At 45.5% G+C, this 144,179-nt stretch overlaps 1 protein-coding gene across 1 annotated transcript; it reads left to right on the forward strand.

Annotated features, from left to right (window-relative positions):
- The first annotated feature begins 37,137 nt into the window (after positions 1–37,137).
- GNB1 (G protein subunit beta 1) lies at positions 37,138–99,075 on the forward strand. Its single transcript, XM_044281878.1, has 11 exons — positions 37,138–37,594; positions 70,294–70,394; positions 76,763–76,801; positions 76,951–77,057; positions 78,515–78,578; positions 86,429–86,591; positions 87,778–87,844; positions 88,103–88,304; positions 90,465–90,681; positions 94,504–94,615; positions 96,526–99,075. The coding sequence occupies exons 2-10, from the start codon at positions 70,338–70,340 to the stop codon at positions 94,608–94,610; spliced, it is 1,023 nt and encodes a 340-aa protein (XP_044137813.1). The 5' UTR covers positions 37,138–37,594; positions 70,294–70,337; the 3' UTR covers positions 94,611–94,615; positions 96,526–99,075.
- Positions 99,076–144,179: the final 45,104 nt, after the last annotated feature.

Genomic DNA, 144,179 nt, shown 5'->3' on the forward strand with positions numbered 1-144,179 from the left:
CTATGCAGCCCTTGGGGGCACTATGTTACTATTATTGGGAGAGTTGCAATTTCCATATTTGTGGCTGGCATAACATTACAGAGTTTGACCAGAAGAAAGATATTTAGGCTTCGTTCACATCACCGTTCAGCCTTTCCGTTCTCCTGCTCTGTTTAGGAAAAGGCACATAACTGACGCCAAACTGAGTCAAACTGAGCCCTTAGGACCCCATAGAGTATAATGGGGTCCGTTATGTTTCCGCTCAGAAGATGATTTTTAAGCAGAGACAAGAGTTGTGCATGCAGGACTTTTGTCTCCGCTTCAAAATCATCTCCGTTTGACTCAGTTTGGCGTCAGTTATGTGCCTTTCCGTCCTCCTGCTCCTAAACGGAGCCGGAGAATGGAAAGGCTGAACGGTGATGTGAATGAAGCCTTACATTACTATCAGTCATATGATACAATAAAAGGCTACCCCATGATTAATGTGAAAAATGAAATCTAGCAAAGCTAGAACAAGCCCCGTACATTACATGGTACCACAGTTCCCCATTCATTGCTCCGATTGCTTTAGTAGGATTACTCCAGGCTGTCAGCTCAGAAGACGTGTCCTTTCTCAGGGGGCATGTCCTTTTTGGGTTGTGTCCTTTGTGCTTCTGCTCTCTTCTTGTAATTCACACAACAGTGAAAAACGGCTGTTGCACGGTTATTTTTGGAGCCACTTAAAGTCTATGGGACTATTCACATGGCTGAACAGAACACGTTTGTGTGAAAACTGGCCTACAGGGGCCAGCGCAATTTCTGTCCCTGGTGCATGCGCAAACTCCTGAATCCACCTCATATGCACATGCGCCAAGTATAGGAATAATTCTTACCCCATCCACAGCACGAGTGACATCCCATCCATAGCCCAGACTGGAAACCTGGTTAACGACGTGACATCAGCAGAAGCTGACCAAATGAATCAGGCATATCATTAATTTAAAGGGCTTCTGTCAGCCCACTAAACCCTTTTTTTTCCCCCCGTTAATATTAATCCCTACACTGCAAGCTCCCTGTACATATGCTAAATATTCATTTTCGTTCAGTAGATATTGTTAAAAATCAAGTTTTATAATATGTAAATTACCTTGCTACCAGCAAGTAGGGTGGCTACTTGCTGGTAGCAGCCGCATCCTCCTCTCATCATGACGCCCCCTCCGCCGTTTGATTGACAGGGCCAGGGAACGGGTTCGTTCTCTGCTGGCCCTGTTCTAATTCAAAATATCGCGCCTGCGCCGTACCTTTCTTTAATCGGTGCAGGCGCACTGAGAGGCGGCCTCTCTCCCGGCCGCTCCATCCTCAATGCGCCTGCGCCCGGTGTAGATGTGACGTCATCGGCGCAGGCGCATTGAGGATGGAGCGGCCGACAGAGCGGCCGCCTCTCAGTGCGCCTGCGCCGATGACGTCACATCCACACCCGGCACAGGCTCATTGAGGATGGAGCGGCCGGGAGAGTGGCCGCTTCTCAGTGCGCCTGCACCGATTAAAGAAAGGTACGGCGCAGGCGCGATATTTTGAATTAGAACAGGGCCAGCAGAGAACGAACCCGTTCCCTGGCCCTGTCAATCAAACGGCGGAGGGGGCGTCATGATGAGAGGAGGATGCGGCTGCTACCAGCAAGTAGCCACCCTACTTGCTGGTAGCAAGGTAATTTACATATTATAAAACTTGATTTTTAACAATATCTACTGAACGAAAATGAATATTTAGCATATGTACAGGGAGCTTGCAGTGTAGGGATTAATATTAACGGAAAACAAAAAAAAGGGTTTAGTGGGCTGACAGAAGCCCTTTAAAGGGCTTGTTCACACGACCGCTGCCCCTCCGTGCCCGTGCTGTGGACCGCAAATTGCGGTCCGCAATGCACGGGCACCAGCCCTGGGTCTGCCGCATGCAGATCGTGACCCCATTCACTTGAATGGGGTCCGCGATCCGTCCGTTCCACAAAAAGATAGAGCAAGTTCTATCTTTTTGCGGTGCGGAGGCACAGAACGGAACCCGTAGTGCTTCCGTAGGGTTCCATTCCGTAGTTCCGTTCCGCACCGCATCTCTGGATTTGTGGACCCATTCAAGTGACGCAATAGGGCAACGGTCATGTGATCAAGCCTTAAAGGAAATGTGTCACCCAAAATTTTATCTGCTAGTTAAGACTATATAAAGACACATATCCTTTTTTTCTAATCTGATTTTATTTTCTGATTACAGGTTTTTTAATTCTGTTTTCTGAACATGATTATGAGGGCGGCCATCTTGCCTGAGCTGTTCTCAACCACATTTAGAAAGCATTAAACTAATTGCTTTACAGCAGCCCCATGGTCCATAGACACAATGGTCTTCTAGGCATGCTCTGTGAATAGAGAAGATGTGATATCACCTATTGTGAATGGTGGATCCTATCTTATCTATACACAGAGGTGATATCATTACAGGCAGGATTAGAATGACTGATAAGCAGGTAACTGCAGAAAAGCTCCTATTATCAGTGCAAAAACTGAAGGATTTTTTTTTGTTTAAATATATTAATCATAAAAACATGATTTAAACTATAAGTCATTTTCTGATGACACATTTCCTTTAAATTGTTATATAAAGACAGACCTACTGATAATAAAGCGCAGGTCACAGACAAGGTATCACAGATATTGTTACAGATCATACAGTGTCATTTATTGACCACAAAACGTGATTATTTGCAATATAAAAATAACCATAAAGTCAAAGAAATATCCCTCAAGAGGATTCCACATCCCCAGAATATCAGCTCCTTCCTGACCTCTGCACAGGTCACAGAGCATGTCATGTTCTCCTCCATAGAAGTTAGTAGGGTCAGCTCCTGTCCACGGCTCTCAAAGTACAGGAAGTTTCAACATAAGTGTCCAGTGTTAAACTGCATGATTTTAGAATTTTAGTAAAATATAGATAGGGACATTGAAAATAAAAATAAAAAAAAATCCCAAAATAATTTTTTTTTTGAAAAATTATAAAAACTTGATTTAAAAAATAGGTAATTTTATGCTGACTCCATTCCCCTTAGGGCTCATGCACATGAACATATTTTCTTTCCGTGTCTGTTTTTTAGGACCGTATGCGGAACCATTCATTTCAATTGGTCCGCAAAAAAAAACCGGAAGTTACTCCGTGTGCATTCTGTTTCCATATGTCCGCTCCACAAAAGAATAGAACATGTCCTATTATTGTCTGCATTACAGACAAGAATAGGACTATTCTATTAGGGGCCAGCTGTCCCATTCCACAAAATACGGAATGCGCACGGACGTCATATTTATTTTTGCGGATCCGTTTTTTGCGGACCGCAAAATACCAACGGTCGTGTGCATGAGGCCTTAGGCCCCTTTCAGACTAGCGTGTCCGGATTAGGTCCAGATGCGTTGCGAATGCACGATTTCGCAGACAAAGTCATTCAGTTTTGCCTGCGATCGCGTTCAGTTTTTATCGTGCAGGTACAATGCAATTTAATGTGTTTTGCACGCGCGTGATAAAAAACTGAAGGTATACAAACAACATCTCTTAGCAACCATCCGTGAAAAAAGCATCACATCCGCACTTGTTTGCGGATGCGATTTTCACGCGGCCCCATTCACTTCTATGCGTTGCGTAAAGACCGCAGAATATAGAACATGCTGCAATTTTCACGTAACGCACAAGTGATGCATGAAAACCAAGGCACATGTACTGTACATAGCCCCATTGAAATAAATGGGTCCTGATTGCACCCGCGCGGAATACTCGCTTTTGTGAAAGAGGCCTTAAGACCTGCTGGGTCCAGAAAAAAACCTTTAAAATCCCGTGGCAGATGTTAAGACATTATATTCCTTTTCCTACCTTCTTCTTTACATCATCTTGACGTTGTTAGACATGTAAATTTGCAAATCACATAATCAAATGTCATGAATTTTCTGTCTGCAGTTATTGGATGTGATACATTATTCCTAGTCAAGCATACACACACATACACGTGTTTAGTGCCCCCCCCCCCCCCATATGCCTCACACACAATATACTTACCTTGCTCCCCGGCATCCGCTTCGCTCCCGGTCCCCGCACGGCCGCTGCTGCTTCTCCCCATGCGCGGATGAAAACATCTGGTGTTGGGGTGGGGCAGCCAATGGTAGGCGGGGATGGGGACGAGCCTCCCTAGCATCGCAGGTGACGCATCGGCACCTGGGGAGAAGCAGTGGTGGCCGTGCGGGGATCGGGAGCGACGCGGATGCCGGGGTGCAAGGTATATTGTGTGTGAGAGGCCCGGGGCGTATGGTGCAGCATTTCAAGGGCTGGATAACCCCAGACTGGATAGCTGCTACCAAACATGGCTTAGGGAGTAAAGGCTGAAATCCAACATGTCTGACCCATAAAGGTCATGCATGATACCCCCATACACATTCAATCTTCATCGAGGTCGGCTGACACATATCTGATGTTCAGGCCCAGCTTAATCTACAGAGATACATGGGGGACCCAGTCATTTTGGTCATTGGTGGTGGTCCTAGCTAGTGGATCCTTATGATCAAACCTCTTTAGGCTGGGTTCACATGTGACTGATTAGCTGCGGATTTGCCGTCGCGGATTTTTGTGCGGCAAATCCACAGCGTTGTTCAGTGCCAGCAAAGGGGAAGAGAATTTCCGAATTCTCATCCACATGCTGCGTTATAAAAATGCAGAAGAAAAGCTGCGGCATTGGGGATTTGAAATCTGCAGCATGTCAATGTATGCTGTGGATTTCACTCTATTCAAAGAATGACACTGCGTCTAATGTGCAGCTTTTCTGCAACAAGATCCGCAGCGTGTGCACCCACCAATTGGCGCATTCTGTTCAGCCGGAGATAAGAAGCAGAAATACTGCGTTTGTGAACCCAGCCTAAAGCCTCATTTACACGTCCGTCTCCGTGCCTAAATTCATGAAAAGGTCGTCAGTGATGCCTCCGTGGAGATTTCTGTGATGGATCTGTGTGTCCGTTTTTGCTGTCTGCGTGTCATCCCTGTTTTACGGATACTGTGCAGCTGAAAAAATTATTTTAAAAGCATCTCTTCCTAATAATCCTTGAAACACGGATGGCATCCGAGGTTTTCAGACCCATAGACTATAATAGGCGTGATGGATGGACAAAATAGAGCATGCATCCGCGCTAAAAACACGGACTGCGGTAAAAAACTAATGTGTGAATACACACATTAAAACGAATGGGGACGTGTGCTGTCCGTGGAGAACACGAACAGCACACGTACGTGGAACACTGATGTGTGAATGAGGCTTTAGGGTTTACTGTGTATAAGGCCCCTTTCACACAAGCGAGTTTTCCGTGTGGATGCAATGCGTGACGTGAACGCATAGCACCCGCACTAAAGCCTGACCCATTCATTTGAATGGTTCTGTGTACATGAGCAATGTTTTTCACGCATAAGTTCTGCGTTGCGTGAAAATCACAGCATGTTCTATATTCTGCGTTTTTACGCAGCCCTGGCCCCATAGAAGTGAATGGGGCTACGTGAAAAACGCATTGCATCCGCAAGCAAGTGCGGATGCGATGCGTTTTTCAATGATGGTTGCTAAGAGATGTTGTTTGTAAACCTTCAGTTTTTTATCACGTGCGTGAAAAACGCATTAAAATGCATTGCACCTGCGCAGAAAAAAACGCAATAACACAACGCAATTGCATACAAAACAGACTGCACACACAAGCGAAATCGCGCGATCATCACAGAACGCACGCCAAACGCATCCGGACCTAATCCGTCACGCCCATGTGAAAGAGGCCTTAGGCCTCTTTCACACGAGTGTAACGGATTGGCTCCGGATGTGTTCAGTGAAACTCGCACCATTTTGCAAGCAAGTTCAGTCAGTTTTGTCTGCGATTGCGTTCAGACAAAACTCGCGTGATAAAAACGTGCGTGATAAAAAACGGAAGGTTTACAAACAACATCACTTAGCAACCATCAGTGAAAAACGCATTGCATCCACACTTGCTTCCGAATGCAATGTGTTTTTCACTGAAGCCCCATTCACTTCTATGGGGCCAGGGCTGTGTGAAAAAGGCAGAATATAGAACATGCTGCGTTTTTCACGCAACGCAGAACTGATGTGTGAAAAAAACAACGCTCATGTGCACAGATCCATTGAAATGAATAGGTCAAAATTCAGTGTGGGTGCATTGCGTTCACGTCATGTATTGCACCCGAACGGAAAACTCGCTCGTGTGAAAGGGGCCTTAGGCCTCTTTCACACGGGCGTCATGTTTTTGGCCCGGATAAGATGCGGGTGCGTCGTGGGAAAATGCTAAATTTTTCAGTGCGAGTGCAAAACATTGTAATGCGTTTTGCACGCGCGTGAGAAAAATCAGCATGTTTGGTACCCAAACTCGAACTTCTTCACAGAAGTTCGGGTTTGGGTTAGGTGTTGTGTAGATTTTATTATTTTCCCTTATAACATATAAAATAATAGTATTCTTAATACAGAATGCATAGTACAATAGGGCTGGATGGGTTAAAAAAATAAATAAAAATAATAATAATTTAACTCACCTTAATCAACTTGTTCGCGCAGCCAGCATCTCTTTCTGTCTTCTTCTTTGAGGAATAGGACCTTTGATGACATCACTGCACTCATCACATGGTCCATCACATGATCTTTTTTTACCATGTGAAGTATCATGTGACGGACCATGTGATGAGCGCAGTGATGTCACCACAGGTCCTTTTCCTGTGCACAGCAAATATGAAGGCAGAAGAGAAACCCTATTGTACTATGCATTCTGTTTTAAGAATGCTATTATTTTCCCTTATAACCATGTTATAAGGGGTAAAGAATAATGATCGGGTCCCCATCCCGATCGTCTCCTAGCAACCGTGCGTAAAAATCGCACCGCATCCGCACTTGCTTGCGGATGCTTGCGATTTTCACGCAGCCCCATTCACTTCTAAAACCCACAAAGAGGAGCATGCTGTGATTTTTCATGCAACGCATAAGTGATGCGTGAAAATCACCGCTGGCCCCATAGGATTGGTGGATGTAAAGGAGAATCTGTCGTTATGGCAGATCTGCTCACGGAAGGTCACTATGTAGGTACTCTTATGCAGTGGAAGAGGGCATATTTGGCATATTTTCTTCCCTCTACATGTCACATGATCAACAGGGATGACTCAGGACAGGAAGACATAAGATGTCCCCTTCATTTCGACCCTCTCACCCCTTTGGGCTGCCCCCAGGGGCCACTCATAGAGGCCAATGCATGCAGCAGTACAGATGCTTATCACTTTCTGTCTTCCTTCAGCAGAAGTTGGGCTAGGTAGGGCTAGTCATCAGACGGCACATCTTGTATCGAGAATCTTGTGCGATATACATAAGATCCTCATTTATTCAGTCGATCTGATGACTGCCGGCTTGATTAACAAGCAAACATACATATGCAACACCCTTCCTGTCTGATTTCACGACAGATGAAATGATATTTGATTGTGAGGAAGAATGATAATGAAGCAAAGATGGATTTTTTAATTTTTTTTATAGCGAACTCTCACCGTCCGTAACCGCAGTAATTAAAAAAAAGGATTTAAAAAGCTGAGGAACTTATTTCCCTAAAATGTTTTCTCAGCAGAAAATACATTATGGGGCAGATTTATCAAACTAGTGCAAAGTAGAACTGGCTTAGATGCCCGTAGCTTTCCCCCTATGCACAGTATACGGAGGTAGCTGTCAATCATCAGCCGGGCAAACCAGTGCCGCCATCTCAGCACTACAGGGCACAAGTATAGAGGGCAGCATAAAGGTGATGAGAGACCCCTTTTAACAATAAGTAGCACAGGATAGCATCAGGATGCTGCTTTAAAGCCTGTTTCAGAAGGAGTAAGGGGGTCATTCATTAACCCTTAATACGCCTATATTAGATGTATTTCAGGCGAAGATTGAAGCGCAACAGTTAGTTGCACCGCAATCTGTGACTTTTCCACGCTTACGCCAGGTCTAAAAAAATGGGCATGGTGTGGGCGGGGAAGGTGACGGTAGGCCCGTCTCATTCATAATTGATTTAGGCCTCATGCACACGACCATTCCGTTTTTTGCGGTCCACAAGCCGCGGATCCGCAAAAAACGGAAGCCGCCCGCGTGCCTTCCGCAATTTGCGGAACGGAAGGCCCATTGTAGAAATGCCTATTCTTGTCTGCAAAACGGACAAGAATAGGACATGTTCTATTTTTTGGGCGGGGCCACAGAACGGAGCAACAGATGCGGACAGCACACGGAGTGCTGTCCGCATCTTTTGCGGCCCCATTGAAGCAAAAACGGCGGCTCGGATGCGGACCCAAACAACGGCCGTGTGCATGAGGCCTTAGGCGTAGAAAATGGTCTAAATGTAAGCCAGCAAGGAGGCGGCGCTGGATGCGCTGACGTTATGTATAGGCCGGCGCCTCTTCATAACTTCGGCGATCCATCACCAGAGCAGGGGCTTTATTATGACTGGCGTCTAAAACGCTAAATGACTCCTCAAGTGTCCACCAGACTCTTCTACAGCACCGTACAGGCATTTGTGACTCTACATGGTATTGCAGGTCAGTAATAGTTTCTTGAATGGGACTGACCTGTAATACTAGAGACACCCACAACATATGTATGGCGCTGTGCCAGTTTAAACAATAATGACGCTAACTGGAGCACCACAGTCCCATCATTGACCAACAAGGGCCCTGGTTGACACACGTTACCTATTAAATACTGATAGTATATCTATGTTTAGAGGAGTATTCTTACAAAAACATAAAACCTTTCACTTATTTACAGTTAGATTAGTGGGGTTTGACAGCTGGGACCACCACAGTGTGTGACCCCACTAGCCACATGACCACGGCAAGGAGGTGTTCTAATGATGTGGCGGTCAAGCTGCATTCAAACACAATGGGCAAAGTAGAAACAGCCAAGCACAGCTGGGGTAGTCTTCCCAGAAAACCCAGTTAAAGGGGTTCTGCAGTTTGTTTTAACTGATGATCTATCCTCTGGATAGATCCTCAGCTTCTGATCGGCGGGGGTCTGACACCCGGGACCCCCGTCGATCAGCTGTTTGAGAAGGCAGCGGCGCTCCAGCAGCGCCTTGGCCTTATCGCTGTTTACCGCTGGGCCAGTGACGTCACGACTAGTATCAACTGGCCTGGGCGGGGCTAAGCTCGATTCGAGTGAACAGAGTTTAGCCCCGCCCACGCTAGTTGATACTAGTCGTGACGTCACTCGGCCGGCGGTAAACAGAGATTAGGAGCGCCGCTGCCTTCTCAAACAGCTGATCGGCGGGGGTCCTGGGTGTCTGACCCCCGCTGATCAGAAGCTGATGATCTATCCAGAGGATAGATCATCAGTTACAACAAAGTGCAGAACCCCTTTTATGGTTTACTGAATGCTGTTGATGGATCCTGTTGTTTTTATTGGAAATAAGATGATAAAGCAGTGTCCTGTCACTTTCACACCTAGTTATAAACTAGCATACATTGAATATGTTGACTATCTGATTATCTAGGCGCCATTTCACCGAATGAAGGATGAGATCATCTGATATTTTTGGGAATACAAGATGTTGCCGCCCAGCTGATGACACTTCTTTGGACCTTCTCTGTGAACACTGGCACTGGTAATTGTGTTGTTTTTAAAGGCAAAGGGATTGGAGCCTCCGGGGACCCCTCCTGCCGGTATCCAGCGTTACCACCTTGTTTAGAGTTAATTGGAGGCTAGGGAGAGCGGTGAGAGGTACGGTAGATTGAGAGATCCCAGTTTGTTTAAGAGATAATCAAAATTTCCATTTTGAAGTGTTAACCCTTAAGTGTATGAAGTTTATGGGTATATTAGCAACGCAGACTGCAGAGATACCTGTTCCGTTTGCTATTTTAACAAACCAAGAGTCAGCCATATACTGTATATAGTTATATATCCTGTTTATATATATGCATTGTGAAGTTTCATGGATAGAACAGAGGATACCGAGGAAGAGAAGGTATAAGACCTCAGGCACACGGCCTTTGCGTCCATTGGGGACTGCAATTTACGGTCCCTCCAATGCACGGGCAACATCCGTGCGACTGCCGCAGACCCTTTCACCTTGATTGGGTCCGTGATCTGTCCACACTGCAAAAAAAAAATAGAACAATTTCAATTTTGTTGCGGTGCGGAGGAACGGAGAGAAACCTGTAGAGGGGTTCCGTAACTCCGTTCCGCACCGCACCTTCCGGATTGCGGCCCTTTTTAAGTGAATGGGTTGACATCCGTGATGTGATGTGCACACGACCGGGGTCCGTATATTACGGACCCTCTGTTTGTGGGCTGCAATATGAGCACGGCCTGGCAACGGCCATGTGCATGAGACCTAAGGGATGTGGCATAGTGGGCTCCTGGAGCACTCAGAGAGTGGTGAATGTAAACTTTCGCTGACCTGGACCACCAGGGATATTTCCATTAACCCCTTTACTATTTAGACATTGTATAGCAGAATTATTTGGACACTAACTGGCAGTTCTATTTGTGCATTACATGGCAGTATTGTGTGGGGATTGTATGGAAGTTTTATTTGGCAATATATCGGTTAAAACAAACAAATCGTTTTATTGTGTGTTTTATAGTACAAAAGACAACTGTCCGTTTTCTATTAAACCGGCCACAGGCAGATGTTGCAGTCGGACCCCCGCTCCTGGGAGGCCAATAGGCCCTGATATCACAGGACAGCTGTGTAATAAGCGCAGAGATGTTATTATATATTCAACTAATTGCTCCAGTTATATCATTATCCAAACGAATAACTCGTTTTTAGACCATGTGCACACGTGCAGGGTCCTATCGGGATTTAGGCAAGGATTGCCCATGTAAATCCCAAATCTGCAGATGTTATGCAGCTAATGCAAGTTCATGGGGTTTTTATATCACATGCAGTGGAGAAAATGTGAGCTGAATAATGAGCACACTGCGGGTTTTTAAATCCACAGTACGTTGATTATTATTAGCATGGATTCCAGACGAAAAGCCACAGCTTAACCCTATTCAATGACAATATGGCTAATCCATATAAAGACACATCTGCAGCAGAAATCAAATCAGACATATGCACATCCAGTATGGCATGATGTGATCTTATATGGGAGAGTCATCTGCTTCTGCCTCACCTCTAAAAGCCATTTCAGATGGTTTGGTTCTTTGGCACGCCTAATGTCTACATACAATCACTCTTAGGGCTGTTCCACACGAGCGGATGCCGTGTGTGACATCCGCTCCGTGACTGACAGCCAAGACCCGATGGAGACTGCAGAGGCACGGAGCAGTAACATGACTGATAATGCTACGTGCCTCTCTGTGATCTCTTTACTACGAAATCACCGTGACAACTTTATCTCACTGTGATTTCGTAGTAAAGAGGTCACAGAGAGGCACGGAGCGTTATCAATCATGTTAATGCTCCGTGCCTCTGCAGTCCGCATCGGGTCTTGGCTGTCAGTCACGGAGCGGATGTCACGCACGGCATCCGCTCGTGTGGAACAGCCCGTAGGCCTCTTCCACACAACCGTATGTATTTTAGGTCCGCAAAAAACGGATCCGTAAAAAATACGGATGACATCAGTGCGCATTCCATATTTTGCGGAACGGAACAGCTGGCCCCTAATAGAACAGTACTATCCTTGTCCGTAATGCGGACAATAATAGGACATGTTCTATATTTTTGAGGAAAGGAAATACGAAAACGGAATGCACGCAGAGTACCTTCTGTTTTTTTTTTTTTCGCGAACCCATTGAAATAAAAAACGGAACAGAAATGGAATGAAAATACGTTCGTGTTCAAGAGGCTTTAACTGAAGGACATCTCTTTTGCCCTATCAAAGGTAGATACTTTTGGAAGGGGCTCTCTTCTCTTCATAGTTCAGAAGACATCTATTATGCTGGGTTCACACCTAGGCGTTTCTCAAACGCGCGTTTCTATGCACGTTTTTGTCACGCATTTTATGCGCGTTTTTGTCGCGCGTTTTATGCGCGTTTTTTTTAATAGTGAACGCGCGTTTGACGCGTGTTTGGGTGATTGACAGCAGTGTTGTCCAAAGAGTCTATGGCCCAAACGCGCGTCAAACGCGCCAAAAAAAGCTCCTGTACTTGTTTGAGCGTCGGGCGTTTTACAGCGCGATCGTACGCGCTGTAAAACGCCCAGGTGTGAACCCTTCCCATAGGGAATCATTGGTTCTTACCTGTTGTGCGTTTTACAGCGCGTAGGAACGCGCTGTAAAACGCTCAGGTGTGAACCCAGCGTTAGGGTTTGTGAACAGGGATCCTCATAGATGATGAATACAAAGTGGTTCCCACTGTCTTTGTATCTGACCGGCTATTGGAAGAAAAACAGTAATAGGCGGCTCTCCCCCTGTATTTCTGGATAGGGTGCTTGTATCTATCTGATTCACCCAATCTAGAAAATTATATAATATTAATAAAATTTAGACAGGCACTCACACAATTGGGACCACTTGGAGATTCTATTTATACATTTATTTAATTGACCATATATCAAACATGATTCATAATAAAAAATATCTTGATTACGGGCGAGTTTTCCGTGCGGGTGCGATGCGTGCGGTGAACGCATTGCACCCGCACTGAATCCTGACCCATTCATTTCTATGGGGCTGTGCACACGAGCGGTGATTTTCACGCATCACTTGTGCGTTGCGTGAAAATCGCAGCATGCTCCTCTTTGTGCGTTTTTCACGTAACGCAGGCCCTATAGAAATGAATGGGGTTGCGTGAAAATCGCATGCATCCGCAAGCAAGTGCGGATGCGGTGCGATTTCCACGCATGGGTTCTAGGTGACAGTCTATTCACTGTATTATTTTCCCTTATAACATGGTTATAAGGGAAAATAATAGCATTCTGACTACAGAATGCATAGTATAATAGTGCTGGAAGGGTTAAAAATAATAAAAAAGTTAACTCACCTTCTCCTTCTGTTCGCGTAGATCCCGGTCTGTTCTTTAGCTGTGGCTGAAGGACCTTTGATGACGTCAGATCACATGCTCCATCACCACGGTGATGGACCATGTGATTGGAGCATGTGATCTGACGTCACCTCAGGTCATTCAGTCCACAGCTAAAGAACAGACCGGGATCTACGCTAACAAGAGGAGAAGGTGAGTTAACTTTTTTATTATTTTTAACCCTTCCAGCACTATTATACTATGCATTCTGTATTCAGAATGCTATTATTTTCCCTTATAACCATGTTATAAGGGAAAATAATACAATCTACAGAACATCAATCCCAAGCCCGAACTTCTGTGAAGAAGTTCGGGTTTGGGTACCAAACATGCGCGACTTTTCTCACGCGAGTGCAAAACGCATGACAATGTTTTGCACTCGCGCGGAAAAATCGTGCATTTTCCCGCAACGCACCCGCCTCTTATCCGGGCAAAAAACATGACGCCCGTGTGAAAGAGGCCTAAGGCTGAGTTCACACGGGCGAGATTTCCGCGCGGGTGCAATGCAGTAGGTGAACGCATTGCACCTGCACTGAATCCTGACCCATTCATTTCAATGGGGCTGTGCACATGAGCATTTTTTTTCATGCATCACTTCTGCAATGCTTTAAAATCGCAGCATGTTCTATATTCAGCGTTTTTCACGCAGCCCTGGCTCCATAGAAGTGAATGGGGCTGCGTTAATAACGCATTGCATCTGCAAGCAAGTGCGGGTGCGATGCGTTTTTCACTGATGGTTGCTAGGAGATGTTGTTTGTAAACCTTCAGTTTTTTATCACGCGCGTGAAAAACGCTTCAAAACGCATTGCACCCGCGCGGAAAAAGCTGAACAACTAAACGCAATTGCAGCCAAAACTGACTGAACTTGCTTGCAAAATGGTGCGAGTTTAACTGAACGCACCCTGAACGCATCCGGACCAAATCTGTCACGCTCGTGTGAACTCAGCCTAAGGCCTCATGCACACGACCGTTGTGTGCATCCGTGGCCGTTGTGCCGTTTTCCGTTTTTTTTCACGGACCCATTGACTTTCAATGGGTCCGTGGAAAAATCGGAAAATGCACCGTTTGGCAGCCGCATCCGTGAGCCGTGTTTCCTGGCCGTGAAAAAAATATGACCTGTCCTATTTTTTTCACGGCCAACGGTTCACGGACCCATTCAAGTCAATGGGTCCGTGAAAGAACACGGATGCACACAAGATTGGCATCCGTGTCCGTGATCCGTGGCCGTAGGTTAGTTTCATACAGACGGATCCGAAGATCCGTCTGCATAAAAGCTTTTTCAGAGCTGAGTTTTCACTTCGTGAAAACTCAGATCCGACAGTATATTCTAACACAGAGGCGTTCCCATGGTGATGGGACGCTTCTAGTTAGAATACACTACAAACTGTGTACAAGACTGCCCCCTGCTGCCTGGCAGCACCCGATCTCTTACAGGGGGATATGATAGTACAATTAACCCCATCATATCCCCCTGTAAGAGATCAGGGCTGCCAGGCAGCAGGGGGCAGACCCCCCCCCCTCCCCAGTTTGAATATCATTGTGCGGCCCCCCCCTCCCCTGTTGTTAACTGTTGGTGGCACAGTGCGCGCACCCCCCTCCCTCCCTCCCTCTATTGTTTTAATACATTGGGGCCAGTGTGCGCGCGCCCCCCAACCCCCCCTCCCTCCCTCTATTGTTTTAATACATTGGGGCCAGTGTGCGCGCGCCCCCCCAACCCCCCCTCCCTCCCTCTATTGTTTTAATACATTGGGGCCAGTGTGCGCACCCCCCCCAACCCCCCCCCCCCCCCCTCCCTCCCTCTATTGTAATCATCATCGGTGGCAGCGGAGTAGAAGATTTTCATACTTACCTGCTGGCTGCTGCGATGTCTGCGTCCGGCCGGGAGCTCCTCCTACTGGTAAGTGACAGGTCTGTGCGGCGCATTGCTGTCACTTACCAGTAGGAGGAGCTCCCTGCCGGACGCAGACATCGCAGCAGCCAGCAGCCAGGTAAGTATGAAAATCTTCTACTCCGCTGCCACCGATGATGATTACAATGGGGGGAGGGAGGGGGGTGGGGGGGTGCGCACACTGGCCCCAATGTATTAAAACAATAGAGGGAGGGAGGGGGGGTTGGGGGGGCGCGCGCACACTGGCCCCAATGTATTAAAACAATAGAGGGAGGGAGGGGGGTTGGGGGGGCGCGCGCACACTGGCCCCAATGTATTAAAACAAGAGAGGGAGGGAGGGGGGGTTGGGGGGCGCGCGCACACTGGCCCCAATGTATTAAAACAATAGAGGGAGGGAGGGAGGGGGGTGCGCACACTGGCCACCAACGAGTTAACAACAGGGGAGGGGGGCCCACTGGCCACCAATGAGTTAAAAACAGGGGGGGGGTCTGCCCCCTGCTGCCTGGCAGCACCTGCCAGGCAGCAGGGGGCAGTCATGTACACAGTTTTTTTGTATATTCTAACCTGAAGTGTCTCCATCACCATGGGAACGCCTCTGTGTTAGAATATACTGTCGGAAATGAGTTTCACGATGTAGCTCATATCCGACAGTATATTCTAACATAGAGGCGTTCCCATGGTGATGGGGACGCTACAAGTTAAAATATACCATCGGATTGGAGAAAACTCCAATCCGATGGTATAACAGAACTCCAGACTTTACATTGAAAGTCAATGGGGACGGATCCGTTTGAAATGGCACCATATTGTGTCAACATCAAACGGATCCGTCCCCATTGACTTGCATTGTAATTCAGGACGGATCCGTTTGGCTCCGCACGGCCAGGCGGACACCAAAATGACTTTTTTTTCATGTCCGTGGATCCTCCAAAAATCAAGGAAGACCCACGGACGGAAAAACGGTCACGGATCACGGACCAACGGAACCCCGTTTTGCGGACCGTGAAAAAAAACGTCCGTGTGCATGAGGCCTTAGGATCTAATTGCGCTGGCTCCCGCACATTTGATAGGTAGACCCACTTTATGTGAATAAGTACTAACATCTATAGCCAGTATAGTTTAATCAATAGTGGAGTTTTTATTGATGTTTTATTATTAATTAAGATATTTTTTTTATTATGAATCATGTTTGATATATGGTCAATCAAATAAATGTATAAATAGAATCTCCAAGTGGTCCCAATTGTGTGAGTGCCTGTCTAAATTTTATTAAAAACATTTTGATGGCTTTAAACAGTGAGGCTTTCACACAAATAAAATCAGTGGTATTTCATGATAAGTGACACCAAGTCTTGAAAATCTTCTTTAGGCCTCATGCACACGACAGTATTGCTTTTTCAGTGTTTTGCGGTCCGTTTTTTACGGATCCGTTGTTCCGTTTTTTGTTTCCGTTGTGTTACCGTTTCCTTTCCGTTTTTCCGTTCCGTTTTTCCGTATGCCATATACAGTATACAGTAATTACATAGTCAAAATTGGGCTGGGCATAACATTTTCAATAGATGGTTCAGCAAAAACGGAACAGATACGGAAGACATACGGATGCATTTCCGTATGTGTTCCGTTTTTTTTTGCGGACCCATTGACTTGAATGGAGCCAAGCACCGTGATTTGCGGACAAGAATAGGACATGTTCTATCTTTTCACGGCACGGAAATACTGAAATACTGAAACGGAATGCACACTGAGACACTTCAGTATTTTTTGCTGAACCATTGAAATGAATGGTTCAGTATATGTTCCGTATACTGAGCTCAAAAAACGTCCAGTATACTGAACGCAAAATACTGTCGTGTGCATGAGCCCTTACTTGTACGGGTTTACTGTGCACTAAGAGTATCCGCTTTGGACAATTCAATGTTATTTTAAAAGGCTCCTCAAAAACAAGCTGATCATAGGGTGCTCCTCTACTGGGACTTAGGGTAATTTCAGACGAGGGTGTTCACTGCGCAAAACACGCTAAGTGTGGGAGCGTGATTTCCCGCAATGAGTTCTGCTCCTGTGACAGGACTGCACAGCATTATGTGAGTACAAATCATTACAGCCGAGGTCGGGCAGAGACACACAGCTTTATAAATTTGTGAGGTCCTGTCAAAGAAGAAGTGTCCAGTCCAGGAACTCATACTCCTACACGAAGCGTGTTTTTTCCGCAGTGAACACGCTCGTCTGAAACTGAACTTAGGAATCATGACGGGGTATTGGTTATTAGCCGCTCGCCCCTCCCGATCAGTCACCTACTAACCCTTGACTCACTTACCACAAGCCCTAACATTCTAAACCGGCCCCGTCAGAACCCCAATAAGACACAGACACCAAGTTGGATTATATCGGCCACAGCAGCCGTTTATTGAAAACATATACATAAATAATTAACCTTTTATTTCCCACAAAACATCCCCATAAGATATAACCAACTTAATTCCATGAGTAACACGGGGGAGGTCCTGGAAGCCCCAAACCTCGGAATTTTTCCCAGTCCTTTTTGAGCCGACTTGCCCCCAGCCGTTAAGCACCAGCTCGGAGGCACCACTGACGGCTCGCCCAAATTCCGCCACAACCGACCACCAGCCATAGGAGTCCAGCCCCAACCGTGGAGCCCTCCCATCCTCGTCACCTGAATCTCTCCAACTTCAAGGACCTCCCACCGCCACAGCCGCCGTGACAAAATAATTAACATTGAAGATCACCAATCATTACACGATCACCCCACTCCGACCCCCCCCCATCCCCCGCCATCCGCCCAGGCTCTGGAACCTGAACAACCAGGGGTGGGTGGGTGGGAGCTCCGATTTTTTGCCCAAAATGGCCTCCTTCACCCCGGGCCCTCACCTATTTAACCCCTCATACCCCCGCCCCCATAACTTAAACCAACCAATCCCTCCCCAGGGGCTCCCTCAAACCAGCCCCCCGTCATGGTCGCCTCCCCCTAAGGCTGCGCCCCCAGTCCGGCTCTGTCTTGACGGGGTATTGGTTATTAGCCGCTCGCCCCTCCCGATCAGTCACCTACTAACCCTTGACTCACTTACCACGAGCCCTAACATTCTAAACCGGCCCCGTCAGAACCCCAATAAGACACAGACACCAAGTTGGATTATATCGGCCACAGCAGCCGTTTATTGAAAACATATACATAAATAATTAACCTTTTATTTCCCACAAAACATCCCCATAAGATATAACCAACTTAATTCCATGAGTAACACGGGGGAGGTCCTGGAAGCCCCAAACCTCGGAATTTTTCCCAGTCCTTTTTGAGCCGACTTGCCCCCAGCCGTTAAGCACCAGCTCGGAGGCACCACTGACGGCTCGCCCAAATTCCGCCACAACCGACCACCAGCCATAGGAGTCCAGCCCCAACCGTGGAGCCCTCCCATCCTCGTCACCTGAATCTCTCCAACTTCAAGGACCTCCCACCGCCATGAACGCACATGCTTGACACCTTAAGCCTGTGCGTCCCTCCACATCCGCAAAGCTGTCTCAATGCCCTCCTGTATCGCCAGACACCACATGTCAATCCCCACTGCATTCAAGTGAACGCCGTCAGCCCGCCAAAAAGCTCCAACCCCTTTTTCCAGTTCGGTATGCCGTACTACCACCGCCCCATTCCTCGCCATAAACCGCCCTATGGCCCGGTTGGCTTTGATCCTAGCCTTATTTATCCCCTCCACCGAACGCGCCCCCCTCCACACTTTGCGGGGAACAATGTCCGACCAAACGGAAATAATACCTGGAAACAGCGCCCACAACCGGAGTAGGTCGAATTTAACGTCCTTCACCAATTCCCGCAACGGCCGTGCCCCCAAATCGTTGCCCCCCACGTGCAACACCAACACATCCGGCACTCTATCCAACCTAACAAACCTGTGGACCTCAGGTAACACGCCCCCCCACACCATACCCCGACGCCCCAGCCATCTTACCACCGCCACCGACCGGTCAATCCCCAACTGTTGTCCATCCGGCCGAACCGCTGCCCGGATGGCTCCCCAGAAAACATAGGAGTGACCCATTATCCAGATTAGCGCTGGGTCCGAACCTGCAACGAAATAACAATAACAAAAGCATACCGTGCGGGATGAGACAGAATACAATGCAATATCACAACCGATCTAGACGAATATACGATCTAAAGCGAATCGATTCCCACCTTCCTATCCGCATGATCACATCCTGCCCCAAACCGCATCTGGCCGCCTCCGTCGCTGCACCAATTCTGAAAGAATGGCTAGAGTAGCCCCCCAGCGCTAAGCCCAACTGCCCTAGACACCGCTGAAAGACCGCCGTAAACTGGAAACGGGAAAGGAAAGACCCGTCCGCATGCACCAAGAGAGGGGAATTCGTCCCCACCACCGCAACCCCATACTCCCTTAAGCAACATACCGGACACATCGCGCAACCCGGGACCGCAAACAAAACAACCTTCCGACCTCTCCCCTCTACATCAGTTTTAGACCGCCTAATACGAAACTCCACCCTGTCCAGAAAAAGGTCCACATCGTCCCTATACAACCCCCCCTGTCTCTTGACCGACGGAGAAACCAACTCGCCCAAACGCAAGGCCCCAAAAAATGCCAGCGAAAAAGCCAACCGAAACAAACGCAACTCCCACGGCGAGGCACAAACGTCGACTAGTTGCTCCCCCAATCTCAACAGCAAAGCAAAAGACACCGGCCTACGGTCATCCTGCCCTGACTGAGAACGCCGCCAACCCTTCAAAGCCCTCACCACCAGAAAAGACTTAGTGACATCCGGCAGATGCCGAAGACGAAAACCGAACGCCAATCCTGAAATACAACTATTAATCCTGGAGACAGACCACCCTTCCTCCCTACAATGCCCAATGAACAATAGCAAGGGAATCTCAAAGTCATCCGACACAACAGCCAACCTGGTCTTCCAATCCTCCCAACATTGCCATGCCCTATCATAGGTTTCCCACGTACCGGGTGCAAGTGAAGCCCGTATGAGACCAGCTACGGTGTCTCCAGAAGTTCCCATAGGCCACTCGGGCAGTCCAGCCCGTGCTCCTCTGCCCCCGGGGCCAGCTGGCGGAAACGTTCCCACTGTGAACGAGAGAGAGCGTCAGCAATACCGTTATCAACCCCTGGTACATGCACTGCCACTACCCACGCATTAAGTGACAAGCACTCCAGCACCAGCCTCTGCAACAGACGCACCACCAACGGCGAAGAAGCTGACAACCCGTTAATCGCTTGCACCACCCCCAAGTTGTCACAATGGAAACGAACCTTCTTGTTCCTAAACTCCTCCCCCCACAACAGTACTGCCACCACAATAGGGAACAACTCCAGCAATGCTAAATTCTTGACCCAGCCTCTCTCCACCCAGGCATCAGGCCAACCCCCCGCACACCACTGCCCCCCACAATAGACCCCGAAACCGCCTCCCCCCGCCGCGTCAGAGAAAAGGTCAAAATCAAAAGAGTCTACCGCCTCACCCATAAACAGACCTCTGCCATTATAACACTCCAAAAAAGATGCCCAAACTCGCAAATCCGCCCTAAGCTCCTTCCCCAATCTAACAAAATGGTGCGGCGCTGCCACCCCCGCCGTTGCCGCCGCCAACCGTCTACTAAACACCCTGCCCATGGGGATAATCCTACAGGCGAAATTTAGCTTCCCCAGGAGTGACTGTAAGCTCCGCAATTGGATTTTCCGCAGTCGCCCTGCCCTGGCGACCTCCATTCTCAAGTCTTCAACCTTGTCCAAGGGCAGCCTACATTCCATCCTCACTGAGTCAATCACTATGCCAAGGAAGCTCAATTCCGTGGTCGGCCCCACCGTTTTTGCTGCCGCCAAGGGGACCCCAAAGGAATCAAACAACGCCTCCATCGTGTGCAACAGCAAAGAGCACACCCTGGATCCCGGGGGGCCAATACATAAGAAATCATCCAGATAGTGAATGAGTGATTCACATCCGGAGGAATCCACTACCGCCCATTCCAGAAAAGAACTAAACGTTTCAAAATACGCGCAGGACAACGAACACCCCATAGGCAAGCAACGATCAACAAAAAACTTACCCTCCCAAAAACATCCCAACAAATGCAGGCTCTCAGGGTGCACCGGCAACAACCTGAAAGCTGACTCAATATCAGTTTTCGCCATCAACGCACCCCTCCCAAACTTCCTAACCCACTTCACTGCCGCATCAAACGAGGTATAGACTACCGAGCACAGCGCCGGGTCAATACCATCGTTGACCGACGATCCCTTAGGAAAGGATAGATGTTGAATCAGGCGAAACGCATTCGCCTCTTTCTTTGGAACCACCCCCAGAGGCGACACCCGCAAGTTCTGCAAAGGTGGTTCCAAAAACGGGCCAGCCATCCTTCCCAGTCTAACTTCCTTCTCTAATTTCGCCGTCACCACCTCAGGGTGCTCCCTTGCCGACTGCAAATTCCTCTTAAGCAACACCGGCCCTGATGGAACAAACGGAATCTTAAACCCCCCCGAAAACCCGTCCCGCAACAACTGCGCAGCCCCCCTATCCGGATACCTAACGAGAAACCGGTCCATCTCTCCCAGCCGCACTGGCGTCACCCCCTTTTCCAGAACTCTCGCCCCCCTTCTGTCGTGCCCCTCTAAAGCACCGCGTGGCTCCGTGAGACCCGCCACAGGTGGAACATTCGTGCTTAAATTTGCACTTGGCTCCAAATTTACACCCCCCTTCATTGAATAAAAAACACAACCCCTTCGCGGATGCTGCCGCGAATCCGGATTGTCCCCCCGCCCCTGAATCACTCCGAAAGGGCTGACCCGACCGAACCGGCGCTGTCACCTTGAGCCACAAGGCGATATCCTTGTGGTCCCACTTGATGCTAGGGCGTACCGCCTTCCGCTGCCTAAACTGTTCGTCGTAACGCAGCCAGGCCATGCCCCCATACACCCGGTAAGCCTCCCAATAGCATCCAGGTAACAAAAAAGCGCGGAGCAGCACTCCGGCGCCTTCTCCCCTATCACACTGGCCAATATCGCGAACGCCTGCAACCAGTTAGGGAACGTCCGCGGTATCAGTCGGTGCCTACGCTTCTCCTCGTCCTCCCGCTTACCCTCATCCTTCCGCGCCCTATCCAAATTGAACCTGTCCAAAGGGAGTAAGGAAAATATATCCACATACTCCCCTTTCCAAATGCGCTCCCTAACCTCCAGCTTTAAATGTGCCCCCAACGGGCCCTCAAAACAAACATAAACCTCTCCCTTAGCCCTATCATCTAACCGCATACCATCCTCCTGCTCGGACCCACCTACCTGCGTCTGAACGGACGCCGAAGTCCCACATGAAACCACCGTGGGTGCACTCGAAGCAGGCGGCCCCCCAACGACCGCCCCCACACCCCACGCCGGCAACGGCCCTGACGCTCCCGCCCCGCCGCCGCCACCCCCCAGGCCCCCCAACGGTAACACGGGATTCCCTGCCGCCCCCAAATTCGCTAACAACCCCACCAAACCCCCCACGAGCTGGCCCAGTCCCTTACTCAAATCCGACTGAGACCCCCCAGCCCCCCCAGACACTAACTGACATAAAGGTCCCCAAGGTGCCTCACCTGGCTGCCTGGGTGCTGTGACCCCATCAGCCGCAGATCCTGACTCCCGCCGCTCGGTCCTCTGAGACGGTCCTGGCACCGCGATCTCCCACGGATGTCCCCTGGCCGGGCTGGGGCCAGGGACGTGATCTTCCGGATCCCCTCTGGAGACGACTGGCGCGGCGACGACTTCCTCCTCGACTTGCCTGGCCGACGAGGGCCTGCTGCCAAGGTCCGCAGCAGCCCCGTGCCCTCTGGAACACTGCTCTGGCTGAGGGGCCTCATCCACATCTGGAACCTGGAGGGAGCCCGCCGTTCCCGGTCCCGACCACAAGGTGGCGCTGCTGCGCTGCTGCTGAGGCCTGCTGAGGCCTGCGCAAGGGCTCCGCCTACTGGCCGGATTCCTCCCACGTCTGGGCGCCCGGGAAGGAGCTGCACCCGGCGCCTGCAGGCGTGGAGGGTCCTGAGAAGCAGGGCTCCGTCTGCGGCGCTGAGCCCGAGGGGAGGCCATGTCTGGGCTGAAGCGCGCCGGCGGCCGGGCCCGCCGCGGCCGGGATGCCCGTGGCTGAGGCGAAGCGGGAGCCTCAGCCGCCCCTCCGAGCAGCTGCTGGACCTGCTCCTGGAGCCAGCCGGGTCCCCGAGCAGCTGCTGCCGACCTAAGCTCCGCCAGAATTGCCTCCACGTCCATGGTACAGTAAGTTTACTCCGTCCAGAGCGCAGTGCATACAGCTCCGATTTTTTGCCCAAAATGGCCTCCTTCACCCCGGGCCCTCACCTATTTAACCCCTCATACCCCCGCCCCCATAACTTAAACCAACCAATCCCTCCCCAGGGGCTCCCTCAAACCAGCCCCCCGTCATGGTCGCCTCCCCCTAAGGCTGCGCCCCCAGTCCGGCTCTGTCTGTTTAATTTGCAGGGAAATCTAAAATCTCATAAGTATTCCTTTCCCCCACAGCAGCCATCTCAGGGGAAATGGAGAATTACATGGTGCTCATAGAAATCATTGGGCTGTGCATTTACTGTACAAATTTGCCAGGTCCTCCTTCTATTAAAGTGTGCCTGTACTTTTAATAAAATTTTGATATGTCATAGAACTCATGCACATGAACGTGTGCCACTCCTGCCATGCACTGTGGATCAAATGTACGGGCACTGTCCGTGTAGCCTGTACTGGCGGATGTAGACCCATTCAACTTACATGGGTCTGCGATCCGTCGGCACCACAAAAAAATAGAACATGCTCTATTTATTTTTTTTTGCTTTCCGTAGTGCTTCCATTGCCTTCCACTCCGTGCCTCCATATCTTCCGGATTGCAGACCGATTCAAGTGAATACAGGCACGACGGGCACACGTTCATGTGCATGAGCCCATATCAAAGTTTTTGATCAGGGAGGATCCGAATGCAGAAACCCTGACCAATTGCTTACAAGAGGAGCAAGAAGCGCAGGGGACCCGAGCGAGGCAGCCAAGGCGGGGGACTGATGGAACAGGGACACAGAGGCAGGGAGCAGGTAAGTATGCTTCCCTTTGAAGGTCTGCCCAGGAGGAGGGGTGGGATTGCCAAAAAATAAATAAAAGTGGCCAACCCTTTTAAGCTCCTGGTTTGCACATACCATACATTACGGTAAATTCTTAGAATTATTTTTTTCATTCTTTGATAAATTTAAGGGACGGAGTAATAATGTTTGCTTGCCAACAAACACTGATGCAATTGTCTAACTCTGAAATACAGCATAAGCTCCAGTCATGGAAAGTATAAAGAAGCATTTTTCCCTGGGTATAAATACAATCTTTTTTTTACTGGCTTAGTCATTCCCAGCGGCATATATTTTTACACTGCTTTACCTTCCATAATTCAACATATTATATCTGGATATATAGTAGTCTACCGGGCCCTGGATTCTGAGGGGGCTGAATAAGATTCCAGTAATACAGGCAAGACATTGTGGATGATGGGGATACACCTGTTACAGAATATGAAAACTGTTGGCCACTAAGGCTCCTGCTGAAATCACTTTTAGGGGCAGCATGACTGCATCTCAAGGCTTAACATGTCTCAAGGCTTAGCAGTGTTGCCTTCCATTAATGGGATTTGGGTTCAAATCTAACGGGCAACATGTGAATGTTAGTCAGAGGCTAGATCAGGGCAATCCAAAAGTCCAAGATCCAGGACTTCATAAGTAGTCTAGAAAACACTGGTGTTTACTGTCAGCAGACCTAGTTGTCTCCACTATGACATAACGCCGGCAGCAATGTCGTAGTGAAGTCAGACTCACCGTGGCAGCATGGTTAGGTAACTACATGACAATAACTCATCACTGTCACACAGAGGTATAACTTAAATTTCCTGGCCCACAGTGAAAAATCTGTAACAGGGCCCCACACCCAGGCCAGGGGAGGATTTGGCATTTCTAGGTCCCCAAGCAAAGTTATGTCTGAAGGGCCCCGTTACAACTCTAAGCTACCCTTTGTTGCACTGCTAAGCTCCACACCATCAGCCCACTAGGCCCCACTCTCAGCTTTGTAGTGCAGCTTGGGCACTTCTGTTACTGCTCTACAGCTGGGAAGGGCACCCCTCCTCCCTGGACATCGGTGTAGCTGAACCGGCCGCCCAGGGACTATGGTTTTGTCCGTTTTTTTAATCATTTTATTCAGCCGAGCAGGATTGTGGCCAGCAGGGGGTCCCCTGATCTCTGGGGCCCAAGGCATTAGCTTGATTTGCATGGTGGTAAAATCCACCCCTGCTCACATCTGTTATATGCCCATGATAATACAGAGTCTCCTAATGTGGCAGACAAGGCTTTAGTACCCCAAGACACTAGGCCAGGTGTGACTGTTACTTGTACACCGCCCCTATGCCCTGAGCCTGAGGATACTGAGCAGTACAGGGCGCGACAAAGCTTACAGCATAAGGCTTATTTGACATGAGCAAGGTTTCCGTCCAGATGCAGTGCATTTTTACAACAGATGATATCCAGAATAAACCCTGATTTATTCAATTTAATGGTTATGTGTAAATGAGCATTATTTTTCACTGACCATCTGTCCGCAGCATTTTCACTGATGTTGGCTAGGATGATGCAGTATGTTATTCTTACACACGTTAAAAAACGGATGTAAAACGGACGCAATCCTGATGGGAAAAAACAGAGATACATAACAAAATCACAGACCAAATTGATTCAACTTGCATGCAAAACCATCAGTTTTTGAATAAACAGACCCTGACACGTTCCGTATCGCTCATGCGAAAGAGACCCAATGGTTGGGCTCCCGCGAGGGTGATGTGTGGAGATCATACCGACCACCTACTTGGCAGGCAGGTCATGTAATGCCACTGATGTGAAGCTAATAGAAAAATTCTGCATGGCAGAATAACAAACATATGGACCATTTACAGAATTTATAGCAAGCTGGCATAGATATAAAGCAATCCGATCTAGATCTAATTGGATTTTCATCAGATTTTCATGTTTGGGCAAAGAAGCCTGATCCTGACCTCTGGTAATCCACCATTTTGGCAGGAAGAGTCAGTGTATCATTTACTGCTTTCCTTAATAAAGAGTTGTTTAGCTAATAGCACAATAATTCTACATTTCTGTGATTGCACAGAGATTACATTAATTAGGCTATTTTATCTATAGTCCTGACGATGCAGTGAAATGGATGCTTTATGTCAATCCGGGATGCACATCGGGCCTTATTTATCAAATTCTGCAGCATTTTGCTTAGTATTAGTATTCCCCCCTTTTGACCTTTATTCCGTTTCTCAGGAAAATTGGTCTTTTTGCCCATAGCAACCAACCAAAGCGCAGATTTAAAGGGGTTGTCCTGTTTCATGATATTGATGTCCTATCCGACTCTCAGCACTCCCGCCAATCAGCTTTTTGAAGGGGCTGCGACGTTAGTGCGAGCACTATGTTCTCTTCAATGTTTACCTGCACAGCGTCTAGATTGTAGCGGCCGTGCAATGTAATTACCGTTCATCCCATTCACAATGTAGACGCTGTGCAGGTAAACATGGAAGAGGACGCAGCACAAGCATCGCAACCCCTTCGAATGGCTGATCTGTGAGGATGCTGGGAGTCGGACCCTCGCCCATCTGATACTGATGACCTATCATGAGGATGCCATCTGTGTTGCGTTTTTTCACAGACCCATGAACTATAATGGATGTGATGGATCTGTAAACTAGGACAAAAATAGGGCGTGCTTCCATCACGGATGTGTAAATACACGCATTAAAATCACCAGGACAGCACACGTCTGTGATTCACTGATGTCTGAATAAGGCCTAAGGGTGGGCTCATGCATAGGTTTTTGGTGAATTTTTTTTTAATGTAAAAACACCAGCTCCAGATGTTACCAAATGCAGGACACACATGCGTTGTTTTCGCCACTGGTGTTTTTGTTCATCAGGTGGCATTTTTGGGTCTGGTGTTTTTTGAAAAACGCAACAAACTGAAGCTTTTGCTGTTTTATTCTGACATCTCCTGTATGGAGAAAATATGGCAGAAAAAAAAACATGGGGGGTAATTTACTAAGCTGAAATACACCTAAATTAGGCGTATTTCAGACACAGATGGCGGTGCAATAGTTAGTTGTGCCGCTATCTGCAACTTCACCCCGGTCACGCCAGGTCTAAAATTGTGGACATGACGGGGGCAGGGAAAGGCATCTCATTTACCATTTTCTACGCCTGTTTTAGGCGTAGAAAAAGGTCTAAATGTAAGACAGCAAGGAGGCTCTCTTACATTTAGAAGTGGCGCTGAATGCGCCGAAGTTATGGAGAGTCCTGCGTTAGCCTTTATTAAAACCAGCGTCTAAAATGCCGGTCTTAATAAAGGTGCTCCATGGTTCACACAGTCATTTTGAAAAAATGACACTTATATCATTAACACACAATGTCCTAAATACCGCATGGGGTATTAAAAAAAAGAAAACTGTGGTGGAGATTTATCAAAACGTGTACAGGAAAACCGACTCATAGATTTGCTCATGGAAACCAATCAGATTCTACCTTTCATTTTGACAGCTCCTTTGGAAAATGAAAGGTAAAATCTGATTGGTTGCTATGGGCAACTAAGTCAGTTTTCCTTTACACCAGCTTGATAAATCTCCCCCAGTGAGTTGTTTCTATGACCTTTTTAGTAGTAAAAAAAAATGCCAGTGCAAATGTATGTGTGTATGGGCCTTAGGCTAGTTGTACACTAGCGTCAGAGCACGGTGGTTTTCTCCTGGCCAATTCTTGTGCGTATTTGCCGGAATGCGACTGGATCTCCACCAGTCCCCATTATACTGAATGGAGCTGGACGGAGCCCTACAAACCTCCGGCAATGCCGTAGTGTGCATTGGTCCAGCAGGCTTTTCCTTGCCGACACAGCCTGACGTATCTCTGACGCTAGTGTGCAACTAGTCTTCGTACTTTTTTGGGGTGCGTTTTTTGAGATATCAGTAGAAAGTTTAGCATCTGGTATCTTTGTTATTTAGGTAGTGTTTTTTGGTGTGTTTTTTTCCCAGGGGTGGGTTCTGGCATTGTTTGAAAAAGGCAGCATTCCAAATCTTTAGTCTTTTTTCTGACATTCTGACATCTCTACAATTGGGAAAAATAGGAGGAAAACAAATAAGGTTCTCTTAGTCTTCTGGAAAAAAATGAAGCTTAAAACAACACCATTAAAATCGCATGCAGTATAAAAAAACAAAAACAAAGGCGGTTTCTATGTCATTTTTTGAGTGGACAAAAAAAATACTGGAAAGAATTTGTGTGGAACAGAGCAAGAGAGAGATTCATCGGCACTTCTATGGGGCCGACGGGAATAGCCGAGCCAGCTAATTTCACCGGCCCCATAGAAAATGAATGGAGGACGGCTGCGCATGCGCAGTGAGCCCTCCTTCACTTGCAGGGTTATAGATATATAGTAGGTGCGGGTCCCAGCGGTGGGACCCGCACCTCTAAGACAATGGGGGCATATCCTAACGACAATGGATCCATGATGAGACAACCCCTTTAAGGCTGTCTTTAGCTGTTCTCTCTTTCTTAGGAGGAGGAGCTCAGGCTTGTGCCTCCTCTCCACTCTGTGGGTAAATAGGAACTCCCCCTCCTAGCAGAAAACTCCTACCAAGAGGGGAAGAGCAGGGTGGTTACTTACTGGTATAAACGGCCAAATGTGAAAAATACAACAATACAATAACTATGTACCCCCAGGTCTGGGGTATGGCGGCTACGCTAAGTAAGAGCTTTCATGTGTTTCCCTGCTGCTGTGTTTCTCACAGTCTCTGTTAGCTGAATGATCATCCAGCACTGATCACACAGATCGGTTTCAGGCGGAAGAGAGAAGAGTGCAGGAGCACACCTCTCTCACTGATCCGAGAAAGCGCTGTATAAGTGGCTACTTTATGGTTACTGTTGACCAATGTGTTTGTGAGATGATTATATGGCACTTATTAATATAGCTTTGTTGAAATTCGGCATCATTTTTTATATTTTTTTAACCCTTTCTACCCTGGGCCAGTTTTCACCTTCCTGCCTAGGCCATTTTTTTTACAAATCCGACATGTGTCACTTTATGTGCGAATAACTTTGGGACACTTTTACTTATCCAGGCCATTCTGAGATTGTTTTCTCGTGACACATTATACTTCACAAAAGTGCTAACTTTGAGTCGATATATTTTTCCTTTATTTGTAAAAAAATAAAAATAATCCCAAATTTACCAAATCTTTGGAAAAATTCGCAATTTTCTAAAATTGAAATTCTCTACTTTTAAGACAGATAGTAATGCCTCATAAAATAGTTATCAGTCATCATTCCCCATATGTCTGCTTTATGTTGGCATCATTTTGTAAATCGTCATTTTATTTTTTTAGGACGTTAGAAGGCTTAGAAGTTTAGAAGCCATTTTTCTAATTTTCAACAAAATTTCCAAAATCATTTTTTTAAGAACCAATTCAGTTATAAAGTGATTTTGAGAGGCTTACATAATGGAAACCACCCATAAAGGATCCCGTTTTAGAAACTACACCCCTCAAATTATTCAAAACTGACGTTACAAACTTTGTTAACCCTTTAGGTGTTCCACAAGAATTAAAGGAAAATGGAGGCGAAATTTGAAAATGTAATTTTTTATGCAGAATTTTCAATGTCATTTTTTCTTGCAACACAGCAACGGTCAACAGCAAACTAAACCTCAATATGCATTACTCTGATTCTGCAGTTTACAGAAATATGCCATATGTGGTGGTCAACTGCTCTATGGGCACGTGGTAGCAGTCAGAAGGAAAGGAGCGCCATATGGATTTTGGAGGCAGATTTTGCTAGAATGGTTTTTGGGCACCATTCTGTATTTGAAGAGACCCTGGCGTACCCCTATAGTGGAAACCCTGAAAAAATGACTAAATTTTGGAAACTACACCCTTCAAAAAATATATTAAGGGGGGTACTGAGCACTTTGACCCCCTAAGCGTTTTATGGAATTTGAAAATGAAAACTTTCATTTCTTCCAATAAAATGTTGCTTTAGCCCCAAATTTTTCATTTTTACAAGGGGTAACAGGAGAAAAAGCACCCAAAATGTGTTACCCATTTTCTCCTGAATACGGCAACACTCCATATGTGGTGGTAAACTGCTGTAGGGGCACATGGCAGGACTCAGAACAGAAGGAGCGCCATATGTCTTTTGCAGCGCAGATTTTGATGGATTGGTTTATGGGTGCCATTGGTTTTTATTTTTAGAGTGATTGTCTAATGTGGGGGCTCATTTTTTGCGGGTTGAGGAGACCTTTTTATTGGTACCATTTTAGGGTACATAAGACTTTTTGATCGCTTGGTATTACACTTTTTGTGAGGCAAGGTGTATTTTTTTTTTTTAAATAACAGCATTTACCTGAGGGGGCATCTCATGTGATATTTTTATAGAGCAGGTTGATTACGGACGTGACGAAACCTAATACGTCTTTCATTTTTATTTTTGTAAAGTTTTACACATTTTTGAATAGAATTAAATCTTGTTTTTGTGTTGCCATTTTCTGAGAGCCATATTTTTCTATTTTTTAGGCGATTTTTGCGGGATGAGATGACAGTTTGATTGGTACCATTTTGGGCTAAATATGCCTTTTTGATTGCTTGGTATTACACTTTTTGGCAGGGACAGGGACAAGCCTCCCTAGCATCGTGGGTGACACTAAGGAGGCTCGACCCCATCCCTGCCATTTGCTCCCCCCCCCCCTCCTCCCGATGTTTTCATCCGCGCACGGGGAGAAGCAGCAGTGGCGGTGCGGGGACTAGGAGCGGCGCAGGGAACAGGGACCCAGGTAAGTATATTCAGTGTGGGGGCTTTTTATAGGATTGGATAACCCCTTTAATGGAGGTATTGCCTTCTAATTCGATTGGCCACTAGCTGCAGCAGGTGGAAGGGGTTTTGGCCACATGCAGCAGCCACATTGCAGGGAACCCAACCCCAATGAATAATTATAAATGGACACTCCATTTTATCCCTTTAAGATATACAGTATCTCGCTGTATGTGTACCCTCACCCAAGGCTTGTTACAGATGTGTTTGTCGGCTATAGAAAGCACATTTGTTTGAATTTGCATACTCTTCAAAATGTAAATCTTGGATACAGCTTGTTACACCAATGTAAATTCAGCTATGGAAATGAGTCTTCTCCTTTCTGTTTAAGGAGCTGTATGTATTGTTTCATGGAAATGCTGTGGTGTGCGCTGAAACACAACTATTAGCACACGTGTAGCATGTCCTATATGTGAGAACGTGTCAGGCTGTGTTCACATGGCTTTATAGTCTCGTGTCAACAGATCAGATGGAAATCCAAGATGCCCCACGCGTTTCTCCAGCAGATTTACAGTGTATGGCCTCGTTTAGGGCACATGCACACGGCAGTCTAGTTTATGCAGATTTTCCAAAAGGATTTTGATGTGTTTCCCTAACAAATTCTGCGTGTGCTACTTGTGGATTTTGACTCGAATTTGCCCCAGATCTGCACTTAAAATTAGCACAAAAAAAAACGTAATTAGACTTACTGGCAATTCTGGTTCCTTGAGTCCACCATGACGGCTTAACCATGAGATTGACCCCTTGACCTCTGTAGGGGCAGGAACACAGAGTTTAAAAGGCCACCACCCGCTCTCACCCTCCATGTTTACAAATTACCAAGTGGGTGCAGCCCAAGGGACAGGAAACACTGAGGGTGAGAGTGGGTGGTGGCTTTTTAAACTCTCTGTTCCTGCCCCTACAGAGGTCAAGGGGTCAATCTCATGGCTAAGCATTAATGTTGAACTAAATGGAAAATTGACATGCCGCGGATTTCAAATCTGCACTGCGGGTCAATTTCTGCACAGCGTAAATAAGATATTGAAAATCTCATCTGCTTACTGTATTACGCTGTGGATTTGCCAGACAAAAATCCACGTGGAAGAACCACACGTAAAACGCATTGTGTGCGTATACCCTTAGAATTGACATGTCCCTTCCTAGTGCAGATTTTAATTGCGCATGGAGGAAATCTGCAGCCATATAACCAGCAGTGCAGATTCCCATTGAGATGGATTACACATGAATTTTGGTGTGGACTATGTACTAAATTTTGTGTGTAAATCCTGCTCCATGAATATACCCTGAGACCTCATATATTACAGTTTTTTTTCAGTGGCATAGCTATGGGGGGTGTTTATAAGCAGCCACTGAACCTTGGTCTAGGACTTGGTGATGACCAATAGCCTGTCTTCTACAAGGAAGTATAACCATATTAGGCCTCATTCACGCGACCGCGGATCCGCAAAACATGGACATTGTCCGTGTGCACCATACATTGCTGTGCAGACCCACTGACCCCTTCTATGTACTTACAGGGCCGTGCAGCCTCACTGCAAAAGATAGGACATGTCCTATCTTAGGCAGCATCTTGCGGACCCATTGAAGTCAAAGGGTCTGCACTGCCATGCGCGTTGCACACGGCCGGTGCCTGTTTTGCGAATCCAGGTCCGCTAAACGAACATGATTATGTGAATCAACCCTTAAGGGACACTTTTATAAAAAAAAAATAAAAAAAAAATATTAAATCACATGCTAGCAGCCTATATGTGAATATTTAATGTCATATTTTTTTTTGGGGGGGGGGGGGGGGGTAAACCGGGTGGATATAATTTTTGAAGTCGCTGCATGCGTTCTATTTCCTGTCCTGGCTTTTATCTTCCGCCTTTGGATTTTTAGCACTGCAAACAGCCTCGCTTAACTTTCTCAGTCGGACCATTCACTCAGACCAGAGAAGGAAGGGGATGAGTGACTCAATTAGAGCCTCACACCTTACACGGATAAGCGCAATGCTCTTCTTTGGGCATCTTTCTCAAGGCCTATCAGGAGAACAATACAGATGTCATACTGTTATCCCAATTCTACATCTACTATTATCACAAGGATTAAACACACGATAACCAATTCCCTTCACTGCAGCAGTAAACTAAATATGGATTACCTATCTACATAGGAGATCTCACCATTGTATTTCCTTTTCAATGGCATGATACTGCCAAAATGAAAAAAAAAAAAAAAAGCCAAAAATCCTTTAAAAAATATATTTCCTATGAACATTAAAGGGGTTCTGCACTTTGTTTAAACTGATAATCTATCCTCTGGCTAGATCATCAGCATCTGATCGGTGGGGGTCCAACACCCGGTATCCCCGCCGATCAGCTGTTTGAGAAGGCAGTGGCGCTCCAGCGCCGCGGCCTTCTCACTGTTTACCGCAGGCCCAGTGACATCACGACTTGTATCGACTGGCCTGGGCAGGGCTAAGCTCCATTCAAGGGAACGGGACCCCCCCCCCCCTCCCGATCAGAAGCTGATGATGTATCCAGAGGATAGATTATTACTTTAAACAAAGTGTTGAACCCCTTTAAGTTAAAAAATACTCCTTTCAGATGGAAGTGTCCCTTTAATGGGAAGTGTTGAGGGGTGATGGAGATGTAACAATAATGCACAGAGCTGTCTCACTTTTGGAATGTATGCAGTTGCTATGCGGCATGCACACAATGGGGCAGATTTAAAAAGATATTGTAAATGTGCACAGGCAAGCCCTTTTTTTGGACTAGGGGCAGATAGGTTCTTAAAACCTAGGTTCACCATATCGTGAAACATTTTGGCATAATGTACATAAAAATCTAGGAGCACTCACCTTATTATGTGAGCTACTGAGGGGGAGATTTATCAAACTGGTGTAAAGTAGTTGCCCATAGCAACCAATCAGAATCCACCTTTCATTTTTCAGAGCTCCTTTGGAAGATGTAAGGTGGAATCTGATTGGTTGCTATGGGCAACTAAGCCAGTTCTACTTTACACCAGTTTAATAAATCTCCCCGAGTCTTGTTTTCTCACTAAACAGCTAGTGGAATGAATGACGGATGGGATGAGCACAAGTACATTTTACACCCATGTATCCATTGACATTGCTGTGAAATTCGCTATCAAATGCCACTAACAGCTTCCCATTGACTTCAGTGAGAAAACAGGCACATGGCTGCGTTATTTTTTTTTTTTTCCACCACTGATTTCAAATCCACTCGAGACGTGAGGTTTCTTCTCTGAAACCAATGTTATGATAGTTATCCATAGAAGTCTATCGGGATGCAGAAAATCCTCATCCAAAAATGCATGCGCGGCCGCCCTCCATTCATTCCTACGGTAGCGGGGAAACTAGCCGAGCACTGGTTCGGCTATTTCCATCAGCCCCATAGAAGTGAATGGAGGGTAGCCGCGTAGGCGTGGTGCGTCCTCCAGGACTTTGCGGGCTCCGTTCTAAGTATAGGTGTGTGTCCCAGAGGTGGGACCTGCACCTATCAGACACTGGGGGCATATCCTAACGATATACCCCCAATGTATGAGATGGGAATACCCCTTTAAGTTGCAGATAATTCTGCAACAAAATCCACAGCGTGTGATGCACCCTAAAGGTCCCTTTACAGGGGGGTGATGATCTACAGGGATGCTCAACCTGCGGCCCTCCAGTTGTTGAAAAACTACAACTCCCAGCATGCCTGGACAGCCTACACCTATTAGGGCATGCTGGGAGTTGTAGTTTTAAAACAGCTGGAAGGCTGCAGGTTGACCATACCTGATCTAACGCTTCCTTCCCGACAATCTGCTGATCACAAGTGGAAAAGACCTGCGCATTAACATGCAGCAATCTCCTCCAGAGTATGCGGAGGAGCGATCACTAAGGCTACTTTCACACTCTTTGGTGCGGATCCGTCATGGATCTGCACCGATAATACAACGTCTGCATCCGTTCAGAACGGATCCGTTTGTATTATCTTTAACATAGCCAAGGCGGATCCGTCTTGAACACCATTGAATGTCAGTAGGGGATGGATACATTTTCTATTGTGCCAGATTGTGTCAGAGAAAACGGACCCGTCCCCATTGACTTACATGGTGTGTCAGGACAGATCTGTTTGGCTCCGTTTCGTCAGACGGACACCATAACGCTGCAAGCGCTGCACAAAAGATCTAATTACCCGATGAACGAGCTTTTCGCTCGTTGATCAGGTAATCGGCAGTGCATTTACACCGCCAGATCTTTGCTAATGAGCGTTACTAGTAACGCTTGCTAGTGATGATCTGTTCAATTCTCGGCCCGTGTAAAGGGCCCTTAAATCAAACAGTTGGATACATTTTGGGCTTAAGATGGCATTTGTTTGCATCGTATGTGCCAAAATGCAGTGTGCATAGAGATCTGGGCATGTTTAGCTTGGCTGAACACACGTTATTTCATTACAGGGGGTGATAAATGGCTGCCAGGCACCTCTCGAGCCACTTATCTTGAGTGGAACAAAGGATCTGACAGGTACAATAGCTGATTCATAGGGAGACTGTCTGCCAGCATCCTTAGACATTGAATTGTTGTCGGATTTCACAAACCAGATCCCTCATCTGATCCCTACAGAAAAAGATTTACTTGATGAGCCAACGGGATCACAGATAGAGCTGCTTAGAGCGCCCCCATGGTCTATGTGCAATACAAGAAATAAAACACCCACATAAGGCTGCCTGCACGCGCTACAGGTTTTTCAGCAAAGCGGCAGAGTAATACAGTAATACAGGACCAGCAAAGTGTATGAGATTTTCCTTTCCCTTCGGGGAATTGACGTGCGGATTTTGAAATCAGCAGCATGTCAATTCTTCGTACAGTTCTTTTGCGCAGATTTCATCCTTTTCAATGCAAGCGTGAGGTCTGCGGCAAAACCGCATCAAATCCTTAATGAAAACTGCAAATAACACATGCTTGCCCCTCTCCCATTCATGGACAGACTGGCCATAGACCCTACAGGGAAATTTCCTGGTGGGCCAATGCCCAAGGGGTAGTCTGAGCCCTCTTCACGGCCAATGGCTGGGCACATAACGATCTGATCCTCAGGGCAGCGATATAGTTGAATATACTGCAGTGAAGGTGGCAGTATTTTGCGCTGCGCTATTTGGTTCTGCTGGGGCGGTATTTTGTGCTACACTACAGTATTGCAGTCCACCCATGTGAGAAAAAAATCAACCCGCAGGATACATGGGCATGCTGTCTGTTGCACCTGCCTTGTATAGGAAGGACATTTAAGCATGTTATGTGTGCCCCTGCCTTGTGTAGGATATGTGGTCAGGCTGTGTGTGCCCCCTGCCTTCTATAGGATATGTGGTTTTCTGTATATGCGTTCTGTGTTATATAGGATGTGGGCATTCTGTATGTACACTCTGCCTTGTATAGGACATGTGGGCATGCTATGTGTCCACCCTGCCTCCTATAGGATGTGGGCATGCTGTGTGTGCCCCCTGCCTTGTACAGTATGTGGGCATGCTATGTGCCCACTGTCTTGTACAGGATTTGGGCATGCTGTTTTCCCCTTGCCTTGTACAGGATGTGGGCATGCTGTGTGCTCCCTGCCTCCTATAAGATGTGGGCATGCTATGTGTGCCCCCTGCCTTGTAAAGTTTTTGGGCATGTGCTGTGTGTGCCCCCTGCCTTGTACAGGATGTGGCCATGCTGTGTTTGCCCCTGCCTTGTACAGGATGTGGGCATGCTGTGTGTGTCCCCTGCCTTGTACAGGATGTGGGCATGCTGTGTGCCCCCTGCCTCCTATAGGATGGGGCATGCTATGTGTGCCCCCTGCCTTGTACATGATTTGTAGATGCTGTGTGCCCCTGCCTTGTACAGTATTTGGTCATGTACCCCCTTGCCTTGTACAGGATGTGGCCATGCTATGTGTGCCCCTGCCTTGTACAGGATGTGGCCATGCTATGTGTGCCCCTGCCTTGTACAGGATGTGGGCATGCTGTGTGTGCCCCTGCCTTGTACAGGATGTGGCCATGCTGTGTGCCCCTGACTTGTACAGTATCTGGGCATGTGCTGTGTGTGCCCCCTGCCTTGTACATGATGTGGGCACACTGACTATCCCAGTTATGGGGTGCACTGCACTTTTCTATAACCAGCAGCCATCCCTCCCAGCACAGGCCCCTCAGCAGCAGCCAGCTCTCTCTTCCTCCCAGCAGTCACTCCATGCAGAGCGCTGCGTCATGACGTCGCCCCCCGCCCCTACACGAGCCCGCCCCTTCCCCATTAGCCCCGCCCGCTCGTGCGTGGGGTTTCCCGGCGCTGTCCGCAGGGTTACCGCGCCCATCTCTGCTCGATGGCTGAAGGGATCTGAGGGGGACGGCGGTTTGTGCGCGTTGTTTTTTTTTCCGCTTCTAGTCTTCGGCGGCAGTGCGGGCTGTCAGGCTGTGACACAGCACATCCACTCAGGAGGGGGATCTATCAGCTGCCGGGAACCAGAGAGAGGAACGAGAGGAAGCCGCCCGCCCGTCCTCCCTCCCGTCACCGCCCAGCACGTCTCCTGCTCCCCTCATCCTCCCCGTCCCCCCCTCCGGCCGCCCTTCACCTCCCAAACGCCCTCCTATAGTCTCGGGACACGCTGTGGGCCTCCGGGGGAAGGAAGGAAAGGCAGGAGGACTCGGTGATAGCGGACTGCAGCCCTTGGGGCACGAAGAGGCCGAGGAGGGGCGAGGACACGGCCGTGGATGGTCACACGTCGGCTGCAGAGCAGGTAAGACGGGGGCGTCCTTTAACTCTCCCTTTAAGACATTCGATCCGTCGCCCGATACGATTTCGGTCGGATCGGTGACGCTATTGTGGCTGTGGACACTCCTCAGACGAATGGGCGATCAGCTGAGCTGTGCTTGGCCGCCTGCCATTGTGTCCTATGGTATCAGTGTCCCCCAGCAGCCGCCCCTCACCCACCCATCCCGGTGGGCGAGTGATCGGAGCAGACATTTGCCTTATTAACACCCCCCTCCCTTTTATTATATTAAAGATTTCAGATTTCTCCGACCCCCACCTCCCTTCCCCCCACCAGAGAGGAAGCCAGCTGTTTGGGGGTGGGGGGAGGAAGGCACCGGGTGTTTTTTCCTGCTCTGGGCTGATATTTTCTATTTCTGCAGTGTTGTTACATTGTATGTACAGGGTAGGGGGCAGCTGGCAACAATGTATCCGCTGCCCGGGGTGACACCTCTCATAATAGCCCCTGTGTCGGGGGTCGTCCGGCTTCTCCTGGGGGGTGGATGGCCGCCTGATGGAGGATTGTGGGTGCATAATTTAGTAATCCTTCTAGGTGGGGGTGTATCAGAGGGCACGAGCCTGGAAGGGAGGGGGAGGCGGTGGAGGAGGAGGGTTCTGTGGAGACATTTTGTTAGAATCTCCTTATTTACATGGCTGTAGCCTCCGAAACCCCGGGCCGGCTCCTCGTTTTTAATTTTGTTATTTATATTTTTCCTTTCAAAAATTAGATTAGTAATCCGTCTGATCCGGCCAATTGTGGTTATGTAGGGGGCATGCATGGGCGCAAAATAATGGGGGATATATAGATTCTTCCCCTTGAAGGCATGGTGGTGTACATGTAGCAGGGGAGCCCCCATTATCATTTGAGGGGGTCCAGGTATATGTATGGTGGATGTGGGACCCATGAATGTTGCACCCAGCACAGTGTGTAGCAGGGTAGCCCCTTATGTGAGGGGTCTGGGTATATGTAGGGGGGATGTAGGACCCAGGAATGTTGCACCCAGCAAGGTGTCTCCGCAGCAGGTTGTCCCCCATTATGATTTGAGGGGTCTGGGTATATGTAGGGGGGATGTAGGACCCATGAATGTTGCACCCAGCAAGGTGTCTCCGCAGCAGGTTGCCCCACCATTATGATTTGAGGGGTCCGGGTATATGTGTGGTGGATGTGGGACCCATGAATGTGGCACCCAGCAAGGTGTCTCTGCAGCAGGTGGTCCCCCATGAATGTTGCACCCAGCACAGTGTGTAGCAGGGTAGCCCCCTTATGATTTGAGGGGTCCAGGTATATGTGTGGTAGATGCAGGAATGGCTACACAACCCATGAATGGTGCACCCTGCTCAGTGTGTAGCAAGGGAGCCCCCATTATGATTTGAGGGGGGTCAGGGTATTATGGTTGGTGGATGTGGCAAGGGTTGCACAACCCATACATGTTGCACCCAGCAAGGTGTCTCTGCAGCAGGTTGGCCCCCATTGAGGGGGTCAGGCTAGGCCTCCCCAGTGATGATTTTGAGGGCATCCATAGCCTTTCAGGTTGCTGCCTGGTATCAGACGCAGGCTGTTAACCCCTTTCTTCCTGCAGATCAGCCACCCCCCGCTCCGGCTGGTTCCGTTCAGCTCTTTTTGCTTATCTTCCCCTTTGGTCTCTTGTTGTATGTCTCTTCACAGGAAATGGTAAAATGGGGAAGCTGAGCTGTAACCGTTAAATCCTGCCCCCCTCATTATGCGGCCGGCAGATAACCACCGCCACCAACAGCTGTATAATCCTTATCAAGATGCTGCGCCCGATAGTCGCGTTCCTGGCACTGGGGGAAACTGGCATCTTTTTTTTTTCCTTTTCTGTGCGCAGCTGGCCGCATGGAGAAATCTGCTGAGGGGAGTGGTGAGCGAGATACTGGAAGGAGAATGAATGGGAAGTGTCAGATCCTAGGCCCGGCGACTGCAACAAGATGGCGTCTCCTTAGACTCTTTCTCCTTGTGTGCAGCCTCGCTTCTCCCTTAGTTACCATCTTCTAAGCGGCAGGCTTCAGCCTGGATTTTTGTTCCCCTTCGCGTCTGTACGGCTGTTGTAATTCTCCCCCCTTTGATTTTTATTTCAAGCCTCTTTCTGCCGGTGGGAGGAGTACCTCTCCATGATTAAGGAATACGTGCCGGGCCTACGTGGGTGCACGGTGTCCCCCACCTCATCTCATCTGACCTTTTGTTGTTTGGACACGTCAATCTGATATGTTAATGTAGAAGAATAGCAGCGGTAACTAATGGGTTAATAGGTTCAGATCTGTCTCCGATCAGGTTGCGTTCCATCCCCGTGTGCAAGTTTGGCTTATGGGGCCTTAAATCCTTTCGTGTAGCAGGGGTTAAATCTAGTCTGATTATCTCGATCCAGTGGCACATATACGGGTTTAGCTGAGGATTGCTGACGCTAAGTCCTCGCCGGTTGTGCGTCCTCCCGTCGGATACGCTTGTAAATCCCATTTATTTTCTGTCATACTCAGATTGTTCTTACATCATTAGTGGCGTGAAGATCCTGGTCTCAGCCGGAAATATTACCCGCATCTGACATTTTGGTTAGATTTTATTTTTTGTATTGCTTTCTATTTATCTAATTTTTATTTTATCTTTTTGCTGCTAGTTTTTAGTTATATCATAGCAGAGATGTTTCCTTGATAGATGTGCCGTGCGCTGCTAGGCGTTGTCGACCCGCCAACCACAACTGACACCCAAAGCCACCTGTGGTAGCACTCCGTGGCCTTGCTCCTGTGGAGGTGTCGCCACCACCACCTTGTTCTTGTTACAAACCAGCCTGACACTATCAAATCCGTGCCGTCAGCATCGAGCGGTGACACCCCCCAAAACTGGTAACGCCTGAATGTATTCCTTAATTTATAGTGGGAATAACAGAGGACCTACCGTGCATACAGTCAGAATTTCCATGCGACAGTACAGCACTCCTGTACGGCTATTTGCTACAGCAGACATGACGGGGTTCGGGGACGTGTCCTCTCGAAGCGGTCTTGTTGCTTGCGTCACGAGGGTCACTTAAATGGCGCTGTAGTTAAAACTCGGATCATTTACCAGGCGTCAACCAGCTTTGGGTCTCACTGCTTGTATATTAAAGGCTTTGGACATGATTTTGGGTCAGAAGCTGAAATAGCGCCGCTTGGGGCTTATGGACACGGGTGTATTGGAAAGGTTTTGGGTTCACAGCACCCCATGTATTAATTAGGCTGTAATCCTGTATAAGGGCGCATTCACACGCGGATCCGCAAAAAATACTTATGACCTCCATGTGACATCCCTGATGGATCCATTGTAACAATGCCTATGTTTGTCCGAAAAACTAGGACATGATCTATATTTTTTGCGGGGCTACGGAACGGACACGAGGATGCGGACAGCGCACAGTGTGCCGGCTGTATATTCTGTTGACCCATTGAAATGAATGGGTTCGCATCCTATGTGCAAAAAATGCGGACCCAAAAAAATACGGTCATGAGCATGCGCCCTAACTCTGTGTGCGGGGGTCATCTCCAGAGCTGTATTCACTATACTGCCGTCTGCTATAAGATGCTTTTTCTTATGTCGTACTGGACCAGTCGGGGGCGCGCAGTCGCTGTATTTTTTGCATCTGTGAAGAGGGTGATATTGGGGCTCGTATGCTTAGGGCTCTTTACTGTGGCACCGGGGGGGGGGGGGGGGGCTGTATTGTAGGCACTCTATTTGCTGCAGTATGGCCGGAAGAAAAGAACGCAAATGTGAAAGAGCCCTAATCTGGAGAATACGGCCATGGTATGGCTTGGATCTGTATGGACCCATAAGTCTGTAGGTATTGTATTATGTATCCAGGGCCCAAGGCTGGGGCTGTCAGCGGTGTCGCAGCACAAGATTCTGCGACTGATGCAACAGTCGCCAAAGTTCCAGACCCGATGTGTTTTTTTTTTTTTTTTTTTTTGCTTAACTTTAACTCCATTGACTTTAATGTAACTCACATTCTGACTTTTTCTGTGACTTGGCTGTGAGTAGTCACACAGCAGCAAGTTGTAGACGAGTCGCACGTCTTATCACGTGGCTCTTCTGTGACACATGACTCTGCGGAGCCCTGCATTGTGAATTCCCGCAGAGGAACAGACTGCGGGGGTTCATTGTATCCAGCATTACCAGATAGGGCAGCACACTGCCGAATCCCCTTTAACTATTATGGAACCCAGTGAGTGTCCGGTCTCTATCCAGCATGGTGACTTTGTCCTCCCGGAAGCTATCATTTATATCAGAGACCGGATCCCCGCTGGGTCCCATTATAGTCCATGGGGATCCGGCGGTGTGGGGCCCTATCCAGCAATGCAGGAGTTGGGGCGGGGGCACTTTCTTCAACTTACCTTGTAAACAAAAAAAAAAAAAAAATCTGTATTGAGCAGCGCCAGCGCAAGCCGGGGTCTGCTGAATACATTGCAGAAGCTTGGGGGTCCTCATATTCACGAGCTCCAGACTCTCCTTGCCCTCTGATTGCTATAGAAAAAGAGCTGTCAATGGGGGGTGGAGGGCAGGCGAAAATGAATGAGGGTCAGTTCAAGGTGGTGTCCTGGCATCAGTTTATGCTCACCGCAGATAGGGCCACATAAAACTGCTGACCGATTCCCTTGGATTTTTATTTTTAAGGACAATGTGCAAACCACTGACTTATGGGAGAAAGCTGCTGACAGCCGCCTCTGGCAGCAGCTTATCTCTATAGTAAGAAAAGGATCGGGCATTGAAATCAAACATGCGCCCCCCCCTTTCCCGACATAAGTCGCCAGGGGACTTTGGGGAGGCCACCATACACATTAGATCAGGGATCAGCAACTTTTGGCACTCCAGCTGCTGGGAAACTACAACTCCCATTAAGCACACTTATACCACTGTTCTTGTAACTCCCATACATGTGAAAAGTGGATTCTGGGGGTTGTAGTGTCAGAACAGCGGCAGTGTTGGAGGTTACTGATCCCTGCATTAGATGGTCGGCCAAAATCGGCAGGTTTGGCCAAAACGTCCAAGGCTAGTTTCACACTACAGGGGAGTCCGGCAGGCGGTTCTGGCGGTTGGATCCGTCCTGCAGTTAGTTCACGTGTGCCCCCAAACTGCCGCTCCGTCCCCATTGACTATAATGGGGGTGGGGGTGTAGTTCTGGCGGCAGCGCACGCAGAGAGGCGGCTGGAGTACCCTAATGTATATGGCCAGCTTTAGTTCTTCGGGGGGCTGCCTGGGTGAAAATAAGGGTATGTCTGGGTTCAGCTCTGGACCCAGACTACCCCTTTAATCTGGAGAAATTAACCGCAACTGAAAACCGGTTCCATTCACCTGAATAGGGCTGGCACAAATCCATGCGCTTGCCACCCAGTTCAGATGAATGCAACGGATTTCCAGTTGGGGATACATCTGCAGCGTGTGAGGGCACCTAGAGATGGCCATCCGTGTCACATAGCTGTTGGCCAAATGCTCGTTCTCACCCCTGACACCTACCATCAGACACCCCATGCACATTAGATGCTCAGGGGGTCTTGCTAATATTAGTGGCTTTTCCCAGCATTAATCTAATGTGCGTTACCACCTGGCGAGTGGGGGGCGCTGCATATGGTCTTCCCCTTCCCCACAAAGTCTGTGTTTTAGAAGTATCTGTTAAAGGGATATTCTCATCTCAGACATTGGGAGCATATCGCTAGGATATGCCCCCATTGTCTGATAGGTGCAGGTCCCAGCACTGGGACCAGCACCTATATCGGTTACGGAGCCGTGCAAAGTGGTGGCTGGAGGACTCCGGTCCGGCCACCACCAAGCGCTCTCCCCATAAAAGTAAATGGGAGCACACCACGCATGACCGCCCACCCCTCCCATTCACCTTCTGTAGGCCCGATGTGCCCCCATTGTCTGAGAAGAGACAACCTCTTTTTAAGGTGGCTTGCATATTAAGAGGATCCATCCCTGCCCCTGATGTGTCTGCTTTAGTAAATGATTGTGGCCCCTATGAAAGTATTGTGGAGCCCTTTTTCTGTTAAACCTACGTTGTGCCTTTCCTGTTATTCCTCCTGAAGATTTATGAATAGATTGTCAAATGGGTGTTACCATTCACCTCATCAAAGGGGTGTGTCCCTGCACCGTCCGGCACTGTCAGCACCTGATTGTCTGGGAGCCACCCCCGCTCAGTAGCTGTATTTATTCCTCCCAGAAATGTCTAAATAACAGGACACAGTTAAGGGAAAATATAACCACAAATATTTTCTAAAACAGAGGAGCGGAGTTGTTTCCCCCAACTCCCCATAATCATTCATGCCTGGAGCGGTGAGTCTCTACTAGGGTTGTTGTGATAACAAAATTTTGATTTGATTTCGATACCATAAAAAAGTATTGCGATACTCTATGCCATTTGATACCACGCAAAAAAAATAAAACCCCCAAAAAGCCATGTGCAATCCCCATTTTATGGAATGTGCGGCCTGTAATCGAACAGTCCAATCCTATTTTTGGGGGGGACAAGGTGACTAAAAAATGGCGAATCGCAGTTTAAAAAAAAAAAAAATTTGTTACGCCGTTTGCCACATAGGAGATATTTTTATATTTTAATAGTTCATTTTGGCCGTGGCGATATGGAATGTTTGTTTATATATTTTATATGTAAAATTGGGAAAGGGGATAATTGAAACTTAATATTTTGGTGTTTATTAACCACCCCAGGACCGCCGTACGCAGGATTGCGTCCTGGCGGCGGCCCTGTTATTCCGAGTGGACGCGCCGGCGCATCCTCCCGCGAGAGGCGACATTTCCTGTGAACGCGCGCACGTTCACAGGATCGGCCGGTAAGCGAGTGTGTCTACAGCCTGCCAGTGGCGATCGTTCGCTGGCAGGCTGTAGATGCGATTTATTATTTATTTATTTTTAACCCCTAACAGGTATATTAGACACTTTTTTTCATAACTGCGTCTAATATACCTGGTCCTCTGGTGGTCCCTTTTGCTTGGATCGACCACCAGAGGACACAGGCAGCTCTGTAATAAGTAGCACCACACTACACTACACCCCTCCCCCCCTGGTCACTTATTAACCCCTGATCACCCCCCTGTCATTGATCACCCCCCTGTAAGGCTCCATTCAGACGTCCATATGTGTTCTGTGGATCCGCAAAACACATACGGACGTCTGAATGGAGCCTTTTTTTTTTTTTTTTCTCTTACAAAGTCTCATATTCCACTAACTTGTGTCAAAAAATAAAATCTCACATGAACTCACCCTACCCCTCACGGAATCCAAATGCGTAAATTTTTTTAGACTTTTATATTCCAGACTTCTTCTCACGCTTTAGGGCCCCTAAAATGCCAGGGCAGTATAAATACACCACATGTGACCCCATTTCGGAAAGAAGACACACAAAGGTATTCCGTGAGGGGCATGGCGAGTTCCTAGAATTTTTATTTTTTTGGTCGCAAGTTAGCGGAAAATGATTTTTTTTTTTTTTTTTTTTCTTACAAAGTCTCATATTCCACTAACTTGTGACAAAAAATAAAAACTTCCATGAACTCACTTTGCCCATCACGAAATACCTTGGGGTGTCTTCTTTCCAAAATGCGGTCATTTGTGGGGTAGTTATACTGCCCTGGCATTTTAGGGGCCCAAATGCGTGAGAAGTAGTTTGAAATCCAAATCTGTAAAAAAAAAAAAAAAAAAAAATGGCCTGTGAAATCTGAAAGGTGCTCTTTGGAATGTGGGCCCATTTGCCCACCTAGGCTGCAAAAAAGTGTAACACATCTGGTATCGCCGTACTCGGAAGAAGTAGGGCAATGTGTTTTGGGGGGTCATTTTACATATACCCAAGCTGGGTGAGATAAATATCTCGGCAAAAGACAACTTTTCCCTTTTTTCATACAAAGTTGGCATTTGACCGAGATATTTCTCTCACCCAGCATGGGTATATGTAAAATGACACCCCAAAACACATTCCCCAACTTCTCCTGAGTACGGCGATACCACATTTGTGACACTTTTTTGCAGCCTAGGTGGGCAAAGGGGCACATATTCCAAAGAGCACCTTTAGGATTTCACAGGCCATTTTTTTTTTTTTTTTTTTACACATTTTGATTTCAAACTACTTCGCAAGTTAGTGGAATATGAGACTTTGTAAGGGAAAAAAAAAGAAAAATTCATCATTTTCCGCTAACTTGTGACAAAAAATAAAAAGTTCTATGAACTCACTATGCCCATCAGCGAATACCTTAGGGTGCCAACTTTCCGAAATGGGGTAATTTGTGGAGTTTTTCTACTGGCATTGTAGCACCTCAGGAAACATGACAGGTGCTCAGAAAGTCAGAGCTGCTTCAAAAAGCGGAAATTCACATTTTTGTACCATAGTTTACAACGCTATAACTTTTACCCAAACCATTTTTTTTTTATCAAAGACATGTAGAACAATAAATTTAGAGAAAAATGTATATATAGATGCCGTTAAAAAAATAAATAAAAATTTACAACTGAAAGTGAAAAATTTCATTTTTTTCAAAAATTTCGTTACATTTCCATTAATAACGTAAAAATGTCAGCAGCAATGAAATACCACCAAATGAAAGCTCTATTAGTGAGAAGAAAAAGGTAAAATTCATTTGGGTAGTAAGTTGCATGACCGAGCAATAAACGGTGAAAGTAGTGTAGTGCAGAAGTGTAAAGGTGGTTTAAAAAAATGTTTTTATTTTTCTTTAATAACGATTTTTTTTCTTAGGGGCTAGAACCTGGGATCTTTTGAACCCTTGTCCTTTTCACCCTAATAGAGCTCTATTGGGGTGTATAGACCCTCACACTCTCTCTGCTGCCCTGTGCATAGTGCACACAGCACCAGGGAGATTACCATGGCAACCAGGGTTTCTGTAGCGTCCTGGCTGCCAGGGTAACATATCAGAGCCCCAGGATTACACTGCTGGGACTCTGCTAGAGACTCCTCCCCTGTGCTGCTGAGGAGAACATGGAGCGTGCTGAGAGCAGCGCGCGCCACGTTCTCTGATACTAAGCTGTGCAGTAGTGCAACCTAGTATCGGTAAATGTCAAATCCCGGTATCGAATCGATACTGGTACATCAATTGGGAATTGATAATTCGATACCCGCTACAACCCCAGTCTCTACCAGATAGCTGTAGCAGCGGCCTACCTCCTGTGGGTACAAAGCAGATCCATCATGCCCACTTCCTTTCTCCCTGGTATCTGCTGTCGGGGTAACGTCTAGTGGACCTCATAGGCATTTTATGGTAGGTGAAATCTGGTTTATGCCAGGTGTTGTCGGTGTTTAGGCACCTTTTAAAGGGATGCGTCCATTATATATATATTTTTTAACTCCATATTCTTAGAAAACGCATGGTGGTGGGGATATGTCGGATATATCACACCCTGCAGTCCAGAATTCTGGCTTCTAAAAGCTGCAAGATGGGGGATTTAGCAAATTTTTGGGTCCCTTGCGAAAAAAAATTCTTTGACTTTTTGGATTTCTACTCCCCACACTCCAGTTCTGGGATGGAAAGTGGGCGTGGTTAGCTGTGTTAACGCGTTTCACTCCAGATTTATCTGGAAACTCGCTCCAGTACAAGGTTGGAGTAGGAAAAGTGGAGAAGTATTTCTAGACAGAACATGCACCAGATAACTTAAGATTGCCTGCTGGATTGTATTTGCAATGCTATGGTTTTTTTAACCTTCGAGCCAGGAGCTAATTGTCTTTTGTTAACACAATTAAGGCCACCCGTGATCTGACTTCTCCTGGTGTCACACATTGGTTAAAGAACAGTGGTGACGGAGTACCCGCAGCCTACTGTATGGCCGCTCTTGGGCTACTTTCACACCGGTGTTTGTACTGGATCCGGCAGGGCTCAGCAAAAATGCTTCTGATAATACAACAGTCTGCCTCCGTTATGAAGGGATTCGGTTGTATTATTTTTTTACATAGCCAAGATGGATCAGTCATGAACACCACTGAAAGTCAATGGTTGACAGCTCCGTTTTCTATTGTGTCAGAGACAACGGATCCCTCCCCACTGACTTTCATTGTGGGTCATGACTGATCCGTCTTGCTCCGCATCCCAGGACGGAAAGCAAACAGCAGCATGGTGCGGTTTGCTCTCCGGTATGAGAACGGAGCGGAAGGCATTTTGGAGCACTCCGTTCTGTTCAATAACGTTTTGTCCCTATTGACAATGAATGCGGACAAAATGGAATAGTTTTTTCCGGCATTGAGACCCTATGACTGAATACCGGAAAATATTAACACTAGTGTGAAAGTAGCCTTATCTGTCCTCAGACATGTCTGCTAATGACTGGATGGATTTCGGCATGTCTGCTAATGACTGGATGGGTTTTGGCACTGTAGAAGTATTAATATGGCCTCCTGTAGCCTGGATTTAGATGACCCAATTTTTGGGGTTGTATATGGTTCAGGGCTTCTGGAGATCAGAATCACTAGGCAGTCATGAAGGATGGTCAACTCTCTTGGATCAGATCCCTGCGGTATTGCTGGTGCAGGAGCCTGAAGGCTAGAGATCGGGCTTCTCAGAAGTTTGGGGTTGGTGTCATTTCTTTGTATATAACGCGCTTAAAACTATGCTTTCTTGGCTCTCCTGGGAAGTGCAGAGGGGGCCTCTGCCATGGTGAGGGCCAACTGGTGGGTGTTCACACGGTTAGGCTACTTTCACACTAGCGTTCGATCGGATCCGTTCTGAACGGATCCGATCATAATAATGCAGACGGAGGCTCCGTTCAGAACGGATCCGTCTGCATTATTTTGGCATATAAAAGCTAAGTGTGAAAATAGCCTCGGACGGATCCGTCCAGACTTTCAATGTAAAGTCAATGGGGGACGGATCCGCTTGAAGATTGAGCCATATTGTGGCATCTTCAAACGGATCCGTCCCCATTGACTTACATTGTAAGTCTGGACGGATCCGCACGCCTCCGCACGGCCAGGCGGACACCCGAACGCTGCAAGCAGCGTTCAGCTGTCCGCCTGTCCGTGCGGAGGCGAGCGGAGGCTGAACGCCGCCAGACTGATGCAGTCTGAGCGGATCCGCATCCATTCAGACTGTATCAGGGCTGGACGGAAGCGTTCGGGTCCGCTCGTGAGCCCCTTCAAATGGAGCTCACGAGCGGACAGCCGGACGCTAGTGTGAAAGTAGCCTTAAAGTACTGATCAGAAAAATCTATTGAGAATTCTTCCCATGGAACATGTGCAGATCGGCTCCATTCAGTGGTTTGTCTTCTGCCGTGGTCTTAATGCGAATTCTACCTCTGAAACTGGCAAGATAGGGTGGGAACCGGTCACTGCCTCCCAAACGATGGGAGGCAGATTTATGGTGTTTTTTTCCAAGCTGAATTTGATGTGGTTTCTGCATGGATGAGCATAAAAAAAAACACAAAAAGAAAAACTTAACTGTGAACTAAGGGCTGATGCACATGAACGTTTGGTGCCACATCTCGGATGCAGACCCATTCACTCCAATGGGGCTGCAAAAGATGGGCCGCAAAAAAAAAATAGAACATGTCATAGAACAAGGAATTTATATTATGGATGACCCGTTCCCCAAATTGTGGAACGAACACGGACGGCATCCGTTTTTTTGCAGATGCGCAATTTGTTGACCGCAAAACACGGTGTGGTCTTGTGCATAAGCCCTTATCCTTAGGCCACGTTTACACTCAGTATTTGGTCAGTCTTTTTGCATATTTGTAAGCCAAACCCAGGAGTGGAACCTACAAAGAAAAGTGCCTCCTCTGTGTCTTTGATCCACTCCGGAGTCCGGCTAACAATACTGACCGTGTGAAAGCGGCCGGAAGGGACTGCATGTTGGGAAATATAGGTATGTCAGACATACCGTATATTTAGATTGCTGGGGGTCTGAGTGCCAAGACCCGCACCAAGCGAGGCGGCCTCAAGCTGTGATTTAGTCCTCTGCAATGAGATCATCGGTGGGGGTCTTGGTACACAGACCCCCCACCAATCTTTGACGTATAAAGTTTTCTGAAGGTTCAGTGACCCTTGTCATCTCTCCTGACACGTCTTGGTAACTGCTGGCATATCCCATGCAATAATTCTGCGGCGTCTGTAGTTATGACTCTGTTGCGCTATTCCTCTATTGTTCCTACTAGAAGTTTACAAATGAATTTCCAGCAATCCGTCATAAAGGTCCATCTGGGTGTTACCAGTTTTTTTTTTTTGGGGGGGGGGTTGTAAATGTTACTTGTGGTGGCGGCGGGGGGCAGCGTCCTCGCACTGGCGGTACCCATGGGACGCGTCATTAGTGCCCGCCTGCCATTATTTAGTAGTTTATTTCTTGCTCTCCTTTTCTTTGAGAGATGAATGAAATGTCTAATGGAAGGATTCCTGCTCACCGTAGGCCTGTTCTCCCTGCGGTTTCGGTGGGTGCGGATCCTGCTGTAGAACAGCTGTATAGCTACAGGGTCTGTTCTGCAAATCATTAGGGGGAGAGGATTGTGCGTGGTTATGTAACAGCGCCCCGTGTCTACATAAATCATGGAGGCCCATTGAAGATCCTGGCTCCTTGTTTCCTCGAAAACCGGATTTTTGCATCCTCCTCCTGCTATGGGTACATTTTTGCCCACGATCACATGGGCACAAGCAGACGTGCTGTGCGAGGCTCCCATCCCTCCATACTGACGGCATTTATTCCTAATGTAATTGCTAAGCTCTTTGTGCACATAGGAGAGGTCACTGTGGAGTATGGGCCCCGCCTGACGATTGGATTATATTCTTACTATGTGTGGATTTCGGCTGGTTGCGTTACTATCCTCATAATTAACATTCTCTCGTTATATCCACTTTAAAACCATATGGCAAGCTTTATTATTGAGAGCCTTCATGGGGGGGGGGGTAGGTAGGTGCTGTTAGACGGGCTGCACAAATCACTGGGTCGTGCCGCTGAGCCCATCTCAATTAGGCCGCCTGCACACGACGGTATCTTGTGTCAGTGTCCAATGTGCATTTCTTAGAGTGCACACGGGCCTGTCATTTCTAGTAATGCGGATTGCACACTGAAGGTTTTGCACATTTCGTGGAATCGTGGTTTGCGGACTGTAATACAGACATGGTTGTGTGCATGTGGCCTTATAGGGTGCATTCATGCGACCATATGTCATTTGTGGTCCGCAAAAGATACAGGTGACGTCTGTTGTATCAGTGTTTTTTTTTTGTGTTTTTTTTTTTTTGCAGATCCGTTGTAACAATGCCTATCCTTTTCCGCAGAATGGATAAGAATAGAACATGTTCTATTCATTTATTTTTTTGTGCGGACATACGGATGCGGGCAGCGCCCGGTGTGCTGTCTGCATTTTTTGCGGACTCTTTGAAATGAATGGGTCTGCCTCCGACCTACGCAAAATGCGGATTGGATGCGGAGAAAAAAAAAAAAACTGTCACGTGAATGGGGCTCTGGGGTGCTGAACCCCATGCATTTATCGCTGGTGCTCGAAGCAAATGCCTATTAAGACCATTGCAAACGTTGCTTTCTTTGGGTAAACGTGTGGTAATAAGGACACAAGACGGAAGGTGTTTTGGGATGTTGCGTCTTGCACTTTCATAGACCCTCTTACATCTCGCCTCTTTCACAAACTTCTCGATTTGCCATTTATAGGAATGACAATATTTGGGGGGGAAGTGGAGCCTCCCTAAATTGCTTGTATGCAGCCTACTAGGTTCTGCGGTGTGGGTTATAGGGAGAGCCATTATAAGGAGAGTCTGCTGAAGGATAGTCCACCACATGTCGAGACCACCACACGCCTGCGTCCGTCTTTTTGTCTTCAGAATACGGATATCTTCTGTGCGCTTTTCGCATTCTCACTCCCATCATTAGGCAGGACTTCAGTGTGGACCAGAAAAGGACACGTTCCATAAGTTGTGGAACGGCCGCACGGATCTGCAAACAATATAGATGAGCGGATCTATGACCCGTTCAGCAAGTGTGCCATTCGCAAAAAATAAATAAAATAGAGATATATATCTCTATCTATCTATCTATCTATCTCTATCTTTATCTATCTCATATCTATCTATATCTATCTATATATCATGCGGATAGAAAATATGGTGGTGGCCATGAGGCCTTACAGGAAGTCTACAGACTGATCCACATTGGAAAGGGGAGAAATCCCGGTGAACATCCGCAGAATGTAGAAACGCGAGGGGGCGGCCGCGTGGAGCCGATCTGCTGCAGATTCCAGTTGTTTTACAGTACCTGCAAAGTAGATGACTTTTTACTCTGTGTGTGAATGAGATTCAGTAAAATATCAGCCTGGGATTGACTCTCCATTGCAGAATTTGGCGCAGGAATTCTGCCAAATCTGTGATAACTGTGCCTGTGTGGTTGTACCTTAAATCTCCTCCACTTGGCTGCTTTCTGCTGCAGTGTATGAAATGTGCAGTGCACCCCCCCGTATTGTGACCTTGTGCCTCGTGTGTCTTCTCAGCGTCCATGAGCCCGGGTCCGCAGTGTGCCGTCTACAAATGCTGCAAAATGGAGCTGCTGACACGGCTGTTCTGCCTGCCTCCAAGCCTCACAGTATGGCGTATAGCGCGCGCTCCTCTGTCCTGTATGCTGCTGTCCGTTTGGATTTCCGGTGACATCGTTGGTTGTTGACTTGGAGACGTGCTGCAGAGTAGTAGTGTAGGTGCGATGCAGCCTTGCTGGGAGGACATGGGTTGATTTATTTTATTAGCTTAAAAATTGATTCTTATGCAGGTCTGTGTTCATACCGGAGTGAATGGATGAAATTCTGTAGACCTGGGCTGCCATGTGCGCCCCTCTGGATGGCAGCCTGATGCCTCGTGCATAGGACCGCTGTTTGCGTCCACACCCGATCTGCATTTTTTTGCAGATTGCTCAGAGATCCATTTATTTCTACAGGTCTGTAAATATGGACAACACACGTATGACATCCCTATGACCGTTTTAAGGACAAGAATGAGCATTTTTTATTTATTTTTTTTCCTTCGGAAAATGCGGGTAACATACAGCCGGTTTTGCAGATGCAACATATTCATTAGGCTTTAACCTGTCTGCACATGGCTCCATGGTGGGGCTGAATTTTATATTGTACAGTATTTAAATGCCTGATGGTGACGACCCCTGTCCATATGTGCTATTGGGCCCCTTTCACGTGAGCGAGTTTTCCACACGGGTGCAATGCGTGAGGTGATGAGGTGAACGCATTGCACCCGCACTGAATCCGGACCCATTCACTTTAATGGGGCTGTTCAGATGAGCGGTGATTTTTCACGCATCACTTATGCGTTGCGTGAAAATCGCAGCATGTTATATATTCTGAGTTTATCACGCAGCGTAGGCCCCATAGAAATGAATGGGGCTGCATGAAAATCGCAAGCAGATGCAGTGCGATTTTCACCCATGGTTGCTAGATGATCGGGATGACCAACCCCAGACCCCCATTAAAGTAAATTCACTGTATTCTTTTCCCTTTTAACATGGTTATAAAGGAAAAAAATATTCTTAGTACAGGATGCTAAGTAAAATGTCGATTGAGGGGTTTAAAAAAAAAAAAAATTACTAACCTCATCTACTTGTTCGCGCAACCGGCATCATCTTCTTTCAGGACCTGCAAGAGGACCTTTGACGTAATCGCGCTCGCCACGTGGTGATCGCGGTGACGTCAGAGCAGGTCCTGCTGAATGAAGATAGAAGATCCTTAATCGACATTTTTCTAAGCGTTATGTATTCAGAATGCTATTATTTTCCCTTCTAACCATGTTATAAGGGAAAATAATAAAATCTACACAACACCGATCTCTGAACATCAGTGAAGAAGTTCGGGTCTGGGTAGTACATTCAGTTTTATTTTATTTTTCCACACGTGTGCCAAACGCATTGCACCAGCGTGATAAAAACTGAACAACGCAATCGCAGTCAAAACTGACTGAAATTGCGTGTGCACTTCACGCCCGTGTGAAAGAGGCCTTAGGCAATGGCGCTCCCCCCCCCCCCTTTCGAGAACATCCTGTGCCAGAGCAGGCTACTTTCTCACAGGTCATACAATATGGCAGAAAAGTCTGCTGCGGATTTAATTGTGGATCCATGACAAAAAAACGCATGAGTTACATGTGTTTTTTATTTTTTGCTGGGGATGTCATGCGGCGCTCTTTGCAATGGGAAGTATCCCTAGTGTGTGAACACCGTCAGTGTTGCAATATCTGGGACTTGGGTTTGACGCTGGGTTCAGACCTGAGCGTTCGCGATGGAGCGCTCTGTATGCGCGATTGTACGGGCGTTTGCAATCGCGCATACAGAGACAAGCGAACGCCCATTGTCGCACATTCCCGCTGAAGTCTATGGACGGGAACGCGCGACAAGACGCCCTAAAGAAGCTCCTGTACTTCTTGGGGCGTTGGGCGTTTTACAGCACGATCGTACGCGCTGTAAAATGCTCAGGTGAGAACCATTCCCATAGGGAATCATTGGTTGTTGCCTGTAAAACGCTCAGGTCTGAACCCAGCCTTAGTATATCCCAGGCGGCTGATACAGCCATACATTCGCAACGGAAGCCCGGCTGGGGGCCATTTGTTATTTCTTTGCAGAAACGCCTCTCCGAGCGGTCGGACGAGCCCCAGAAGACTTGCGCGTGATGCGTAACTTGTGTTAGGTGTGGGTGCTGATGCAGTATGGTTTGTCAGCAGAAGCAGTGATGGGTTATACTGGAGCTGTTTCTATGTAACATGATTGGTGCAATTTATCGTTGCCTTTGTACCAGAAAACCTCAGTCACAAATTTTGGTGCAAATTTTTTTTTTTTTACTTTTGGAGATTTCATGCCAAGCTGAAGCTTCAGATTTACTATAATATAAATTATAGCAGAAAGATAATCCAGCTGAAAACTGCCGCAGTAGAATCCCCGCTCTTTGTAAATGCCCTTGAAGAGTTTCCAGTTTGGGGATCAGCGTTTGTCGAATATTGTCTTGGAGCTTTCATTTTGTCCACATTTTGGCCGATTGTTCGATCTGTTTCATCGTCGGGCAGGGGCGGCGTACTGCAGTGTATCCGTAGAAATCGGAGGTTGTCCTCCTTGGAAGATTGTTCCAACCAGTCACCAGTAAGTGGGAAGCTGCGTATAACTGGTAAGGTGTAAGGCTTGTTTCACACTTGCGTCTGCTGGATCTGGTAAGAATGGGGCGGGCAGCCATTCGGCAAATATGTCTCATGCAGCGGTTTTTAGTCCATCCGTTTCCCGGCATTCTATGCCAACACAGCCTGCCGGTAGTGTCAGGAAAAGCGTGTGGAGAAATATCCAGAATTGAACCCAATTTTACAGGATCGATATTGTAAATCTGCCTAGAAAGCTGACTTTTCTAAATGCTTAGATTTATCTTGCGTTGGTCGGGGCCATACACATTACTGTCGGCTGTGTTTTGCCGGCACCCGAGCCCTGTTTACTGCACAGGGTGCTGTCTCAAGTCTTCCCCGACTGCAGGTCTTAGAATCCAACATGCCCAGTCCTTTTGTTCTCACAGGAAATGCTCTAGAGGTTTCTGGCAGCAGCTTATTCCCCTCTCCCCACTGAGAACACATGCATGTGCTCTATGTAACCGGCTGCAGCGGTGACATCACCTCAACCCGTGGACACTGCAGCCAAATCACTGGCCTCATTGGGTTCAAAGCTGAAGCCAGTCATGCGTTGTCAATGTGACGTCACAGCTACAAGCTGGGTACATAGAGGCCGGCTGGAAGAACCGGAGAGCGGCAACATGGATCTGTCAGGTAAGTACCTATCTATTCTTTATTTCAGGAAGATCCCAGGTGATGTCTGGTTTCCTCCTGAGGCAGGACAACCTCTTGGGAATTTTATATTAATAGCCTATTACGCAGGCCCCCCCTGGTTAAGCTGTTCGAAGAGGTTGCAGCTTTTTCCTAGGCCAATGACATAACAATACATTGGTCATGTGGTGTAGGCGGAGCTCGGTCCCATTCAAGTGAACAGCACTGTCCTCGGCGAGCTGTGAAGAGCCTGCAGCGGTCATTGGACACTGCAGCCTCTTCAAACAGCTGATTGGCGGAGCTGTCAGACAGACCCCCGCCGATCTGATATTGATGACCTAGCCTTAGACTAGGCAATTAATACCAACTTCCTGGATAACCCCTCCAATCTGTCTATAGACATAAGAATGGGTATCGGGTTCCCCCAACTTTTGGTTGTTTGCATGTTTATATCATTGGAGAGAGGAAGGCAAGCCGCGTCAGAAAACCAGGCAGGTTTGAAGCAACCGTTGGGATGGAAGCCTCACCTTTGGTGTGCGCCTCCCGAAGTCAGTCTGTTGGCAGCCCTGTGGGATACACAGCGGAGTATCCTGTGTGTGGACAGGAGAGGGTAAAAGACGCCTCCTCCAACGTCCCGCAATTAACTACATCAGTATATTCTGAAAAATGTAATAACTCCTAAGAAAACATTGTCAGCCTGGTGGAAGCAAAATCACCTCTGAGACTTGCAATATTTAGTTGTACTGAAAAACACAGTAGGGTACAGTTTCCAAATAGTGGCACCCTACGTAAAACGTATACTGTGCGGTGCACGTGACGTACACAGGGCGAGCATACTGCTGCATACGTCGGAGGCTTACGCCTCTGTCTGTTGGTATATGTTCAGCATACATTGCAAATAGTGACCAGGAGCCGAAGGCCACCTTCACGTGGGGTGTTACTGGTGACTTTTTTTTACGTGGGGTGTTACTGGTGACTTTTTTTTTTTACGTGGGGTGTTACTGGTGACTTTTTTTTTACGTGGGGTGTTACTGGTAACTTTTTTTTTTACGTGGGGTGTTACTGGTAACTTTTTTTTACGTGGGGTGTTACTGGTGACTTTTTTTTTACGTGGGGTGTTACTGGTAACTTTTTTTACGTGGGGTGTTACTGGTGACTTTTTTTTTACGTGGGGTGTTACTGGTGACTTTTTTTTTACGTGGGATGTTACTGGTGACTTTTTTTTTTACGTGGGGTGTTACTGGTGACTTTTTTTTTACGTGGGGTGTTACTGGTGTCTTTTTTTTTTTACGTGGGGTGTTACTGGTGACTTTTTTTTTTTTTACGTGGGGTGTTACTGGTGACTTTTTTTTTACGTGGGGTGTTACTGGTGACTTTTTTTTACGTGGGGTGTTACTGGTGACTTTTTTTACGTGGGGTGTCACTGGTGACTTTTTTCTACGTGGGGTTTCACTGGTGACTTTTTTCTACGTGGGGTGTCACTGGTGACTTTTTTCTACGTGGGGTGTCACTGGTGACTTTTTTCTACGTGGGGTGTCACTGGTGACTTTTTTTTACGTGGGGTGTCACTGGTGACTTTTTTTTACGTGGGGTGTCACTGGTGACTTTTTTTTACGTGGGGTGTCACTGGTGACTTTTTTTTACGTGGGGTGTCACTGGTGACTTTTTTTTACGTGGGGTGTCACTGGTGACTTTTTTTACGTGGGGTGTCACTGGTGACTTTTTTTTACGTGGGGTGTCACTGGTGACTTTTTTTTACGTGGGGTGTCACTGGTGACTTTTTTTTACGTGGGGTGTCACTGGTGACTTTTTTTTACGTGGGGTGTCACTGGTGACTTTTTTTTTTTACGTGGGGTGTCACTGGTGACTTTTTTTTTTACGTGGGGTGTTACTGGTGACTTTTTTTTTTCTACGTGGGGTGTTACTGGTGACTTTTTTTTTCTACGTGGGGTGTTACTGGTGACTTTTTTTTTCTACGTGGGGTGTTACTGGTGACTTTTTTTACGTGGGGTGTCACTGGTCACGGTGTTGAGTCAGTATTTGTTACTAAAAACATAGAAGAGGCGCAGATATTTCCATTTTATCTGCTCCACTCATGGTTTTGGCTTACAGATACGGATGTAAAATACACAGGTGTGAGAGCAGTCTAAGGGCTCATACACACAGCAGTAGCCGGTTTTTCCCTCTACACTCCTACCCTTGTCCATAAAACAGAGAAGAATAGAACATGTTTGTTTGGTGGTTGTTGTGTAACAGACATATGGACACGGTGTGCTGTCCGCATCTGGGATGGGTATGCATCTGATCCTCAAAAAATGCAGTGTGACGCAATCCAGTCATTGCTGCTAGTGTCACTGTGCAGGGACACCCCCTAACTGGTAATACCCAGCTGGACCTTCACTGCACACTGCTAATAATTCACTCATAACTTCTAGTAGTAATAACAAATGAATAGTACATCATAAAGTCATAAGAATAGATGCTCCAGAATTATGTAATGGGAAATACAGATTTTTTTCTGTTGAGTATTTTGCAGAGTGAGGATAGCCTTACTTTTACTGTACGGGAATGTTTATTCCATTTGTATGGGTTGGAATATAAAGATGGGTTCACCTCACGTTTTTCCCATCCATTTAACGTGTACAAAAAACATATATGTTAAATGGCTGCCTCACTGATGTGATGCAGTGGAATCCCTTCACCATACAGTCCGTGTTTTTTTTTTTTATCCAGCTGTGCACAATATATATTGTGTGCTGTGTTTTTGTACTTGTAACATATACATCAGAGGCATTAAACGTGATGTGAACCCAGCCTAATTCACGTTCTGGCTGCCATTGTTCATGGCACGCTGCATGTGCTGTGTGGCTTAGCGGAGCATATGTTGCAGTATAAGGGTATGTCCACATGGCTAAAATCCAAGGCAGAAAACAATTTTGGTGGCAGATTTGTAACTTGGTGGTGATTTTAGAAGAGATTTTGGTTGAGGTTTTCCTCCTTTCCCATTGACTTCTATGAAATCCACTTTGAAGAAGTAAGGGCATCTACATGTCTTTGTTGGAGGCCCCTATAAGAGGGCCGAACACCGGAAATAATGGCGCTGATGTGAACGTGCTCAACATGTGCATCTGAAGCAGTTTTCTGGTGACTTGGCATCTTTTTGAATTATTTTTTTTTTATCCAGTCATCAGTTCGGTTGGCTTGCTGTGAAACAGGGCTGGTTCCAGCGTTGCTAGGAAGAGATTGTCATGTACTATATGATGCCTGATTTTTACATTAATTATGGGATAACCCCTTTATAAGGCGTTAAAGGAAGCATACTACACTTGAAAGCAGTTTTCCTCCGTTCCTTCCTAAATCATAACTGGAATATTGGGGACCCCCCACCCCACACTGCATCCCTTTTGTCAGGAAAAGGTTGTCACTGCTGCTTAGACCCGTTCGGAAATAAATGTTTTGCCTGGAATGTCCCTTTAATTTTAATTAACATCCAGAGTCGGACATGTGGTGATTCCCAGTTTCATGGGCTTTCAGAAAATCTTGCATGCTGGCAGATAAGTTATGTCCTACCATACCCTCCCCCCTTATTTCTAGGATTCCTGTCCCTTTAAGCGATAGGCCAGGTGGGTGCATTGCGGCCACTGCATCTGCCAGTTACTAGAAACCCTGAGCAGCATAATGAGGCTGCATCCCGTGCCGAGAAAGACGGAGGAGTTGGAATTTCTGAAGGGAGGCGTTAACTCTTGAATACACGTTTCATTCAGTAAGTTCTCCTCGTGTCCTACATTACTTTTGTTGTAATTCCCCCAAGGGAAGACCGTGAACTACTTTTCAGAATAGGTTATTTTATGGAAGCTTGCTCTGCTCGCCGAAGAGTGTAGTTGACATTCAGATGCCTCGCGTACACCGCAAAGCAGCATGACCGTTCCTTTAGCTTCCGAACGTCAGCGGGTCAGTGACATTACACAGCTATGACCGAAGTCTTGGATAATCCATAAGCTATGGCCACAATGCTGTGCATTTCTATGAGGTGTCCACCAGTCAGCTACTGTGTAAGGTTTAGTAATTTGGAGAATTTGGGGCCACATGAAGCCTTAATGCGCTGGGGCCAGAGGAGGGCAGCTTCTTATGTGTGCGCCTGCCCTCAGTCGGCCCCGGCTGAATGTGATGGTGTCGGATTTTATTCTCTACATGACCTGCATAGTTGGTCTTAAAGGGGATCGATATTGAAGACCTAGCCTTAGGAGGGCCATCAGTCCAAATACTAAGGCCAGAAACAGATGAGCGAGTTCAATGCGAGAAACTCTCAGCGTGTGGCAGTGAGAGTTCCCGTTCTGACCTCTGACAGGATCACAAGGCTGTGTGTCCCTGTGAGACTTGGAATCGGCTATAATGCTGTGTCGGTGTAATACAAAATATACCAGTTCTAGCCTAAATTATTATAATGCTGTGTGATCCTGTCGGAGAAGCAGAGGTCAGAACAGGAACTCGCACGCTGGCATGCTTTCTGGCATTGAACTTCTCATCTGTTTCTGGCCTCAGTATATGGAGTCCCATACTGATGAGGTCATCAAGCGGAGACGATCTACTAACCATCAAATTCAGCCGGGACTGACTAGTGTATGTCTAGGAAGTTTCGACATGTACAGCAAACCTAGTCTTATTCTGGCTCAGAACCCTAAACTGGATGTCACTGCGTCTATGACAAGGAACCTCCGTTGGTGGATGAGGCCTGGGTGGATGGATTCTGACGACCACTGCCGCGAACAGAGAAGCTGATTACTTGTTTGTTACCAGGTGTTTTGGTTTCTGATTAATTGGCTCGTCTACCCTGCAGTTTACCCAGCGGAGGGGCCTGTTTGTTTGGCAATTCTCCTGAGGTGATGTACTTGGCAGAAGGAATAAGCACCTGAAAAACATGAAAAGGTTGAGATGTTGAGGGCAGAAATAGAACCAAAGCCGCGTTGTCGGGGAGTGTGTGTTTCCTTTGTCGAAGAAGGAACAGGCACAACGTGTTCTGGGTGGTTTGTTGTCACTCCAGCTGCACTGGGGAATATGATATATCTCTATATGTATGTATATGGTTCAGGTTGGCAGAACCGTTTGTCCAAGATTAAAAAAAAAATCCCATTAGGACTTCTTCAAATCACTGCTTATTTTTCTAATATGTCAGAACAGAAGAAGAAGAAAAAAAAATATATAAATTTGGTAAAACGCAGATTCTGTATGTTAAGAATCTGTTATGCTCCGTTATGTACATTTGGTTTGTTTTAGCCTTTTTCGTTTTCGTATTTTAGGTGGGGGAAAAAAAGCCCTGCAGGAAAACGGATGCCAAAAGTGCATAACTGAGCATCATGGATGCCTATAATACAGGATCCGTTTTTTTTTTGTTTTTTTGAGGGATCAGAAGAATGGAATACTAAACAGTGATGTGACCCTGGTGTTGGCAAAATTTCTTTAATTGATCCAGCCATTTTGCTAAAATCTTGTATTGAATAGCTCCAGCGAGTCCTGGATATTCCTAAGCTCTTAATTTTCTCTGCCCCCTGATGTTAGTTCAGTTGGTCAATCAGCGGCAGGGGATGGAGAAAGCCAGGAGCTCATGAATATCAGGACTCATCAGCAGGAGCCGATGCTGTTAGAGCCTAGCAGCGTAAAACCCCAGACAGAAAGACTTGTGAAGAGAAATATCTGCTCCCCGTCGCTCTGTTTCAGCTCCCGGACTGTCTGCACTGCACTTCTGGTCCAGAAGTTCTGGATGCGGTCATATGCACAGCTGCAGCCAACAGATGGCCTCAGCAGTGATACGTGACCCAGCAGTGATGTGCCACTTGATGGCCCATCACCACTGGGGCCAGTCTTAACGTTTTTGAAAAGCTACCTAATATGGTATAAAAGTATGGGGGATATTGATCAAACTGGTGTAAAGTAGAACTGCCGTAGTTGCCCATAGCAACCAATCAGATTCCACCTTTCATTTTCCAAAAGAGCTGTCCAAAATGAAAAGTGGAATCTGACTGGTTGCTCTGGGCAACTAAGCCAGTTCTACTTTACACCAGTTTGATAAATAATTACTAGGGGAACTCGCTGGTCCCCGTCAACACAGATATATGGCTGAACAACCCATTTCATTTCTCAAGTCTGTTTCTCCCTTGCTTCAGAAGCCTTCACCACGAAAATGTGGTGCAGTCAGCAGGCAGCCTGTTGTAGAGCCAGAGATGTAGTTTTGTGGGAAAGGATTCGGCACAATTATTTTATTCATTACTGTATGAGCTCTGAGCTTATTAGCCATGTGGGCAGTCTTCTACATGGAAGTCTGTCCTTCACTGATGAGACCCTTCACTTGGCTTCTGAGCACAGATATAAATAGATAAATTACAAGTTCTGTCAAACCTTTGCCCAATAAACTGTATATTGATCGTCTCCTCTCCTCCTGCTCTATAACGCTCTGCCGGCACTGCATTTCACGGTGCCAGGTTCCCTGCTACAGGGCAGCTTCCTTCCTTATTGCTGAAGTCCTCATTCTTGACTTCCTTTGTATCTTGTATGCTGGCACCACTCCTTGACATGGCATGGATACAGTTGTGCAAGAGGGATCAAAGGGAGTCCAGATGGTGACTTTACAGTTCTTAAAAAGGACAGGCCAAGCCCTAACTTTAATAAACAGTGGTATCTGTTGCGATGGCCACGTTGAGAGTGAGCTAAACTCCACTACCAAAAACTGCCCAGAAACTAGAGGCAAAGTTTTAGGTTTTTCTTTTTTTAATCTTATGGAATTCCGTGTTTTGTAAGAACGTGTGCCGGTGTGCAGACTACATGACGTGACCTCCTAGCCTTCTTTATCTTCCATACCATTGCTCCCTCGATGACGCAGGAGTGGAGAATGTTAACTCCCACCACTAGATCCCCCAAGAGCCTTGTTACCACACCTTCAGTGAATGAGAAACGAGACCTGTCTTTGACACGTTCATCTTTTCTAGGGGTAGATTGGGCATTTCATTCTTGATGTTGCTGGTTAAAGCTCTGCCATGTTTTGACGGAAGGGTGAAGCCATAGACGTGCTGGTCGTATTCTGATATAACTGATGTCTGAAAGGGCGGAGGTAATGTTTTCTTGCTCACTTTTAGAAGTTCCTTTTAGCGAATGAACTGAGAGCTTCAGTGACTATTCCCATTGAGGGAACTAATCCATTGTAAAATGATTTTTAGTTCTGCCTGATGGATGTGGCCTGGAGCACATCTACTGTGAAATGGCTTTCTCCGTAAGTATGTCCGCCTGTAATGGAAGCAGAAGCCTCTTTGCGTGGATGACATTATTTATTGTGGAGACGGAGGTTCTGGGTTATTCTGGGGCTCCTCATTTTATCATGGTCTTAGGACTTATTGACATCTTCGTATTAGAGATCTGTATTTGTTTCACGTGTCCTTACCTGCTGCAGTTTAACCCCTAGAAGTCAAATTTAAGAGTTGAATTAATGAAGCATATTCTGTATTGGCACAGTTCACATGTGCATATTTGCTCCCTTTTTTATACCTGTAGTAAAAAGCACTCAGGACAAATGCAAATGAGAAATGGAACCAAGAAGGGTAAAAAAATAATCCAGATTTGATATTGCCACATGCTGGTGTGACAGAGGCCTTAGGGAACGTTCACACCATGTTTTTCAATTCTGATGATGTATCAGGCTCCCTCTCCTGTAGCATCCTGCATTGTTCTAAAAATGATCCATCGGGATCCCTGTGCTCTACGGGACCTAAAAATGAGCCTATTTTGGCTTCTTTGTCCCTGTGAAAGTTGTCTTTCTGGCAGAAAGTTGTCTAAAGAAGACAGACGGACAGTTATCATGACTGAAACCTGTCAATCTGTTAACAGGTCCATTTAAAAAACACAAACATGGACAGGGTCTTATGCCAATGTATTTTTCAGGAATGTATTGAGGAACCTGACACCTGAGGCTGCACAACACTCGCACGATAAAAAAAAGTCTTAAAAACGAATAAACCGTCAGTTTTTTTTCCACCGATGCCTTTCTGAGAAACTGGCGTTAAAAACGGTTCCCTCCAACTGTATGGGGGCTGTCAGTCAGTGACTATGAACAGGGTAGAAAATGTTCTATTTTTTTACGCTATTTACTGACCGTTAAAAAAATGGTCTTGTGAATAACCCCATAGACTACAATTGTTCTTAAATGTCTGTCACACGTTTGTTTTTTCACAGTCACGTGAATGTAGCCTAAGGGTACATGCACATGGTAGTGTAGTTTATGTGGATTTTTCGCACCAATTTTATTTATTTATTTTTAAGTGCGAAATCCACCTGTGTTGCTTGCGGATTTTGTCACAGATTTGCCCCAGATTGCACAAACAATTAGACATGCTGTGGATTTCAAAATCCTCACCGCAGGTCAATTTCTGGGTGGAAGGTTCCTGACCGTGTAGATGAGATTTTGAAAGTGTGCGTATGCCCCAAAACCAGCAGGCTCCTACCAGTGAACCTTACAGTGTGTTGGCTGCATTTTGTCTGGTCATTGACCTGTCTTCCTGCTCTTTGACCGCAAGTCAAATTTGGATTATCTCCTGGTAATCTACACACCTTTTTGTGTTAAGAGTACTTATCTATTAATGTTCTTGACATTATTTTTTTTTTTTAAACTGTTTTGTGAAATAACAGCATTTTTAACTTTTTTTTTTATTTTATTTTTTTTGCTGTGCAGCAGACCACAACGTGTGAACATGATTTAAACTTTTCTTGATGACTTTGTTCTTCGGACATTGTCACCTGAATAGTTGCTTTTTGATTGTATACTTTACAGCCAAAGGCCACTTTCTCAGTATGTCAGTATTTGACATCCGTATTAGTAAGCCAATGCTAGCAGTAAAAAACTAGGATGGAAGAATGTGCACAGACAGGAAGTAGAATACATGGAGGGGCTTCCAAAAATTATCTCCAGAAAACCATCCACTCGTTAAACCTAAAATATTCATATTTGGGCTATTAGTGTGTGAGAGGAAATTCTGATGGTAGTGTCCCATGAACCTGCTAAACAGACCCGTTCCCTGCTTTGTCTTTGTGGCTTTTTTACCTTTACATTTAGTCATCAACTCAGTAGTGATCAGTTGACCACATTTTGGGAGGCTGCAAATGTGGCACGTGACTTCACCATTTCAGCCATGGGTTTGTCTCATCCATGCATTATTGAGCTTGTGGAGCAGTATAGTATAACTATCTATAGCCAGTCTGCAGCTTCTAGTAAGGCCTGATTCACACGACCGTGATCGGTCCAGGAAACACTGGCCATGTGTCAGCCGCATCTGCTGGACTGACTGAATCAGTGATTTGTCATATGGTCGGTTCCCATGTTATCCTGGGTCTCTTCTACTGACATAGATGTGAGCACAGCATGACAGACCCGCAATCTGAACAGACTGCATCATCATCACTTTGATCAGAAGAGCTGTGGTCGGTCCGGGACATGTGGCAGACACACAGGCCATGTTTCCTGGACCGAGCATGGTCTTGTGAATCTGGTCTAAAACCCTCCTGTCTGCCAGTCAAGGTATGGCAGTGCCACTTCCATTGCTTCCTGACTCGGGTGCTTGAGAGGGGTCAGCTGTCATACCACCGCCTCTCTGTAGATCAGGTAATGCTCAGTTGGTGTGTGCATGGTAATGAAAATGCCTTGCTAGTATCGTATTCATATATTTATTTTCTATTTGTATTGTGTCTTTAAATGGGTCGTCCAGAGTTTTACTATTGATCTATACTTGGGGTAGAACATTTATTTCACATCAATGGGATCCCAACTCTCTGCATCCCTGCCGATCAGCTGTTTCTGGGTTAACACCACAATAGCTAGCAGTCTCTAAAAATTATATTATACAGTGTAAGCAGTGAAGAAGATACTGCACTTATTGGAATGATTGATTGGCGGGGGTGCTCAAAAACCTGACCTTCGACAACTTCTAACAGTGATGGCCTGTCCTAAGGATAGGTAATCGGCATTAAACTTTCAATCAACCCCGTTAAAGGGCTTTTTTATGGTATGCACCGATATCCTTTTAAAATATTCCTAAAGAAGGTAGCTGTGACTCTGTAGCGTGTTTCTTTTATCTTTTCTTTACTGCCCCTGTCTTCTGGGCTATGGTCATATGACCATGTCCATGCTACTCTCATGGGTGGGGCATTGATAGGGGAGTGTCAACGCAGAGAAGTGCTACCTACAGGATGGAAACAAACCGGAGGGATTTGTGAAAATGGATCAGGAGCATCTAAATTGAAATAAAAACCATGGAGAAGACGTGCTTAAGTAAACAAAACAAAAAACAAAACCTCTTTATGGTACATCCAAATGTACCAGAAAAGTCCGCTGCGGTAATGGCAGCGGATTTTACACTTTGCATTGTAAAAGGTGAAATCTGCTGTATGATCTGCAGCGTATATTGTCACATCGGCACTGCAGGCCAGTTTATCCTGTTTCATACGTCGCAACAACGACAAAACAGGCTATTAGTGCACAGTAGTAGTTTATGTAGATTTTCATGTGGTTCTCGCTGCGTTTCCCCCACCAAAATTCACGCATTTTGACAGTCTTGCCCCAGGTCTCTTCCTTTGCATTGCAAAGGGGGAAATCTGCACTGCAAATCCACACAATCGGCACGCTGCAGATTTTCTAAAATCATAAAGTCAGTTTCCTTCTGGGAAATATCTGCACCATGTAGATGAGATTTAAAAAAACGATTTGAAAAAGTGCGTGTACCCGGAGAGCCTTAGCCATGGAAATGCCCTATTTAAACTGGGAGCTCATACTAAGGCTTCATGCACACAACCGCAGATTCGCAAAATATGGGTGTGGTCCATGTTGCGTCTGCATTTTTTTGCAGACCTGTTGTTTCCTGTAATACATGGCGCGCTGCACTTCTCTCGACTCCTCCGGCAGAAACTTACACGTAAGCTGCAAGTCGGCAGTCACTTCAAGGAGTTATGTGAGATTAGGAAAACATGGCTGCCTTCTTCCAGAAGCAGCGCCATTAATGTGGTTTGGCAAGTTCAGCCCTATTCGCATGAATTGATCTGGACTGCAATACTAGTCACAGGCAGATGACAAGAGTGGCACTGTTTCTGTAAAAAAAAAAAAAGCAACCATGTTTTTAACCCTTTCAGCACCAGTTGGAGATGTTTACTTCAGAACAAAGCCCCAAAATCTTATATAGTCTCATGAAATCCAGGACCCAGTGTTGTGGAGTTGAGTAGTGAGCTGATGTGTTGGTCTAGACCGCTGCGACCGTATACTGTGTGCTACGGTTGTAGTTTGGATTGTGTTTTGCTGTTTGTCATGGTGAAACAAGTGATTTTGATTACTAAGGAACCCACACCCAGGACTGATTTACCACACCTTTTCCTCTTGAGTTGCAGCAGAAACCTCATCAGCGAGTGTATGGAGGATGAGGCTTTTCTAGAAGACGTCCTGCACCTCTCTCATGGCCGCTGGCACAATTCACCTTCTAATTTGTGCTAAATGATCATTAGTTTTTGGTGTATTTCCGGAAACTAGGATTCTGCTGGCGTAGGGCTCTGGTTTACATCTCTCCGGTTATGTTCCCACAAGAACGCCAAGTGTTTTCCTACTTGGTCTGTGGCGTTTGGGTTTAGGCTGTTCACGTTGTTGTCCTTACTAATACTGGGACCAGATTTCTGCCGGGGAGGTAAGAGAAATGTTGTAGGATGGTTAGGCATGTTTCAGTCCTTTTTTGTTTCAGTTTTCATAAAATTTTGATTTTTGTCATGGCGACGTACCAAAGGTTTGATCGGTGGGGGGTCTGAGCGCTGAGACCCCCCCCACACACACACACTGATTGCGAGAACGAGGAGAGAGAAGCGCTCACATAGTGTTCTTTCCTTGCTACCTGAGACAGGCTGAACAAAGTCTATGGGTCCATCTTCTGCAGTGAGGAGAGCGTGTTATGTGAGGCCTTCTCTATCCTCGTTCTAGTGATCCTTGGGGTTTCAGCACTCGGACCCCCACCGATCAAGACCTTTGATATGTCTCTGACGTAGCACAAGTTTTGTGAAAACTCAGTGGCCCTGTATTTCAGGGTGTCGATGATAAATTTGAGTAGGTGTCTGTAAATACTAAATTATTTTTTTTTCATTTGAATGTGAGGAAATGTATGTAACCAGCTTGGAGTATAGTAGTGTGGTCCACAACCATGCTGCAAAACCACCGTTTTTTTTAACTGTGGTCTTTGGCTTTGTTTTTCTCATTTTTTTTTTTTTTTTTTTTTTTGTAGCAAGTGTTTCCTACCCAGTGAAAGTTGTTTTGTGTGTGTTTATGACCACACGGCACATCGCCGTCACAGGTGAATATGCCCCAAGCAGGACAGATGGGGGCTTTTATTCCTTGGTGTGGTAATGTGTTTAAATCGTGGACATCTTGGCTCTTCTCTGTGGCCGGTGAGGAACAGAGACCTTGCACAAGCTTTGTTGATCACCTAGTCAGACGGCTCTGGCGGGGTAAAGTGCACTTGTTTCCTTCCCGCCCCCCCCGGTCACTGAAAGTATAATCTTCTATTGTCCAAACGCAGCATTTTCTTAAGATCCTCATCAGAGCATCTTAATCCTCGGCTTGCCTAATGTTGGTGCTGAAACAGCTGGATGGCAGCGCTTGTGAGTCGTCTGCTCTGCTCCTCCCCAGGGGTCTTTCTAGGAAGTTCTTATCCCACTCACTAAAAACCTGTCGGAAAAGTTTGTTTTACGGTTATGATGAAGTGCTGTAGCTGTATACTATATAGAAGTCTTCTGTGCAAGAGGCGTACAGGGTCCGTGAAGGTGGTATTTTCAGCCTTTTGTAGACCTTTTTTTGCGTTGTCTGGGTCTTTATGGTGGATTGGAATTTGGCTCCGATAATAAACCTCGTGGATCTCAGTCTGTACAGTTTTGGTTGAAACTGGTGATTTTGTTCCTGTTCATCTTTTCACAGCCGTCGTCATGAGCTGATGACGTCCTAAAATGATTGAAATACAATTGAAAAGTAGAAATTTGCAGTTTGGTCATAACCATAATTGTTGCTTGTGGTCCCATCATGAGTGTTTCGATAAAGTATTGTTGGGGTGTCCTGCCATTATACCCCAGTACTGGTTAGGCTCTCTATACACTGTTTCGGTCTTCCATTGGTGGTTTCCTCTCCCGACTTGTGGGTCCAGCAGAGGCCTTTGTTCCATACCGTAGCATGCATCAGTCACCATTTTTTTTTTTTTTCCTAGGTCCCCACAATATCGGAAATTCTTATCTTCCATGCGCCCTTGTACAGTTTAAAAGTTGGTGTGCTGATGGAGGCTAAAAGGACACTCTTGTAGAGCTGAAATGCCCTCTACCCTTGTTGTGCACTTCGTCACAGACTGACCTACATGACGCATACATACCAGGGCTTGTTGGTAAATGTCACTTTAAGAAAACTGCCCCCCCCCCCCCCCCCCCCAGGGGAGCATTAAATATCTTCGTCGACAAGATTAAAGGGATTTGCACTCTGCTGCATTATACCGGTGGTCTCTACATTTCTTATGCGCATTGGAAACTGAAAGTTGGGACGGGTGCGGAGGTGAGCCGTTTTGAGGGGACAGTAGTTTCTGTAGACATGGGATGTGTGACAATAGGACGTCAGTAGAAGAATTTTGGTTTCCCTTCACTGTGGTGGCGAGTAGAACGGTGTGCTTATTTGTCCCATCTACTGGTCGGATTAAGACAGGGCAGTAAGCTTTAATGGTATAGACCTCCATGCTGAGGGTTTCATTAGTGTGTACTTTTGCAGACGTTCTTATCGGGCTTCTTTTAATGATTTAAGTGCATTAGTCTAGAATCTGTTAGCCATCTGGCGGTCTCTTGTTTCCCCCCCCCTTACAAGTGGTATCTAGGGACGTACCTGCTTTGGTATCTTGAGATACATTCAGTATATGTATGTGTGTGTTCAGAGCTCAATACTTGTGGGTCTTGAGAGGGATGAGTATTGGGGGCCATGCTTTGTATGATTTCAGTACTACAGTAGCACAGAAGACCTTCTAAATCGATAAACCTAAAGCTCCGTAAAAGAAGGTGAAATGTCTACCAGCTGTACAGTCCTACTGGGCCCAGAAACGTCTCTTTTCAGCAGTTTTTGTCCTTGAATGTCTATAAAGAAAAGCAAACGTTGGATTAGGGTCAGAAGGATAGTGGACAATTTAAGACTCTCAGCTGGTTTTGCGTTAACCGGATTTGAATGAGTAACGCAGATCTGTTTGGGCTTAAAGATGACATTGTACGGAGGACAGGTGAGAGGGCTGTGCAACACATAGCTGCACATCGTAGCAGGACCTTACAGCTGCCCAGACCTGGTTTTCAGTTGAATTGTAAGTACAATTCTGGGCATATTATCAAATGGGAGTGAAGAGGTGCGTGCTTATAGTACAACTCTTTACTTGATGGTCCTAAATCTTGCATTTTATACTTTTAGGATACAATGGTAAGCCATAAAACGTGCATGTTTGGTTATATTACCACAGTCGGACATTACAACTGTGAGGAACTAATGCGGGCAACGAGCTTGTTGATGGTTTTCAACTGATGTCTATGAAATTACTTATTGCTGGTTCACACCATGTTAAATTAGCTTCTGGAGGAATCTACATAACGGTCTCCTTCCCTGTGGTACAATGAGGCTATTATTGAATATCTGCATCGGGGTTAGGATTCTGTATGTTATTTGTAAGCTCAAACACTGCAAGGTTCGGCGTCAGCAGGTTGTCTGAAATTGATGTCAAGGGTCTTGCCTTGGAGTTAAACTTTAATTCTTCAGGAAGGGTGTGCTTGAGAGTGGTCTTCAGGTCAATCTTCTGTATTCCATTACACCAAAATGAAGTTTGCTGACAATGCCTCCCTGTTCTTCTCCTTACAGAACTGAGTGTTGGTGGTAGAGAAGCTTCACCGTAGAGAAGAACCATGAGTGAACTTGATCAGCTACGCCAAGAGGCTGAGCAACTCAAGAACCAAATCAGAGTGAGTAAAGAAATGTTACATGGATTTTGGTAGAGTTTCTCTTATTTCTATGTTGTCACCAGCCCTTGGGTTATCCAGCCCCAATAATTTTTCTTGTTGTTTTTTTTTTTTTTTTACATCTGGGACTGATCTGTTTAAATAGCTTCTCACTGTTTGAACGTGAGGTTCCAGCCGAACGTCTTACAATGTAAATAATATCCATCCTTTGTCTGAGGCTGCTCTGGCTGCGGCCAGTTATGTGCAGGGAATTATTTTCTTTTTACAGACTGCGTGGCAGCACAAAGATAAACTTTACACTTTATGTTTTTGTCGATCGAATGCCTTAAATATGTAAGATTTCTTATCAGGGTTGTAATGCTGACATTGCACCCGGTCGTGTAGTCTTCAGTCCATTGCCTGCTGCAGTCTTAAGAGATTCTTTAGAATTAAATGAAAGCGCAAGAATGTTACTCCGACACATGAAGAATTTGTCAGTTTCGAGGAAGCCCTACTCCAATCCTGAAAGCCTGGTGATGAGGCAGAGAAATACCGGATGTTTCTCTCCTCACACCAGGTATTCAGCATTTTGGTGCAGATTAAAATCGGCTATTTCTACTGCCACAGAGGTCCTGCTGCTTCTGTCTTATATGGGACCCTTGACCAGGTGCTGAGGAGCTCCAGGGCTAAATGCACCTTTTATATGTAAGCGTGTGTGTGTGTGTGTGTGTGTGTGTATATGTATATATGTGTAATATATATATATATATATATATATATATATTTTAAAAAAAAATATTATGGGAGTGCGCCTTATAAAGCGATGGTTGACACGGATGTATCGCCGGCCGCTATGCTGCACAGCGCGGCTGGCGATACATCAGTTACAGTGCGGGGAGGGAGGAGGGGCAGGAGGCAAGTCTTTATTTTAATGAACAAATGTTCTTTTATTTATTCTATTTTATTTATCTGTTCTGTGCAGTGCTATTAAGAAAATGGCAAGTTTTGTATTTTGTACTTTTGCAGTAATGCAAATATGTTATTTAATTTAGTAAAAGATGTTTTATTTTGAAAAACACGGCATTTCAGTTCTTGAGTTAAGCATAACTACATTTCAGCATTATCAGTAATTTGTGTGTGCTTTTGCCTTGAAAATCCAAGCAAATATAGACCTCTAGCACAATTCCCTTAAAATATCGCATCGCATACAGTTATCGCAATTTTTAGGGCCCTAATCGCAAAAAATTCCCATATCGTGAAAATATATTTGTTCATTAAAATAAAGACTTGCCTCCTGCCCCTCCTCCCTCCCCATACTGTAACTGATGTATCGCTAGCCACGCTGTGCAGCATAGCGGCCGGCGATACATCCGTGTCAACCATCGCTTTATAAGGCGCACTCCCATAATATTTTTTTTTTATATATATATATATAATAAAAATTGGACTGCACTCCAAAGGACTTTCCAATGAGTCAATATGCTTTATTTACCCATCAGGTGGCACAGAGCGACGTAAATGCATGAGCCTTTACGTCGCTCTGTGCCACCTGGTGGGTGAATAAAGCATATTGACTCATTGGAAAGTCCTTTGGAGTTCAGTCCAATTTTTATCTTATACAAGTGGGTAAGCACCTATTGCCATACTTGGGCCTTGCACCCTCCTTTTTTTTCCTTTTTTCTCTTGGATGGTGCTGCTGGTGGTTTTTCTTTTGTGTATGTGTGTATACACCAGTCACCAGTGGCCCTTGCTTTGAATGACTTCACCACATCTGCGGCCACAGGATATCACTAGACTCGCACACGGCTCTGGTGGGATTTTGGTCCACTCTATAACAGTTCTGTGACTGTTGTGGGTTTCTTGACCATAACTTTGTCACCAAGGATTTTCCGGAAGTTTTCTATTGGGTTTAGATCAGGACTCTGGTCTGGCCATTTCAATGTTTTCAGTTTCGAGGAACTGCTTTACCCGTTTTGCTGTGTGACCGGGGGCATTGTCCTGCTTGAAAATGTCTGGCCGATTGAGTGATGAACGCAAGGAAGGAACCATGTGTAGTTGAAGAAGGTTCTGATGCACACTTGCATTCACTCTGCTATGTAGCTGTATGAGAGGTCCAACTCCTGCTGCAGAAAACATTCCCCAAACCATGACACCTCCTCCTCCACCTCTCACTGACTTCTTTACTCACTTTGGGTTCAGTCTTTCCCCAGTTTGTTATTTATATTATATAATTATATATATATATATATATATTTTTTTTTTTTCATTCAGGGGGATTTATGGTGGATTTACACAGGGCAACGGTCAGGCAAATTATTTGCACCAAATGTTAGTAGGAATGCTCATTCTCGACAAGCGGCCCATGTAAAGGTGCCACAGGTCACCTGTTGAACAAAGACGACACTCATTCTTCCGCTGAAATGATTGTTCATGTGGGTACCTAAATTATAATTTCTGGGCAGCAGATCGTCCTGTGTAAACATCGCTCGGCCGCTGAGAAACCGTGAATCTGTATGAGGACGAGCAGTGGCAGTAGCAATGGTTCATCCCGGTACTGTGGAGGAGACTGCTTCCTGTAAGTGCAGCTGTTTCCTCCACTGATGAGCAAGCAGTTATTGGGAAGGAACAGTCTTTTCTCAATAACTGCCTTCGCAGTTGGCGCGTATAAGTGCACCTCTTGTGTAAATCTACTCAGCTTTTCCAAGATCCTAATCCAGGTGACATTCTCTGTACTAAGCACATGGGCCTTAAAGAAGTTGTCCGGGCTTTTACTATTGATTACCTATCCCAGTGATGGCTAACCTCTGGCACTCCAGCTATGGTGAAACTACAACTACCAGCATGCTCCATTCATTTCTGTGGAGTTCCAAGAACAGCCAAGCAAGTGTGCATCTTGGGAGTTGTAGTTATACCACCGCTGGAGTGCCGGAGGTTAGCCATCACAGACCTTTTCTCGATATCAGATCGGTGGGGGTCAGACACCCCTGCCGATCCGCTGTATGAGGAGACTGCACACACAGTGTGCACATGCCGTCTCATTTCTCTCTTCTTGTTGTATGTCTGACAAAACATTGGTGAGAAGGGAGATGGCACGTGCACACTGCACGCGCAGTCTCCTCATACAGCTAATCGGCGGGGTGTCGGATGATATTGATGACTAGTGATGAGCAAATTTCATATTTTGAAATTCGTTCACGCTTTGTTTGGTGGTCAAAGCAGAATTGCATCATGGAGTCCGTTACCACGGACCATTACACAATTCTATGACTGAATGCCTTTAGAGGCATTCCGTTACTCATTCCGTCATAGAATGGCGTTATGGTCCGTGGTAATGGAATCCATAATGCAATTCACCTTTTACCATCAAACAAAGCGTGAACGAATTTCATAACGTGAAATTCGCTTATCTCTATTGACCTATACTGACCTATACTATTGGGTCATCAATAGTAAAAGCCCGGACAAGCCTTTAAGATACGCAGGTTACTGTTCTTGGCTCCCCATGTGCATTTCTCTAAAGATGGAGCTTTCCTTAATTGTAGTAAGGGCTCTTTCACACCTGCGTTCTTGTCTTCCGGCATAGAGTTCCGTCGTCGGGGCTCTATGCCGGAAGAATCCTGATCAGGATTATCCCAATGCATTCTGAATAGAGTGAAATCCCTTCAGGATGTCTTCAGTTCCGGAACGGAACGTTTTTTGGCCGGAGAAAATACCGCAGCATGCTGCGCTTTTTGCTCCGGCCAAAAATCCTGAAGACTTGCCGCAAGGCCGGATCCGGAATTAATGCCCATTGAAAGCCATTGATCCGGATCCGGCCTTAAGCTAAATGTCGTTTCGGCGCATTGCCGGATCCGACGTTTAGCTTTTTTAGAGTGGTTACCATGGCTGCCGGGACGCTAAAGTCCTGGCAGCCATGGTAAAGGGGAGCGGGGGAGCAGCATACTTACCGTCCGTGCGGCTCCTGGGGCGCTCCAGAGTGCCGTCAGGGCGCCCCACGCGCATGGATGACGTGATCGCATGGCACGTCATCCATGCGCATGGGGCGCTCTGACGTCATTCTGGAGCGCCCCGGGAGCCGCACGGACTGTAAGTATACCGCTCCCCACTACTACTATGGCAACCAGGACTTTAATAGCGTCCTGGGTGCCATAGTAACACTGAAAGCATTTTGAAGACGGATCCGTCTTTAAATGCTTTCAGTACACTTGCGTTTTTGCCGGATCCGGCGTGTAATTCCGGCAAGTGGAGGACACGCCGGATCCGGACAACGCAAGTGTGAAAGAGGCCTAAGATGACTTAATAATTAAAAAAAAATGCAAATATGTTGCGTTTTCTTTCTTTCCCCCTCTTAGCTTCTTACTGCAGATGTTACATGGCCAGTCCATTTTCAGTGTTGGACACCTACAATACTAGTTCCTAACCAGGACGAGTGATTGAAGAGTAACTAAACAGTGTTCATCAGCTCTGCGTGGCTTTTGAAGGGTGTGAATCCATAGACCCTGGGCCCCGTACTCCATACGCTTGGAGCAGAGACGGTGAAAGCTGAAGGGGCCGAGTGCTCAGTGACGCTTCTGCCCCTTAGTTTTTTCCCACAAAGCTTTAGTTACTCTGCAACACAAACTTCCTGAGCTGGGATTATAAAAAGATGGATCGTAACTCTCCAGACCACACTGAGGCCGGCCATTCGCTTGGCCAAGCATGCATGTGTCCTGAGAGATGCGATCACTCTGGCAGCATCTTATTTTCCTTAGAATAAAAGGATTGGTCACATCGAAATGGAACTCGCCACCAACCACCTGCCGTCAGGGGAGAGCAGGGAGGCTCCCACACACTAGAGAATTTTCCTACCATTATGCATCTAATGCGGTTGGCTTCCTACAAAGCCCCATCAAGCATTTCTTCTGTGAGACCATTCCACAGCAGCTCGAGGCTCTCGTGTAGTAACCAAGTTGTATGGAGATAGGAGAGGATGGCTATAGATGGTCAAATACCTGCCCAGGAATGAATCACGGCCTGTTTGCTTTATCTCCGTACACATCAGCGTCTCAGAAAGTGAATAGTTCTCGGCCTTCATTAATTCTCGGCTCCTCTAAACAGTTATTAAAAGCTTGGCTCCAGCCCGGACCAGACTTCCTGGACGTCTTTAGTTTAGTGTATCCGTTAAAAGGTCTGTTTTGCAGAAGCTGTGACATGTATTAGTTATGTACATTTTTCTCCTTCGTCTCAAGGTTTTTTTGAACAAAAGTTTTTGCATTACCCTTTACACACAGCGCGTGCCTCTTATTATTCTTACTGATTTTTTATTTTTTTTATTTTATGAAAGTATTGACGAAATTTCAAGAACAAAAATTCACAAAGTATGTACGTGAATACATAGGAGAGAAGCATATGCATCCAATAGCCGTGGATATGATTTGACGGAGCAGCATGTATAGTAACGGTTTAGAACAGTAGGGACTTCTTACTGCGTTTATAGAGTGAAAAGGGTGAAAGTGATCTGGACTCCTTTTCTGCAGTACTACTCATATATAACTGCAGATAATAGTCCAAGATCCTGGTGACTGGTTCCCTTTAAGCTTTTCTGGGTATTTGCACATTACTGCAGACTTTTGAAATGCATACATCGATGTAGTAATGTAAGGCTAGATTCGCATCTGGGGCTGGCTGTTATGGGTTGCCAGGTCTCTGCAGGACCCTATTATAGCCAATGGGGTCTGACGGGCAGGCAGAAGTATCCGGCAATGTCAGAACTCGGGCAAGCTGTTCTATGCCAAAGGACAGCCGCATGTGCGAAACTAGCGCTACCCCACTCTTCCTGACATCTATAATATTAATTTTCAGGCTTTTTTTTTTACATGACAATCTCTCTCTAACAAAGCCAGAACCAGCCCTGTCCCTTATATGGATCCGGAGATCTCCATTCGTTGCTCTCCTAGTTTTATATCAAGCTGATGGCACAAGGGGAGTGTGTTTCTGCTGCAGCTGAGGGGCGTGTCCATGCTCTCCCTATCACAACTTAGGAGGCAGTTGAAGGATGAAACTGAGCATGTGCGGCCATCTCAGTGAGCTGGACAAAGAAATAAGGAAAAACTAACAGCAGGTGGCACTATAGATACATTTTATTGTAACTCAGTGGCTATGCTACATTTTTAACATGCATTTACAAAAGTATTCAGATCCAGGTGCTGGTTTGGAAACTGTAGAATTTTTATTTTTTTGTGGGACTACCCCTTTAATCCTATATTAAATGTTGAATGTTGCAAAACTGAAGTCTAAAGTGGTAGAAACTGTAAAGTATCTGAATGCACCCTCAGTACCAATAACTTTTCTGTGGTTTTATTGCTATTCCTTACATAGTTAATACAACTTTTCTTTTGTTTTTGCCTTCTCAGGATGCCAGGAAAGCATGTGCAGATGCCACTCTGGCTCAGGTAAGATTTAAATTTTTGTCACTTGACATTCATTTTCCACATCTTTCGCACTCCTGCATCCTGCATTCCTCCTTTTATTTTTTTTATTTTTTTTGTGATTCACTAAAGTAACTAAAAAGATGCTTTGTGTTTTATTTCCCCTGATTTAGATCACAGCCAATATTGATCCAGTAGGTCGAATTCAGATGCGCACTAGACGTACACTGAGGGGCCACCTCGCGAAAATCTATGCTATGCACTGGGGCACAGATTCCAGGTAGGTGTATACAGCATATAATCTGTTGTCCAAAAGCAAAGTGGTGGAGCGTTTGTGGGCTGAACGCAGTCTGAGGCTAATTTTTACATGGCTTCGATGCCCATGAGCCAAAGCAGCAGCACATCAGAATGATCTGCCTTTTGGTGGCAGAAAAAAACACCAAAACGCGCAGGAAATTGCTTGTTGTTTTAGCCCTTCCCTGTTGACTGCAGTGGTAAACGCAGCTGAAATCCACTAGAGAGAACATGTAGGCTTCCAAGCGGATTTGAAATCAGTGGTGGAAACAAACCTCTTTGAGGTCAGTAGGAAGCAGTTGACCTAGTCTTGTGCTTTTAATTTGATTTGAAACACACACGATGTAGATTGACGGTACAATAGGCAGACCTCAAATGCTTTAGGTTCACGTCTCTGATTCTAGTAATATCAGAATACCATTAACCAGCTTCCAGCTCTGTGCAGAGCGCTTATGTCTGCAGTTAGATATTAAGTCTTTGTCAATGTTATTCCCCAAAAAAAATTATCATCCATTTCCTTATGGAAATCTACAGACAAATTGAAATAGCTTGGTAAATACTTGATTGCAACATGTAGCATAGCCTTTTTTTTTGTTTGTTCAGTATTTTGCCACCTTCAGAGCTGAAATCTTCCGGTCCGATTACATGCTTCCTCTGTCAGGCACCATAAATTACATATTTTAGGTTTAGTAATACATGCATGCACCCTACCTTTTAATGATTGCAAGTGACCCTTTCCCATGCTGTATATGAATCAGGGATTAGGTGGTCCAGAGCCAAAAAAGGGTCTGGCGTCTTAATGGGCTCTTCCATCCACTTGATGGACGCGGCCACCATGCGGGTATCTTATACATGCACTAAGAAAATGCACCAGCACATCTTCATGGTCCTGCTCTTTGAGATCCAGCTGTGCAAGTTCACTATTCCAGTGCTTGCTGGGAATCTACTGCACTTTACTTTGGCGCGCTTTCATCTCGTTTACTAGCGACGTGGGCCCGTGTGCAATAGACTGTCGGATCGCAGTAGAACGTGGCCCATGTTCACTGTGCGGACATAGAGCTGGGATCAGGCAATGGGAGGAGAGGCAGGTTTGGGAATGCAGAGATGTATATTTGTATAGGGTGGAGGTTTCACACTTTTTTGGAACATTTTTTTCAATAACTATAGACAATGCCTACTTTAGGATACATGACTTGCATAGCGGTTTTGAGGGAAAAGCATCCAGGACCTGTCCCCTTTAAGCCTTACATATGCACACTGCCTATATCTATATAACTAAATATTAAGATACGTTTTTCACCTTCTGCCCATATGTTTTATGTCTTCATTGAAAATGTTTCTTTCTTAATTGATGAGCCATGTAAGTAGAAATGCACCCCCAGTGCTGCTTGCTCTTCTTGGCTGCTGATCTTGTGTTTTTGTCCTCTTCTTTTCCCCCTGCAGGCTCCTAGTTAGTGCCTCCCAGGACGGCAAGCTTATCATCTGGGACAGCTACACCACAAACAAGGTGCGTGACAGTAGACTCTGGAGCTTTACATGTGCAGGAATAGCACAAGCCTCTTCTCAGTAGCGCCTCTCCTTGCCCCAGACTGCTGCGTCTGTAGATTGTTTATATAGATTTTATAGGGTGCTTCTGTGCAATAAAGGTGACGTGCGTTTATATACTTGCCTTCAGTCTTTCCAAAAGCACACTTAACTCATGAGCGCACATCCTCAGAGACATCAGTGTGAAATATTGTGTCCAGGCACTTCACTTCATCACTAAGGTGCTGCCACTGTATGCTGGCAGTAATTCATGTTCAGTAGTGAGAATACTTTTCATTACACAGGATAGGGGATACATATTAGATATGTGGGGTCCTACCACTGGAACCCTCAATGATCACAAGAATGGGGGGTCACAAACCCCATGGAGCTCCCTGTGCAATGGACTGAGCGGCTGGTCAGAATGCGCATTGCCGCTCCAATATTCTCTGTGGAAGTGCCTGCGATAGCTGAACACTGGCGCTCCAATAGAAATCCATGTGGATGGGGGATAACTTTTTGTAACCGGCAAACCCTTTAACCACCTAACTATTCTGCCGGAGCCAAACTTGGGCGAAAAGTGGAGGGCTGTTATGTCATGAATGGTAGCAGCTAGAAGCCTGCAACTGGACTTGTTTGAAACCTGACATTCCATTCCAGGCTTTTATAAGCATTAGGCCAAGCAACAGAGGAGATATCACTGTTAGAATTCGAGTCTGGAATAATCCCAGGTAAAAATTGCTTTTATTTTCAGTTGCGTTCACTGCATCCAGGTTTCTATCAGTGCTATCTTCCCATGTCCTGAACATATTGCTGTCATTCTGGTATTGGCTGAAAGCTTGGAATGTCAGCTTTCAAACCATACATATCTCTACCTGGTACCAAACCAGAGGACATGAGCAGTTGAAGCAGACTTTTCTAGTCTCCACACAGGTCAGGCCATACACGTCTGACAGATACAGATCCCACCTCTGAGACCCTCGCCTTTCTCTAGGATGGGGTCCCCTGACCACATCACCTGTTTAGAGAAACAGCTGAGCTCATTGTGCTATGCTGTGTCTGTTGCACATTGTTTCTACCGGCCCCATCATAAATCACGTGGAATCAGATTCTTTGGGAACTTTTGCACTGAAGTTTGGACCTTTTACTCCTTTATGGTATTGTGACGTATCAAACCAGTGATGAGTAACCATGCCAGTACAGGAAATACATCTGGATGGCAGCCACCTTATTTTCAATAGCATTCGGCCATTTCACCCAGCTGGTAGTTTTGTCACTTTCCTGCATTGATCTGTTTGTTTTCCAGCAGTGGCTGTCGGTGTGAATAATTTTACACCGTCGGACCAGGCAGTACTTTACCAGCTTACATCCACATTTGTAGCCACTTATACTTGTCTTTAACAGAAAAATTGAAGTTTTATTAGATTTTTTTTCATCCAGATGTCAAGATCTGTGATTCTGTTCCCCTTTAAGCGTGCATGCTATACATTCAGAGATTATAGTGTGGGATGTTGTGTTTAGAGACCTTCTGATGTCATAGGCGGCTTTCTGGCAGGACCGTGGAGCTCCTGGCTTAAATCAGCTCTTTCTGCAGCAGGTCCCTCATGATTTATGCTCCAGGGATCCAGGAAACAAATGGTGTGGTAAAGTAAACCTGCACTTGTGTAAACTCCTGGTGTGCAAGGCTCCGACTTCTGGGAACCACAAGTATACCTGCAGTGCTCCACTTTCTATATGATACTGATCTCAATATGTAGTACAGTGTGTCTCGCCTGGACATTGCTGTCTTGGTTTGCACAGTCGTGATTTAGAAAGGAGGTGTTGGAGAAAGTGGCTCCAGTTGTAATCTGAAGCCTCTTCTACATCTTGCTCAATGTAGTATTTCTAGATTTGCAACTTTTCTTCCCTTCCTGGTATCAGCGGTTGGGTTACCCGATGGCAGAGTTCCTGACCTCTTTCGTTTGCGGTTTGCAGCTTCTTCCTGTCTCAGTCAACACTTTAGCTCTTAGGAGCTGCCTGCCTAGGCTCATATTTCAGGCTTGGCGTACTGCAGGTTTAGAGGTATGAGGTACGGTTTAATTAACTAGGAGGCGCTTGCTTTTTGTTTTTTAAACAATCTTTTATCGTGTAATTTTAGGTCCAAAATTTTAATAGTAGCTTTAGTAATCTATTAAGAAATGTAATCAAAGTAGGCGGATCTTAGTTTTTCTGACACGGCATTAAAGGGAACCTGTCATCTGTCTCACTGAGGGCAGCATAAAATAGTGACAGAAATGCTGATTTTGGCGATGCGTCACTCATGAGCTAAAAGTAATTGGTTGCTGAGAACCAGCCTCATAATCATTGCAGCTCGGGCCTTGAAAAGAGTCAAATCTACCTGAGAAGAGTCCTGATTATTCCTAATCTCCTGCTCTCTCGCCCATCTGCTGATGACTGGCAGTTCTCTCCTAGAGAGAAAGGGAGAAAACTAGGTAGAAGCCTGTCAGTCATCAGCAGGTGGGCAGGGAGAGCAGGAATTCATGAATAACCATGACTCTTCTCAGGTGGCCGGGACTCTTTTCCAGGCCCAGTCTGCTGTGATTGTGATGTTGGTTCTCGGCAACCACTTACTTCTAACTTTTAAATGACAGAGCGCTGAAATCACCTCGCCTATCTCTACTTTATGCTGCTAAGTTAAGTTAATATGGGCCGCATAAAGTTGATGACATTTAAATAGGTTTTCCAAGAATTTATAACTGTCATCATTAGTATCTACGTATCTGATAAATCCAAAGTCGATTTGTTCAAATACTCATTTTAATGCTGTATCTGTACAGCATAAACGTTCGTTTTGTCCGAAGTCTCTTGAGACCGTGGTTAACTCTTACTGTATTCCTATGTGCGTATTGAATTACCAATTTAAAATAGAAATCTAAACTGGGCTTTGGTACCGAGCAACAAGCCAGTACCAAAGCCCAGTTTGGGTAGTTATTTTAAATTGTTTTTCGATACGCAGATAGGAATACAGTAGGAATTAACCACAGTCTTGCACGACTTTGGGCAAAACTAACTTTGGCTCCACGGAGCCAATACAGAAGGATTGATTCGCTCAAGCCCACCCAGGACCCTCACCGATTAGCTGTTTGAGAAGGCATCGGCCCCTGCCTTTTCTGTGCTCACCAAGTACAGCGCCGTACATAATGTAGTGGCTGTGCTTGGTATCATAACTCAGCCCGATTCACTTCTATGGGGCTGAGCTGTGCCTAGGCCACGTGACCGATTATTGTAACATCACTGGCCTAGGAAAATCAGAGAGAAGGCCATGGCCCTACTGCGAACACTGGTGCCATCTCAAACAGCTGATCAGCGGGAGTCTTGGCAGTCAGACCCACACAGATCAGATACTGATGACCTATCCATCATAGGGGTTTTCCAGGATTTTACTATTAATGGCTTATCCTCAGGATCTCATTGGTGGGGGTCTGACACCCGCACTCCCACTGATTAGTTTTTATGCCGTTTCGGCACCAGAACTGTCGACTTAACAGCGGAAGGCAGGTGTAGTTCCATCATCAATGCTCACCCGAAACAGCTGATAGACCACTATCGACCTGATATTAATAGCCTACCCTGAGGATAGGCCATCAGTAGTAGTGTCCTAAAATACACCTACATAGATTTATAAATGAACATGCTAGCTACTTGCAGCCTCCACTAGAGCTAATTGCATACTGTCTAATTGAGTTCAGTGTATAAACAGTAGGCAAGACGCTCTTGAGCGCCCTCTACTGGTGCCAGCAGGTAGCTACAAAGTTACTGGTGGTCAAGATTTAAACTCAGCTTATATCCATAGAATGGGGGTCCCAGGTCCCCCTGTATGAATAACGGCAGTTGAGCATGCACATTCATCTCTATGGGACTTCCAGAGATGGCAGAGCACTGTACTGGCAGTTTCACAGATAGTTAATGGTACCAATGCTACATGCGTGATGCATCACACAGGGGTACACAGGACCTCTGTTCTCGTTGTTGTGGAGTGTACAAAAAAATGTATCAAGGAGCACGTGATGTGTTGATACCTAAAGATTCCTTCAAGTAGAGCGCTGCTTCTTGTGAGGCCTGCAGTGTTAATGCAGTTGGAGCAGTGTTTTCAGTACTGTTATGGCAATGTTCCTAGAAATGCTGTGGTGTAAACATACGTAGAGTTAATGAAGTCTGTCCCCGTCTGTATGCCGAGTGCCTACTCCGGATTTATTTTTCGCAACCTTTTTATTACAGAAAGGCTGTTTTGAAGGGGGCTCAAAAACCAAATGCATGGAGACTCGATCTGAAAACTACATACAAAGTGCAGATTACTAACTACAGTTCTATAAGCATCACTAAGAAGAAAACCAGTCAAACATCTTCATTATGTCTCCTAATATTAAAGGGGTTGCCCCAAAATGTAGACTATCCACAGGACTGCAGGGACTCCCACAGTTCACAACTGCCAGCTCTCGGTAATCTCCGGCCGACATTGTATGTCAACTCATTCATACAAAGGGGACGCTCGCCTCCATTCATGTGAGCGGTGGGGGTTCTAGATCCGCACTGACCTGACTCATCGTCTAGCCTGTGGTTAGTTGTTCAGTTTAAATCGTGGGACAATTCCTTTAACTAATAATGTTGGTTTATACAGTGAGGTTTAGTAGGAGATTGCAGATATAAGGAGCCTGCAAAAAAAATAAAAAATAAAATAAAAAATTGCGTCTCTCAAATGAAAACTTTATTGCCATTATTGACTGCCCGACTCACTGAATCATTACCCTCCATAACAGGTGTAGTCTCCACTATGAACAATTCTGTTTGCATATCAAACATAGCCATATTATATATGGAGGATAGATTTATGCCGTTCATAAATGTTGAGTTTGTCAGCAGTTTTTTCAGTACTAAACTGCTGACAGCTCTCAGTAGGCCTTGGGGACAGCAGGGCAGGAATACCTTTTTTGTGGAGCTTTTATTATCAGGAGTAGTGTGAATATAAAGATTTAGCCTGCTAGGTTCTGCTGCCAGTGCCTGGTAGGCGGAGCTTCACTGAAGTGCTCTCTGCATTGAGCTGCTTCACAGCCCCTCCCATCTTCTCTGTGACAACTTTAACGGTATCCTGGTTGGATGCTACAGCAGAGAGGGAGGGGCTGTGAAGCAGCTTGGTGTAGCATGAACTTAAAAGTAAAGCTCTGCCTCCTGGGCTCTTAAAGGGGTTGGCCGCTTTATACTATTGATCACCTATACTGATCACCATCAATATCAGATCGGCAGGGGTCCAACTGGCAACCTGCCGATCAGCTGTTTGAACAGAAGGCAGTGCCCATACAAGTGCTGCCTTCTCTGCTCTATCTGCTCACCACAGCAATTGCCGTGGTGGGCAGGTGTACTTACAAGTATAGTGTCCTCATTCACTTCTATAGGAAGGCTCTGTCTGTTCAAATGAATAGGAAGGAGCCATTGGGTAGTTGGGCATTTACATTGCATAAAGTTGGCTCTCCTTCATGTCCAGGTTATGTATATTCACTTTGTATTTAGTGTATAGAAGATGCAAACCAAAGTATATGTGTACACCAATAATGCCAACTGGATATCTATATGTACCCACTACTAATGAGAATCCCATCTCCATAAAGTAACGCCCACCAATTGGGGGACACACACCATTTGGTACCAAATTCTGGTGCATATAAGCACAATGTGGACCTACAAAGAACTGCACCAAAAAACACCAGTATCCTAAGATATTAATCTTTATTATTAACAAAATACTAAAAACATATCATATTAGAGTGTGCAAAGATGGAAGCGACATCACCGGAGTAGGGGACCCAAACAGTAGTACAATTCACTATAGACATATAAGGCAAGATAAAGATAGGGTTGCATTGTAGCTAGAGAGAATCCATATCAATGGACAGTAAATATCGGGCCCCCAGTATCATACAAATACCTCACGCTTTTCCCAATCCTGCCACATACAATAGCCAGAATCTTACAAATATGTGTAGGGGGCAAGACTGCTCGATTGTACCTACCTGTAACAGGCACTGAGGTGTTCCTGGGTGCCTATAGCCGCCTGTACATTACATAATGAAGGAAAATTCACTCTAGTCATTCAGATTTTTTTTTATTTATTTTTTTCCTTAGCATATATTTTATCTTTTTAACTTTTTTTTTTTTACATTTTGTATATAATGGAAATAGATATCGGAGATTATTTTTGTCATGAATTTTTCTTCACCACTCCTGTCTATGGACTGTGTCTTGTATTTAAAGGGTTATTCCCATCTAGGACATCGGGGGCATATTGCTAAGATATGCCCTCAGTATCTGATAGGGGCGGCTCCCACCTTTGGGACCCGCACCTATGCCTAGAACGGAGCCTGCAAAGAGCCGGAGGGCGCAATGCACATGCACAGCTGTCCTCCATTAATTCCTAAATGGATTGCCGAAAATAGCTGAGTGGCGAGCTTGGCTATTTTCAGAAGTCCTATTGTAATGAATCGAAGCACACAGGGCAAACGCGATCACCGCTCTATTCGTTTCTATCGGGCTTATGGAAATAGCTGAGCGTGCCTGGCTTTGTAATTTACTCCTAAAAGAATGAATAGAGGGCGGCTGCACATGCGCGGTGCCCTCTATGGCCCTTTGTGCCGTTCTAAGTATTGGTATGGGTTCCAGAGGGGTCTCTTCCTGCTCGCCATAGACATAATAGCAGCGAGCAGGAAGAGTGAAGGGAGACAGCACGTCTCCCCTACGTACAGCTGGTTGGTGGGGGTGCGCCGATCTGATATTGAAGACCTATCGTGAGGATAGGTCATCAATACAGCTGAGTGAATTTCCGCTTATGAAATTCATTCACACTTGGTTTGGTGGTAAACTGTGAATTGCGTTATGGATTCAGTTACCACGGACCATAACGCAATTCTATGAACGACTGCATACCGGAATGCCTTTAGAGACTTCCGTTATTCGTTCCGTCATAATAGAAGTCTATGGGCTGCAAAATGCATCCGTCCTTCCGTTTCCGATAAGCAAAAGAGAGTAAAATGTGAATTGCGTAACGGATACCACGGACCATAACGCAATTCTATGATGGAATGCATAACTGAAAGCCTTTAGAGACATTCCGTTATTCGTTCTGTCATAATAGAAGTCTATGGGCTGCAAAACTGATCTGTTCCGTTTCAGTTATGCAGGAGAGGACTCCCCTGCATAACAAACGGGACGGATCCGTTTTGCAGCCCATAGACTTCTATTATGACAGAACGAATAACGGAATGTTTCTAAAGGCTTTCCGTTATGCATTGCGTTATGGTCCGTGGTATCCGTTACGCAATTCACATTTTACCACCAAACCAAGTGTGAACAAATTTCAAAATATGAAATTCACTTATCTTTAGTCATCAATATTTAAAGCCCGGAGAACCCCCTTTAAAGTGTAACATTCGTTTTGGTTTAAAAAAAAAATCTGTCTTCAGCATTTTACGTCGCAGTGAAGACGTCTGTGTGTAACAAGTAAGAAAGGCAGGGTGCTGGGCGTAGTCGGGGCCTGAGGAGTGACAGGAGACTGCTGGAACACACGGGCATCTTCTGAAGACATTCTCCCCAGCAGCGTTCAGTTACAGCTCTGCTAAGAAGACTCTTTACCCCCTGTTTTCTAGTAAAAAGAAATATTTTTCCCTAATAAAGTATATTACAAAAATGTTGATCATCCCTGTCCCTACATAATATGTAATAATAAAATTAAACTACTAACACTTTAACTCTACTGCAAAAAACCCAGACTGAACCGTTTTATGTGTGTGATGTTTCCCATTACAGGTTCATGCAATCCCCTTGCGTTCTTCTTGGGTGATGACATGTGCTTATGCGCCATCCGGAAACTACGTGGCTTGCGGTGGTCTTGATAACATTTGTTCGATTTACAACCTGAAAACCCGTGAAGGAAATGTAAGAGTGAGCCGCGAGCTGGCCGGTCACACAGGTGAGTGCTGGAGGCTTTACCAGCTCCATAGACTTCAGGGGGTCATTTAGTTTTGTGAGGCACTCTGACATGGAAAACTTACAAATGAAGTATTGGTTTAATGGTGTTTGTGGAAATCAGAAATCGGTTAGCATCAGAAGTAATAAACTGTCCCCAAGTTCACACAGGTATTTTTCACCCGAGTGCAGACCCTGGGCTCTAGTGCGCATGCGCTGGTGACTAGGCTAGACGGGATGATGCAGGATGCCTGGTTCTGTCCATCTGACTGCAAAAGGGAAGTTGGGGATATTGACCTGAATGACAACCCCAGGCTCTAGCGCGCATGCACCAATGAAGGCCAGGCAGAATGAAACTGGTACCCCCTTCCTGTCCATCAGACTGCAAAGGGAGGAGCTTTGACGCAGAAGGAGGGGATCCTTCGTGTACTGAGGGTAGCAGCATGACCTTGGTGCAGGGAACAAGTTGTTTGCATATTGTAAACGTAACACTTTGCACTCAGGTGAGGAATACATCTGTAAACCGGGGTAGTTTATGAACAATGCTGACTCTGTTTAAGGGCTCTTTTCACACGAGCGGATCCCGTGCGGGTAATCCGCTGCGTGAAAGAGCCACGCCCCGTTCTGCACAGCAGAGACATGGAGCACTAACATGATAACGCTCTTTGACTCTGTGACCTTTTTTGCTACAAAATCGCAGTGACAACTTTCTCAGTGTGATTTTGTGGTAAAAAGAGGCAAAGAGCGTTATCAGTCATGTTAGTGCTCCGTGTCTCTGCTGTCCGGAACGGGGCTTGGCTCTCTTTCACGCAGCAGATTTACCCGCACGGCATCCGCTCGTGTGAAAGAGCCCTAACTATTCTAGTTCCTTTGAATGTAAAGTGGAAAGAGATTTATAGCTTCTTTTAATAATGGAAGACGAGTAAATGGGCCTGTACTGCAATTCCAAGCACAACCACTGTATAATGTACGAGGCGGTGCTTGTTCTATGAGGAAGCTTCATTACTTGTTGAGCAGAGCAGACTCTTCAAACAACTTATCAATAGGAGTCGGACCCCCACCCATCTGATATTGATGAGTTTAGGTCATCAATATTGTGCTCCCTGCAAACCTCTTTAAAGTGAATGGGGCTGAGCTGTAGTACTGGCCACAACTACCGGGTTAAACAGTTTTGTGTTTTTTCTTTTTAGGCTATCTGTCCTGCTGCCGTTTTCTGGATGATAACCAAATAATTACCAGCTCTGGAGATACCACTTGGTTAGTATGCTATCTATTATGTATGTATGTAGTGTGCTTAGGCGGTGGTCTTGCCGTTTCATCCTCCCCAGATTTGCCAGTCCCCATGCAGAAGAAGAAATGTATTCCTTTTCTTAATGTCCCTGCATGTTGACCGGAGGTGGGACTGGATTACAGGGCACCCACTTGTCTAGATGTCGGAGGTTTAGAGGTTTGTGTAGGAGGCTACCAATCTGGTCCGCACTCGGTACTATGTGTCTCCTTCTCCCTTGTGTGCAGCGCCCTTTGGGATATTGAAACTGGCCAGCAGACGACCACCTTTACTGGACACACCGGGGATGTAATGAGCCTGTCCCTTGCTCCAGATTCCAGGTGCTTTGTGTCTGGGGCCTGCGACGCCTCAGCCAAACTGTGGGATATCCGAGAAGGGATGTGTCGACAGACCTTCACCGGCCATGAGTCTGACATCAATGCTATCTGTGTAAGTATTTCTGTGTGTACCAATGGTGGAAAGTTTTGTGCTCTGTAAAAATGTATTTTATTCAGCCTAAACAATGATTGAAAAAAAACAGACACTTGGGTCCTTTTTACCTGTGCAGGTGATCTGGAAGATTATGGGGAATGAAGCAGGCGCTCATGATAACTGTCAGATCATCAGCGGAGATGAGGGCAGCTTTTACATGCAACAATCAATACAGAGATCATTTGTCCCTGTAGAAAGATCATTATTCCTGTGCTGTAGATCGTTGTTCCTATCCATCAGATCATATGGTCTAAACAATAATTTTTTGCTGTACCAGCAGAACGACCTGATTACCTGATGAACAAGCATTTCACACAGGCAGATTATCAGGAATGAGTGTTTATACAAGTGCTCCTCCCAAAAATCTGCAGGATCATCTGTACATGTAAAAGGACCCTGAATTACACAGGGCGATTGAAGCGATTGTTGGGAGGGAAACACCCCTTCCCGGCAATCGCCTGCTCGCTAGTGGAGGAGACCGCTACATGCAGCGATCTCTGCAGCATGGGGTGAAGCGATCACTATGCCATCACTTGTCCCCATGCTGTATAGTGGTTTGCCGGCAGCAGATCGTAATTAGACAGCGCGGTCTGCTAATGGCAAACAATGATTTTTAAGTTTGCTTAAAAATCGCAATTGCCCAATGAACAAGCGTTTGCTCGTTTATTGGGTAATCTATGGCAGTATTACACTGCAAGATCTCTGACAAGCGTTCATCTGCCGAAAAATCGGCCAGTGTAATACAGCCTTTAGGCTTCTTTTATAGATTGTGTTGGGTTGGTTTTGAATGCATGAAAAGTGCACTGCAAGCAAAAGACTTGATTCCTCACACCTCCTTTTTCCAGAGAAATATCCCCATGATTGTCCGTCACTTTGTGACTGATGAAGAAAGCTGCCCGTAACTAAAGCAGGCTGCTGTAATGGGTGTTACAGTGGGCCGCCAGAGTCTCTGCTGCATGTGTAGTGTGACTATTACATAATTATATCATTTGAAAGGATGAAAAAAGACATCCGTCCATCCGGTTCAGCCTGTTATCCTGCAAAGTTGATCCAGAAGGCAAAAAACTCTAATTAGGGAGAATCCCGTTTTCCTTGTATTAGAGAAATATATTTCTTCTCAAATCTGATCAGAATAACTCCCTGGATCAACAACCCTTCTCCAGAAACCTAGTAACTATAACCTGTAATATTATTACACTCCGAAATACATCCAGGCCCTCCTGCACACTTTGTGAACTCACTATCACCACCTCCTCAGGCAGAGAGTTCCATAGTCTCAAATCCTCTTCTATGTTTGTGTACAAACCTTCTTTCCTCCAGACGCAGAGGATGTCCCCCGTCAAAGTCCTGGGGATAAATAGATGATGGGAGAGATCCCTGTACAGACCCCTGGTATAGTTACACAGTGTGTTAGATCTCCTTTCCGACCTTTTTTTTTTTTTTTAAGTATTCTTTCTGGGTTCTGTAGTCCACCCATTTGATTTATTACTTGCCCGCCTTGAACAGGAGCCTAAAATTTTACGCAATACTGCATGTGTGGTCTGACTAGAGATTTGTCAAGTGGTAGAACTGTGCTCCCTTCCTGTGCATCCATGACCCCTTTGATGGACCCTTTTAATTGGATAAACCACTGCATTGGCCAAGCCTTAAAGGGGTTGTCCGCTTTCCCATATTGATGACCTATCCTATCTGCTGTTTGAAGAGACCGCAGCAGTCGGATGAGCGCTGCCTTCTCTTCACGGCCTCCCTGCATGCCGTTGACATTGCAGCAGCGGTGCAGTGTAATAACTGCTTTGTCCCGCTTTAGTGTGAATGGGACAGAGGAGCAGTAACTACACTGCACGGCCACTGCAATGTTGACACCATGCATGTCAACAGCTAAGAGAACGCAGCGCTCATACTATCGCTACGGTGTCTTTAAACAGCTGATCCATGGGGTGCCAGGAGTCAGACTCCCAACGGTGTGATATTGATGACCTATCCTGAGGCCACCAATATGGGACAGCCCCTTTAATGTATTGTACATCAGCGTGTGTATTTGTAAGTCAAGCCTGGAAGTTGGAAATACTCCCCCCCCCCCCCTGGTTCATTTTCATTCTCTTAATCTTTCTCTTTCAGTTCTTCCCCAATGGCAATGCTTTTGCCACTGGCTCAGATGATGCCACATGCAGGCTTTTTGACCTTCGTGCAGACCAGGAGCTGATGGTTTACTCTCATGACAATATCATTTGTGGCATCACCTCGGTAGCATTCTCAAAGAGCGGTCGCCTCCTTTTAGCCGGTTATGACGATTTCAATTGCAATGTCTGGGACACACTCAAGGCTGACAGAGCAGGTATAAAGATATAGTTATCTTCATTTTTCTCTACCGCCTGAAGTTAGTACTGCTGATATATTGCCAGTCTGTCTTCTACACCCATGCAGCATGTATATTGCTTGATTTAGTTGCTATGTCTTAGTGTTAGGGCTCATTCACACGGCCGCAATTTAGCAGAACGGGTGTGAACCCATTAATTTCCATGTGGCCCGCAAAAGATACAGACAGCATCACAGTGTGCTGGCTGCATCTGTTCCATTCCGCTGCCCCACAAAAAAGATACAGCATGTCCTATTCTTGTGCGGACAGGAATAGGCATTTCTATCATAGTGCCGACCATGCGCCGTCAGCAAAATGCAAAACGCACACAGCCAGTCCACAAAGTCTACAAAACGCCATGGTCATGTGAATGCGCCCGTAAACATTTCCTTTCTCCAGAATTTAAGGCACTGGAACTAGACGGCTGTGTTCACTGTATAGTTGCTGGACTTCGTTACCACAGCGCTGCTCCCATTAAAGTCAATGGGAGCAGTACTGCAGCAACCGAGCCTCTCCCTTAGGCCGAATGCACACGGCCGTGAGCGGTCCATGGTATGCCGGGCTGGATTCCTGTTCAGAGCAGGAGCGCACGGCGTCATTGGTTGCTATGACGCCGTGCGCTTCATGCCGCCTGCTGCACTACAGTAATACACTATACGAGTGTAAATACACCATACGAGTGTATTACTGTACAGCAGCGGCGGCATAAAGCGCACAGCGTCATAGCAACCAATGACGCCGTGCGCTCCTGCTCTGAACAGGAATCCAGCCCGGCATACCACGGACCGCTCTCGGCCGGGAAACACGCCCGTGTGCATTCGGCCTTAGGGCTGTTTAACACGAGCGGATGCCATGCGTGACATCCGCTCAGTGAATGACAGCCAAGACCCGATGCGGACTGCAGAGGCACGGAGCAGTAACATGACTGATAATGCTCCGTGCCTCTCTGTGACCTCTTTACTACGAAATCACAGTGACAACTTTTATCTCACTGTGATTTCGTAGTAAAGAGGTCACAGAGAGGCATGGAGCATTATCAGTCATGTTAATGCTCCGTGCTTCTGCAGTCCGCATCGGGTCTTGGCTGTCAGTCACGGAGCGGATGTCACGCATGGCATCCGCTCGTGTGAAACAGCCCTTAGACAGTGGACTGAGCTGTGTGCCTCCGGTGCTGATCGTCAGACCCTGCTGATTTGATTGATAACTTTAGACTACCCAACTTGGCAGGCAATTATCAGAAACAAACTCTTCCTTCCTGATAATTGCCTGCTCATCAGTAAAGAGCTGCCTTTCCATGCAGCAATAAACTCCTTTGTACTGTGTGGGGATGAGCAATGGTTGCTGCGATCGCTCTTCCTCATACGGATTCATTGTTTCTGGGTAGCAGATGCCGGTTTACACAGCGCGATCTCCAGCGCGATCTCCTGCCCAGAAACAATTTAATGTGCTGCATAAAAGATCATTTCACACTCTGAAGGGTTTTGCTCACTCACCGGGTGATCAGCAGCAGATTTACATAGGCCTATTATTGGGAACTAGCATTCATAGTAAGTCGTTAACAGTAATCTGCCTGGAAATTGGGCCGTGCAAGTTCATCATAAGTCCCGGAAAAAGCCTTGAAGCTCTTTTCTGTATACCCTAGTAGGGCATATGTATGGCATTGAGGGGACTGCTTGTCTCTAGGACTTAGAGCTCTAGTGGTCTCTGCATGACTCGGTGGGTGCAATGTAAGGCTGAGTTCACACTTCAGATATTTGATCAGTTATTTCCATCGGTTAGGGTCCATTCACACGTCCGTTGTTTCTTTCCTGATCTGTTCCGTTTTTTGCTGAACAGATCTGGACCAGATCTGGACCCATTCATTTTCAATGGGTCCTGAAAAAAAATCAGACATTGTGCTGTCCAATTTTTTTCAGGACCCATTGAAAATGAATTGGTCCAGATCTGTTCAGCAAAAAACGGAACAGATCAGGAAAGAAACAACGGACGTGTGAATGGACCCTTATTGTGAGCCAAAACCAGGTGTGGGTCAAAAACATACAACAGGAGCAGATCTTTCCATTATACCTTATGTCTGAGTAGGCTTCACGGTTTTGGCTCACAATGACTGATGTAAATAACTGAAGTGTGAACTCGGCCTAATACTACATGTACTAATGCTAGAATAACATTGGAGACTTCTGAGAGACTTTTGAAAGTATTGTACTTGAGATCCGTAGAGTACACAGGTAAAGGAATGTTAGGGCTTTTCCAGTCCTTAGAATACTGATGGACTATCCTCCATCAGTATTCTAATATCAGGTCATCAATATCAGGTCAGTGGGGGTTTCTGGCTGGTGTCGGAGACTATACAGCGGATGGAAGTCTTTGTCTACTGTGTAGCTTCTGGCGCTGGCATACTGCAGCTCAGCTCCCATTCCCTTCAGAGGGGGCAGATCTGTACTATTCACGCACAGGCACTGTGAATGGAGCCTTCTGCCAGCGGCTGCCCCAAACAGCTGATTGATGGGGGGTGTCATACTTGCTGATCTGATTGATGACCTATCCAGAAAAGAGTCCTGGAAAAGCCCTTTAAAGGGGACTGTCATCTGCTAAAAATGTTTAAGGGGTTCTGCACTTTAACTGATGATCTATCCTCTGGATAGATCATCAGCTGTTTGAGAAGGCAGCGCTGCGGCCTTCTCAATGTTTACCGCCGGGCCCTGTGACGTCATGACTAGTATTAACTAGCGTGGGCGGGGATAAGCTCCATTCAAGTAAACAGCTTAGCCCCGCCCACGCTAGTTGATACTAGTCGTGACGTCACTCGGCCAGCGGTAAACGGTGAGAAGGCTGGAGCGCCAGAGGATAGATCATCGGTTTAAACAAACTGCAGAACCCCTTTAAATCTGCATACAGCTGTGATCAATTTCCACGTGATATGCGCTATTTATTTTGGCTCTGACAGTAGTGTATTCCCCTCTCCTTACTGAGAACACACGCATGCTTGACCATGCCTATGGACTTGGCTGGAGGAGTAGTCAGTCCAATTATTGTTAATCCAACAACTACTGTATGTAAGGTGTATGGCCACCTTTACCGAGATGCAGACATTCAGTATGAAGGGATACTTATTGGGGGGCGCGGCTACGCGGTGCAGTGCTTTTTGTTGCATCCAGTTGTGTTCTCCGTTAATGAATGTGCTGGATGTAGACCCGACACCTGCTCTTTGGTAACTGCATTTCTGCAGCACTTTGTAGGCACCTCTAATGCTCATCGCAATTAACGTGTCCTGGATGGTGACCGTTATATGGGAATCTGATGCAGTGGGGTCCGGTGTGCTTTCAGGAAGTGCTTATTGATCTGTGCCAGTGTAAGTGCCTGCTGAAAGCATAGCGTTGCCTCTTGTACAGGAAAAGTGGTTGGCGAGAAGGCGAGGCGGCTTATGTAGCTGATCTAGTGCTTTGTAGTAAAATAAGCGTGTTTTTTTCCTTTCTCTGCCTACCTGACACTGTGCCGGCTATCTACTAGGTCACTCCCAGAAGACCATCCAGTATATAGGTGGAGATTGTGTTCATAATGACTGCTGGTTTGGGGGGGGGGGGGGGGGGGGGGGGATTTGTCTACGTAAATGTGGTCTGGAATAGCTTCCAGCAGTTTGACCAGCTGTTAGTGCAGCGAGCGTTCTGATGGCATTGTGAATTATTTAGGCCATCAGGCTACTCATGCATTTCTAATGTAGTCTGCTGCCGAGATCAGCAGACAGTGTGTTAATGCCTTAACCTTGCTGAGCTCACACTCTTTCCAATGTTTCCCTTCAAGGTGTCCTTGCTGGTCATGATAACCGTGTAAGTTGCTTGGGAGTGACGGATGATGGCATGGCAGTGGCAACAGGGTCATGGGACAGCTTCCTCAAGATTTGGAACTAAAATCTGTAAGTATCAACAAGTGCGCTCCCCGTGGCATCCGTCCTCCTGACAGGTTTACTCTTCTCCAGATCCTCGCTTCAGCTGTTTGCTAAACAGGACGGGAGTTTTTTAAACTGTTCTCTGATTCCTGGTAAATGTCATCTATTGAGAACGGCTTTTGTTGTCAGCGCTTCTAAATAGAGATAAGGGGAAGTGCCAGCGTGTAGAAACTGTGAATCCAAGGGTTGCATACAGGCTCACATTGAGCGCAGACTTAAAGGGGTATTCCCACCTGGACATTCACGGCATATCCACAGTATATGGCGAGAGCGGGGTCCTGTCTCTTCACCGCCAGGGTTGGTTTGGCAGCCACGCATGCTTGGCTCTCTACATTCATCTCTATGGGACTTCCGAAAATGGCAAAGTGAGTGCATTTGACAATTTTCAGAACTCCCCTTGAACGGAGTAAAAGGAGAGAACCATGCATGGCTGCATCCTCTTTCTTGGCGGCATTAGATGTGCGGTCCCCATAGACGTGACCCACACTTATTGGACATTTGACACATCCTGTGGATATGCCTTGTAGATTGTAAGCCCTCGCAGACAGGGTCCTTCTGTACCAGTTTGTAACTTCGTGCTTATTGCATTTGCTTTGTATTATGTATGTGCACCCCTTATGGTATGTACAACGCCATGGAATTGATGGCGAGTTAATAGTAAATAATATGCCATAAATGTCCAGATGGGACAACCCCTTAGGGCAGTGGTGATGAACCATTTAGAGGCTGAGTGCTCAAACTGCAACCCAAAACTCAACATGGCAATTTAACCTGAATACTACAGTCCAGTATAGTATATCTTCCATGTACTTTATCATTTCTCTATAATAGCCTGCCTATATTCAGTGCGCTGCCTGTCCTGTTCATAGTGAGCCCTGATGAATGGCACCTTAGAATTTTTTCAGGGCGCGGGTGCCCACAGAGAGGGCTCTGAATGCCACCTCTGGCACCTGTGCCATAGGTTCACCACCACTGCCTTAGGCCCCTTTCACACAAGCGAGCTTTCCATGTGGGTGCAATGCGGGACGTGAACGTATAGCACCCACATGAGATTTGTTTAATCTCATTCACTTTGCTGATCTACTACGCTGATGTTTTTTCCACCCTGGAATCTGTGCAGAAAAAAAGCACATATTCCGCAGCTTGTCCAGATAGCCTAAGTGTAGAAAATCATCAGAACTCCCACCACAGAGACTCTGTATCCTATTAGATTAATCTTTAGCTCCTACAAATGGCGAGGCATTGTGAATGTGCATCTCGTAGAATACACTGGAGATGCTGCACACAGATACTACACAGTTTGAGTCAGGAGAATTTTAGAATTCTCATTGTATGGATTCACCTATTATATTATTTCTTCAGTAGCAATCTGTACATGAAGGGACGTACAGAGGAGCAAGGAGGGTGGAGAGGGGTCTGCCAGCTGTCAGGAGGGATTTAATAGTTCACAGGAAGCCAGCCGCACAGGAAAGATTGTACACAGGCTGGTAGGTTGTCATCATATGGCGGAGCTGCCCATAATACAAGGGTTCAGAATGTATAAATACAACTGAGCTGGGAAAAAATAAAAGGGCACTGCGATTACTCTGGTCTGTAAGTTTGATGGTTGTCCAAACGCCAAATTCATAGTCCTAAAATTCAGGACTGAAACAGATGTTTCAGCATATCAGTTCTGTAGACCTGGATCTAATGACTTCCCGAAGGAAACACAAGGTGCGCATCTCGCTGTAGGATCATGGCCACTGACAAATATTGCCATGTAACAGATCAAATTTAGATATTTAGTGGCTATATATATAACATGAGCATCCACAAACCTTTAAAGATCTGGTTTTCTTCTTATTGTGATTTTGTAATTGTTTGTCTTCCCTCTCTAGATACCCAGCGGACTTCTCCATGACTGGAAGAGCATTCCAACCTTCGAAAATTTTAAATCATAGCATATCCGATCCAACCATACTAACGTGGACACCCACTCTCCCTACTCCCATACATCAAAGGGCAGAACCTCTCCTCTCATTTTTTGCTGAAAACAAGAGCACAATTATTTGCTATAGGAAGAATTGTTTTCTGGTTCTGAAACCGAGAATTGTGCATTCCTTTTGGGACCATTTCTTCTGTTTTTTCTTTTTTTTTTCTTTCTGTCATCCTTTTCGTTCACCCTTTTTGTCTTGAATAATACAAAACACTATGCGCCGTACAAGATAACCAAGAAATAGCTATATCAAGCATAAAGTCCATTTCATGATTGTTAATCTGAAGGTTCTAGAGCAGCGAGTCTGGTTTTCTTTCCTCATCCTCTTTAAGCCGGATGCTAACGTGAGAACTGCAGTACAGGATTGTAAAATAACAGTTAACGGGTTTGGTTTCTTTTTTGTGCCCCCCTCTTTCTGGTCCATTAAGTGAAGGTGGGATGTGATAGACCTGTAAGTCAGGGCCTCTTTAAGCTGTAAAGTGTCCCTGTATTGTCTGTTGTGAAAATCTGTTGCACAGGTACAGAACCCTATGAACATTAAAAGAGCATATTAGACCTCCACGTGCCCTCCATGTAATGGTCATGCGTAAAATCAGTCGGCCCTTCCCCCGGGTAGGTTGCTCCAGTAATTGAGTTACTTTTGAGCACTGCAACTGCTTGGGAAGTGTAGTAACCCAATGCCTGGAGTGCCTTGCGTCATCTAAGGATATTGACCGTCCATGTTGGGACTCTGCAACAGATGCGACTGGAGTGTTGGAAGGACTTGGTTAACCATGTACAGTTCTTTATACCACCTATGCCAATGAACTGTGTTCTGTTCTATGAATGCATCTACACCACTCCACCTTCTCCTCTTGCACCCAACACACTATTAGAGCTTCTTCAGGGATCGAGAGCATGAAGATTGCAGAGCAATGCTATGCTATTGAGGTTAACCCCTAGTCCTTGTTATATATATATATGTATATTTTTTGGGTGGGGACAAGATTTCTTTCCCTTTTTAGAGCCAAGCTGGCAGCAATCTCTAGTCTATTGTAAGCACCTACATCAAGCACCAGTCATGTGGTTTGTTTAGTGTGCTCCTTTTTGAGCAAAGACATGCACTCCTAGATGGGCATCTAGTAGTCTTGTTGGTGCTGTATGCTGTTGCCAGATTTTTTTTTTTTCTCTTTTTTTCTTTTTAATTTTGTCCTTCACAGTTTAACACATGTCAAATCCTTTATTCATGGAAAACCTAAACCATTCAGACCCATGTTCCCTCCGAACACTTGTTCTATTAACACTGGGAAGAGATAATGAGATGTGCAAGGGTATATTTCATGAACACTACCCTGGCCCCGTACTGATAGATTAGGAGCAGCAGCCGTGGACAGAAGTACATGTCTGTACTCTTTCGATATCAAGTCAGATGTGTATGAAATGATGTACAAATTTAATGTTTTTGAAAATAATGATCTTGAACTTTCTAAGTTAAAACTTAAGAAAGCTTTTATTCTTCTGTTGGCAGGGGGTGGGGGTGTGTTTGCCATAGGGATGGGTTTTCCTCTTAAGATTGCATGCTGTAGAGTTGCTTCATAATGTGCAAATAGAGAGTCCTTAGATGGTTTTTTTATTTTTATTTTTATTTTTTCTCCCCCTTTTTTTTTTTTTTCATTTTACACGAAATAACTTGTTTAAATGAATTAACTATTGCGGTTGTGCTCTTTTTTTTTTTTTTTTTTTTAAATCACAGCTACTCTATGTATACATTTTTGGGGGGGAAAAGTGCAAAAAAATTAGCACTTTGAGGAGTAGCTTGATTCACTTTTATTTTTTACAAATTAAAAAAAATACATCCTGTTCAAACGATTGCATAAATCAACAAAAAAAAATGTTTTTTCAGGAAGGGTTGGGAAATGTGAAATTAAACTTCACCTTGGTTTAAGTTGATGCTTCTCAGCCTGTTCTTGTAGAAAGAGGATTTTGAATCTGATTTTTGTTTTTGTTCTTCCTAGAACAGCTTCCCCCTCAAATTCCCTGCCGTTCTGTTCAAGTCTATTTGTTACTGTAGAGATCTGGACACCAATACACAGGAGCTGCACCTCTGTTCCACGGTCTGTGCAGTAAGAAAGTAGCAACATTTTTTTTTTTTTAATTTCATTAGCTTCTTCCTAATTGTATATGATCGATACTCAACCTTTAGCTGTAGAGGCTTTTTATTTTTTTTTCTCCTCTTTCTGTAAAAAAAAAAAAAAAAGTGCTGTAATTGTGCGTTAGGCCGGGAACTGGCAAAGAAAGATGCCCCGCCCACTTCTTGCATAAATTACTATGTAGAGCTCTCTTGCACCCCCTACTCCCTTTCACCTTTTGTATTTAATTTTAAAGTCAGTGTACTACAAGAACGCTGGATGCAAGATAGATACTATATTAAAATGTACTGTTATTTAAGATGTAATAAAGCAGTTTGACATGAGTTTATTCCTTGTTATCAGTCTTATTCAATTGGACCTGGATAAATTGGAGCATGATGGTGCAATCACAAACCACTTCCTATATGTGTAAAAAAGAAAAAGTTATTGGACCATTTTGCAGATTTTTAGTTTTTGGTTTCCACCAAAAAATCCACAAGTGAGGTCATATTTTTGCTGTATAAGACACACCTAGGTTTTAGAGGAGGAAGTATTTTTCATCAGACCCCCAATCTGTTTTAAGATCCCCACAATCAGACCCCCGAACACTACCAAACCTCAGATCAGACATTAAAATAAATGAACGTACCTCTCCTGCTCCAGGGGGGGGGGGGGGGGGGGGCACTCAATGGTCTCTGGTAGTCTTCCAGGCTTCACACTGCACTGTGACCTGAAGACTCACAGCGTCAGGTCATACATAGTACACGCCTACATGCGCTATGTGCTGACACTATACACAGGACACAGTGAAGACCATGGAGCGGTGAGTACAGCCAGCACTAGCAGTGCTACAGTCTCTGCCCCCAGCGCCTCTATAACGGATGCGCCTATTAGTATTTGCTTTATAAGATGCACTGCTGTTTTCCCCCTCACTTTTGGGGGGGGGGGGGGGGATCTTTTAAAGCAAAAAATAAAGAATTTTAGAACGTACTATGCAGATTTCTTCAGGATGTTTGTTGTCGATTTTTCCCCATGTTTTTTAAACCATGTCACTGCCATTACAGTAACAGTACTATGATCACTCATATTACTCTGTTAAAAGAGAAAATAATTTTTTTAATTTTTTTTTAATCTGTGTTTTGAAACGTGTGAACATGCCCTTAGAGGTTGTTCAACCCTTTAGGCTCTTTCACACGAGCGGATGCCATGATTTTGTAGTAAAAACATCAGAGTCACGGAGCATTATCAGTCATGTTAATGCTCAGTGTCTGTGCTGTGCAGAGTGGGGCTTGGCTGTCTTTCATGCAGTGGATTCCACACAATCATCCGCTCGTGTGAAAGAGCCCTTACAAGTGATGACCTGTCCTCAGACACCCTGCACCCCTGCCGATCGGCTGGTCTGCAGTAGGTCTGGTGCGGATCCTACACAGCTCGGTCTCTTGTGCAGGGAATATTGCTGATTACCACAGCGCTCCTCCCAATCACTTCTGCAGAATAACTAATCGGCGGTGTGTCTGAGGCCGCCAATCAAAGAATAATGGCCTCTCCTGAGGTCATCAATGGTAAAGGGTTTGACAACCCCTAAGGGCTTATCCACACAAATATAATTTTTATTTGTGTGTACAACAGACTGCACATAAACCCCTAGACCTATAAGTGGCGCTATTCATAGCACCGTTTCTCAGCACAGCCCCTCAAAGCACCTAATATTTTGGTCCTTGTTTCTCGGAACACTGACCTGGAGACAATTTTTTGCGTTTTGCACGTGCGTGAGAAAAATCGGCATGTTTGGTACCCAAACCCGAACTTCTTCACAGAAGTTCGGGCTTGGGATCGGTGTTCTGTAGATTGTATTATTTTCCCTTATAACATGGTTATAAGGGAAAATAATAGCATTCTGAATACAGAATGCATAGTACAATAGCACTGGAGGGGTTAATTTATATATATATTTTTTTTTCTCTCTCTCTCCTTAATCCACTTCGCGTAACCGGCTTCTTTTCTGTCTTTCTTTGCTGATTGCAGTCAAAGAACCTGTGGCGACGTCACTCCGGTCATCACATGGTCAGTCACCATGGTAAAAGATCATGTGACTGACCATGTGATGACCGGAGTGACGTCACCACAGGTCCTTTGACTGCAATCAGCAAAGAAAGAGACAGAAGAGATGCCGGCTACGCGAAGTGTATTAAGGAGAGAAATAATTTTATATTTTTTTTAAGCCCTCCAGCGCTATTGTACTATGCATTCTGTATTCAGAGTGCTATTATTTTCCCTTATAACCATGTTATAAGGGAAAATGATCGGGTCTCCAGCCCGATCGTCTCCTAGCAACCGTGTGTGAAAACCGCATCTGCATTGCTTGCGGATGCTTGCTATTTTCACGCAGCCCCATTCACTTCTATGGGGCCTGCGTTGCGTGGAAAACGCACAATATAGAACATGCTGCGATTTTCACGCAACGCACAAGTGATGCATGAAAATCACCGCTAATGTGAACAGCCCCATAGAAATGAATGGACCAGGATTCAGTGCGGGTGCAATGCGTTGACGTCACGCATTGCACCCGCGCGGAAATCGCGCTCGTGTGAAAGGGACTTTAGGGAGTTTTCACACGACCGTATGTTTTGCAGGCTGCAAATTGTGGATCTGCAAAACCGAGGTACTTGCCATGTGCATCCCACATTTTCCTATTACCTAATGAACAAGCTTTTCACTCGTTCATCGGGTAATCAGCGGCACCTTAAGGCTAGGGCTACACGGCACAAAAGTCACGCAACACTTTTTATAATTGACTATCATTACAAAAAATGTTGCATGACTTTGGTGCGACATGTCGCAATGCAGTTGCATTGTTGTTGTCGCACAACTTATTGTCACTGTCTAGCCCTAGCCTTACACTGGCAGATCATCACTTATGCTTATTTCAGATGATATGCCCAAACATCAGGCAGTGTAAAAGGGCCTTTACACACAGACTTCAACGTAACACCTGTACGATAATGCTCCATCCGTCTTCTTGGGTAAAGAATTGCATCTCGTCCTTTATTTAAAGGGGGTGGCCACTTTCTGACCACTGTTGACCAATGTGTATGTAAGATCACTATATAGCACTAAGGCTACGTTCAGCCGACAACGGAGTTGTGGACAAAAATAGTTGCATGCAATGTTTTTTTGTTTTTTTTCTCGAAACCTGACATTTATGCAGGAAAGTGGCTGGATCACCCCCGAACCTCATTGCAGTCAGTGGGAATCCTGTGGTAAAGCAGAGGATCTGTGCCGGGCGGATCTCCTACGGAGCATGCCGGATGTGAACAAAGCCTTACTGATGCAGCTTTTGTTGATACTCTGTGCCATTTGCTCTATTTCATAAGCCACACACTCTTGTTAGGTAAATCTTTTGTGCTGTCCGCATAGAGGTCCTGCCACTAAGAAGGCAGCTGATGGATGGTCATAGGACCAGACACATCGGTCAGCCTCCTCCATTCAAACACACTGAACCTGCAGTGAATGCCCAACCATGCAAGTGCATTTGAATGAAGGAGACTGAGTTGATGTGCCAGTTGATCGTCCATCTGATGGCCAGGACCCCTGTGTGGACAGCACAAAATATTTGACCAGCCGAGGGGGGAATACCTTATTGAAATATAGAAAATGGCACCGAAGACTATAATATAGTTACCTACACATTTGTCAACAGTAGCCAGAAACTGGCCAACCCCTTAAAGGGGTTTTCTCATCTCAGACGATGGGGGCATATCGCTAGGACATGCCCCCATTGTCTTATAGGTGCGGGTCCCACCGCTGGGACCTGCACCTACATCGAGAACGGAGCCCCGAAAGTGAAGGAGAGCGCACTGCGCATGCACAGCCGCCCTCCATTCATTTCTATGGGGCCGCTGAAAATAGCCGCACACTGACTCGGCTATTGCCGTCTGCCCCATAGAAATGATTAGGAGCGTGGGCTGTGCATGCGCGGCACGCTCCCATTCACTTCTATGGGAGAGGCGGGGATTAGCACTTGGTGGTGGATGGACCCTGGGAAATCTGGGGTCCTCCAGCCACAGCTCTCCCCGCTCTGTTCTCGATATAGGTGCGGGTCCCAGCGGTGGGCCCTGCACCCATCAGACAATGGGGGCATAGTTTAGCGATATGCCCCATTGCCTAAGATAGGAATACCCCTTTAATGACCAGCCTGTTTTGGGCCTTACAACGAGCAATTTTGTTAATTTTATTTTATTTTTTCATCATCACCTTCCAAGTGCTATAACTTTATTTTTCCGTCCATGTAGCCATATGGGGGCTTGTTTTTTTGTGGGACAAGCTGTAGCTTTTAATGGTGCTATTTTGGGGTACACAACACTTATTAACTTTCTGGTAGGGGGAAAGAAAAAAAAACAGCAATACTGCCACTGAGTTTTTAATGTGATAAATTTTGCGGTGTTCATTTTTCAGTATAAATAACGACAACTTCTCTGGGCCAGTATGATTACAGCTAGGGATGAGCGAATTTCATATTTTGAAATCCATTTTCGCTTCGTGTTCTGGTATTTACTGAATTGCGTTATGGATTCCGTTACCACGGACCATAATGCAATTAGATGATGAAATGCATAACTGAATGCCCTTAGAGGCGATCCGTTATTCATTCCGTCATAATAGAAGTCTATGGGCTGCATAACTGATCCGTCCCATTTCTGTTATGCTGGAGAGGACTCCCCTGCATAACGGAAACGTGACGGATCCGTTATGCAGCCCATAGACTTGTATTATGACGGAATGAATAACGGATCGCCTCTAAGGGCATTCAGTTATGCATTTCATCATCTAATTGCATTATGGTCCGTGGTAACGGAATCCATAACGCAATTCAGTAAATACCACAACACAAAGCGAAAATGAATTTTTAACATATGAAATTTGCTCACCTAATTACAGCCATAACAAATACATATAGTTTTATTTAAGTTTTACTACTTTTGAGCAATAAGTCATTTTATTTCTTTTTTTTTTAAATTAAGACTAAAATGTTTTTGCATCGTTGCTTCCCAAGATGGTATCATTTTGGGGTACTTTTCTTCTTCTTTTTTTTTTGTTACAGCGTTCACTGTACTGGGTAATTTACATAATATTTGCAGACGTTACGGATGCGGAAATAACAAATATGTGGATAATTTTTTTTTGCCATTTTTTTCCAATTGAAAAGCCTTTTTCCAACGAAAAAAACATTTATTGGCTTTTTTTTTAACCATTTAACAGTCCCACAAGCTGACTATAATAGATCTTTTGATCGCTTCTATAATATAAAACACCTCGGGGTCATTTAACAAACTGGTGTAAAGTAGAACTGGCTTAGTTGCCCATAGCAACCAATCAGATTCCACCTTTAATTTTGGACAGCTCCTTTGGAAAATGAAAGGTGAAATCTGGTTGCTTTGGGCAACTAAGCCAGTTCTACTTTACACCAGTTTGATAAATCTCCCATTCTGTATCTATAGTGCAATGCATTTTAATGTCAGTGCTATACTGACATTGACCAGCAGACTGCGCCAGATAGGCGTAGCCTACTGGGAAACACTAGAGGCACGTTTAGGGTCTAAACTAGGCCCCGGCCTACCCTCACTCACCTACCGTAAGGGGTTAAACGGCCCCCCTTTCTCAATCCTGAAATATAGAAAATGGCACCAAATGTCAACAAAGGCTATATTGATAAGTGCCATATGGTGATCTTACAAATACGTTAGTCAACAGGAGCCAGAAAATGGTGAACCCCTTTTAAAGGGTTTCTGTCATCAGAAAAATCATTATGTAGCTTACTGACATTAGCGATGTGCTAATGTCAGCAGCACATAATTGTATGACTTGTATCTCCCTGCCGGCCGCCGTTCGTGCTAAATAATGACTTTTATAATATGCAAATGAGCCTCTAGGCGCTAGTGGGGCGTTGCTGCAGCATCTAGAGTCTCCGTCCTTTCACTGTTTGGCAAGGTGATTTGACATCCTCGGTCTCCTCCGTGCCCCACAAATCCTGCGCTTGCGCCATCCATTTTAGTATTAGACGCAGTGAGTGAAGGACGGCAGCAGGCGAGCGTCTTTTACTCACTGCGCCTAATACTAAAATGGACGACGAGGGATTTGTGGGGAGCGGAGGAGACCGGTTATGTCAATCACCTTTACAAGGGCGTGCCAAACTATGAGAGGACGGAGCCTCTAGGTGCTGCAGCAACGCCCTACTAGCACCTAGAGGCTTATTTGCATATGATAAAAGTTTGTTGTTTAGCGCAAACGGCGGCAGGCAGGGAGATATGTCATACAGTTATGTTCTGCTGACATTAGCACATCGCTAATGTCAGCCAGCTACATAACGATTTTTCTGATCACAGAAACCCTTTAAGGCTCCCTTCCCTCCTCCGAACGTCCCAAAAGAACCCGTGCCGTACCTCGCCTCTCATATGCAGGATACACGTTGCCGCCAATTTCTGCAGAACTGACTGACGGTCTGGATGGAGACTGCTCAAAGGCACGTGCCTGATTCTTTGCTCTAACAGGAGAGGAGTGTCGGTGCCTGGCCGCCGTATTAAGAGGGCTGCTTGCAATTGCAATAACACAAACTCTTTTGTTCGTTTTCCTTGCAATATTTTTGAGCATGATGCATTTTTTTTTTATGAGCCCCCCACCTCTGATATTGGCATTCACACTCCGCCATATACTCCTTGTGGACTGGCCTTTATACTGGTGTGCTCCTCTCTGCAGTGCGCACACCTCCAGCTCTTCATGTGAAATGCTTATTTCCTGTGCTTCCAGCAGTTTTGCTTCTTAATATAGTTTACTGTTCCTGCTAATAATAACTGGTTTAGAGAGAGTCTAGCAGACCGCTGTGACAGAGACAAGTTGCAGCTGCCCCCTTCTGATGAGGTTCTAAGCCTTGCAAAGGGCAGGCAGCAGCAGGGGCCCAACCCAGATGAACGGGAAGGCAGACAAAGGTTCTGCGTTACATTATTAATGTATGTGACTTGCCCTCCAGCTAGCCATTAGATTATTTTTATATAGCACATTTTTTATTTCATCACTGATTGTGATGCTAAGTTGCTTTTTGATGCACTGATTTGCAACGGTCACTTGGCTTGTTTTGAGCCTGTCCATGTAAGGTCAGTGGTAATGAGTAGAGAGGAGCAAATTTCATATTTTGAAATTCGTTCACTGGTAAAAGGTGAATTGCGTTATGGATTCCGTTACCACAGACCATAACGCAATTCTATGACTGAATGCCTTTAGAGGCATTCTGTTATATATTCCGTCATAAAAAGTCTAGGGGCTGCAAAACGGATCCGTCCTGTTTCCGTTATGCAGGGGAGTCCTCTCTTGCATAACGGAAACTGGAAGGATCTCTTATGCAGCCCATAGACTTCTATTATGACGGAATGCCTCTAAAGCAGGCATCCTCAAACTGCGGCCCTCCATCTGTTGTAAAACTACAACTCCCACAATGCCCTGCTGTAGGCGGATACCTGTAGGCTGTTCGGGCATGCTGGGAGTTGTAGTTTTGCAACAGCTGGAGGGCCACAGTTTGAGGATGCCTGCTCTAAAGGCATTCTGTCATAGAATTGCGTTATGGTCCATGGTAACGGAATCCATAATGTAATTCACCTTTTACCAGTAAACGAATCGCTAACTAATTTCATAACCGGAAATTCGCTCATCTCTAGTAAAGATATACACATTTTTATGCACTTACTGTTAGTGACTGTATTAAAAGATATGAACCTTCATGGAATTTCCTTGACAATACTGCCCCCAGTGGTCTGAAGTGCTTTGAGGATTGTGTTTACTAAGGATAAACCATTGGTCGTTTCTTGAAGAGAATAGAGGTTCTCCGGCTCTCATCAATCCTTTTGAAACAGTCCCATCCTTGTATTTGGCGAGCTAATGTGTGTACGGCCTGAAAGTGCTTTAGAGAAGAAGCTAGGAAAGGTGAGGGCTTCTACCGCATACTGCATTCATAAGTGCAGCCAACCGTTGTATCAAGGACAATAAAATGCTGTAGTCAATGCAAAAATTAATATTTGGTCTCTGGAAGAAAAAGGTTTGGTTTAATAAAAAAAAACTTTTATGGGTGAACAGCAGCAATATAAGCTAGAAGATGTTACATCATTGGCAAACTCAAATAATTTTATATTTGTAAAGGTATCCGCAAAATACATTAGACGGCGGCTTGTCGCCTCTCCATAACGTGTCATGTCCTAGTGAAATAATAATTCTGGAGCGGGCGGGTCCCTTGCACAGTCTAACACTATCCAATCAGTGTTGCCAATGTCAGACTGTACGGACATGCCTCCAACTGGAAACACCTAGAACAGGGATCGGCAACCTTTGGCACTCCAGCTGCTGTGAAACTACAACTCCCAGCATGCAAACTTACTTGACTGTTCTTGTAACTCCCTCAGAAGTGAAAGGAGGATTCTGGGAGTTGTAGTTTCTGAACAGCCGGAATAACTGAGCTTTGCTGATCCTTGACCTAGCTATCACAGAGAGACTAATGACTTTTCTTCTAAAACTTAACTTTTACTTCACTGGTAATAAAATAATACCCCACAATGTATACAATAATCCATAGCGTATTATGCCACATTTAAAAAGCAGAGCCTTACTTTGGACGTGGCGAAGAATTATCCCCGAAATTGCAGATGCAACAACTTACAGTTTTGGAGACCAAGGGATTTGATGCTTCAATAAACGAGAAGTGAGGTCAGGAGAGGGTGGAGAAAATCTTTCCCTGATTAATACCTCAATCCACTACCCCTGCCTACAGGCGGAGCACCCAACCCGAAAGGAGCGACTCCACCTCTCGGTGGCTAAGCCCTCGCTATAATATCGCTATAACGAACACTTGTCCCGACACGTTTCCCCAGTGTCATGCGAGCTGGTTCATCAGGGGACCAAAATAAAATAATCCAAAAGGCATCATTGATCTAGATTAGGCAAGCTCAACTTGCGGCCCTCCAGCTGTTGTAAAACTACAACTCCCACAATGCCCTGCTGTAGGTTGTTCGGGAATGCTGGGTGTTGTAGTTTTGCAACAGCTGGAGGGCTGCAGGTTGAGCATGTCTGATCTAGATAGCATGGTGATGGCATCTGATGTTGTAAGGTGCACTCACGTGTTGGCAATGGGGCCTTAAATAGCTCAAGTTTGGCGCTGAAAATTGGCCCCTCCTGTTTGAACAGCAAATCGCCGGGTAGGCATTAATGCTAGCGCTACTTCCGGTCGATGGAACGCACGACGGAGGTGTGGAATGCACATGTGATCCCAAAGACCGGAAGTGCATCAGCGCCAAAGCCAATGATGCTTCTGTTACGTGGAACGCATCATATGCTTGTGTATCAGCTGGGAGGAACTATAGCAATGTTAATAAATCTATGCCGATAAACTCATTCAAATAGATCGATATGTGCCATGTATGTTTTTAGCTGAATACATGAAAGGCTAATATATATATATATATATATATATATATATATATATATATATACATACACACACACAGTACAGACCAAAAGTTTGGACACACCTTCTTATTCAAAGAGTTTTCTTTATTTTCATGACTATGAAAATTGTAGATTCACACTGAAGGCATCAAAACTATGAATTAACACATATGGAATTATATACATAACAAAAAAGTGTGAAACAACTGAAGATATGTCATATTCTAGGTTCTTCAAAGTAGCCACCTTTTGCTTTGATTACTGCTTTGCACACTCTTGGCATTCTCTTGATGAGCTTCAAGAGGTAGTCACCTGAAATGGTCTTCCAACAGTCTTGAAGGAGTTCCCAGAGATGCTTAGCACTTGTTTGCCCCTTTTGCCGTCACTCTGCGGTCCAGCTCACCCCAAACCATCTCGATTGGGTTCAGGTCCGGTGACTGTGGAGGCCAGGTCATCTGGCGCAGCACCCCATCACTCTCCTTCATGGTCAAATAGCCCTTACACAGCCTGGAGGTGTGTTTGGGGTCATTGTCCTGTTGAAAAATAAATTATGGTCCAACTAAACGCAAACCGGATGGAATAGCATGCCGCTGCAAGATGCTGTGGTAGCCATGCTGGTTCAGTATGCCTTTAATTTCGAATAAATCCCCAACAGTGTCACCAGCAAAGCACCCCCCACACCATCACACCTCCTCCTCCATGCTTCACGGTGGAAACCAGGCATGTAGAGTCCATCCGTTCACCTTTTTTGCGTCGCACAAAGACACGGTGGTTGGAACCAAAGATCTCAAATTTGGACTCATCAGACCAAAGCACAGATTTCCACTGGTCTAATGTCCATTCCTTGTGTTCTTTAGCCCAAACAAGTCTCTTCTGCTTGTTGCCTGTCCTTAGCAGTGGTTTCCTAGCAGATATTCTACCATGAAGGCCTGATTCACACAGTCTCCTCTTAACAGTTGTTCTAGAGATGTGTCTGCTGCTATAACTCTGTGTGGCATTGACCTGGTCTCTAATCTGAGCTGCTGTTAACCTGCGATTTCTGAGGCTGGTGACTCGGATGAACTTATCCTCCGCAGCAGAGGTGACTCTTGGTCTTCCTTTCCTGGGGCGGTCCGCATTTGAGCCAGTTTCTTTGTAGCGCTTGATGGTTTTTGTGACTGCACTTGGGGACACTTTCAAAGTTTTCCCAATTTTTCGGACTGACATTTCTTAAAGTAATGATGGCCACTCGTTTTTCTTTACTTAGCTGCTTTTTTCTTGCCATAATACAAATTCTAACAGTCTATTCAGTAGGACTATCAGCTGTGTATCCACCTGACTTCTCCACAACGCAACTGATGGTCCCAACCCCATTTATAAGGCAAGAAATCCCACTTATTAAACCTAACAGGGCACACCTGTGAAGTGAAAACCATTTCAGGTGACTACCTCTTGAAGCTCATCAAGAGAATGCCAAGAGTGTGCAAAGCAGTAATCAAAGCAAAAGGTGGCTACTTTGAAGAACCTAGAATATGACATGTTTTCAGTTGTTTCACACTTTTTTATTATGTATATAATTCCACATGTGTTAATTCATAGTTTTGATGCCTTCAGTGTGAATCTACAATTTTCATAGTCATGAAAATAAAGAAAACTCTTTGAATGAAAAGGTGTGTCCAAACTTTTGGTCTGTACTGTATATTAGCCTTTCGTGTATTCAGCTAAAAACATACATGGCACATATCGATCTATTTGTATAAGTTTATCGGCATAGATTTGTTTATTAACATTGCTATAGTTCCCCTCAGCTGATACACAAGCATATAGATGTGTTCCACGTAACGGAAGCATCATTGGCTTTGGCGCTGATGCACTTTCGGTCTTTGGGATCGCATGTGCGTTTCACACCTCCGGCGTGCATTCCATCGACCGGAAGTAGCGCTAGCATTAATGCCTACCCGGCAATTTGCTGTTTAAACAGGAGGGGACAATTTTCAGCGCAAAAACTTGAGCTATTTAAGGCCCCATCGCCAACACATGAGTGCTCCTTACTATATCAGGATGCCATCACCATGCTATCTACATCAATGATGCCTTTTGGATTATTATTTTTTGGTCCCCTGATAAACCAGCTCGCATGACACTGGTGAAACGCGTCGGGACAAGTATTCATCACATTATAGCAGGGTCACAGTAGGTCACAGCGAGGGCTTAGCCACCAAGAGGTGGGGTTGCCCATTTCTGGTAGGTGCTCTGCCTGTGGGCAGGGGTAGTGGATTGAGGGATTCATCAAGGAAAGATTTTCTCCACCGTCTCCTGACCTCGCTTCTCGTTTATTGAAGCATCCAATCCCTCGGTCTCCAAAACTGTAAGTTGTTGCATCTGCAATTTCAGGGATAATCCTTCACTACGTCCAAAGTAAGGCTCTGCTTTTCAATTGTGGCATAATACGCTATGAATTATTGTATACATTGTGGGGTATTATTTAATTACTAATGAAGTAAAAGTTAAGTTTTAGAAGAAAAGTCATGGAGGCACACTACACACACTAATCCCCCTTAAACATAACCAAACCTAGCTATAATAAAAAACACAAACTCAAAGGTTGGATGAAAAGGCCGCAATGCTTTATTATGGGTTACCAATAAATTACCATCAACTTATTACTCAATAAATTAGCATAAATAAATAAATAATTTAACCATTAAAACGCCATCCATTAACCCTTAAAAACCACAATCCACTCAGCTGTAGCTGAGCGATAAATCCCACTAATAAAGCACGCGACAGTACAGAGAGAACATTAAACTCAAGGGAGGGAGGGCGGGCGCAGGTCACAGTCTTCTTAAACTGGCACCTCAATACAGCGGAATGCCGCAATATAAAGGTGCCAGCTTCCCGCCGTTTTCCCCCTGTCAAATCAAATTGACGGATTTCTCCCCCAGCAACCGCAGCAGCCAATCAGGAGGGTCCTGTCACACTTGCCCAAGACCGCTTCAAACCAGCTAAAACCGGTTCGCCAGGTAAGGTTAACCTGAGGTAAATTTACCTGAAAAATATAAAGGGGGGGGGGGGGGAGAAAAGAGCACAAAATACTTACCAACTAATATTAACCCCTTATGTGTATGTGCCCCCATGTTTCCCCCAAGCTAAACGCTCTGGGGGAGGGCTCATTCATGGAGGCACACTACACACACTAATCCCCCTTAAACATAACCAAACCTAGCTATAATAAAAAAACACAAACTCAAAGGTTGGATGAAAAGGCCGCAATGCTTTATTATGGGTTACCAATAAATTACCATCAACTTATTACTCAATAAATTAGCATAAATAAATAATTTAACCATTAAAACTCCGTCCATTAACCCTTAAAAACCACAATCCACTCAGCTGTAGCTGAGCGATAAATCCCACACGCCACGCCTTAAAAAGGCGAGGCCCCCCACAAGCATTGCAGCCCTTTCTCAATAGCACCCTGTAAACCTAAATTAAAAATGTCAATACCAATTTCAGACAGGTGCACATTGTCCGACCTAAAAAGACCCATCTCCCATCCTTCCAAATCAATATGTCTGTAAGAGCACCCACCCAGCAGGGGCATGAACTTACACATGGCTCTATTAACTCTTTTCCGAATTTTTTCACAGAAGGACTGCTCTTTAAAAGACCATACCAAGCGAGGCACTATTTCAGAAAAAAACAAAACAGTGTCTGGCAACATGCATCTCAACAGTGACAAGTCTCTCTTCATTTCCCATAATAACCTACACGTCTTGATTTTGCCTAAGTCATTCCCTCCCACATGAAAAATTAAAATATTCGGATGAGGGCGGCTAGTGCAAAACTTTTGAACCTCACGTAAAAAACGCTCCATCCCATTCCTCTAATACCCTGCCAAAAAATCTGCAAGGATGAGCCATCAAAAGATAAGTTTTCCGTATACGTTCTCTTCTCTGCTCTCTTCTGGGCCCAGAATATATACGAATGGCCCAAAATCCAAACAATTATCTGACTCCCTGAAAAGATATAAAAATAATTAAGTCTGTTATAACAAATCAGGCCTAACATACAATCTGGCTCTATCAGAATCCCAACGACCTATCCTTCTGATGATCGCATCATCTAACCCAAACCTAGCCGCCTCCGTTGCTGCACCAATTCTAAAGGAATGTGAAGAAATTTTTAAGGAACTCAGCCCAAGTGCAGCCAGGCATTTTTTAAGCACTGCATTAAATTGAAATTTAGTCAAAGGGAAGCCATCCTTATGAATTAAAAACGGAGGCGGACCAGACTGGCGAACTTCCAGCCAAGCACGAACTATGCCCACTGGACACAAAGAAGAACCATCCCATTCGTTCAGTCTTATAATTCTGCCCCTCCCATATTGATCCGTCTTTGACAGTTTCAACAAAATTTCAACAAAACTAGCCTTTAACACCACTTCCTCCATTTTCAACCCAGAACATACTATACGACTAGCAGACACCAATTCGCTTATCCTTAACGCTGCAAAAAATGCTAAAATAAAACTAGTCCTCAAAAAAAGCTATCAAAACAAATTTCAGACAAAATTTCATATAACTTACCCAATAACTCAACTGAGATTGGCCTCCTATTATCCACACACAATTTTTTTTTACGATAACCTTTCAACATTTATTTAATCGGAAAAATACGCCGCTAACGGCTTCCTACCTGCCATCTTCAGAAAAAAGGAAATCCCTGCTACTGTTCTAGCAACTGATGAAAATGATAAGTTCCTTATAAATAAGCTAGCTACAAATAACATACCACAATCCAAGTCATCCACAACATCAGGCAATGTATTAGAAAATAAAACCCAGTCCCGCCATGCGGCTGCATACGCAGCCCATGTTTTATTAGCCACCGACTGTCTGATTGATTCTGATATCAATCCCATAATAGGTCCCAAAGATGTTGAGGGCACGGCGACCCCTCCAACTCCGCTCCTGGTGCTAGCTCCCGGAATCTGGCGAACTGAAAACGAGACAGAGAATCCGCCAAATTATTACATTTACCTTGAACATACTTCGCCTTAACCCAAATATTAAACTTCAAGCAACAAAGCACGAAATGCCTCAACAATTTAACTACTAATTTGCACTTAGATGATAGCGTATTGATTGCAAAAACTACGCCCATATTGTCTGTATTGACCAATATTCTTCTATTCTTAAAATAACTACCCCATAAAACGATCGATACTACCACCGGAAAAAACTCTAATAAAACTATATTACGAGTCACCCCATTAACTATCCAAGAAGATGGCCAGGCCTCTGCCGACCACCTGCCATCCCAATAAGCCCCGTAACCACAGCTTCCAGCTGCATCTGTGAATAAACCCAGAGCATCCGACTCCACAAACTCCTCCTGCCAACAATTTGCTCCATTAAAATTTTCTAAAAATTCAAACCACATAGCCATATCCTCTTTTAAACTCCTAGTTAACCTGATATGCGAGCGGGGAGATTTAAGGCCCCGCGTCGCAAAGTAAAGGCGCTTAGAAAAAACCCTTCCCATAGGAATAATCCTACAAGCAAAGTTTAATGACCCTAGCAAAGACTGCATTTCTTTTAAAGTGCATTTCTCTTTAACCAGTAACAAACTCAACTGCAATTTAATCTTAACTAACTTTTCTGATGACAAACGAAATTCCATATTAACCGTATCTATAACTATGCCCAAAAATTCTAAACAAGTACAGGGAAAGACTGTCTTTTCTTCTGCTACTGGTATCCCAAACCCTTCACAGACCTTTAAAAATGTAAACAACAACTCTGAACATAAACTAGAACTGCAATCACCAAAAATCATCTAAGTAATGTAATACTCCCCCATTTGGAACTAACGACTGTAACACCCAATTAATAAATGTAGAAAATGCTTCAAAATAAAAACAAGATAAAGAAAACCCCATAGGCATACATTTGTCAAAAAAATAATTATCATCAAACTGGAATCCTAATGAATTAAATCCAGAGGGCCTTACAGGCAGCAAGCGAAAGGCTGATTTCACATCCGCCTTAGCCAGCAAGGCCCCCATCCCAAATTGTCTTACTAATGCCAAAGCGTCATCAAATGACGCATAAAAAACAGAGGACTTAGACTTATCCACCTCATCATTAAGCGAACACTCATCAGGAAATGACAAATGGTGTATAAGTCTAAATTCCCCAGAAGCCTTTTTGGGAACGACTCCTAAAGGTGACATATGGAAATTTACAAACGGAGGGTTAACAAAAGGCCCCGCTATTCTACCTAGCTCTAATTCTTTAAACAACTTACTCCTCACTACATCTCTAAATAAACAAACGGACTTCATATTGTCTACCCAGCAGCAGCCCTCACCTGTAAACTCAGGAACCAAAAAACCGTATTGAAAACCTTCAATTAATAACTTCGCTGCCGTCTGATTAGGGTACTGCCTTAACCATGGAAGCATTTCTAAAAGCTTCACTGGGGTCGGTGCTTTTAGAAACTTGCTCCCTTGTGGAAGGCTGCTGCTGACTAGATTGTGAACCCCTTTTAAAACACCTCAGCATAGGATGAGTGCCACCGCAGAAAGAGCACTCGTGTTTATAGCGGCAATTAGACGCCCACTTACAGGTTGCTTCATTGAAGGCGAAGCATACCCCTTTCCTCAAACTAGGCTGAGGTGTATTCAATGTTCTGGGTGTAAACGCTTTCTGTGGTAACATTAAATTAACCCAAAGACCTATGTCCTTCACTCCCCATTTAAGTGACGGGTGTACCGCCAACTTCTGGCGGAACACCTCATCATATTGGTACCATGCCAAACCACTAAAATTTCGGTACGCTTCCAGAATAATATCCAGGTGTTGGAAAAGGCCACTACAAAATTCAGGATGCTTTTCGCCAAGGACCGCAGCATATATAAAAAAGGCGTCTAAATAACAGGTGTGGGGGGGCACACTTCAAGAGGAAACACTAAATGGGATAGTGATAATGCACTTTATTATATAAAAATATATTTAAGAACATACCCCTAAAACATACATAAAATATGGTACATCAATCAATATGAACCAAGTAAGTGCACACTCAGTTGCAAAAATGTAATACAACCGCCAAGTGGCTGTAAGTTGAAATTTCTGTTGTTATTCACAATCAGCGGTGCTGTCCACAATAATATCCAGCAAATGTCCAGCAACTATTATCAGTTGAAATAAATTGTGTCCCACAAGTATATAGAGCGGATGTATACGTTTGCGTCCACTAGCCCACCAAGCTGTAAATGGGCCTGTTCAGTCCAGTACGTTTCTGGTATACTGCCCGTGGTTGTGAGCTCAATACCGCTTTTATATAATAATATTTGTGCTCCAAAACGAGCCCGGTCTTACCCGTCTCCGCTGCTGTAGCGTTGGTCCAGGAGGCCGCACACCCGCAGCGTCCCACGTGGTGTGCTTCTGCCTGTACGCGGCGTCCCACGTGACCTGGTAACCAAGGGGACCGGATGCAAGCTCGTATGACGTCAGTCTTGTGCGTCCACTTTCAATCAATGCTGCTTTATCTGCGTCTCTTTCTTTCCTTGCCGGCTTTGTTCCTTTTCTTTACTATTAGGTGGATCAACGCTCACTCTAAACAACCGCCAGACACATTTCGGGGTCTCAAACCCCTTCCTCAGTGGCCTACTGAGTGAACGGATCCTCACTCTTTATATGTGGTCAACTCCACCCACCATCCTCCATATTGCTTTAGCTCTTTCTACTATGTGGGGTGGATTTACCTTTGATGAACCGGATTCATATCCTTATAAGTACCTTTTAATCATACATTTTAGCAATTCATGTTTAAAATACATTAAGACAATAAATAAATAAATAAATATACCCTACATATTTAGCATTCTCTTAAAATTCAGTACTGGAGAAAGCTACAAGGTCTCACACAAAAACGCATAAAAAACGCATCGAAACCGCAATGGTGTTTTCAATGCGTTTTTTCTTAAAATTTTGCTATCATATAGGGGGATGACCAACCAGAGAATACATGGGAAAATTCATTGACTTTTTATAATTGAAAAAAGATTCATTGACTTTATGTGGTTGAATCTCCTCTCAACCACATAAAGTCAATGAATCTTTTTTTCTCTGGCTGGTCATCCCCCTATATGATAGCAAAATTTTAAGAAAAAGCGCATTGAAAACACGCATTCGATGCGTTTTTTATGCGTTTTTGTGTGAGACCTTGTAGCTTTCTCCAGTACTGAATTTTAAGAGAATGCTAAATATGTATATTTATTTATTTATTGTCTTAATGTATTTTAAACATGAATTGCTAAAATGTATGATTAAAAGGTACTTATAAGGATATGAATCCGGTTCATCAAAGGTAAATCCACCCCACATAGTAGAAAGAGCTAAAGCAATATGGAGGATGGTGGGTGGAGTTGACCACATATAAAGAGTGAGGATCCGTTCACTCAGCAGGCCACTGAGGAAGGGGCTTGAGACCCCGAAATCCATCTGGCGTACGGCATACATATTAGGACATCGTCAGACATCATCCACAACTCCATCCTCCGTCAGGCAAAACTCCATCAGCCCTCAGACATCAGACAAAACTCCGTCCTCCGTCAGACAAAACTCCATCAGACCTCAGACATCAGACAAAACTCCGTCCTCCGTCACCCAAAACTCCATCAGACCTCAGACATCAGACAAAACTCCGTCCTCCGTCAGACAAAACTCCATCAGCCCTCAGACATCAGACAAAACTCCGTCCTCCGTCAGACAAAACTCCATCAGACATCAGACAAAACTCCGTCCTCCGTCAGACAAAACTCCATCAGACCTCAGACATCAGACAAAACTCCGTCCTCCGTCAGACAAAACTCCATCAGACCTCAGACATCAGACAAAACTCCGTCCTCCATCAGGCAAAACTCCATCAGACATCAGACAAAACTCCGTCCTCCATCAGGCAAAACTCCATCAGACCTCAGACATCAGACAAAACTCCGTCCTCCATCAGGCAAAACTCCATCAGACATCAGACATCAGACAAAACTCCGTCCTCCATCAGGCAGAACTCCATCAGACCTCAGACATCAGACAAAACTCCGTCCTCCGTCAGGCAAAACTCCATCAGCCCTCAGACATCAGACAAAACTCCGTCCTCCGTCAGGCAAAACTCCATCAGCCCTCAGACATCAGACAAAACTCCGTCCTCCGTCAGACAAAACTCCATCAGACCTCAGACATCAGACAAAACTCCATCAGACCTCAGACATCAGACAAAACTCCGTCCTCCGTCAGGCAAAACTCCATCAGACCTCAGACTTCAGCTAAAACTCTGTCCTCCCTCAGACATCAGACAAAACTCCGTCCTCCCTAACTCAAAATACGCCCTACTACACACACTATTCACCTGACGGAGCTGCTAGCTGCTGGAGAGGCAAAGGACCTGTGATGACATCATGACCATGTGACGAGTCACGTGTGTGGGAGGGGTCAGATGTGCACAGCAGCTGGTAGAGTGTACAGAACAGTAGCCATCAAATAGAGCTCTGTACTAGAGATGTGTGTGTAACCTGCATGTAGCAGAGCTGTGTACTGTGTTACAGAGATGTGTGTGTAACCTGCATGTAGCAGAGCTGTGTACTGTGTTATAGAGATGTATGTGTAACCTGCATGTAGCAGAGCTGTGTACTGTGTTACAGAGATGTATGTGTAACCTGCAGGTAGCAGATCTGTGTACTGTGTTACAGAGATGTATGTGTAACCTGCATGTAGCAGAGCTGTGTACTGTGTTACAGAGATGTATGTGTAACCTGCATGTAGCAGAGCTGTGTACTGTGTTACAGAGATGTATCTGCAACCTGCAGGTAGCAGAGCTGTGTACTGTGTAGCAGAGCTGTATGTGTAACCTGCATGTAGCAGAGCTGTGTACTGTGTTACAGGGATGTATGTGCAACCTGCAGGTAGCAGTGTTGTGTACTGTGTAGCAGAGATGTGTACTGTGTTACAGAGATGTGTGTGTAGCCTGCATGTAGCAGAGCTGTGTACTGTGTATATAGAGCAGTGTGTGTAACAGCATGTAGCAGAGCTGTGTACTGTGTTACAGAGATGTGTGTGTAACCTGCATGTAGAAGTGCTGTGTACTGTGTAGCAGAGCTGTATGTGTAACCTGCATGTAGCAGAGCTGTGTACTGTGTTACAGAGATGTATGTGTAACCTGCATGTAGCAGAGCTGTGTACTGTGTTACAGAGATGTATCTGCAACCTGCAGGTAGCAGAGCTGTGTACTGTGTAGCAGATCTGTATGTGTAACCTGCATGTAGCAGAGCTGTGTACTGTGTTACAGGGATGTATGTGCAACCTGCAGGTAGCAGTGTTGTGTACTGTGTAGCAGAGATGTGTACTGTGTTACAGAGATGTGTGTGTAGCCTGCATGTAGCAGAGCTGTGTACTGTGTATATAGAGCAGTGTGTGTAACAGCATGTAGCAGAGCTGTGTACTGTGTTACAGAGATGTGTGTGTAACCTGCATGTAGAAGTGCTGTGTACTGTGTAGCAGAGCTGTATGTGTAACCTGCATGTAGCAGAGCTGTGTACTGTGTTACAGAGATGTATGTGTAACCTGCACGTAGCAGAGCTGTGTACTGTGTTAAAGAGCTGTATGTGTAACCTGCATGTAGCAGGCTGCGTACTGTGTTACAGAGCTGTATGTGTAACCTGCATGTAGCAGAGCTGTGTACTGTGTATATAGAGCAGTGTGTGTAACAGCATGTAGCAGAGCTGTGTACTGTGTTACAGAGATGTGTGTGTAACCTGCATGTAGAAGTGCTGTGTACTGTGTAGCAGAGCTGTATGTGTAACCTGCATGTAGCAGAGATGTGTACTGTGTTACAGGGATGTATGTGCAACCTGCAGGTAGCAGAGCTGTGTACTGTGTATATAGAGCAGTTTGTCTAACCGCATGTAGCAGAGCTGTGTACTGTGTTACAGAGATGTGTGTGTAACCTGGGAACTATAAAAAAGTGTAAAAAAAAAACATAAATATTCAGATCACCCCCCTTTTCCCAAAATTAAAATAAAAGACACATCATGGGTTTCGCAATGTGTAAAAACGCCCATTGTATAAAAATATATTCCCCATACGGCAAACAGCAAAACAGAAAAAAAAAGAGTCCAAATGTCCGATTCGCCGTTTTTGGTCACTTCATTTGCTACAAAAATGTAAATAAAAAGTGATCAAAAAGTCTTAAACACCCCAGAATGGTATCAGTAAAAAGTTTAGATTGCCCCGCAAAAAATGAGCCCCCATCCAGCTCTGTACACATAATTACAAAAAAGTAATGGGGCTCAAAATATGGCGACAAAAAAAATCGGATATTTTTATTTTTTTAACACTATTAAAACGCAAGAAAAACTATACATATAAGGTATTGCCGGATTCGATCTGACCTGTAGAATAAAAGTAACCAGTCAGTTTTATCGCACATCGAATGTCGTAAATAGAAATCACGTAAAACTGTGGTGGAATTGCTTTTTTTTTTCAACAGGAAGAATGGGCAGTTTTACCATCTGAGAAAATAAAGACCCTCATCCATAACTACCACAAAAGACTTCAAGCTGTCATTGATGCTAAAGGGGGCAATACATGGTATTAATAACTGGGGTGTGTAAACTTCTGACCAGGGTCATTTGGGGAGTTTGTGTTGTGATTATGATTTATAAAGAGTAAACACCGTTGTTTGACATAAATGGCTTCAGCCGACCACTAACCACGAGCGAGAGAGAAGTGTCTGTGGTATCAATCATATTCTCTGAACAATGGTTAAAGGGGTACTCTCATCTTAATGATCACTGTTACATCTGTTAATGATTTGACAGTGATAATTTTTCTAAATACATTTTATTACCCAATTCCCATCCTTTTTTAGAAAATAAGTCCCCTCTTACCTGATCGTTGTCTTTGGTCTCCCCTGGTTACGGCCACCTCTCCTGTCGAATCCAGCCGGGCCACGCTTGCGCAGAAGACGGAAAATTCTCTCCCGGCTGGGCCGCGCAATGTCCTGAACGCGCGCGCATGCCGCTGCGCATGCGCCATGATGACTTCTTCCTGGCCAGTATAGTACAGAGCCGCGAATGCGCACGCCGACTCTGTACTATACAGGCCAGGAATAAGTCACCATGGCACATGCGCGGCGCTGTGCGCGTTCAGGACATTGCGCGGCCCGGCCGGGAGAGAATCTTCAGTCTTCTGCGCAAGCGCGGCCCGGCCGGGAGAAGAATACAGGAAGTGAACGTCACGCTCAAGGAAGGTAAGTATGAAAAAGGGAAGATGAGAATACCCCTTTAAGAAATCATAAATTCTGCAAGGGTATGTAAACTTATCAGCACAACTGTAAGTAGCTGTGTGATATAAATCTGTGGAATATGGGAAGCACAAGAGGATGTGCACCTTAAATCCCATCTTTGTAAGGCCTCTTGCACATGGCCGCTGTGTGACTGTGGTCGTATTGTGGACCACATACTGCGGTTCCGCAATACACAGGGCACCAGCCGTGTGCATCCCGCATCCGTGATGTCGACCCATTCACTTGAACGGAACAGAAACACGGATCGGATCCCCACAGAAGCACTACAGAGTGCTTCCGTGGTGTTTCTGGCCGTGCCTCCGCACAGCAAAAAAGTAGAACATATTCACGGACCTATTCAAGTTGAATGGGTCTGGATCTGTCCCGGCTGCTGCACGCACGTTGCCCGTGCATTGGGGACTGCAAATTGCTGTCCCCAATGCACGGAATGGACCAACAACGTTCATGTGCAAGAGGCCTAACACTTGTGATCTGTGTGAAGCGGCATATATGCATTCATGTTGCATGTATTTATTATATAGGGTTACCAATTCTGAGTAACTTGGAGTGACAGGAGATTTACAGAATCAGATTTTTTTTTTTTTGTCGTCATATTTTGAGCTCTATAACTTTTATGTAATTATGTGTACGGCGCTGGGTGGGGGCTCATTTTTTGCGGGGCAATCTGAACTTTTCACTGATACCATTCTGGGGTGTTTAAGACTTTTTGATCGCTTTTTATTTACATTTTTGTAGCAAATGAAGCGACCAAAAACGGCGAATCGGACATTTGGACTCTTTTTTCTTCTGTTTTGCCGTTTGCCGTATGGGGAATATATTTTTATACAATGGGTGTTTTTACACATTGCGACACCCATGATGTGTATTTTTTTATTTTTTTTTATTTTCATTTTGGGAAAAGGGGGGTGATCTGAATTTTTTTGTTTTATTTTACACTTTTTTATAGTTCCCAGGTTACACACACATCTCTGTTACACAGTAAAAAGCTCTGCTACATGCGGTTACACACACATCTCTGTAACACAGTACACAGCACTGCTACATGCAGGTTGCACATACATCCCTGTAACACAGTACACAGCCTGCTACATGCAGGTTACACATACAGCTCCGCTACACAGGACACAGCTCTGATACATGCAGATTACACATACAGCTCTGGTACACAGTACACAGCTCTGCTACATTCAGGTTACAAATACAGCTCTGCTACACAGTACACAGCACTGCTACATGCAGGTTACACATACAGCTCTGCTACACAGTACACAGCTCTGCTACATGCAGGTTACACATACAGCTCTGCTACACAGTACACAGCTCTGCTACATGCAGATTACACATACAGCACTGCTACACAGTACACAGCTCTGCTACATGCAGGTTACACATACAGCTCTGCTTCACAGTACACAGCTCTGCTACATGCAGGTTACACATACAGATCTGCTACACAGTACACAGCTCTGCTACCTGCAGGTTACACATACATCTCTGTAACACAGTACACAGCTCTGCTACATGCAGGTTACACATACAGCTCTGCTACACAGTACACAGCACTGCTACATGCAGGTTACACATACAGCTCTGCTACACAGTACACAGCACTGCTACATGCAGGTTACACATACAGCACTGCTACACAGTACACAGCTCTGCTACATGCAGGTTACACATACAGCTCTGCTACACAGTACACAGCTCTGCTACATGCAGGTTACACATACAGCTCTGCTACACAGTACACAGCTCTGCTACATGCAGATTACACATACAGCACTGCTACACAGTACACAGCTCTGCTACATGCAGGTTACACATACAGCTCTGCTTCACAGTACACAGCTCTGCTACATGCAGGTTACACATACAGATCTGCTACACAGTACACAGCTCTGCTACCTGCAGGTTACACATACATCTCTGTAACACAGTACACAGCTCTGCTACATGCAGGTTACACATACAGCTCTGCTACACAGTACACAGCACTGCTACATGCAGGTTACACATACAGCTCTGCTACACAGTACACAGCACTGCTACATGCAGGTTACACATACAGCACTGCTACACAGTACACAGCTCTGCTACATGCAGGTTACACATACAGCTCTGCTACACAGTACACAGCTCTGCTACATGCAGGTTACACATACAGATCTGCTACACAGTACACAGCTCTGCTACCTGCAGGTTACACATACCGATCTGCTACACAGTACACAGCTCTGCTACCTGCAGGTTACACATACATCTCTGTAACACAGTACACAGCTCTGCTACATGCAGGTTACACATACAGATCTACTACACAGTACACAGCTCTGCTACCTGCAGGTTACACATACAGATCTGCTACACAGTACACAGCTCTGCTACCTGCAGGTTATACATACAGATCTGCTACCTGCAGGTTACACATACATCTCTATAACACAGTACACCACTCTGCTACATGCAGGTTACACATACATCTCTGTAACACAGTACACAGCTCTGCTACCTGCAGGTTACACATACATCTCTGTAACACAGTACACAGCTCTGCTACATGCAGGTTACACATACAGATCTACTACACAGTACACAGCTCTGCTACCTGCAGGTTACACATACAGATCTGCTACACAGTACACAGCTCTGCTACCTGCAGGTTACACATACAGATCTGCTACCTGCAGGTTACACATACATCTCTGTAACACAGTACACAGCTCTGCTACATGCAGGTTACACACACATCTCTAGTACAGAGCTCTATTTGATGGCTACTGTTCTGTACACTCTACCAGCTGCTGTGTACGTCTGACCCCTCCCACACACGTGACTCGTCACATGGTCATGACGTCATCACAGGTCCTTTGCCTCTCCAGCAGCTAGCAGCTCCGTCAGGTGAAGAGTGTGTGTAGTAGGGCGTATTTTGAGTTAGGGAGGACGGAGTTTTGGCTGATGCCTGATGGAGGACGGAGTTTTGTCTGATGTCTGAGGTCTGATGGAGTTTTGCCTGACGGAGGACGAAGTTTTATCTGATGTCTGAGGTCTGATGGAGTTTTGCCTGACGGAGGACGGAGTTTTGTCTGATGTCTGATGTCTGAGGTCTGATGGAGTTTTGCCTGACGGAGGACGGAGTTTTGTCTGATGTCTGAGGTCTGATGGAGTTTTGGGTGACGGAGGACGGAGTTTTGTCTGATGTCTGAGGTCTGATGGAGTTTTGCCTGACGGAGGACGGAGTTTTGTCTGATGTCTGAGGTCTGATGGAGTTTTGGGTGACGGAGGACGGAGTTTTGTCTGATGTCTGAGGTCTGATGGAGTTTTGCCTGACGGAGGACGGAGTTTTGTCTGATGTCTGAGGTCTGATGGAGTTTTGCCTGATGGAGGACGGAGTTTTGTCTGATGTCTGAGGTCTGATGGAGTTTTGGGTGACGGAGGACGGAGTTTTGTCTGATGTCTGAGGTCTGATGGAGTTTTGCCTGATGGAGGACGGAGTTTTGTCTGATGTCTGAGGTCTGATGGAGTTTTGGGTGACGGAGGACGGAGTTTTGTCTGATGTCTGAGGTCTGATGGAGTTTTGCCTGACGGAGGACGGAGTTTTGTCTGATGTCTGAGGTCTGATGGAGTTTTGGGTGACGGAGAACGGAGTTTTGTCTGATGTCTGAGGGCTGATGGAGTTTTGTCTGACGGAGGACGGAGTTTTGTCTGATGTCTGATGGAGTTTTGCCTGACGGAGGACGGAGTTTTGTCTGATGTCTGAGGTCTGATGGAGTTTTGGGTGACGGAGAACGGAGTTTTGTCTGATGTCTGAGGGCTGATGGAGTTTTGTCTGACGGAGGACGGAGTTTTGTCTGATGTCTGATGGAGTTTTGCCTGACGGAGGACGGAGTTTTGTCTGATGTCTGAGGTCTGATGGAGTTTTGGGTGACGGAGGACGGAGTTTTGTCTGATGTCTGAGGTCTGATGGAGTTTTGGGTGACGGAGGACGGAGTTTTGTCTGATGTCTGAGGTCTGATGGAGTTTTGGGTGACGGAGGACGGAGTTGTGTCTGATGTCTGAGGTCTGATGGAGTTTTGCCTGATGGAGGACGGAGTTTTGTCTGATGTCTGAGGTCTGATGGAGTTTTGTCTGACGGAAGACGGAGTTTTGTCTGATGTCTGATGGAGTTTTGCCTGACGGAGGACGGAGTTTTGTCTGATGTCTGAGGGCTGATGGAGTTTTGCCTGACGGAGGATGGAGTTGTGGATGATGTCTGACGATGTCCTAATATGTATGCCGTAATACGGCATTGATTGAAAGTGGACGCACAAGACTGACGTCATACGAGCTTGCATCCGGTCCCCTTGGTTACCAGGTCACGTGGGACGCCGCGTACAGGCAGAAGCACACCACGTGGGACGCTGCGGGTGTGCGGCCTCCTGGACCAACGCTACAGCAGCGGAGACGGGTAAGACCGGGCTCGTTTTGGAGCACAAATATTATTATATAAAAGCGGTATTGAGCTCACAACCACGGGCAGTATACCAGAAACGTACTGGACTGAACAGGCCCATTTACAGCTTGGTGGGCTAGTGGACGCAAACGTATACATCCGCTCTATATACTTGTGGGACACAATTTATTTCAACTGATAATAGTTGCTGGACATTTGCTGGATATTATTGTGGACAGCACCGCTGATTGTGAATAACAACAGAAATTTCAACTTACAGCCACTTGGCGGTTGTATTACATTTTTGCAACTGAGTGTGCACTTACTTGGTTCATATTGATTGATATACCATATTTTATGTATGTTTTAGGGGTATGTTCTTAAATATATTTTTATATAATAAAGTGTATTATCACTATCCCATTTAGTGTTTCCTCTTGAAGTGTGCCCCCCCACACCTGTTATTTAGACGCAATTTTACACTTGGTCCTGAGGGTGGGACCAGGGGGTGTGCACCATATTCATATAGGAAGGGGGTGAGCCGCTGTATTTTTTATATTTTTTATATATATATAAAAAAGGCCTGCAGCCAATTATTGAACGACCTCGGCATCGTACGCTTTCTCTCCTCATCATTTCTATCATCCTTCTTCTCCCGTACCACATGCTCCCTAGCAGAAGGCAACAGGGACATGATTTCCACAAATTCCAATCTCCCAATTTTTTCTTTAATACCTGCCGCTAAATGATAACCAAGGGGCGATACCTCACACACCAAAGCCTCCTTCATACACATTTCATTAACACCAAAGCCCTTTTCCAACACTGGCCTAGAACTCCCTGCAGCATTACTAGTAGCAACCTGCTTTGTGTTCTTGACCCATACGTCAGACGCTGTGTGGGGCACCTGCCTGCTAGCAAACTCTGCCAGCAGCTTAACCAGCCCAGACAACAGTGTGGACTCACAGACAGACTGCACATTGAAACTCTCACCATCCACCTGCTCCTCCTGGACCACACCAGAGGCTGTCTTCATTCTTCTATGGGGGCTTGGAGGTACCTCAACCTCAGAAGGAGGGAGCCCCTCAACAAGCTGCCCCAAAACACTGCTCATATTTGAAATTCCCGCCCTGGTCTTCTCCTGTGTGACAGAAGCCGGCGTATCACATGACCAGGAAGCTCCGCCCCCCGGCCTGCGCTCCTCCTCGGCGTCTTCTCTCAAATCCACCACAGGCAGGCTGCTCTGCGCTCTGAACCCTTCTCTCCTGGCTGACTGGGTCCGGGTCTTCCTGCTTTCACTTGCTCCCCGCGCTCTGCTGCGGCGGCGTCCTGCTTCAGAAGGGGGGGAACGGCGCTCCCAGACTTCCTAGCTCTTTTGCAGGGAAGCGCCGAAACCTCTCCCTCCATCAGCTGACCGACCGCCTCTTCTTCCGCCGCTGACATCGGCACTGCTGGGCTCTCCTCTTCCGGCTGTTCCTTCACAGGCGGCGCTTGGCTCAAACAGCTCCTGAGCCATTCTTCACCGCCGGCCGACTCCGCTTTCAGGATCAGCGGCCGCAGTAGCTCCTCCATGCCGTCTTCAGTCCGCAGGTCCAGCGCAGGTCACAGTCTTCTGAAACTGGCACCTCAATACAGCGGAATGCCGCAATATAAAGGTGCCAGCTTCCCGCCGTTTTCCCCCTGTCAAATCAAATTGACGGATTTCTCCCCCAGCAACCGCAGCAGCCAATCAGGAGGGTCCTGTCACACTTGCCCAAGACCGCTTCAAACCAGCTAAAACCGGTTCGCCAGGTAAGGTTAACCTGAGGTAAATTTACCTGAAAAAGATAAAGGGGGGGGGGGGAGCACAAAATACCTACCAACTAATATTAACCCCTTATGTGTATGTGCCCCCATGTTTCCCCCAAGCTAAACGCTCTGGGGGAGGGCTCATTCATTAGTCTCTCGGTGATAGCTATTTCTGAACTTTTCAATACTATAGATTTTTGTCAGTGATAAGTCTGATCCTTGACCTAGAAAGACCTTCCCTACAAACTGCTGGCAATTCTTCTTTGAACTTTTATTAGGAATAATAGATGAATAGCACAACTTAGATTTGTATGAATAGATGCTCCAGAATTATTACACGGGGAATGCAAGTACTTACTAAAACAGTCACATGTCAGGAGTTGTACTTCTGCGTGAAAGCGATGGCCCCGTGTGCATTTTTGCAGAAGCACAGAAATAAGGATGTGTGAATAACATCACAGAATTTACAAAAGTAGAGAAAACAAGAGATAAGGCGGCATTGCCAACCATCACTAACATATACACCAGGTCCTCAACTACCTGGGTGCACAGCCTAAAAAAATAGGTATAACAACCATGTGGAGGACAATAGAAAAGTCGTCACTCACCAGTGTAGATAAAACTATGCTTTATTCATTCATGTTTAAAATCTTCGGGCTAGAGCATACAGTGCTGATATACACAGATGAAGTTGACAAAGCGCAAGTTAGCGCGAAACGGCCGTCACCGCCAACTTCCTCTGTGTATATCAGCACTGTATGCTCTAGTCCGAAGACACTGGTGAGTGCCGCCTTTTCTATTGTCCTCCACATGGTTGACGTCACAGAATTTCATTGGCTCTAATTTTACTGTTTACACGGAAAGACTATGGATTCCAAGTGTATGAATGTAACAGATCTCCTGGCACCCCGACCGGGTACCTCCATCGAATGATGCTCCCAGTGCTTCCCGAGGACTCCAAGCACTCCACTTGACACCATAAGCGCCGCAGACCCCACGAACCGCCAAAGCTTGGTTGAGGTCTCGCTGTCTCTTACCCACCCTGGACCTACGACAAGGCTCCAGTGGGTGAACCTCTCCTAAAACCAGAGAGCAGGAACAGCTCTTACAAGAGCTAATAGTATACCCAGGGGAGTATAGCAAATCTTCAGCGTATAGCAATCCCCAGTGTCGATCAGTTACCCAAACACCAGCCTCAACATGATGAAGGGTAAAACAGGAACTCTTTATTGAACACACAAGCATTGACTTATGCACATTTTCCAACAAGGTTACCACCCACAGGGTTTTGTAAAAACAACCAATAAACACGTGCAATACACTCAGACACTCCCACACAAAATCCTCCCCTCTGCATGTGATACAATTACCCCACACAATGGGTTGATGCGATTGTATCACAGGCAGGAGAATACACAGTGTCTTCTGTCCTGGAGACAACTGAGGAGTAAGTCAATTATCTCTCAGGACAAAGGGAAATCACCAATAAACACGTGGGGACAATAGGACAGACATCACTACTCAAATATACAATGTCCCACCCTTCAGTACACATAGACATTTAACATATCCCAAAATGGCACGAATTAGACCAGGGGTTCAAATGTTAGTAAAAGTCCTTTGTGAACAAAGGAAGCCTGGCTGATGAGAGGGCCCATAATCCTGGGGCAAGAGGCTGGTAGCCAGGCTTCTCCATCACCCAGTGGCGAGGTTGGTTTCGTCACAATGAATAAGGCCTAACATAAAAATTATCAATGCAATTAGTGATATGAAATGTTGTCTGTTAGTGACTGTGTCCCAGACCATCTTTGCATCTTAAAGGGGTTGTCCCACGAAAATATTCTACAGTTTTCAAACCAGCACCTGGATCTGAATTGTTTTGTAATTCCATGTAATTCAAATTTTAGCATAGCCACCAAGTTATTCAATAAAATGTATCTGTATAGCGCCACCTGCTGTTTTGTTTTATTTTCTTATTTCTTTGTCCTGCTCACTGAGATGGCCGCACATGCTCAGTTTCATCCTTTACCTGCCTCCTGAGCTGTGATAGGGAGAGCATGGACATGCCTCCTGAGCTGTGATAGGGAGAGCATGGACATGCCTCCTGAGCTGTGATAGGGAGAGCATGGAACCACCTCTTGAGCTGCAGCAGAAAAGACACTCCCCTTGAGCTGTCAGCTTGATATAAATCTAGAAGAGCAATGAATGTGAAGATCTCTGGATCCATGTGAGGTACAGGGCTGGTTCTAGCTTTGTTAGAAAGAGGTTGTTATGTACTATACCATGTCCGATTTTAATTTTTTTACATTAGTCATGGGATAACCCCTTTAAGTTGGCCACATGATGCCTCACCTCTTTCCCCTCACTGCACAATGACCTCTGCACAGGGCATGCCCACAACACTTTTCCATAGAATTCAAAGAGTTGGGGGTTATCAAGATTGATCTTTCATATGCCAGTCTTGATCTAATTGCGCTGGCGTGACGTGTTTTATTTACAGACCTACGCCTCAATAATTTTGTCAGTAATTTTGGTGCATCTTTGGAGGTCCATGCAACATAAAGTGAACTATAATTTCAGGTGTAACTTACACCTGTTATCTGGTGTAGGTAATGGTAAGTATGTCTGGCTGCCTGATCCCACCCATTTTTTAGAAAAACAATGAGAACAAGGTCAACGGATGAAAAGTCGCACACATACCTTGTACATCCAGTGATGTTTCTTCTGATGTAGATGTTCTCTTTCCTCATCTTCTTTCAGCCATGTCTCATCTCTGCAGAGCTTTACACACAGACATCTTAGTTTTCTACTTTTCCATCATCCTCCCACCTTCTGAACATCCCATCCTGCCATCCCCTATACTGTGCCCATTATGCTCCCCCTAAAACTTCTAGTACGACACAGATAGTGCCCCCTTCAATAATTATTGGCACACAGTGGCGACAAAAATAACTTCACCCAGCAAATAGTGTCCCTGACAGTAATAGTGTAAACATAATGTCCCCTCTAAAATAATTGTGCTAAGCTGATACTGTGCCAGGGTGCCCCCTGCAGTAATAGTGCTCCCCAAAGTCCCACCAATAGTAATAATTCTCTACCAGAGTACGCTTAGTGTTAACAGTGCCCCCAATAGTAATAATGTCCCCATTGTGCCCATACTAGTAATCATGTACCCTATAGTCTACCAGTAGTAATAAACCCCACCCAATGGCCCCCAGTAATAATAATTCCCTTCATAATGCGTGCCAGTACAAAAATACTCCCTTATAATGTGTCAGTTAAAAAAATGTGTGCCAGTACAAAAATGCCCCCTCATGTGTGCCAGTACAAAAATGGCCTCTTATAATGTGTGCCAGTACAAAATAACCCTTTAGTGCACCCAGTAGAACCAATGTCCCCATAGTGTCCCCCCAATTATAATAATGACTCTTCTTCCACATACTGGCCCAACAGCATGCTGCCAAAGAAAAATAAAAAACACAAATACTTCATGCGGCTTTCAGTTTATGTTGCAAGACACAAGCCTCTTCTGGTCTGTGCCCTGTATGCAGCCCAGATCCGGCCGTGCAATGATGATGTCATTGCGCTGCCGGCCTCTGATAGTCCTCAGACCTAATGCTTGTAGCCTGTCAGAGGGAACAGCAGGGCAGGGCGATATTGCTCCTGCGCCTCACCACTGCATTTAACAGTATCGCTATCCTTAGGACAGCGATACAGTTGAATAGCTTGAGATGTATGGAAGTGCTCATTGACCACTGCCCTGCCACCATCCCCCACTTGTCTCTAGGTGGCGCCACTTAAGGCATTCGCCTCACCTCGACTCGAGTGTTTTCCTGTCCGTGTAGTACCAGCACCAGAGGTTTTCTGGAACAGCTGTTTGACAAGGTGTTGGATCAGATGGTCTATCCTGAAGATGGACCATCTATAGCAGGGATGGCCAACCTGCGGCTCTCCAGCTGTTGCAAAACTACAACTCCCAGCATGCAAAGACTGCCTACAACTATCAGCCTACAGCAAGGCATGGTGGGAATTGAAGTTTTACAACAGCTGGAGAGCCGCAGGTTGGGCATCCCTCATCAATAGTATAATCCTGGGCAACCCCAAATCTGGAACCTTATTTGCTCTACATTACGACTCCTGCTATATTGCAGGAATTCTGCTAAATTAAAACAAAGAGTAGTAGTTGTCTATTACTTGCGGAGATTTGACCAGGTTGACTGTGGGTAATGACATCTTTTTAGATCAGCCATGACCCCCTTCCATCTGTGTGCTCCTGGGAGCCCTAATGCTGGCTTCTCCATTAATACAAAGGAGCGGAGGTGACTTACAGCTGATGAGACAGATGGTGGAGCAGCAGACCACAGCATCAGGAGGTGTGAGGCATACACCAGCTGAGGTCTCCACAGCTCTTTAAGTCATAGTCAGCCTCTAATGCAAATATTTTCCTCCATGGAGATCATAGTTTATTCGCTAGGTGATCAGGGGGGTCTATCGTACATAATGCCGGGGCCCTTCTTTTTTGCTATTAGATGCATATTCATTCCTGGCTTTTAAAGTGCCTCATGTTGTTGAAGCAATGAAGCGTACAATGCAGCTCCACATACACGCAACATTAACAATGAACATAAGGCTATGGCTGCAAAACAGGTAATTACTATAGAGAGAGGGGTTAGTAGATGAAATATGCTATAAGCATGACTGCCGAATGCTAATTTACTGCCATTAGTCTATGTGGCCTACGAGCTGGTGTTCACACGTGCCTCGTAATTATAGGATGCAGCATACAAGTCCGTAAAGCCGGCCAATCTATAAAACCTTACCAGATCTCTCATTAGCAGCATACATACAGTTGCATGAAAAAGTAAGTGAACCCTTTGGAATTAACCAGATGTCTTTATGTCTTTATTATTTACTGATAAAATGTTCTAGTTGTTATGTATAGACAAACACTATCTAACACACAGACATTGTATCATTGTAAACATCCTCGGTGCAGAGAAAAAAAAAGGATGTAAACCTCTGTGCTAATTACTTTTCCCAAAAAGCAAACTGGCAAAATATGGTTGAGGAGATGATATTAGAACTGTGGGTTTTATAGGTGCTTTGCCCATTAAACTTTTGATGACCTCCGTCCTATATGTACGGTGAAAAATGGAACTTTAGGCATGGTGCCCGCTCAGGAGCTGAGCAGGCACCATAGCCACGACAGCAGCAGACACCCCGAACTAATGTCTGTGATAAAGGCATCACAGATATTTAACCTCTAAGATGCCGTGGTCAGTTGTGAACATTCTGAAAGCGCTGCACTCCCAGGGCCCAAACAGCTCCCCCACACTGAGATTGGAGTCGCTATTTATTCATTGTAGTAGCCTCAAGCCTTCTAACGGCTCTGAGGCTACCATAGCGACAGTTTCTACAAAGAGAACACATAAGAACACAATAAATCTCCTATAGGCTGCAATGGTAATTCATTGCAGTTTATGGGACAAGAGATCTAGGTCCCTAAGGCTATTTTCACACTAGCGGCAGGACGGATCCGACAGGCTGTTCACCCTGTCGGATCCATCCTGCCGCTATTTTGCCGTGCCGCCGGACTGCCGCCGGACTGCCGCTCCGTCCCCATTGACTTTAACGGGGCAGAGCTCCGGCGCAGCACGGCAGTTCGCAGTGAGAGGCCGCTGGACTAAAAAGTCGGATATGCAGTACTTTTAGTTTGGTGGCCTTTCGTCGTGCACTGCCGTGCTGCGCCGGAGCTCCGCCCCTGTCCCTATTATAGTCAATGGGGACGGAGCGGCGGTCCGGCGGCACGGCAAAATAGCGGCAGGACGGATCCGACAGGGTGAACAGCCTGTCGGATCCGTCTTGCCGCTAGTGTGAAAATAGCCTTAGGTGGACTTAAGTGTAAAAAAAGAATAAAAAATAGTCAAATTATCCATTCACCATAATAAAAATAAACAAAAGAAAAATGAATATTTGCACTGCCGTGTCCCAAAACACCCATACTATTAAAATATAAATGTATTTATCTCTTACAGAGAAATCAAAATGGCCAATTAGTTTTTTGTAGTTTCATCCCCCCTAAAAATGAATAAAAAAAATGAATAAAAAGTTATCTAAAAAAGTCAAACACACTCCAAAATGGTATCAATACAAACAAAAACTACTGCAAAATGAGCCCTCACTCATGGGCTCAAAATATGGCAAAAAAGAAATCTTTATTTTTTTTTCAGTTTTGTTTTAAATATTAAAATGCAAGAAAACTATAAAAATGTGGTATCGCTGTGATCGTACTGACCCACAGAATGAAAGTAACAGGTCAGTTTTACCACATAGGAAATGCAGAATTGTGTTTTTTGGTGGGATTTTTAAAAAGTACAACTTGTCCCTCAAAAAACAGCTATTTATATGGAAAAATATAAAAATATGGCTCTAGGAAGGCAGGGGGAATTTTTTTTAAAATTATTTAAAATAAGAAAAACTGCTACAAGAGGAATAGTTTTAAATTAGAGGGGCAAAGGTTTAAAAGTAATATCAGGAAGTATTACTTTACTGAGAGAGTAGTGGATGCATGGAATAGCCTTCCTGCAGAAGGGGTAGCTGCAAATACAGCGGAGGAGTTTAAGCATGCATGGGATAGGCATAAGGCTATCCTTCATATAAGATAGGGCCAGGGGCTATCCATAGTATTTAGTATATTGGGCAGACTAGATGGGCCAAATGGTTCTTATCTGCCGACACATTCTATGTTTCTACGTTAAAAAATTGCTTGGTCTCGTAGGCGTTAAATAAAGGCACAAAAAGCTTGTTCACTGACAAATCTGTTCTTCTAAAGAAAGAATGGTTAGTGGGAATTACAGCTCAATGCAAACAACTTTCAAAAGACCTCAGACGACATGTTACAGAAACACATAAAGCTGTAAAAGGCTACAAAAGCATTGCTCAAGTGAACATATTATCTACAAATGTCGAGGCTACTCTACTCTCTGTGGGATTGGGCGTCCTGTAAAGATGCGAGAAAGTACCCAAAAAACCTACAGAAGAGTCTACAGTGTCAGACTGAGGTATCTAGGGCTCACCAGTAAAATTGACTCTGGGGGCCCGCTGTAAAACTATATGCAAATATTACTTGCCCACACGCTGGCAACAGCAGCAAGACATTACAAGGTGATTGATTATGGGGGCACTGCAGGTCCCTGGGAAAAGAGGATACAGGCTTGACTCTTGTTAAATAATCTACCCAGTTTTTTATATCACTGTAGGCTGGTTGAGGTGCTGTACACTGCCTATCTATATGTAGTGCAGTCAGTCTACTGTGCCATGTATCACTTCTACAGTGGGTGGGTGCTAGGGACCCACCTTGCTCTGGGGCCCACCACTGGTTTCACCTGTTCCCCTGTGGGCCAGTCCGAGCCTGAGTCTACAAATTGAAAAAATAATGTTCTTGTGTCCACTATTTGAAAAACACTGAACAAGAATGGTGTTCATGGAAGGACACTATGAAGGAAACAGCTGATGTCCAAAAATACATTTCTGAAGTTTTCCCAGAGACATTTACCATGGTCTATGGACAGATAAGTCAAAAGTGGAACTTTTTATCATAAAGGCACAACCCTATATTTGGAGGACACAAAACACTGCACACCAACACCAAAACCTCATCCCAACTATGAAGCATAGTGGAAGCTTCTTTGCTTCCACAGGGGCTGGACAACGTTCGATTATTGAGGGAACAATGAATTCTAAGGTGTATCATAACATTTTACAGGAGAATGTTAGGGCAGCAGTCTATGACCTCAAGCTGAAGAGACATTGGGTGACCCAAAGAACACAAATAAATCAACTAAAGAATATTTGTGCTTTGGAATGGCCAGGTCAGAGTTCTGACAGTAACCCAATCGAGAAGCTGTGGCATGACCTGAAGAGGACTCTGCAGGCAAGACATCCAATAAATATTATGAACCGAAATACATTTGCAGGGATGAGTTGTCTAAAATTCCTCCTCAACTTTGTGCAAATCTTATTTGCAGCTACGAAAAACTTTTGGCAGAGGTGATTGTTGCTAAAGGTAATCTAGGGCCGTCTTTGCCAAGGGGCAAAAGGGGCAGCTGCCCTGGGCCCAGTTGCTCCTGGGGGGCCCAAGGCAGCTGCCTCTTGAGCCCTGCTAGCTACTGCCCTGTCGGCTACACAGGCATCATGATCATACTGTGTTAATGATCTTAATTCTAGGACCTTAATGAGTTTTGCTCTAGGACCTTAATGACATCATTACCATGTGACCAGTAACCTAGCAATTACTGGTCACATGGCTATGAGGTCATCACAGGTCCTACTGAGTGTTGCAGAAGTTAACTGTGGAGCTTTTTTGTGTAAAGATTACATCAGAAAAAGGTGACAGGGGCTGTTATGTTAATATACTGTAAACTGCTGTATAGTGGGGTGCTGTATACTGTGTGGTGGGCTGTATACTGTGTGGTGGGCTGTATATTGGGTGGTGGGCTATATATTGTGTAATGGGCTGTATATTGTGTGGTGGGCTGTATACTGGGGGGGGGGTGGCCTGTATACTGTGTGGTGGGCTGTATACTGTGTGGTGGGCTGTATACTGTGGGGGGCCTGTATAGTGGGGGGGGGGGGAGTGCTATACTGCTGTACTGTATAGTGTTGGGGGCTGTATCGTGTATAGTTTGGGGTGCTATATACAGTGAGGTGTTGTATACCGTGAGGTGCTGTATACTGTGGGCTGCTATACTGCTCTACTATATACTGTGGGGTACTGTATAGTGTGGGGTGCTAAACTGCATACTGTGTGGTGCTGTATACTATAGGGTGCTATACTGCATACTGTGGGGTGCTGGGGTGCACTGTAAAACTAGGGTGAGCCGAGCCCTGGTCTCCTTCCTGCAGAGCGGTGCCCACTTCCAGCCCAGAGCACTGATCCTGAGCCGCTGGAGTCTTCAGAACTGGAAGTTCTGTACTCTACCAGATGTGTGGATTTTTTGTGTGTGTGTTGTGGTGGAGGGCGTGATTGCCTGCTAAGGTGTGGGAAGGCGGGATCCAGGGGGCCCAAGTAAATTTTTGCCCAGGGTCCAATCAATATTAAAGACGGCCCTGTCTGGAGGTAAGAATATAGCTGCTTAAATTTTCATTCTAGGAACACTAGCCTAGGAAACCCTGTTGGGCTCCTGGGTTGTGTAACACCCCAGAGGTGTGTTACTACACGCCTCTACCCCGCTACTGTCTGTTAAGAGCCTTTACCTTGTCATCTGATAGGATTTTGCTCATGTCTTCACAACTATGCATTTAAAACTATGTTAAATGTGAATTTCCTTGTAATTTTCCATGTTCACCAGCAGGTGGCAGCAATGGATTGGTAAGGCACTAGTTACAGTTTAGTACATCTAGGCTGGAATGGTTCATTCCAGCTTAGCTCCCCCTCTGTGGAGGTGTGGACTGTTCCCACATCCTGCACTTGGGCGGAGAAGGAAATTAAGTCAGTGTGCCAGCCACCCCTGTTAGGGAAGGCTGTGTGATAGCCTTCAGGAGTCCCCCTGCATAGGAAAGAAAGCCAGGATCTTGTTTCGGCTGAGACATTGATCAAATCCCCAGCTTGAGCCCTACAGCCTTAGGCTACTTTCACACTTGCGTTCAGAGCGGATCCGTCTGAGACGGATCCGCTCATATAATGCAGACGGTGGCTCCGTTCAGTACGGATCCGTCTGCATTATATTGTTAAAAAATTTCTAAGTGTGAAAGTAGCCTCAGACGGATCCGTCCAGACTTTCAATGTAAAGTCAATGGGGGACGGATCCGTTTGAAGATTGAGCCATAGTGTGTCATCTTCAAACGGATCCGTCCCCATTGACTTACATTGTAAGTCTGGACGGATCCGCACGCCTCTGCACGGCCAGGCGGACACCCGAACGCTGCAAGCAGCGTTCAGGTGTCCGCCTGCTGAGCGGAGCGGAGGCTGAACGCTGCCAGACTGATGCATTCTGAGCGGATCCGCATCCACTCAGAATGCATTAGGGCAGTACGGATGCGTTCGGGCCGCTTGTGAGCCCCTTCAAACGGAGCTCACAAGCGGACACCCGATCGCAAGTGTGAAAGTAGTTTTAGCTGCATGACAAGCAAACGGATAATGCAGAATTCCAGGACGAAAGAGCCTATCTGTGAGTAAAGTCCAGAGACCTAGGAGAAGCGATATTCCTCCTTATCTAGTCGGTCCCCATACAGCAGAAGATAAAGAGAAGTGCAGAAGCTAAATTCTTGCCACCCTTACAAAGCTACTAAGCAGACGTCTTTTCCTGCAAGCTCCAGATTTATAGTGCAGAAGATTTATAACTGCCAACCATTGCCAAAACCTGCTGGGACCAAATACCAAAGCTGTATACTGCTTGGATACAAGTTAGGCCTCTTTCACACTTGCGTTGTCCGGATCCGGCGTGTACTCAACTTGCCGGAATTACACACCGGATCCGGAAAAACGCAAGTGTACTGAAAGCATTTGAAGATGGATCAGTCTTCAAAATGCTTTCAGTGTTACTATGGCACCCAGGACGCTATTAAAGTCCTGGTTGCCATAGTAGTAGTGGGGAGCGGGGAGCGGCATACTTACAGTCCGTGCGGCTCTCGGGGCGAATGACGTCAGAGCGCCCCATGCGCATGGATGACGTGCCATGCGATCACGTCATCCATGCGCTTGGGGCGCCCTGACGTCACTCTGAAGCGCCCCGGGAGCTGCACGGACGGTAAGTATGCTGCTCCCCTGCTCCCCGCTACACTTTACCATGGCTGTCAGGACTTTAGCGTCCCGGCAGCCATGGTAACCATTGAGAAACAGCTAAACGTCGGATCCGGCAATGCGCCGAAACGACGTTTAGCTTAAGGCCGGATCCGGATCAATGCCTTTCAATGGGCATTAATTCCGGATCCGGCCTTGCGGCAAGTCTTCAGGATTTTTGGCCGGAGCAAAAAGCGCAGCATGCTGCAGTATTTTCTCCGGCCAAAAAACGTTCCGGTCCGGAACTGAAGACATCCTGATGCATCCTGAACGGATTTCACTCCATTCAGAATGCATTAGGATAAAACTGATCAGGATTCTTCCGGCATAGAGCCCCGAGGACGGAACTCTATGCCGGAAGACAATAACGCAGGTGTGAAAGAGCCCTTAACTTCAGTAAAGACAAGTTTGAATTTCACCTAAAGGTCTGGACATGAATTTCTGCAGCAAAATCCCTCTATTATTCCTACTATCACTACACTCAATTTATTGCAAGTGAGCCAGGAGTCCAGCTGTACCCAGGTAGGAGACATCGTTGACACCATTATCACCACCATACAGAGACATTATAGGCCATTATACCACTCTGGCATTCCTAACCTGGGACATGCGTTATAACACCTTGGAAGGGCCCTGGGGTAGTACCCTGCGCACGCTGCAATTGGCATCACGAAAAAAACTATAAACTATTATCTACCCATATCCTGACCCACTGGATAAGTGGCGTCAGCGTACCCTGTTCCTGGTCACTGCAGTTGTGTAATGGACAGTCCTACTACAGATATAATACAGTTGGCGCTTGCCAAGGTCTTATATTTAGGCTACTTTCACACTTGCGGCAGAGTGATCCAGCAAGCAGTTCCGTCGCCGGATCTGCTTGCCGGATCCAGCAAAACGTATGCCAACTGATGGCATTAGTAAGACTGATCAGGATCCTGATCAGTCTTAAAAATGCCTGATCAGTCAAAAAAATGCATTGAAATGCCGGATCCGCCTTTCCAGTGTCTTCCGGCAAAAACGGATCTGGCATTTATTTTTTCCACCTTTTTTGGGGTCTGCGCATGTGCAGACTGAAAGGACGGATCCGTCATTCCGGTATTTTGAATGCCGGATTCGGCACTAATACATTCTTATGGAAAAAAATGCCGCATCTGGCATTCAGGCAAGTCTTCAGTTTTTTTCACCGGAGATAAAACCATAGCATGCTACGATTTTCTCTTTTTCCTGATCAGTCGAAATTACTGAACTGAAGACATCCTGATGCATCCTGAACGGATTTATCTCCATTCAGAATGCATGAGGATGAAACTGATCAGTTCTTTTCTGGCATTGAGCCATTTGACGGAACTCAGTGCCGGAAAAGAAAAATGCTAGTGTGAAAGTACCCTTAACTAGAAAACTCATAACTAAGTATTGGCTACAATCATCTGCTCCAGGGATAACAGAATTAATAAACATGGCAAATATGATTTATATGGAATGAAAAGTATATGTGAAAAGAGGCAATATTAGGAAATTTGAGAAACAATGGAATGCTTGGATTGCGCATCCAGGGCTCGCTACAGCGGCTCTGTTGCGCACACAGGTGCTGCCATTTAGAGGTTTCTAATCTGCCTGGGAATAGCTGAGATGTAGGGGATTGCACGGGGGGGGGGGGGGGTTAGCAGGGGGATATGGGGTTTATGTTGGGGAGGTGTGCAGCGTCCCACTACGTGTGTGTGGGCACTGTGCTTAAAAGCACTTTTTGATCTTAACAATGTATTGTGCGGTATTGTATGATTTTGTATTAACATATCTGCAAAATCCCTGTTACCAGGCAGATTAGGTGTACTTTATACATCCCACCACTAGATGGGGATATAGCTAAGGTCTTTTATATATATATACCTAGGTCAGGCCTAGTGAGGTAGATCAGAGTTCAGATCATAGTGGATAAGAAAATGTAGTTCAGACGAGAGCAGATCTGAGGAGGTCAGATCAGATTAGTGGGAGAAAATGTAGAGTGAAGACTCCAGGACACAGATTAGTGAGTGGAGCCCACTTCGCTAGGAGGTGATACTCAGATGTGAGGCGCAGAAGAGCATTTTCCTTCTGTGGCCGGACTATAAGACTTGCATCCCTGACCAGTAGGAGAAGAGTTTGCCTCCCTGGAAAAGAAACAAGCTTTCCTAAGGAATCATCGGTGATAAGAGCCATTATTAAGGGCCACAGACACCTTTGCATGGTGGAGGATTTATAGCTTCTGGCAGCCACACCAAACTTCTGAGAGACAGTTGAGTTTTCCTGTCCAAATGTTCAGCTTGTAGGGAAAGACAAGGAATAGGATCCAGCACATCAATAGGAACCAGGTACACCTAACCCACAGCTCCAAACTAAAACCTGAAAAGCCTAGAAACAGTGGATTTGCAGAATCAACTCTGATACCATCAAGAGACTGTATTTTGCACCATCTTGGCTGATGCTTCCCTACCACAGAGCGTTCCCCGGAGGATTTCGTGCTGTCCACCTCAACACTGTGCTGCCAGCCCAGAGAGGCTTTCTGCTAACCGTGAGTAAATTGATGAACTGTGTGTTATTATTTGGCCCCTCATCGGTCCACCGTGAACCTCACGTGTTGCCTCTGCGCTACTGGCTGGCTGCAGGTGGTTTTTCCACCTTTTTGTACTTTTTGTATTTTGTATATCTTTGTATGGTTTTGGGCTATAGCGATATGGACATCCTCGGCTAGATCGCCGCTAGCATGTCCGCAATATATCTGTCCTATAGGGCTGTGTGGTTTTAATTAAAAAAAATAAGGATTTTATAGATATGTAAATGAGTCTTGTATGTGTCCAAGGGGCTGTACTAACCTTCCTGGAGCCCCGCCTGTGAAGGAGCCCAGCACCGCCTATGTCCTCCGAATCTCCTCCTTTCATCAACTATAGATTGCCGTAATCTCGCGATGCGCAGTTCTTTCCGCATCGCGAGATTACGGCAATCTATTGGTGATGAAAGGAGGAGATTCGGAGGACATAGGCGGTGCTGGGCTCCTTCACAGGAGGAGCTCCAGGAAGGTTAGTACAGCCCCTTGGACACATACAAGACTCATTTACATATCTATAAAATCCTTTTTTAAAGAAATTAAAACCACACAGCCCTATAGGACAGATATATTGCGGACATGCTAGCGGCGATCTAGCCGTGCATGTCCGCAGCTCTATAGCCCAAAACTTGGTGACAAAATCCCTTTAATACACAGATCTGATTAAAAAAAAAATCTTGATTGCCATGGATGCTGCCTGTGCAGTTTACAGACCTGATCGATGGGCGGGGGTGTAAAACTGAACTAGGTCTTGAGATTTTTTCTTAGAAAGTGGTCAGCCCCTTTAAGAGAATGACTTACAGTAGACATTTATGTACAGGGATGGACACAAGCAGATGGGGTTCCCTGGTAAGAACACCCCCAAACATATCTCTTATAAATTAAGGCCAATTTCACACGAAAATAGTAGAGGCGCATCTAATGATCCGAACTGATGGCATCTGGTGTTTAATAATAATAATGTAAGGTTGGATAGTGCTCCAATCTGATTGTGTGGGCAACAGGAGATGGTTCCCAAACCAGATAATAATAAAATTCAGACTCCTGTACTTTTTTTGCTTTTTTTGAGATCAATGCTTTTATTTTAAATTGCGGTTCCAGTCAAAAACGTATTTCGGCGCCTTTCTCTTTAGTCTACCGCCTTATTCCAGTGCTTGCCATACAGGGCCATAGAGCCCCACATCACTGCAGCGTCCTGCCACCCACTGTGGGTCCTCTAACTCTATGCTTTTTTATTTCCACCTATGCGGCTCAACCGGTTGTACTGAAGAAGGCTATATGCCGAAAAAAGTTTTTTGACTGGAACCGCAATTTAAAATAAAAGCATTGATTTAAAAAGCAAAGTGGAGTACAGGAGTCTGAATTTTATGGCATCTGGTGTTTCACAGCACAAAAGATGGCAATGGACATCAAGTTTGTCATCAAAAATCTTATGTCTGATGCTTGTTTTCCCCGAATTGACTGGCATCCGCTTAGCTCCTATCCTTCCACCTAAGGGCTCATGCACACAAACTTATTTTTTTTCCATTTTTCTAGAGGCCTGTATGCAGACCGATTCACTTCAATGGTTCTGCATAGAGAACAGAATTTACTCCATGTGCATTAGGCTTACGTATATGTCCGCATGTCCGATTCACGAAAAAATAGAAAATGTCCTATTATTGTCTGTAATAAGAACAAGGATAGGACAGTTCTATTAGGGGCCAGATGTTCCATTCCACAAAATTGGAATGCACATGGCTGGTATCCGTGTTTTGTGGATCCGCAATTTGCAGACCACAAAACAGGCAACGGTCGCGTGCATGAGCCCGAAGAAAGAGACAGTGAGGTCAGTGAAAAAAATTGTGGGAATTTGGGGAAACAAGTACAGCTCTGAAAACTGCTCGGGGAGCCTAATCCTATAGGCATCAAACAGCAGAGACATGTCTTTAGACAGCAAAGGATGCTTTTTAATTGCCTTTCAAAAGGAGTGCGACATGTTAAATGGATTCTGGGCCCCGTCCTGCTGTCCTGGAAGTCCCCTGCTTAGTTCAAATTACTTCCAAAGGGTTCTGTAACCCTCAAAGATTAAGACGATTGCAACAAATATTTCTCCAATATTAGAGGAGACATAATCTGTGCTGCCACCAGGTGGCAGCATCTCTTTTGCTGATGCAGAGTAGACCAAAGTGAGTGTTCTCCATTGGGAGGGGCTGCAGCAATTAACCAACTTGATATTTTTTTTCTCACTTTTTTTTTGTGCTAATATTATGACCAGCCAATGTTATTAAAGCCACTTAGAAAAGTTATAAGTGATAGGTCAGTCAACAAGCACAATCGTAGGGCACCATTGAAAAAAACAAACAGGAGTGTGTTCTCCTAAAGCATCCGCCACCTCTCAAGATGAATCTAAAACCACCAAAAAAGAGAAGAAGCTGCACTCCAGTACATACAAAAACATGATACGACTTTATTTACAGATGAAGCCATTTTCAAGTGGTGCGCGGAAGTGATGTCACAGAATATATACAGGTCCTTCTCAAAAAATTAGCATATTGTGATAAAGTTCATTATTTTCTGTAATGTACTGATAAACATTAGACTTTCATATATTTTAGATTCATTACACACCAACTGAAGTAGTTCAAGCCTTTTATTGTTTTAATATTGATGATTTTGGCATACAGCTCATGAAAACCCCAAATTCCTATCTAAAAAAATTAGCATATAATGAAAAGGTTCTCTAAACGAGCTATTAACCTAATCATCTGAATCAACTAATTAACTCTAAACACCTGCAAAAGATTCCTGAGGCTTTTAAAAACTCCCAGCCTGGTTCATTACTCAAAACCGCAATCATGGGTAAGACTGCCGACCTGACTGCTGTCCAGAAGGCCATCATTGACACCCTCAAGCAAGAGGGTAAGACACAGAAAGAAATTTCTGAACGAATAGGCTGTTCCCAGAGTGCTGTATCAAGGCACCTCAGTGGGAAGTCTGTGGGAAGGAAAAAGTGTGGCAGAAAACGCTGCACAACGAGAAGAGGTGACCGGACCCTGAGGAAGATTGTGGAGAAGGACCGATTCCAGACCTTGGGGGACCTGCGGAAGCAGTGGACTGAGTCTGGAGTAGAAACATCCAGAGCCACCGTGTACAGGCGTGTGCAGGAAATGGGCTACAGGTGCCGCATTCCCCAGGTCAAGCCACTTTTGAACCAGAAACAGCGGCAGAAGCGCCTGACCTGGGCTACAGAGAAGCAGCACTGGACTGTTGCATGTCATTCGGAAATCAAGGTGCCAGAGTCTGGAGGAAGACTGGGAAGAGGGAAATGCCAAAATGCCTGAAGTCCAGTGTCAAGTACCCACAGTCAGTGATGGTCTGGGGTGCCATGTCAGCTGCTGGTGTTGGTCCACTGTGTTTTATCAAGGGCAGGGTCAATGCAGCTAGCTATCAGGAGATTTTGGAGCACTTCATGCTTCCATCTGCTGAAAAGCTTTATGGAGATGAAGATTTCATTTTTCAGCACGACCTGGCACCTGCTCACAGTGCCAAAACCACTGGTAAATGGTTTACTGACCATGGTATTACTATGCTCAATTGGCCTGCCAACTCTCCTGACCTGAACCCCATAGAAAATCTGTGGGATATTGGGAAGAGAAAGTTGAGAGACGCAAGACCCAACACTCTGGATGAGCTTAAGGCCACTATCGAAGCATCCTGGGCCTCCATAACACCTCAGCAGTGCCACAGGCTGATTGCCTCCATGCCACGCCGCATTGAAGCAGTTATTTCTGCAAAAGGATTCCCGACCAAGTATTGAGTGCAGAACTGAACATAATTATTTGAAGGTTGACTTTTTTTGTATTAAAAACACTTTTCTTTTATTGGTCGGATGAAATATGCTAATTTTTTGAGATAGGAAATTTGGGTTTTCATGAGCTGTATGCCAAAATCATCAATATTAAAACAATAAAAGGCTTGAACTACTTCAATTGGTGTGTAATGAATCTAAAATATATGAAAGTCTAATGTTTATCAGTACATTACAGAAAATAAT

This window comes from Bufo gargarizans, chromosome 2, assembly GCF_014858855.1.
Source record: "Bufo gargarizans isolate SCDJY-AF-19 chromosome 2, ASM1485885v1, whole genome shotgun sequence".
Classification (NCBI taxonomy): Eukaryota; Metazoa; Chordata; class Amphibia; order Anura; family Bufonidae; genus Bufo; species Bufo gargarizans.

What these genes read in the sequence shown, in the direction of transcription:
- GNB1 (XM_044281878.1), top strand. Translation starts at nt 70,338, where the DNA reads ATGAGTGAACTTGATCAGCTACGCCAAGAGGCTGAGCAACTCAAGAAC. An exon ending in CGAGCTGGCCGGTCACACAG is followed by an intron (nt 86,592 to 87,777) that starts GTGAGTGCTGGA and finishes TTTTCTTTTTAG; the next exon opens with GCTATCTGTCCTGCTGCCGT. An exon ending in ACTCAAGGCTGACAGAGCAG is followed by an intron (nt 90,682 to 94,503) that starts GTATAAAGATAT and finishes TTTCCCTTCAAG; the next exon opens with GTGTCCTTGCTGGTCATGAT.